The sequence below is a fragment of the Callithrix jacchus genome, chromosome 12 (assembly GCF_049354715.1).
Source record: "Callithrix jacchus isolate 240 chromosome 12, calJac240_pri, whole genome shotgun sequence".
NCBI classification, from domain to species: domain Eukaryota; kingdom Metazoa; phylum Chordata; class Mammalia; order Primates; family Cebidae; genus Callithrix; species Callithrix jacchus.
In genome coordinates, this window is record NC_133513.1 from 1 (window position 1) to 144,179 (window position 144,179).

Sequence of the window (144,179 nt, forward strand, 5' to 3'; positions counted from 1 at the left end):
CTAACCCTAACTACCCTAACCCTAACCCTAACCCTAACCCTAACCCTAACCCTAACCCTAACCCTAACCCTAACCCTAACCCTAACCCTAACCCTAACCCTAACCCTAACCCTAACCCTAACCCTAACCCTAACCCTAACCCTAACCCTAACCCTAACCTAACCCTAACCCTAACCCTAACCCTAACCCTAACCCTAACCCTAACCCTAACCCTAACCCTAACCCTAACCCTAACCCTAACCCTAACCCTAACCCTAACCCTAACCCTAACCCTAACCCTAACCCTAACCCTAACCCTAACCCTAACCCTAACCCTAACCCTAACCCTACCCTAACCCTAACCCTAACCCTAACCCTAACCCTAACCCTAACCCTAACCCTAACCCTAACCCTAACCCTAACCCTAACCCTAACCCTAACCCTAACCCTAACCCTAACCCTAACCCTAACCTAACCCTAACCCTAACCCTAACCCTAACCCTAACCCTAACCCTAACCCTAACCCTAACCCTAACCCTAACCCTAACCCTAACCCTAACCCTAACCCTAACCCTAACCCTAACCCTAACCCTAACCCTAACCCTAACCCTAACCCTAACCCTAACCCTAACCCTAACCCTAACCCTAACCCTAACCCTAACCCTAACCCTAACCCTAACCCTAACCCTAACCCTAACCCTAACCCTAACCTAACCCTAACCCTAACCCTAACCCTAACCCTAACCCTAACCCTAACCCTAACCCTAACCCTAACCCTAACCCTAACCCTAACCCTAACCCTAACCCTAACCCTAACCCTAACCCTAACCCTAACCCTAACCCTAACCCTAACCCTAACCCTAACCCTAACCCTAACCCTAACCCTAACCCTAACCCTAACCCTAACCCTAACCCTAACCCTAACCCTAACCCTAACCCTAACCCTAACCCTAACCCTAACCCAACCCTAACCCTAACCCTAACCCTAACCCTAACCCTAACCCTAACCCTAACCCTAACCCTAACCCTAACCCTAACCCTAACCCTAACCCTAACCCTAACCCTAACCCTAACCCTAACCCTAACCCTAACCCTAACCCTAACCCTAACCCTAACCCTAACCCTAACCCTAACCCTAACCCTAACCCTAACCCTAACCCTAACCCTAACCCTAACCCTAACCCTAACCTAACCCTAACCCTAACCCAACCCCCTAACCCTAACCCTAACCCTAACCCTAACCCTAACCCTAACCCTAACCCTAACCCTAACCCTAACCCTAACCCTAACCCTAACCCTAACCCTAACCCTAACCCTAACCCTAACCCTAACCCTAACCCTAACCCTAACCCTAACCCTAACCCTAACCCTAACCCTAACCCTAACCCTAACCCTAACCCTAACCCTAACCCTAACCCTAACCCTACCCTAACCCTAACCCTAACCCTACCCTAACCCTAACCCTAACCCTAACCCTAACCCTAACCCTAACCCTAACCCTAACCCTAACCCTAACCCTAACCCTAACCCTAACCCTAACCCTAACCCTAACCCTAACCCTAACCCTAACCCTAACCCTAACCCTAACCCTAACCCTAACCCTAACCCTAACCCTAACCCTAACCCTAACCCTAACCCTAACCCTAACCCTAACCCTAACCCTAACCCTAACCCTAACCCTAACCCTAACCCTAACCCTAACCCTAACCCTAACCCTAACCCTAACCCTAACCCTAACCCTAACCCTAACCCTAACCCTAACCCTAACCCTAACCCTAACCCTAACCCTAACCCTAACCCCTAACCCTAACCCTAACCCTAACCCTAACCCTAACCCTAACCCTAACCCTAACCCTAACCCTAACCCTAACCCTAACCCTAACCCTAACCCTAACCCTAACCCTAACCCTAACCCTAACCCTAACCCTAACCCTAACCCTAACCCTAACCCTAACCCTAACCCTAACCCTAACCCTAACCCTAACCCTAACCCTAACCCTAACCCAACCCTAACCCTAACCCTAACCCTAACCCTAACCCTAACCCTAACCCTAACCCTAACCCTAACCCTAACCCTAACCCTAACCCTAACCCTAACCTAACCCTAACCCTAACCCTAACCCTAACCCTAACCCTAACCCTAACCCTAACCCTAACCCTAACCCTAACCCTAACCCTAACCCTAACCCTAACCCTAACCCTAACCCTAACCCTAACCCTAACCCTAACCCTAACCCTAACCCTAACCCTAACCCTAACCCTAACCCTAACCCTAACCCTAACCCTAACCCTAACCCTAACCCTAACCCTAACCCTAACCCTAACCCTAACCCTAACCCTAACCCTAACCCTAACCTAACCCTAACCCTAACCCTAACCCTAACCCTAACCCTAACCCTAACCCTAACCCTAACCCTAACCCTAACCCTAACCCTAACCCTAACCCTAACCCTAACCCTAACCCTAACCCTAACCCTAACCCTAACCCTAACCCTAACCCTAACCCTAACCCTAACCCTAACCCTAACCCTAACCCTAACCCTAACCCTAACCCTAACCCTAACCCTAACCCTAACCCTAACCCTAACCCTAACCCTAACCCTAACCCTAACCCTAACCCTAACCCTAACCCTAACCCTAACCCTAACCCTAACCCTAACCCTAACCCTAACCCTAACCCTAACCCTAACCCTAACCCTAACCCTAACCCTAACCCTAACCTAACCCTAACCCTAACCCTAACCCTAACCCTAACCCTAACCCTAACCCTAACCCTAACCCTAACCCTAACCCTAACCCTAACCCTAACCCTAACCCTAACCCTAACCCTAACCCTAACCCTAACCCTAACCCTAACCCTAACCCTAACCCTAACCCTAACCCTAACCCTAACCCTAACCCTAACCCTAACCCTAACCCTAACCCTAACCCTAACCCTAACCCTAACCCTAACCCTAACCCTAACCCTAACCCTAACCCTAACCCTAACCCTAACCCTAACCCTAACCCTAACCCTAACCCTAACCCTAACCCTAACCCTAACCCTAACCCTAACCCTAACCCTAACCCTAACCCTAACCCTAACCCTAACCCTAACCCTAACCCTAACCCTAACCCTAACCCTAACCCTAACCCTAACCCTAACCCTAACCCTAACCCTAACCCTAACCCTAACCCTAACCCTAACCCTAACCCTAACCCTAACCCTAACCCTAACCCTAACCCTAACCCTAACCCTAACCCTAACCCTAACCCTAACCCTAACCCTAACCCTAACCCTAACCCTAACCCTAACCCTAACCCTAACCCTAACCCTAACCCTAACCCTAACCCTAACCCTAACCCTAACCCTAACCCTAACCCTAACCCTAACCCTAACCCTAACCCTAACCCTAACCCTAACCCTAACCCTAACCCTAACCCTAACCCTAACCCTAACCCTAACCCTAACCCTAACCCTAACCCTAACCCTAACCCTAACCCTAACCCTAACCCTAACCCTAACCCTAACCCTAACCCTAACCCTAACCCTAACCCTAACCCTAACCCTAACCCTAACCCTAACCCTAACCCTAACCCTAACCCTAACCCTAACCCTAACCCTAACCCTAACCCTAACCCTAACCCTAACCCTAACCCTAACCCTAACCCTAACCCTAACCCTAACCCTAACCCTAACCCTAACCCTAACCCTAACCCTAACCCTAACCCTAACCCTAACCCTAACCCTAACCCTAACCCTAACCCTAACCCTAACCCTAACCCTAACCCTAACCCTAACCCTAACCCTAACCCTAACCCTAACCCTAACCCTAACCCTAACCCTAACCCTAACCCTAACCCTAACCCTAACCCTAACCCAACCCTAACCCTAACCATTACCATACTCGATTGCTCTCACCCTTAACCCCAGTAGTAGAGGTTGTCGAGGGAGACAGATCATGAGATCTGATGTTTGAGACCACCCTGGACAACATGATTCACCCCCGTCTAGACTGAAAAAAAAAAATCAGCTAGGCATGTTGGCACTTACCTGTAATCCTAGCTCCTCAGAAGGCTGAGGAAGGGGAATTGCTGGAACCTGGAAGGAGAAAGTTTTAGTGAGCTTAGATAGATTCACGGCGCTTCTACCTGGACAGCAGAGCAAGGCTGCATCTCAATAAAGAAAGAAAGAAATAATCAAACAGCCTGACTAACCCAAAGAGGGAGACCGAGGACCTTAACTGCAGACAATTCTTTATTGTTACCCTGTGGCTAGAAATCTTATGAGATGCCTGTCGTCCCAGACGTTCTGTTTATGGATGTACTAGGTGACAGTTTTGTATTTACATGGTCAGAACAATGAGTGCTTCTGCTTGATCCCCAGATGCTCCAAAATTCCCGTGGAGCCATACCACCTCCTGTCTTGGCACTTCAGGAGTACGATGCTCTTTCCTGAGAGGATTTGTTTGGTAGACCGTGACCTCGATTCCTGCCTCTAAGCCTAAGGCTAGCTGCTGGGAACAGCAGCCACCACCGTTTTGATACTAGAACAGTGCTTTTTATAGTGCACTCATCGGTGGATGCTGTTATCACAACCTGGCCATTTGGATGTTCGACTGATGCTTTATGCCGCAGAGTCCCTGCGACTCACCGACCCGTGCCGGAACTCACTCGAGCTCAGATATGTAGCGCTACCTTGTTTCTCTATGACTGGGAGTGCAAACATGGTTGATGTGTTTATTTACCATTTTTTACTTTGGAGGTTTTGTTTTGTGAGACAAGCTCTCACTCTGTCATGCAGCCTTGAGCTCCCGGCTTCAAGCCATCTCACCTCAGCCTCACAAAGTGCTGGGAATACAACTGTGGCCTACTTTTGAGCTTTGAGTTATTTATGTATTGTAGAGATGAGTCTCTTGAGATGGGTTCTTGGTCTGATAGGTGGTTTGTAAACATTTTTCCCAATCTGTAGCTTACCTTTTCATCCTCCGAATTGAGTCTTTCACAGAGCAAAAATGTGGTCTCCCTTGCAGATACTCGGCCCCTTTAGCGGGAAAGCAGACACAGACAGTACATAAATAAACATGTGGATGTGTCCATTGAGTAAGTGTCCGTTTGTGGTAAAGAGATCCTAGACAGATCAGTGCTGAGAGGTTATTTCATTCAGCAATAGTTGACCTGGGGATCATCTCTAATCTCATGCTTACTTTCTGTTACTCCGCTGTCTTCTGTTACTGCCGGTGGGAAAGCAATTGTCAACATGTTCTTGCTTCTTTCCACCCTCCTCAGTAGCTTTTAGGACCTTTCCATTGTCGTTTCTGCAATTGTGTTGAATGGGTCTAGGTACGGATGGATTTATTGTCTTGGGGATTGTGCCTCCTGATTCTGAAGGATCCTGGGTCCTCTCTGTTTTTATTCTGGAATTTTTTTTTAAACAGACTCTCACTCTGTCACCAGGCTGGAGTGCAGTGGCAAGATCTTGGCTGACTGCCACCTCCACCTTCTCGGTTCAAGCGTTTCTCCTGCCTCAGCCTTCTGAGTAGCTGGGATTAAAAGCACACACAACCACTCCTGGCTGATTTTTGTATTTTTAGTAGAGATGGGTTTTCACCATGTTGGCCAGATTGGTCTCAAACTCCTGACCTTAGGTGGTCCGCTCATCTTAGCCTCCCAAGTACTGGGATTACACGGATGAGCCGCCACACCTGGCCTGTCATTTCTTTGAGACGAGTTGGATCATCTCATTTCATCCTCCCTTTGTTGTATTTTCCAATTAAGTTTTAAATGTCTACGAATGGCAGCCACGAATTCTGGCATCCGTAGCCCTTGGAAGTCCACTCCTCTTGTTGATACTGACATTTATGCCCTTTTAGTGGGGCTTTGGCTGTGGCGATTGTATGCAGCGCTGGCTGAAGGAGCTCAAGGTAAATAGTGTCAGAACTGAATTAGAGGTCCGCCCTGGTAGTGGAGACAAATCCCCACACGTTTGCTCATGGAAGTAATATTCTGTGTTGATGATGATTTTTGAAATAGGAGAGCAGAGGAAAAACTGTGGCTGAGCATTTTCCCTAAACAATAGTAGACATTCAAATCCCTCGTGAGGCTGGGCGTGGTGGCTCACGCCTGTCATCCAGCACTTTGGGAGGCCGAGGGAGGTGGATCACCAGAGGTCAGAAATTCACGACCGGCCTGGACAACTTAAAAAACATCATCTCTACAAAAATACCTGCCGGTATTTTTGGGAGGCTGAGGGAGGAGTATTGCTTGAATCTGGGAGGTGAAAGTTGCAGTGAGGTGAGATTGTGCCGCTGCACTCCAGCCTGGGTAGATCATAAATAAGACATATAATTGACTCACAGTTCTACAGGCTGTACAAGCACAGCTCCAGCATCTGCTTGCCTTCTGGTGAGGCCTTGGGAAGCTTACGATCGTGGCAGAAATGGGAGTGAGTGCAAAGAGACAGAGGAGAGGCAAGGCTCTTTATAAACAAACTGCTCTCAGTTGAACAAATAGAGCAAGGACTCACACTTCACCAAACGCAGGATGCTAAGCCATCCATGAGGGATGTACACCCTCTAACGATAGTGAGATTTGGAGGAGACACACATCCAGGCTGTATCAGGCCTTAAATGATTTGTTTAGACTCTTAGCTCCTTAAATGACAATTATTTGTTCTTTCTGATGACAGAGAGAGAGAGAGAGAGAGAGAGAGAGAGAGAGAGAGAGAAAGGTTTTCCCTCTGGCTGGAAGGCAGATGCCAGCCAGGGGACAGAGTGCCCGCCGGATGGGGCACTTTACCGCACTGTGGAGGAGGGTCAGGGACACGAAGCTGCAGGCACAGAGGTGGATATAGGTGGCTGCCAGAGTGCAGGCAGGCTGGAGCTCCCAGGTGCCACATGAGTCCTGCACACAAAGGCTAAGGAATGGTGCAGGCTCCATCTGAAATCAGGGCCACCCAGTCACTGTCTCTAGCCTAGGCCTCTGCTCCATGCCAATCCCCAGGGTAGATTGGGGAAAGAGCTTGCTGTGCTCCAGGGCACAGGCTCACACTCACCACCCGGAAGCAGTTCCCCAAGCTGGATGAGGGGTCCTGGAAGAAGGCCGGCGGGAGGGGCTCTGTCCTGGGCAGGTTGGCTCAGGCTTCTCGGTGGCCCTGCAGTCACCATCCACCTGGTGGGACAGACGCAAGACTCAGGCATGCAGCTGAACCATGTGGCTCCCCCACATACATTGGCCTTAGCGGGAGACTCCACCCAACCCTGGGTCCGCAAAGACCACTGGAGAGCCGGCAGGCCGCCTGCCGCTCCTGGGACTCTGCAGCGAGCGGCCCTCGAGACACTCAGCCAGAGGGAAGAAAAGCAGGTGCACCTGCTCACCTGCCAGGCCGGGCTGAGCTCCTCCAGGCTGTGAGCCACAGAGCCGTCCGGCAACATCAGATCGGTGCCTGCTTCGTTGTCGCTGGTGTCCAGAAGGCCAGCGGATATGCCTGTGGGGAGGAGGAAAGATGAGGTGATCCTGAGAGCCCATGATCCTCCCCCAGGGGTCCTGGATGAGAGATGAGCCTCAGGCACACGAAGGATTGGTAAAATCCCTCCACCCCAGACTCCCAGAGCTCTGGACCCAAACCCTCAACACAAGAAGGAGAGAAAGCACAGAGACTGAGGACAGCATGTGTCCCCCCATCCCCTCTCCACATCGTGAGCACGAGTGGCCAGAATCCAGGCCTGCCCTTTGTGTTCCTTGGCAGAGGCACCACAGAAAGGCCAACTCCACCTTGGAGCCATATATCCAAGGGATGCGGGAAGAAAGCACTGGGCCTTGGTGCCAGCCTCTCAACCACAGTGGCTGCCTACAGCTCGGGGACCTGTTGCACTGGAAGCTGAGAATGGTGCATCCCGAACAGGATTTTGGTGGTGGGGCCAACTCTGCCAGGGCCCAGATTAACTGTGGTGCAACAGGTGCACAGTCAGGCTGCAGAGGCTGGTGGCCACGTCACAGGAGAAGGAGACCCCGTCCTCACTGGCCGGCTCAATCCTGGGGACATCCCTCCTTTTCATGGCAAAAGGCAGCCGGAGGTCTGGACGGCTATCCCGTGGCAAGGAGGAGTTGTACAGCCTGTAGGCCTGTGGACCGGAGGAAGTGGGCAGGAGGGATGACCGACAGCCAGGGGACGAGCTTGAAAGTGCCATCCCCCAGGCAACCTGCCACAGGCACAGGTCTCCAGGGGAAGCTCGGGCCTCTCCTCCTCACCTAAAGGCTGGAGTAGATGAGGGTCACATGGTTCAGCTCCAAGCTCAGGGCCATGAGCCCCAAGCCTGTCCGACTCAGCATCCGTGAGAATGTGCTGTGAGCAAAGTCTTGGGACAGGAGGATGCTGCTGCACTGGACGCTGAGGTCCCACACCCGGCCGTCAAAAGTCACCACGTGCGGGGCCCCGGCCACCAGGGCTTGGTCTGGGGAGAAGCAGCCACAAAGGCACGCTGAGTGGAGCCAGCTCCACCCACCGCAGTGGGAGCACGATGCCTGCTCGGTACCCCGATGCCTAGAACCCTGGCTTAGCCTGCCCTGAGACCAGGAGTCCCCCTCCCCTGGTGTGGCAACCAGAGGCCCAGTGATCCACCACCAGCTTCAGGATGACGTGAGCTGAAGGGCTATGGCCCGATTCAGCCCTAACAAGGAATGGAGTCCCCAAAACCGCTACAAAACTGCTGTGCTAAGTAACATAGCCTGGCTCAGAGGCCACATAGTCATCCTTCTGTTTACATCGGATGTCCACAGCAGGCACAGCCATGGACACAGCAGGCAGACTGTTAGCTTTTAAAAACAATTGTGGTAAGACATGCACAACTCTGAATAAACTGGAAGCCACTGAATCGTGCACTTAAAATTCACACATCAGCCGTGCACGGTGGTGCTAAGCCATCCCAGCACTTTGCGAGGCTGAGGAAGGAGGATCACTTGAACCCAGGAGGTCAAGGGTGCGGGGAGCTGAAAGCGCACCACTGCACTCCAACCATGACAACAGAGTGAGACCTAGTCTCAAAAAAAAAAATTATACAAGTCATCCATTTAATCTCAACGAAGCTGCTCAGGTGGGGAAAAAACATTGACCGTTTAAGTGGATGGTCAACGGCTCCCTCAAACATGACACTGGTGTCCTGCAGACCAGCCCTGTTCAGGGTAGGGAAGAGATGGCCTGTGAAGGAACAGGTCTCACCAGTCCAGCCAGTGTAGCCCCTGAGATGTGCCTTGGGGGTGCTCATGCCCAGGGTGGGAAAGCACCATCCATCGTGCACAGCCAGACACCTGTTGGCCAGGGCCAGCATCCCAAAGGAGGTGCTACCAGCCCCGCGGTCAGCTGTCAGAACTGAGAGGCACAGAGAAGCCCATGATCACACGCACGGGACTTCAAGACCAGGCTGTTTTTGTTTTTTTTTTTGTTTTTTTTTTTTTTTACAAGATCAGCGTGCTGCTTAGACCTGACTACACCCATGCTTCTAGGGAGCCGTACATTTTCATGTGAGTCGCACACAGATAAACCGCTACTTGCCAAGCCTGGGTACGGTGGCTCCCCCACGGACATAAGGGGCTCCCTCGTGCATTAAGAACCATACATGCTCCTTACCCACGTGAGTGAGCCATGTGGTTACCTGCATTTCACAGTAAAGGAAGCTGAGTCCACAGATGTTAGCAGACTCACCTGAGCCACAGGCAAGCTTCTCGGGAGCCCAGAGCTCGTCATCCCAGCACCGCCCTTGGCTGCACTGCTGGGCCAGGTCTTATAATCTGGAGAAAAGCAGGATGTGTAGCCTCAGCCCTAGTCCCATAGGACCTTGGGAAGTCCAATAGGCTCTGGGCCTGGCACGGTAATGCCACAGGCCTCTGCAGGCTTCCCTGTGCCCCCACAGTTCCTGCCCCTGCATGGCCCTGCTGTTGTGCCCACGGGGTGGGGGGCTCCCAGGGAGGAGGGTGGCACAGCCCGGGGCAGGACTCATTCCTCCAGAGACCCTGCAGCAGGCGGCATCTGAGCCGGTAGAACTCGGATGGCATGTTGGCCCTGGACAGGTGTCGGAGTGGCCATGGCAGCTTCTCCTCCATCAGGTAGCCAGTCCCCCACACCACATCGCCCCCAGGCAGCAGCGGCGCCACCACCACTGAGTAGTTCCTAGAGGGAACCTGCAGGACAAGCTGCTGAGCCGTGCTTTCTTTGGCTGCAGAGGGGGAGCTCACAGGTCTGCAGGAAGAGCTCTACCATGGAGAGCATTGGGGTGCATCTTGGGGAGGGCTGTCCTTGTTCTAGAAAATCACATAATGAGCTGGAAGAGCACAGAGGCTGGCATGACAGCGGAGGTGGTGGGTGACGCCGGGACAGAAACAAGCTGCCCTATTTTCATGACACAGATATCTTATGTCATGTCTGATCTGCCCCCTGGGTCTTGGGCAGCATGGGGACTGTGTGTGTGGATGCAAAAACTAGGAGCTGGAAGGTGTAGGAAATTGTTTTTTTTTTTGAGACAGAATCTCATTCTGTTTCCCAAGCTCGCGTATAGTGGTAAGATCTCGATTCCCAGCTACCTCTGCCTCCTGGGTTTAAGTTATTCTCCTTTCTCAGCCTCCAGAGTAGCTGGAACTACATGCGCTCACTGCGATGCCTGGCTCATTTTTAAATTTTTAGTAGAGTCAGTGTTTCACCATGTTGGCTACGCTGGTCTCGAACTCCCGACCTCAAATGATCTGCCCAAATTGCTGAGATTACAGGCATAAGCCAGTGTGCCTGACCGACAGGTCTAGGAAATTTCTACAGTTGAGGGGAGGACTGGAACTTTCTCAATATGTAGAGTAGGGTCAAGCCTGTGAGATCTGAATGATCAGGGAGATCTCGGCTCATGTGGGGGTGGAGTGGGAAGAGAAATATTGCACGCTCTGTTGTTGATGGGCCACTGAGGGGGACGGGCAGGTGGACTCGCTTACTTTTAGGGAGCCTAGAGGCCCTGCAGCTGGGGGCGGGAAGCAGCTTCGACACCCTCACTGCCATTTAAATCCATTTTTTGGTATCCCCACGAGATTCCACTCACCGGGTAGGCGAATAACCAGGAAGGTGATTGTTCAACCAAGCCAAAGCCCCGCCCTGGGAGCTCTTCCCTTCCTCAGCCTACATTCTGACCGCAAGGTGGCAGGAGCGGGAACTTGTATTACGTGGAGCCTTTTTCCCATGATGTGGGTCCGGTCCCTATTCTACAGCTGGGGAAACTGAGGCACACAGAGCCGATGCAGAGACATCCCAGGAAGAGGCAGAGTCAGAATCCAGATGCTCTGCAAGGCCACCGGCATGGAAGAAGGGTCGGCCCCCTTGCCTGTAGCCCGGTTCCTGGTGGGCATCATGGCTGTGAGGGAAAAGGATATTTGGTCCCCAGGCCCCTGCTCTAGACTGGGTTCCCCATTTCTATCCACCACCCCCGTGTTCTCAACACAGAGACAAAAGGGGCCTTTTGAAGTGAATGGGTGATCACAACCTTCGTAGGTCAGTGCAGAAGCCAGAGTCCTCCTCTCATCCCCTAGCCTTGGAACCTCCCAGTCGCATCAGCCCCACCACCTTGCTATTCAAACAGGACAGGCACGGTGGCTCATGCCCGTAATCCCTGCACCGAGTCTCTGGAGCCCAGGATTCTGAGACGAGCCTGGAAAATACAGTGAAATCCCATCTCTACTAAAGATACAAAAATTAGCCGGGTATGGTGGTGAATGCTTGTAATCCCAGCAACTTGGCAGGCTGAGGCAGGAGAATCACTTGAATTTGAGAGAGGTTGCAGTGAGCTGAGATCACACCACGGCACTCCAGCCAGGGTGACGGAGAATGAGACTCCATCTCAAAAAAAAACAGGCCAAGCACATCCCTCTTCCAGTCCCTGTGCAGTGGAGCCCCCACCTGGAGCTCTCTTTCCACACTGGCCCCGTGGCTCTTGCTTGAACTGTACCTTCTACTCAAAGCTGGCCATGGCCACACCATAGGATCCCCAGCTCACCGTCTCACCAATGTTCCATCTCAAGCATTTGCCACCTAAGGTATGGCTCAGTGGTGGTAAACGATGAGCGGTGGGCCACACCCAGCCTGTAGCTGGCTTCTGCACCGCCTGCAAGAAAGAAGGGCTTTTATGTGTTTAAAATATTACATAACAGGTCGGGAGTAGTGGCTCATGCCTGTAATTCCAACACTTTAGAAGGCCAAAGGGGTTACATGACTGAAGATCAGGAGTTTGAGACCAGCCTGGAGTGGCAAAACCCTGTCTACTAAAAACACAAAAAAATTAGCCAGGTGCAGTAGTGCACACACCTGTAGTCCCAGCAACCCGGAGGGCTGAGGCAGGAGAATCACTTGAACATAGGAGGCAGAGGTTGCAATGAGCTGAGATCACACAACTGAGACAGAGCAAGACTCCGTCTCAAAAAAAAAGATGATTACAAAGCAAAAGCAAGGAAATGTGACAGAGCAGAATGGCCTGCTTAAGAGGGGACTCTCGGGCTTTCTGCAGGGAGCTGTGCACACTCTGCTGTAGATGATTTCTTGGGCTTCGTGTCTGTCTCTCAGTAAAACTGAGCTTCCTGAAGGCAGGGGTCAGCTTTGCCCACTGCACTCCTCTGCAGCAGCTCCTAAAATGCTGCCTGCACTGGGACTGTGCTCACGAGGTCTCTCTGGAGTGAGGAAGAAACCCCATTTTCTCTCCTGTGAAATAAGGAGTGAAGAAGCCTCTGTGTAGGGCGGTCAAAGTAGTCAGTGAGTCACAGCGTGTTGAAGCGTTCAGCACTGCACCTGATACGTGGCGGGAACGCTGCATGGGACACCCCAAACCCAGCGTTACCTGGCTGTGAGGCCATACAGGTCCAGCAGGGCTTTGCAGAGCCTCTTCAGTGCCCATGAGAACGTGGCCTCAGCCCAGGACAGCATCTGGTGGGCCACCTGGAAAGGGAGGGGACGGTGAGAGCTGTCTCGGTCATCCTCAACTGCCAGCCACATCTCATCCTTGCTCTCACTCACCAGCTCCAGAGTGCCTTTCATGGCCCCCAGGGTCAACCTGATGGGCCTGGGACCCTGGTTGCCTGGCATCCCGGCCACCCAGGCCTGTAGCCACCACATGGCCTCCTCTGCCCTCTCCCTCCACACCTCCTCCAGGGGCCGCAGCATCACTTCCAGGTAGGAGTCCTTCAGTGTGGCCAGGGGCCCTGCAACTGGCAGCCAACACCCACCGTGAGGCCTCTGGGCAGCTCAGAGGCCCAGCCCAGGCCTCAAAGAGATAGGGCCTCTTCCTGGGATTAAGATGGTGGGGGGAGTGGAGGAAAAGGAATAGAGCAGCAGGCACTGGAGATTGCGAGTCAGTTGTCACAGCAGACCCGAGCTGCCTCTGCATGGCCTGCTCATAGCTTGTCTGGGAACTTGGACTGGGGGAGGGTTCCCACCAATCCTAGGAGTGATACGAGGCGCTCTGCGTCTGAACTGTTTGTACAAACGTGGTTTATGCCAGACCCCTGCTTTCCTCCTAGGAGTCTGACAGTGTGCTCTGAGCCGAGCGGCACCTGCCAATTAGGCAGCCACACCAAACACCCTGGGTGACATAGTGCTGGGACAGACAAGTGCATCCCATCTGAAGGCACAGGGACTGGGAAAGGATACTAGGTGCTGGCCGTGGTTCATCCTAGACTCCGCCCCGGCCCCCTTCCCTGTGCCAACACTCCTGCCTCCTCTCTCACTGTAGTCAATGACAGCTGTGAGCAGCATAGTGTGCAGAGTCCTGAGCACTTTTTCAAATTCACTGCCCTGTGGGTGGCCATGGGACTCTGGCACAGAAGAGAGGCTATGGAGGTGACGTTCAACAGCCAGTCAGAGGGACGCCAACCCTGACATTGGGCAAGGTCTTAGCCACGGATGGTAGAGAGGTCAGAAGTACCTAGTCCTGCCAGGAGGGCAGTTGGAACAAGGCAGCTGCCACTATGCCTGGCTAATTTTGGTATTTTAATAGAGATAGGCTTTCACCATGTTGGCCAGGCTGGTCTTGAACTCCTGACCTCGTGATCCACCTGCCTCAGCCTCCCAAAGTGCTGGAATTACAAGTGTGAGCCACTGTGACTGGCTTTTTTTTAACATTATTTGTTTATTTTAGAGATAAGATCTCACTCTGTTGCCCAGGCTGGAGTACGGTGGCACATTCTTGACTCATTGCAACCTCTGCCTCCAGGGCTGAAGCAATCCTAGATGAATAGACATAAGACTGAAGCTGAAGTGCCAGCCCTGGATTCATTCCTATATGGCTATGCTATTGGAAGCAAGTTCATCTCTGGGGATGAGCTCAGGGTACTCAGATCGCCACTTGCCAGACTCAGGTGCTCTCTCTGGACAACCCACCTGGCCGGGGCACCCGCCTTGTGACTGAAAGCCAGGATCTGTGTGCAGTGGAGTGTGCGGCCCGGCCCCGGCCTGTAGGCGCCGTCTGAGCCGCTCTCTGTCTGCAGCCTCTGGCCAGTGCTGCACTGGTGCGCTGGCTGCTTTGCCTGAGCTGTGAGGATCGATCAAAGAACCCCTACCCTCCTCTGCCAGGCAGCCCTCCACCAGGGCTCCAAGAGGAGGAGGCCCAAGCCCAGCCTGGCCTCTGCCGTGTTCTCCCAGCCCTGTGGTCTGCTTCACCCGTCACTCCGTTAAAACCTGTCCGTAGGGAGGTCTTAAGAGATGAATGAATGTCCCCTAAAAAGACACACCTTTTTTTTCTTTTTTTACTAAAGAGCAGGTACTAAGTCCTACTCAGAGCCCACAGAATGACTGATGGAAAATCCTGTGGTGACAGCGTATTTTAGCTCACAGAGCCACAGCCACAGGAACCGGGGAAGGCCCTGCCACCTCCACCTTCCCCGCAGCCAGGCATGCAGTGCCTTACCCGGGAGGCCATACGGGATCCTCAGGGAGTCGGTCCGCAGCCAGCCCCGCTGCTGCAGCAGGCCAAGGGCATGCAGCCCTGACAGTCCTGACACGAACAGCTTGGCATCCGGGGCAGACACTCATCATCCAGCCTCCTTCCTTTCCATCGGTGCTGCAGGGATAGAGAGCAGGCAAATGAAAGGGTCAGCCCCCAGGGACCGACACCCCCAGCCCCAGGCAAAGAAAGGACTCAGGAATACCCCAGGGTCCTTGGGATTGGGGGATCCTTGAAGAGTCAACACCTGTGCCCTGCACAACAGCCCACAGACAGGCCTGATCGTGGCTCGCTGCAGCCTTGACCTCCAAGACTCAATCGATCCTTTCACCTCAGCCTCCCAAGTAGCTGGTACTACAGACATGTGCCACCACCTTGGCTAACTTGTGTGTGTGTGTGTGTGCACGTGCATATATATATATATATATATATATACACATCATTTTTTTTCTGTAGAAACAGGGATCTCAGTATGTTTCCCAGGCTGGTCTTGAACTCCTGGGCTCAAGCAATTCTCTTGCCTTGGCTTCCCAAAGTTCTGGGATTATAGGTGTGGGACACTGTGCTTGGCCCAAGGATAAAGTAGAATGAGGCCGGGCAGAGTGACTCATTCCTGTAATTCCAGCACTTTGGAAGGCCAAGGCAGACAGATTTCCTGAGGTCAGGAGTTTCAGACCAGCCAGGCCGACATAGTAAAACACCGCCTCAACAAAAATACAAATAAATAAATAAATAACCAAGTATGGCAGGAGGCACCTGTAATCCCAGCTACTTGGGAGGCTGAGGCAGGAGAACCACTTGAACCCAGGAGGCAGAGGCTGCGGTGAGCCAAGATTGCACCATTGCATCCAGTCCGAGCAACACTGTGAGATTCAGTATCAAAAAAAAAAAAAAAAAAAAAAAAGAAGTAGAATGAAACAAAATCAAATAGGACAGATGACAAAAGAATTAACTACACATCATGGGTCGTTAAATAAATTTCACTTTCTGAAGCTTCTGCGTCTGCAACACTGAAGGTCATCCAGAACAGACAGGTGGAAATGGGCCAGCTGTTATGACTCCCAAACACCCACTTGAGGTGGTCAACAGCCACCGCTCCGAGTGCCCCCAGCCCAAGCTCCTGTCCTTACCTTAGAATCTTTCAGAACACATAAGCGGCACACCCTGGTGTCACCGCCCTGGCTCTGGCACAGTGCCAGCATCTGCTAAGCCTGTGTGTGTGTGTTTTAAATGCCTTGTGTATTTTAGGCCAAAGTTTTACATATGTTTCTTATTGTGGGTGAGAATGAGAACAACCCAAAATCTGCTATTTTATGGTTTGTGGGGACCGCTGGATGTTGTGGGAAGTTCTTGGGGCTCACACTGAGCCTGAGTCTGTCCTTAGATGGGATGTTGATATTGAGAAGCTGAAGTGATGAAGACCATCAGGAGGCATTTGGCCCACACCCTAGCCTGGTCACGGAGGAGACAGGGCACAGGGAGTTGCATCTCCTACCTGTCACATGGGCCTGGTCACTCAGCAGATGGCTCAGCGATGTGGAGAGGCCAGCTTGCTGCCCACCTGCTGTGTGAGGTTCCCTGTAAAGATGACAGGGCTGCCCCCATCACCAGTTTCATCTCCAGCTGTGCCTAAAACCACTCAGCCTTGCCGACCATGGGTGGCAGCAGGTCTCTCTAGCCCTGAAAAGGCCTTGGTGTCATCTGGAATGACAGGCTTGGCCAGCAAGCCCAGCCGTGATCACATAAGCTGGGACGAGAGAGAGGGAAGGAGATAGCCCGGCTAATGGCTTTCTATGTCGATTCTTCCCCAATTTTTTAATTTTTCTTGAGATGGAGTCTCACTCTGTCACCCAGGCTGGAGTGCAGTGGCAGGATCCAGGTCCACTGCAACTTTTGCCTCCCGGGTTCAAATGATTCTCCTGCATCAGCCTTTCAAGTAACTGGGATGACAGATGCACACCACAGTGCCCAGCTAATTTTGTATTTTTAGTAGAGACGGGGTTGTACCATGTTGGCGAGGCTGATCTCACTCCTGAGCCCAAGTAATCCACACACCTTGGCCACCAAAAGTGCTGAGATTACAGGTGTGAACCACTATGCCCAGGCCTTCCCCAATTCTTTAAACTCCGGATTTCTCTAAATTAGAAACCTGTGTTATAAACACAGAGGACTCCTCTTCTCTCCTTGACAACCCCCTCATTGGATCCATCAGGAACTCAGTCGACCGTCGCTATAGAATGTGACTAGAATCAACCCCATCTGCCACCTCTGCTGCACACCAGCTCCAGCCCTGGTTATTGAACCTGTCTGACTGCAACATCCTCCTGGTTCTCCCAGCTCCCATCCCGCTACTGGCAACGGATCTCCACTTGCCGACCAGACACATCCGATGATGGCATATAGCGTTATTTACAGTACAATCCAAAGTCCTTGAGGCCGGTGAAGCTAGAATTTTGTTGGTCACTGGTACGGACACTGGCAGTCGGGCCACAGGAACAGCTCACTACACTCCAAGGCTCCACGTGGGAGATCTCTAGAAAAGTCACGAGCAACTACAAATACCAGGTTTGATGGCCCTGCCAACCTGCAGACACACCCCACACACCCCTCTGATAGCCACTAGCTAGTCAGTTCACCCAAAAGATGTCAAAATACTAGCTATTATCAGACCGTCACTATTTAATGCTGTATTTCCCAGATCCCCACCGACGTATGTGCAGATGTGTGTGTACAAATGTGTATGCATCTGTGTACAGATCTATCTGAACATAAATGTATGTAGAAGTGTATGTATACAGATATACCAAAATACACACATATGTGTGTATGAATGTGTGGATATAGATTGTGTGTACTGTGATGTGTACATGGAGGTGGTGATATGTAGACATGTGTATGAATGTGTGGGTATACAGACGTGTGTGTGGATGTACATAAAGATGTATATATATGAATGTGTGTATATGAATGTATGCGTACAGATATGTCTACATGTGGATGAAGATGCCTGCAGCTCTTCCTGCTGACAGGCACCTCCTAGCGCTGGCTTTCTCCAGTATGTATCAGAAGCTGTGCGGTGGTGTCAGAGCTTCCTCAGGGTGCGGGTGAACTGGGTGAGCACAGAATTTCTCTCCCAAACCACGACATTTTTCAGTTAAAGACAACACTAGTCACAAATGCGTCAGGTCAGCAGGCAAAAACTGGGGCTCTGCAGGCAACCCAGGACACAACCCCCACACACCAGGATAGGGGGTGCCAACAGAACACTTCCAACATTAACCTTAAATCCCATAAACTCTAAGGTTGAACACAAGCCTCGAACCCCTGGGCCCAGGGATTCGAGGTTGACCCAAGCTCTGGCACTTTGTATTCATGAGTTCATCTGCCTCAGTTTCCTCATCTTAAATGGGGTTACAAAGAGGACTTGAAGAACAGACTTCCTCTCTGCTGGAACAGGCTCCAGAAAGTTGGAGTGCTGGCTTTTACTGTAATTTTGATGAGTCTGGGGCAGATGGAAGTAAAATTTCTCCAAAGGAAAATAAACATTTTGAGGCTTCAGACAGCTCTATAGAGAGTGGCAGGAAGGTCCGAGGGGAGGTACAGGCAATCTGTGCTTGCATATGTAGCAAATAACAAGACGTTCAAGGGCCCCTTGGAGTTCTGGAAATGAGGCAGAAGTCTCAGCCATCAGACAGGTGGGGCTGTAGGAGGACGATGGCTCTCCCCTGACATGAGTCTTCACCCAGGCTGATGGCACAGGTGGAAGTGGAGAGAGTATTTATGCAGCAAGACATCCAGCTCGGCTTCAGATGCTACACTCCAGGCCCCAGAGAAGACACTGAAAACTGAGGCAGAATCGGTGATCCTATGCTGAACGTGCCCAGTGGTCATGCCCGGCGAGATCAAGTCTAAAGCTGCTATTTGTACCTGGCTGGAGTGCGGCGCCACGATCTCGACTCACTGCAACATCCGCTTTCCAGATTCAAACAATTCGCATGCCTCAGCCTCCTGAGAAGCTGGGCCTACAGGCGTGCACCACCACGCTCATGTAAGTTTTGTATTTTTGGTAGAGGCAGGGTTTCACCTTCCTGGCCAGCCTGGGCCCAAATTCCTGACTTCATGTGATCCTTCCGCCTTGCCTCACGACATTCGTACACTTTTTGAAGTCATGTATCTGCCTGAAAAGGGGATAGAAGTGTTAAATCTCCCCGGGATGGAGGAGGCAGACACAAAATTTCAACACAAGGACAAGAGCTTCAAGTGACTAAGTTCTATCCAGGTACCTTTTGGTAAGATCTCTTGAAAAGCACCTACAAAGATGAAAACGAGCCTGAACAATATAGTAAGACCCATCTCCACTAAAAAGAAAATAAAAATATAGAAAGGCATGGGGGCACAGGTTTTAGTCTCTGCTACTTGGGAGGCTGAGGAAAGAGGATCGCTTGGGCCCAGGGGTTCAAGGCTGCAGTGAATTAGGATTATGCCATTAAATACAAGACCTTGTAAAAGAAAGAGAAAAGTGGGGGAGAGAAAAAAGAGGAGGATGAGAGGGGGAAAGGGAAGAAAAAAAGTAGGAAGAGGGAATAGTGAGAGGGAAAGAAAGAAAAGAAAAGAAAAAAAAGAAAGAAAATAGAAAAGAAATGAGAAAAACATATAAACATTCTGGCCAGGGAATTCCACTGTTAAAAATGTACTCTGTGAGAGAATGGTGTTCTCGACAGAATAATTTTAACAGGAAACCTGGGAAAAACTCAAGAGCTCTTCATTATGAAACTAGCTGAATACATTCCATTCCATGGACTATTACATGGTCATTTGCACTACACGGGAGATGCTGATTTTATTAGGTACATATATTAACTCCACGTGCTGATTGTGTGCATAGATCATCTCGGAAAAGAATCACCAAAGGAACCGTAACAGTGGTTCGCTTCGAGGAGGGGTGGGAGAGCGGCTTTAAGGCTGCACCAACACCAACCGATAGAACTTTTTGCAATAAAGACCATATTTCCGGGCCATCTGCAGCTGTGGAGCACTTGAAATGTGGCCCACGCAGCCAAAGAACCAAATCTTTCATTTTCTTAAATCTTAATTTATTTAGATTTTTTTTTTTTTTTGAGATGGAGTCTCGCTCCGTTGCCCAGGCTGAAGTGAAGTTGCATGATCTTGGCTAACCGCAACCTCTGTCCCCCAGGTTCAAGCACCTCTTTTGCCTCAGCTTCCAAAGTAGATAGGGTTATATGGGCTCTCCGCCGCATCCGGTTGCTTTTTGTGTTTTTAGTATACATGTGGTTTCACCATGTTGGTCAGGCTGCTCTCAAACTCCTGACCTCAGGTGAGCCACCCGACTCGGCCTCCTAAAATGCTGGGATTACAGGCATGAGCCACCGTATCCAGCCTCACGTAGATTTCATAAACACATATGCCATGAGCTGCCATATGGGAGACTGGCTTCTATACTCTTTCATAGTTTTTGAACTTTGAATCATTTAAATGATTGGCCTATTTTTTTTAGTTGTAGCACTTAATAGAATAGTATTTAGATTGTATTAATCTAAATAAAATCTACCATAGAATTTACATTGTACCAGTGAATGCTGATGTATAAAAAAATTGCCAAGGTGTGTGTGTGTGTTCATGTGCACGTTTATATGTATGTATATTTCACTTTTTTTGAGTTAGTCTCGCTCTGCCACAAAGTCTGGAGTGTGGGAGTATGAACCTGGCTCGCTGCAACCTCTGCCTCTAGGGTTCAAGCGGTTCTCCTGCCTAAGCTTCCCGAGTAACTGGGATTACAGGTACACACCACCACATCCAGCTCATTTTTGTATTTTTAGTAGAGAAGGAGTTACACAATGTGGGCCGGGCTGGTCTTGAATTCCTGATCTCAAGAGATCCACCTGCCTTGGCCTCCCAAAGTACTGAGGATTACAGGCATGAGCCAGAATGCACAGATAAAAAGGTGTGTTTTTTTAGAAAAATGAACAACGTACCAACAAAAAATAGGGAACAGCTGGGGCTGGTGGCTCATTCCTATAATCCTAGCTCTTTGGGAGGCTGAGGTGGGAAGATCGCTGGAGTCCAGGAGGTTAAGGCTGCGGTGACCCATGATTGCACCACTGCCTTCCAGCATGAGTATTGCAGCAAGACCCTGCCTCAAGAAAAACTAAAATTTTAAAAAACCAAAACCTAAGCATGACAATTGGATTATCAGGCTATTTTATGATATGTGCCATTCTCAAAACTTGTTACGGTATCATCACATCACTCATCCGACACGAAAAAATAAAAAATAAAACCCAGAAACTCAAACTAAAAATATTTGCAAATCTATAGTGTTATGCGTTGTGCTCTGTCTCCCCAAAAGATGCTGAAGCCCTATGCCGCAGGGTCTGTGGATACGACCTTATTTGGAAATAGCCTCTTCCCATGTGATCGAGCTAAGCTGAGGTAATGAGGGTGAATCCTAATCCAGTGTGCCTGGTGTCCTTATAAAAAGGGGATGTGTGGACAAAGACACCTACAAAGGGAAGACGGTTTCAAGACAGAGACAGAAGACCACCTGCAAGCCAAGGAACTCTGGAGGCTCTGAGAATCCATGAGCGAGACCTGGGACAGATCTCCCTCACAGCCTTCAGAGAAAAAACAAACAAACAATAAAAAATCCCTTGATTTCAGACTCCTGGTATCCAGAACTGTGAGAATAAATCTCTGTGGTTGAAGCCACACAGTTTAGGGTACTTTGTTAAGGCAGCGCTGGGAAATGAATGCAGAGTTCTTGGGGCACGCATCCACACTTCTGAAGGAAATGTGGGACGTGCAATGCTTGAACTTACAATTCATACTTTTCTCTACTCTGAATTCTTTTTTTTTTGAGAGGCAGGGTCTCACTCTGTCACCCAGGCTGGAGTGCAGTGGCACAAGCATGGCTCACTGCAGCCTCCAGTTCCTGGGCTGCAGCAATCCTCTTGCCTCAGCCTCCTGAGTAGCTGAGACTATGGGCACATGCCACTGTGCCCAATTTTTAAAAAATGTTTTGTAGAGATGGGGTCATGCTATGTTGCCCAGGTTTACCTGGAACTCCTAGCCTCAAGTGATCTTTCCATCTTGGCCTCCAAAATTCTGGGATTATAGGTATAAGCCATTGTAACTGGCTTGCCTTTTAAAAAACAAAAACAAAAACAAAACCAGAATCTTCATATATTGCCCAGGCTGGAGTCCAGGGACATGATCTTGGCTCACTGCAACCTCCACCTCCTCGGTTCAAGCAATTCTTTTGCCTCAGCCTCCCGAGTAAGTCAGCTTATAGGCTCCTACCACCACACCTAGCTAATTTATGTATTTTTATTACAGGCGAGGTTTCACCTGTGGGCCAGGCTGGTCTCGAACTGCTGACTTCAGGTGATCCGCCCACTTCAGCCTCCCAAAATGCTATGATTGTGGCTCACTGCAACCTCCGCTCCTGGGTTCAAGCAATGCTCCTGCCTCAGCCTCCCAAGTAGCTGGGATGACAGGTTCCTGCCACCATGCCAGTTTTTGTACCTTTAGCAGAGACGGTGTTTCACCATGTTGGCCAGGCTGGTCTTGAACCCTCGACATCAGGTGATCCGACTGCTTCAGCCTCCCAAAATGATAGGATAACAGGCATGTGCCACTGTGCCCGGCCCACTTCTGTTATTATTACAGTGTAATATATAATGAAATATTTACACAACTCACGGTAACGTAAAATTAGTGGGAGCCCTGAGCTTGTTTTCCTGAAACTAGAGCATCCCTTCTGAAGGTGACGGGAGACATTGACAGATAAACAGGCATTGGATTCTCATAAGGGGCACGCAGTCCAGCTCCCTCGCATGTGCTGCTTACGGTACGGTTTGCATTCCTATGAGACTCTAACAACGCCACCGATCTGACAGAAGGTGGAGCTCAGGTGGTGATGCCAGAAATAAGGAGCAGCTGTGAACACAGATAAAGCCTCCCTAGCCCGTTCGCTGCTCACCTGCTGTGCTGCCTGCCCAGTTTCTAACAGGTGCGATGGGCACGGTGGCTCGTGCCTGTAATCCCAGCACATTGGGAGACTGAGGCAGGTGGATCACCTGAGGTTGGGAGTTCGAGACAAACCTGACCAACATAGAGACACCCTGTCTCTACTAGAAATACAAAAATTAGCCTGGCATTGTGGCTCATACCTGTAATCACAGCTACTTGGGAGTCTGAGGAAGGAAACTGGCTTGAATCTGGGAGACAGAGGTTGCAGAGAGTCAAGATCATGCCATTGCATTCCAGCCTGGGCAACAAGAGCAAAACTCCCTGTCAAATTAAAAAAAAAAAATCCCGGGTTCAATGGCTCACACTTGCAATCCCAGCACTTTGGGAGAATGAGGAGGGCAAATCACCTGAAGTAAGGCGTTTGGGACCAGCTTGACCAACATGGTGAAACCCTGTCTCTACTAAAAATACAAAAATGAGCCAGGTGTGGTGGTATATGCCTGTAATCCCAGCTACTCAGGAGGCTGAGGTGGAAGAATTACTTGAGCCTCGGAGATGGAGGTTACATTTACCTGAGATAGCACCGCTGCACAGACTGAGACTCTGTCTCAAAAAGAGAGAGAGAGAAAAAAAAAAGAAAAACAAAAAGAGGCTACTGGTACAGGTCCGTGGCCAGGAGGGTTGGGGACCCAAGCTGTAGACAATATGTAATGATCAAATCGGGGTAACTGAGACAGTCATCACCTCAAATATTTATCTTTTGTTTTGGGAACAAAAAAATTCTTCTCTTCTAGCTATCTTGAAATATTCAAATAAATTCTCATTCACTGTAATTTCCCTTGTGCACTATTGATTACTGTAACATATTCCTTCTATCTAGGCCTTCTGGTCTTTCATTCATTCTTTTTAAAAATTATTTTCATTTATTTCTGAGACAGTCTCTTTCTGCCAGGCTACAGTGCAGTGACATGGTCTTGACTCAATGTAACCTTCACCTCCTGGGTACAGGCAATTCTCCTGTCTCAGCCTCCTGAGTAGCTGGGATTACAGGCGTGCATCAGTATTCCTAGCTAACTTTTTTTATTTTTAGTAGAGATGGGGTTTCACCATGTTGTCCAGGCAGGTCTCGAATCCCTGACCTCAAGCGATCCACCCACCTCGGCCTCCCAAAGTGCTAGGAGTACAGGCGTGATCCACAGCACCCGGCCATTTATTCATTCTTACATTCATTCATTCTATGAATAACTAATGCCTGGTTATCATATACCTGACAGGGCTCTGGGCTCTGGGGAAACAGCAATGAGCAAAACAAAGTTGCTGCTCTCTTAATGGATCCATCATTCTAATGAGGGGGAAAGAGACAGGCGATCCATAAACAAACCATTAACACAAGACAGCACATCAGGTGGAGAGTGCTATGAAGAATAAAAACGAAAGCAGGTATGGCCAGGTGCAGTGGCTCCCATCTGTAATCCCAGCACTTTGGGAGGCTGAGGAGGATGGATCCCTTGAGGTTAGGAGTTCAAGACCAGCCTGGCTGACATGGTGAAATGCCATCTCTACTAAAGGTACAAAAAAGAAAATTACCTAGGTGTGGTGGCAGCTGCCTGTAATCCTAGCTACTCAGGAGGGTGAGGTGGGAGGATTGTTTGAACTTGGGAGGTGGAGGTTGCAGTGAGCCGACATTGCGTCACTGCACTCCAGCCTGGGGAACAGAGCAAGACTCTGTCTTCAAAAATAAAAAAGTAAAGAGAAATCGGGTGCAGGTTAGAGTGCACTAGCACAAGCAGGGGTGCTCAGGTGGTGATGAAGGTGGTCAGGAAAGGCCTCTCTGTGAAGGTGATAGACATGAGGGCTGAGCCTGGGGACTCCTGAAGAGAGCAGCATGGGAGGGCCCTAGGTATTGGTCCCATTTGTGATCCTTTTGTTTTGTTTTGTTTTGTTTGGTTTTTGACACAAAGTCTTGCTCCGTCACCCAGGCTGGAGTGAAGTGGCACAATCTGGGGCCACTGCAACCTCCACCAACTGGGTTCAAGGCACCTCAGCCTCCCAAAGAGCTCGGATGTCAGGCGTGAGTCACTGTGCCTTGCCTATGCATCAACATGTTTAAATTCTTCAGAAAGCTGTGCTTTAGGAAGAGTGTTCTGACAGCAATCAGAAATAAATGACAACGGCAGAACAAGAATCACGTCAGTGACAGGGTGGCTATGGACATTTGTTGGCCAGCAGCAAAAAAGCCACTCATACCCTGGATTCTATCTCTGCAGCCTGTCTGCACCTGAACTCTCCTCCCCACATCAGTGGAAGCCTGGAACTCTCAGAAGAGCAGACCTCAACGGCCGCTGTCACTTTCACCAGAATGATGGAATTAATTCATTCACGCAGAAGATAGCAGAAACCCGGTGAGAACAGGATCCAGAATGTGTGGGTTTTGATGGACAGGGTGGTAGGATCAGGGAAACTCCACCTACCTCACCTCCTGAGCCCCACACTCCTTCCCCAGTCCTGATCACCATAGAGACTAGAGTGACATGACCAGAAATGTAGACGCTTGGAAAGACACCAGCGACATAAAGAAGATGAGGCCAGAGGTCCACAAGGTACACAGATCCTGGCCTCGGATGCCCAGGACTCTGTCCAGAAAGGCTCCCTCCCAGCCATGGAACTTGATGGTCCTCGAGTTCCTGAGGATAGAGCTGGTGAATCGGGCCCACAAGTCCTTCTGCCTCGTTTGCTCTCCTGGGATTGGAGGGAAGAGAGAGACGAAGACACAGCTGATCCGGAATTCTCCCCTGCACCCTGACAGTCACCGTGCAGCAAATCCTGCTGATCCTTCCTACTGCTTCCCAAAGCTGTCTGCCTCTCTGCATCTCTGACCCTCAGTCCTGATCCATCCACCATCATCCTGTGCCTGGATTCCTGCAGGAGCTGACCCAGGACCACTGCCACAGAAAGGAGGATTCTGGTGCCCAGAGAACAGAGGCTGCCCCTGAGCCCACCTGGGTATGGCACCATCAGGAAGGCTACCTGGAGGTGGGTAATGCCTGAGCTACATCTTTCTTCCTTTTACATTTTTGGTGGAGTTGTGGGGTCTCACTCTGTTGCCCAGGCTGGCCTCAAGCTCTTGGGCTCAAGTGACCCTCTGCCACCGGCCTCCTAAAGTACTGGGATTACAACCTGAGCTACATGTTAAATGGCCAGGAGGTGGGTGCTGGGCAGGCAGAGGATGAGGGGATGGAGCCGGGAAGAGGGATTGAAGGCTCTGAGACAGGGGACAGCAAACACCTAGGCAGAGGGAGCAGCATGACTGAGAGGACACTCAGTGTGGCCAGAGGAGTACATGCGCGGCGTCACTTGGCACTTTAGGGTCAGGCAGGAGTTCGGGGTCTGTGCTTAACCGGGGAGGGGCATCATCAGAAGGCAGCTGCCTGGAGAAGGTATTTTGTTATTTCTTGAGATGGAGTCTTGCTTTGTTACCAGCCTGGAGTGCAGTGGCGCGATCTTGGCTCACTGTAATCTCTGCCTCCTGGGTTCGAGTGATTCTCCTGCCTGACATTCTGGAGTAGCTGAGATTATAGGTGCCTGCCACGATGCTCAGCTAATCTTTGTATTTTTTAAGAGGGATGGCATTTTGCCATGTTGACCAGTCTGGTTTAGAACTCCTGAACTCAGGTGATCCACCTGTTTCGAACTCCCAAAGTGCTGGGATTAGAGGCATGAGTCACTGTGCTGGGAGGAGGCCATGCAGGAGGCTGGCCAAATGACAGATAATTGGGACAGCTGGGCCTAGAGAGAAAATAAGTTCCTTCCCTTTATCCCCCTTCCACCTTTCTTTTCTTCCCTACTCCTTTCTTCTGCTCTCCTGCCTTGCTTTCTGCCCTCTTTTTTCACCTCCCTCCTCCCTTTCTTCCTGGCCTCCATCATTCCTTCTCTTCCTCTTTCAACTCTTTCCTTCCCTCCATCTGTCCTCCCCTTTCCTATCTTTCCTTCCCTCCCTCCTTTTCACTCCTCCCCTCCCTCCTTTCTCCCGATCCCTCCCTTCTTCCCTTCCTCTTTCCTACCCTTCTCCCCTCACTCCCTTCTTCCGTAGTTCTCAAACACTTGTCCAGCACCTTCTGCATGCCGAGCACTAACTAGATACTGAATCTGCCACAAAGAGTGTGCTGTGCTGCCGTGGAGCTTCTAGTCTAAGGAAAGCAAGGCCATTGGCCCCTTCTGGGTGCTTCTTGAAGGGCCCTTTAGGAAGTGGGAAGTGCTGGGATACAGCAAAAATGAACCCAAAACAGGCCAAGGAAGAGAGATGCTGAAAGGAGAGGGATGGGTGGGGTGTGTCCTTGCTGAACGATGTTGAGGAAGGTGGACCTGACTGCAGGGGGTGCTGGAGGGGACAAGGGTCTTCTAGAGTGAGGGTGGTCCAGGTGGAGAGCAGCTAAAGCAGATGCCTGGAGAGATGTGTGAACATCAGGCAGGTGTGAGGATGGGGTAGGTGGGAAAGGGAGGGAGATGGGTGGAAGGTGAGGCTGGAGTCAATGAGGCAGCTCAGGGAGGGCCAGGTGGGCCACTGTGGGGCCTTTGGCTCAGACTGAGGAAAATGGGGCTGCTGTAGGTCTGAGCAGAGGAGGGTGTGATGAATTCAGCTCACACAGGTCTCCTGTGGCTGGAAGTGGAGAGAGGCTGGGGCGGAAGTAAGGAGTGAGCCAGGGCCTTGCTGCTGGATGCATTTTTCAGATGATGCCAAGCAAATCTGCTGACTGATGGGGTGCAGAAGAAAAAGGCATTGATCTGACCCGGGGCCTGGGGTCTGAACACTGGAGGGAAGAGCCGCCGTCCGATGCGATGGGGAAGGAGAGGGGCAGGTCTGCACGATGGGCAACTCGCAGAGACAAGAACAAAGCCAGACCCGCCGGATCCCACTCAGCTCTGCCCTCCCCATCGCCCACACCAGGGCCTGTGTCTTCCTCCCTACTTCCTGCCTGGTCCGTCTTTTCCCCCAAAAGCCGAACCTGAAAGTGATTCCTCTTCTTGCTGATAAAGAAACTCAGAGGCAGGTGGCTCAGGAAGACAGCGATGGTGGAGGGACCCAGGAGCTAGGCACGGAGGGGACAGAACCTCAGGAGATCCCGGGGAGCCCAGCTGCCAGAGGGGTGTGAACCACAGCGGCTCCATCTTGAATAGGAGATGCGTAAAAGGAGGCTGAGACCTACTGGGTTTCATTTCCAGGCAGTGAAGGCATTCTGAGTCACAGGATGAGACAGGAGGGCAGCACAGGATACAGGTCACAGAGACCTTGTCAGTAAAACAGGCTGCAGTAAAGAAGCCAGTCCAAGACCCACCGAAACCAAGATGATGACCAGAGTGACCTCTGCTCATCCTCACTCCTACATTTGCCACCAGCGCCATGACAGTTTAAAAATGCCATGGCAACATCAGAAAGTTTCCCTATAAGATCTATAAAAGGGGAGTCATGAATAGTCTAGCCCTCATTTAGCATGTCAGGAAGAAATGACCCTAAAGATGGGCACCAGCGCCCTCTGGGCTGCTCTATGGAGTAGCTATTTCATCTTCATCTTCTTAAAAAACTTGCTTTTGAAGGAAAGAATAAACTTACACTGTGGCTCACATTTGTAATCTCAGCACTTTGGGAGGCTGAGGCAGGTGGATCACCTGGGGTCAAGAGTTCTAGATCAGCCTGGCCAACATGGTGAAATGCTATCTCTACTAGAAATATAAAAATTAGCCAGGTGTGGTGACATGCACCTGTGATCCCAGTTACTCAGGAGGCTGAAGCAGGAAAATCTCTCGAACACGGGAGGCGTAGGTCGTACTGAGCCAAGATCACACCGCTACTCTCTATCTAGCCTGGGCAACAAAGACTCCATCTCAAAACCAAAACAAAACAACAAAAAAAGCAAACAAACAAACAATTGTGCTTTCACTTTACAGACTCATGCTGAATTGCTTCTTACACGAGATCCGAGGACCCTCCCTTGTGGTCTGGATCGGGTCCCCTTTTCTGTAACACAGCTGCAGATCCTGAAGAGGGTCAGATTTGGATCCTAAGATGTGGAGTCAAGGAATGTGATAAGGACAGCCACCGGGTCCCAGGGATCTGGGCTCATGGGGGTCTGCTGGGTCAGGAGGCGCCTGCTGAAGACGGAGTCCGTCAATGTCAGGGAGGGGAACCACCCACTTACACGATGGGGAGAGAGTCATATTCAAGAAAGAACATGCACACACACGAGTGGGACTGGGAGCTGTTCCTGGCCACAACAGTGAAGTTGAGACCTCTGGAATAAGGACTGGGTTCAAATCCTGACTCTGAGGATTGTGAGGGTGGCTTTGGGGCAAGTCCCCTCCCTAACGTGCAGTTACCTTGTCTGCAAAATGGGAAAGAGTTGCCCTCATTTTGCATGTTTGCTTATTACATTTAAGTATCTTTCTAATCTTCATTTTACCTTCATGAGGGTTGTAAGACTTAGCAAATCATCATACAGATGCCCAGTCACCTTTGAAGACAAAAAGTAAATAAGGTTTTAGTTTAAGTCTTGTGCATTATTTGAGACATACACTGAGAGTTTGAAACTCTCACTTAACTGGATGTCCTGTGTTTTCTCTGGCAACCCTGCTCCCTACCAACGTGGTGCTTTTGGGATACATATCCCCCTGCCTCTCAGCTTTGATTTCTATATCTGGAAAATGTGGTAGTGGGAGGTAGAATAAATGATTTTTATGTTGCTCTGACTTTCTGAGAGCCCTTCACAAGTTACTTGAACCCATTCTCTCACCGAGCCCCACCCCAACTCCATTCTGCATGCCTCAATTTCCCCTCTCAGTCCTTAGGAACACTTTTTTTTTGGAGATGGAGTCTCCCTCTGTTACCCAGGCTGGAGTGCAGAGTCACGAACTTGGCTCCCTGCAACCTCTGCTTCCCAACCGATTCTGCTGTCTCAGCCTCCTGAGTAGCTAGGATGACAGGTGTGCATCACTATGCCTGGCTAATTTTTATATTTTAAAACAGACAGGGTTTCACCATGTTTTCAGGCTGGACTCGAACTCCTGGACTCAAGTGATCTATTCACCTCAGCCTCCCTAAGTGCTGGGATTACAGGTTTGACCCACCCCACTCAGCTCAAAGAAAGTAGAACACCATTTTCTAATGTCGGGTCAGTTTGTTTCATTTATACGGCAATGGCGTCACCTGGTGGCTTCATGGAGGAGTGCCCTGAGGGTAAACCTCCCACAGCAGGGGTTGGCAAAACACTCAAAGGAATCTGACAGAAGATGACCACCTCTCTCTGGGGAAAAATGGTTCATAAAACTGTAGCAACCTCAGTATCCACCCTTCCTTCACCAGGATCTCATGGTGATGTTAGGAACTGTCTACCAAGAGGCAGGAAAAGTGCACAGGGAAAGTGACACGGTGCATTATCTGCGGATATTTCGGTCTTCTCTGATTTTTTTTTTAAAGAGGAGTCTTGCTCTGTCCCTCAGGCTGGAGTGCAGTGGTGAAATCTCGTCTAACTGCGATTTACACCTCCGGGTTCAAGCAATTCTCCTGCCTCAGCCTCCTTAGTAGCTTGGATCACAGGCACACGCAACCATGCCTGGTTCATTTTTGTATTTTTAGCAGAGACAAGATTTTGCCGTGTTAGCCAGGCTGATCTTGAACTCCTGACCTCAAGTGATCTGTCCAGCTCAGCCTCCCAAAGTGCTGGGATTACAGACATGCACCCCCATGCCTGGTTTTCTCACTTTATTTTTTCTTTTATTTTTTAGATGGAGTCTCACTCTGTCACCCAGGATGGAGTACGATGGTGTGGTCTCTACTCACTGCAACCTCCACCTCCCGGGATTCTCAGCCCTCAGTCTCTCGAGTAGCTGGACTACAGGCATATGCCACCACACCTGGCTAATTTATGTATTTTTGGTAGAGATGGGATTTCACTATGTTGGTCGTGATGGCCTCGAACTCCTGACCTCCAGTGATCCTTTCACCTAGGTTTCCTAAAGTGCTGGGATTACAGGCGTGAACCACCATGTCTGGCTGTGGGTTTTCTTGAAAACCCACTATTCATCCTCCTTTGAATAGTGAACCTCTCAAAACCTGTAACAAACATGGAAGAGCCACTGGCCGGGTGGGCTGGTTGGTGGCAGGGGGGCTGGGATCCCAGCAGTTGGCATCCCCTTTCCCAGGATGTACACATGGCCTCATATACCAGTTCTTTTATCTCCTAGGTCAGCTGGTCAACACCGTCTGGGTAAAAAAAGGAGACCAGATCTTGTTTTCATCCATGTTTGAAGCCAATGTCACCACCCACGACATTGCTGTCAGTGCGTGCCCAAGCCCCCGGTAGCCTAGAAAAATTAAGACCTGGTTCATTAACCATACACCTACCAGACCCAACCCAGCCAAAACATGAAATCGACTGGGCTCAGTGACCCACATCTGTACTTCTAGCACTTGGGGAGGCCAATGCGGGTGGATGTCCTGAGGTCAGGAGTTTCAGACCAACCTGGCCAACGTGGTGAAACCCCATCTCAACTAAAAATATAAAAATGAGCCTAGGGTAGTGGTGCACACCTGTAATCGCAGCTACTCGGGAGGCTCAGGTTGGAGAATCACTTCAATACAGGAGGTGGAGGTTGTAGTGAGCCGAGATTGAACCATTGCATTCCAGACTGGGCAGGGCGTGAGACTCCATCTCAAAAAACAACAGTAACAACAGCAGAAACACAAAATCAAACAACGCCTTTTTTTTTTTAGAGACAGAGAGGGACTTCCTGTGTTGTCCAGGCTACAGTGCAGTGGTACAATCATAGCTCACTGCAGCCTCTTATTCCCATGCTCAAGCAATCTTATCACTTAAGCCTCCTGAGTAGTTGGGATTACAGGTGCATGCCACCATGCTCAACTAATATTTGTGTGTGTGTGGAGATGGGACCTCACCGTGTTGGCCAGGCTGTTCTCAAACTTTGGGCATCAAGGGACCCTCCCTTCTCAGCCTTCCAAAGTGCTGGAATTACAGGCGTGAGCCTCTGATCCTGGACAAAACCTAATTACACATTCATGAATGATCAAGGGCATGATGGCTCATGTCTGTAATCCCTTTACTTTGGGGAGGATGAGAGGATATCTTGAGGTAAGGAGTTCGAGACTGGCCAGGCCAATAGGATAAAACCCCATCTCTACTGAAAGAATACAAGGCCGGGAGTGGTGGCCAACACCTGTAATCCTATGACTTTGGGAGGCTGAGGTAGGCAAATAATGATGTCAGGAGTTCGAGACCAGCGTGGCCAACATGGTGAAACCCTCTCTACAAAAAATACAAAAATTAGCTGGGTGTGGTGGTGCGCCTCTGTAATCCTAGGTACTCAGGAGGCTGAGGCAGGAGAAATGCTTGATCCCAGAAGGTGGAGGTTGCAGTAAGCTGAGATCACACCAATTTATTCCAGACTGAGGGACAGAGCAAGAATCTATCTCAGAAAAAAAAATTAGCCAGGCATGGTTGCATGTTCCTGTGATCCCAAGCTACTCTGGAGGCTGAGGTGGGAGGATTTCTTGAACCAGGGAGAATGAGGCTGCAGTGAGCTGAGGTCATGCCACTGCACTCCAGCCTGGGCGACAGAGCGAGACCCTGTTTCAATAAATCAATAAATAAAATAAAAATTTATTGTCTCCCAATTGGGAGGCCGGAAGTGTAGTTGGGTGTCTGCAGGCCAGGCTCTCTCTGGAGGCTCTGGGACAGCAGGCATCCCTTGACTTATAGTGGCCATTGTCCTTCTATGCATGTCTGTCTCTGTGTGAAAATTTATTTTTGGGCAGGCACAGTGGCTCACACCTATAATCCCAGCACTTTGGGAGGCTGAGACAGGATTGCTTGAGCCTCGAAATTCAAGTTTAGCCTGGGAAACATAGTGAGATACCATCTCTACATAAAATACAGAAAATTAGCTGGGCATGGTGGAACACACCTGTAGTCCCAGCTACTCAGGAAGCTGAGGTGGAAGGATCATTTGAACCCAGGAGATTGATGCTGCATTGAGCTATGATCACATCACTACACTCAAGCCTGGGTAACAGAACAAGACTGTCTCAAAAAAAAATATTTTACGCTTTCTTTTTCTTTTACTGGCAACATATTTCCCTTTTAGTAAGGACACCAGTTATATGGGATCAGGGCCCCACCATCATGACCCATTTTAACTTGATAACCTCTGTAAAGACCCAGTCTCCAGATAAGGTCATGCCTGTAATCCCAGCACTTTGGAAGGCTGAGGTGGGAGGATCACTTGAGGCCAAGAATTCAAGACCAGCCCGGGGAACACAGTGAAACTTCACCTCTACAAAAAAATTAAAAAAAAATAGCTTGGTGTAGGGGTGTGTACCTGTAGTCCCAGCTCCTTGGGAGGCAAGAGCACAGAGTGAGCCCAGGAGGTCGAGGATGCAGGCATCTGTGATTGTGCCACTGCCCACCAGCTGGGCAATAGCAAGACCTAGTCTGTCTCAAGAGAAAAAAAAAAGTTTCCTGATCCAATGTGGGGTAATTTTTTTATAACTTTAACTCTGTATTTTTTTTGCATATTGCTTAGCTTTTCCACATGAACTCTGTGATTATAACAAGAAAATAGCAGTCACATTACATTTTTTTGTTTTTTTGAGATGACGCTCTGATCTTGTTTCCCAGGCTGGAGTGCAGTGGCATGATCTTTGTTCATTGCAACCTCCGCCTCCTGGGTTGGGCGATTCTCCTGCCTCAGCCTCCTGAGTAGATGAAACTACAGGCACATGCCACCCTGCCTTGCTCATTTTTGTATTTTTAGTAGAGAGGGGAATTCACCGTGTGGGTCAGGCTGGTCTTGAACTCCTGGCTTCAAGTAATCTGCCCACCTCAGCCTCTCAAATTGCTGGAATTGCAGGCATCAGCCACTGCATCCGGCCATTCTTATCTTTTTGTCCACAGAAATGACCAGCATTTCACTTTTTGTTTGTCTTGTTTTGTTTTTCTTAGATGAAAACAAACTAGCAGTTATAATTGGGAGGACAATTTGCATTATGGGAATCTGGGAGTCATGCCAATTTCTGTAATCAAAGTTGATAAAAAGAAACTGGAGTTATACGATGGGATGGTGGCACACGCCCATAATCCCAGCACTTTGGGGGGCCGATGTGGGTGGATCACCAGAGATCAGGAGTTTGAAACCAGCCTGGCTAACATGGTGAAACCCCGTCTCTATGAAAAAAAAAAAATACAAAAATTAGTCAGGCCTTCTGGTGGGTGCCTGTAATCTCAGTTACTTGTGAAATTGGGCAGGAGAATAACTTGAGCCTTGGAGGGGGAGTGAGACTCTGTCTCAAAAAAAAAAAAAAAAAGAAAAGAAAAGAAAATTCATCCTGGAATGTAAGGCTGGTTCACCATACACAAGTCTATAAACATAATTCACCACATAAACAGAACCAAACACAAAAACCACAGGATTATCTCCATAGATGCAGAGAAGGCAAAACTCTCAATAAACTAGGTATTGACAGAACTTATCTAAAAATAATAAAAGCTATTTATGACAAACCCACAGCCAGTATCACAATGAATAGGCAAAAACTGGAAGCATTCCCTTTGAAATCTGGCACTAGACAAGGATGTCCTCTCTCGTCACTCCTATTCAACATAGTACTGTAAGTTCTACCCAGAGCAATTAGGCAAGAAAAAAAAATAAACGGTATTCAAATAGGAAAGGAGGAAGTCAAATTTTCTCTCTTTGCGGACGACATGATTGTATATCTAGAAGACCCCATTGTCTCAGCCCACAATCTCCTGAAACTTATAAGCAACTTCAGCAAAGTCTCAGGATAAAAAATTAATGCACAAAAATCACAAGCCTTCCTATACGCCAATAACAGACTTAAAGAGAGCCAAATCAAGAATGAACTGCCATTCACAATTGCTACCAAGAAAATAAAATGCCTAGGAATAAAAGTAACAAGGAATTTAAAGACCTCTTCAAGGAGACCTACAAACCACTGCTCAACAAAATAAGAGAGGACACAAACAGATGGAGAAACATTCCATTGTATTCATTAGGAAGATTCAGTATCATGAAAATGGCCATACTGGCCAAAGTAATCTATAGATTCAACACTATTCCTATCAAGCCACAATGGCCTTCTTCACAGAACAGGAAAAAAACCACCTTAAACTTCATATGAAACCAAAAGAGAGCCCACATAGCCAAGTCAAGTCTAGGCAAAAAGAACAAAGCTGGAGGCATCACACCACCTGACTTCACACTATGCTACAATCCTACAGTAATCTAAAGAGCATGGTACTGGTACCATAACAGAGATATAGAACAATGGAACAGAACAGAGGCCTCAGAGACAAGACCACACATCTACAACCATCTGATCTTTGACAAACCTCACAAAAATAAGCAATGGGAAAACGATTCCCTGTTTAATGAATGGTGTTGAGAAAACTGGCTAGTCCCGTGCAGAAAGCAGAAACTAGACCTCTTCCTGACACCTTACACTGAAATTAACACCAGATGGATTAAAGACTTAAACATAAGACCTAACACCATAAAAATCCTAGAAGAAACCCTACGCAAAACCATTCAGGATATAGGCATAGGCAAGGACCTCATGACTAAAACACCAAAAGCATTGGCAACAAAGGACGAAATAAACAAATGGGACCTAATCAAACTCCACAGCTTCTGCACAGCAAAAGAAACCATCATTAGAATGAACTGGCAACCAACAGAAGGGGAAAAAATTTTTGTAATCTACCCATCTCATAAAGGGCTAATAACCAGAATCTACAAAGAACTAAAACAGACTTACAAGAAAGAAACAAACAAGCCCGTTCAAAAGTGACTGAAAGATATGAACAGACACTTTACAAAAGAAGACATAAATGAGACCAACAAACATATGAAAAATCTTCATCATCATTGGTCATTAGAAAAATGCAAATCAAAACTACATTGAGACACCATCTCATGTCAATTAGAATGGCAATCATTAAAAAACTTGGAGACAACAGATGCTGGAGAAAATGTGGAGAAATAGAAACACTTTTACACTGTTGGTGAGAGTGCAAATTAGTTCAACCATTGTGGAAGACTGGCGATTCCTTAAGGACCTAGAAACAGAAATTCCATTTGACCCAGCAATTCCATCACTGGGTATATATCCAAAGGATTATAAATCGTTCTACTATAAGGACACATGCACACGAATGTTAATTTTTGCACTCTTTACAATAATGAAGTCTTGGAAACAACCCAAATGCCCATCTATGGTAGACTGGACAGGGAAATTGTGGCACATATACAACATGGAATACTATGCAGCCATAAAAAAAGATGTTTGTGTCCTTTGTAGGGACATGGATGAACCTGGAAACCATCATTCTTACCAAACTGACACAAGAACAGGAAATCAAACACTGCATGTTCTTACTTATAGGTGGGTGTTGAACAATGAGAACACATGGGCACAGGGAGGGAAACATGATACCCTGGGGTCTGTGGTGGGAAACTAGGGGAGGGACAGCATAGGGTGGGGAGTTAGGGAGGGATAACATAGGGAGAAATGCCAGATATAGGCGATGGGGAGGAAGGCAGCAAACCACATTGCCACATATATACCTATGCAACAATATTGCATGTTCTTCACATGTACCCCAAAACCTAAAATGCAATTATATGTATATATATATGCACATACAAACATATATATGTACATATATATATATATATAAATGTATATGGAAAGTTGCCTTTCCACCTCTTTCTCCCAGACCAAAAAAAAAAAAACCAAGAAAGAAAAGAAAAAGAAAAATTGGGGTTATTAATCAGTTGATAAGAGTAACAGTCTTGCTCACAGACTTCAGATCCTTTTTTTGCAGGCTAGAAAGCACTTTAGTTAGTAAAATAATAACAGTAAGGACAACAGCCAAAAGGGAAGAGTATTTAAAATGCAGGAGGTCCTTGTCTAGGCTCGTTCGTGGGTAACATTATTTAGCCTTGAGCATCATCTTAGGAGAGCATCCTCATATGATTCTTATCTGACAGGTGGAAAAACTGAGGCACAGAGACCTATGTTGTCTGTCCGGACTCAAAGTGGTATTAAGTTGTGGCACAGGTGTCACCTGACATTGTCTTGTGCAGTGTGCCTATCTATTATTTTTATTTTTGAGACGGAGTTTCCTTCTTGTTGTTTATGCTGGCGTGCAATCTCGGCTCACTGCAACCTCTGCTTCCCAGGTTGAAGCAGTTCCCCTGCCTCAGCCTCCCAAGTAGATGGGATTACAGGCACGCGCCACCATGTTTGGCTAATTTGGCATTTTTAGGAGAGATAGGGTTTCTGCATGTTGGTCAGGCTTGTCTTGAACTCCTGACCTCAGGTGATCCATTCACCTCGGCATCCCAAAGTGCTGAGATTACAGGCATGAGCCACCACACCGGGTTTTGTTTTGTTTGGTTTTGTTTTTGAGATGGAGTCTTGCTCTGTCTTCCAGGCTGGAGTGCAGTGGGACGATCTCGACACACTACAACCTCCACCTCCTGGGTTCAAGCAATTCTCCTGCCTCAGCTTCCTGAGTAGCTGAGATTGTAGGCACGTGCCACCACGCTGGGCTGATTTTTGTAGTTTTAGTGGAGTCAGGGTTTCACCATGTTGGCCAGGCTGGTCTTGAACTTCTGACCTCAGGTGATTCACCCACCTCGGCCTCCCAAAGTGCTGGGATCACAGGCATGAGCCACCTCACCTCGCCACTATGCCTATCTCATTGTATTTCTAAAAAAAGAGGTAAAAGAAATAATTGTATTTCTATCCTCACAGTAACTCCATGAAGGAGATAGTATCATTTACCTTTTACAAATGCGAAAACAAAAGCTCCAGCTTTGTTTCACTTTGAAACCCAAGCTTGAGTGCAATGGCATGATCTTGGCTCACTGCAGTCTTGACCTCCGGGACTCCAGTAATCCTCCAGCTTTAGCCCCCTGAGTAGCTGGGACTACAGGGGGACACAGCCACACCTGGAAAATTTTTTGAAGTTTTTTTGTACAGATGGGGTCTTGCTATGTTGCCCAGGCTGCTCTCAAACTCCTGGGCTCAAGCAATCCTCCCACATCAACCTCCCAAAATGCTGGGATTACAGGTGTGGTCGCTCCAGCTTTTTTTCCCCCAAGTCCACATGAAGTTGTTAGTGGCTGAGTCAAAAGAGTCCCGGGGTCTGCTGACTCCTACTTCAGTGTTTTTTCATCTAGACTGTAGCCACTGTAATTTCTGGAAATATTCTAACAGTGGACTGTGATGGATTATTTGGGTGTGTAGCACAAACAGAGGAACATCTCTTAGGAGACTGAACCCTGATGTTCTGATGGGGCCAGCATGTGTTCTGTAAAAACGTTCCATAGCTCCCATCCATGACCAGTGAATAAGAATTAGGTACCAGGCATGGTGGCTCACGCCTGGAATCCCAGGACTTTGGGAGGCTGAGATGGGTGGATTACTAGGTCAGTTCAAGAACAGCCTGGCCAGTATGATGAAACACCATCTTTACTATAAATAAAAAAATTAGCTGGCCGTGGTGGTGGGTGTCTGTAATTCCAGCTACTCAGGAGGCTGAGGCGGCAGAATCGCTTGAACCCAGGAGGTGGAGATTGCAGTGAGCTGAGATTGCGCCACTAAACTCCAGTCTGGGTAACAAAACAACACTCGGTCTAAAAAAAGAAAATGCTGGGCATTGGCCAGGTGCGGTGCGGTGGAACACATCTGTAATCCCAGCACTTGGAGAGGCTGTGGCAGGCAGATCGCTTGAGGTCAGGAGTTCCAGACCAGCCTGACCGACATGGTGAAAGCCCATCCCTACTAAAAATATGAAAATTAGCTGGGTGTGGTGACAGGTGCCTACAATTCCACCTACTCAGAATGCTGAGGCAGAATTGCATTAACCTAAAAGGCGCAGCCTGCAATGAGCTGAGATGCCACCACTGTACTCCAGCCTGGGCGACAGAGCGGGACTTCATCTCAAAAAAGAAAAAAAGTTGGGTGTGGAGGTGTGTGGTCTCAGCTACTCATGAGACTGAGGTGTGCGGATCGCTTCAGTGAGCTATGGTGGAGTCACTGCACTCCAGCCTGGGTGACTAAATGAGACCCCTATTTTAAAAATTTAAAATAATTTAAAAAATGAACAAAATAATAGAGACAATAGGATAGTATTCATCACCAATAAGAGATCAATCATATCACCCACTGAATCTTGCCAACATAATCAAACTCTAATCTAATGGGGTGACCATGAATCCAGCTGCAAATGTGCCACAAATACAAAATACAGAGAACGGGTTCACCTTCACCAAGGAAATTTAGACTTTGAGAAAGACCCAACAATGTGGAGTCTTCCAAAATTCATAGAAAGGCAAAGGGATAGGCCAGGCAAGCTGGCTCAGGCCTGTAATTCCAGCACATTGGGAGGCCAAGGTGGGCAAATCACAAGGTCAGGAGTTTGAGACCAGCCTGACCGACATGGAGAAACCCCATCTCTACCAAAAATACAAAAATTAGCCAGGTGTGGTAGCACATGCCTGTGATTCCAGCTATTCAGGAGGCTGAAGCAAGAGAATCACTTGAACCCGGGAGTCGGAGGTTGCAGTGGGCTGAGATTGTGCCATTGCACTCTGGCCTGGGTGACAGAGCAAGACTCTCTTTCAAAAAAAGAAAAAAGAATAAAAAGGGAAAAGGGATAGAGAAAAAACTTGTAGATTGCATATTTTTTTAAATTTTAGTTTTTGCTGGGCACTGTTCACACCTGTGATCACAATCATTGCACTTTGAGAGACTGAAGTGGGCAGATCACCTGAGGTCAGGAGTTTGAGGACAGCCAAGCTAACATGGTGAAACCCTGGCTCTATTAAAAGTATAAAAATTAGCTGGGCATGGTCCCATGTGCCTGTAATCTCAGCTACTCGAGAGGATAAGGCAGAAGAATGGCTTGAACCCAGGAGGTGAAGGTTGCCATGAGCTGAGATCACACCACTGCACTGCAGCCTGGCTGGAGTTAAAAAAAAAATTAGGTTTTGTGGAGACAGGAGTCTCCCCTTGTTGTCCAGGTCGGTCTCAAACCTCTGAATTTAAATGATCCTATCACATCAGGATTACAGGTGTGAGCACTCACCCAGCTAACAAACTTGGAAATTGAAAGAGGCTTAAAAGACATAACAATGCTGGGAAACAGTTATGGGTTGGAGATGCATACTAGGGCTGCTCTACTCTAAAGAAACAGAAAGAGGCCAGGTGTGGTGTCTCACACCTGTAACACCAAACACTTTGGGAGGCCGAGAAGGGAGGATCGCTTGTGCCCAGGAGTTTGGGATCAGCCTGGCAACATAGTAAGACCCTGTCTCTACAGAAAAAAGTTTTTTTTTATTAGCCGGGAATGGTGATGCACGCCTATAGTCCTGGCTCCTCAGGAGGCTGAGGGGAGATGATCACTTGAGCCCAAGAGTCAAGGCTGCAGTGAGCCATGTTTATACCACTGCACTCCAGCCTGGGTAACTGAGCAAGAACCTGCCTCAAAAAAAACAAAACAAAAAGAGAGAGAGGAACAGAAATCAGCAATTACTGTGAATGTCAGCATTGGGGAATACTTCTGGAGAGAAGGGAGGGGCTGGCATTGTGCTCATCTCCAGCCCTTTCTGGAAGTACAGAGTCTAGTGGGGAAGACAGCAACACGAGTGGAGATTCAGGCTGCAGCACCAGGAAGTTCCCTTCCACTTTCCTGCCTTCTTGCCCTTTCCTTCGGGGAACGGAAGGACGATTTTCTTTCTTCTTTGCCTTTCTAACTAGAGTTTCTGACAGGAGAATTTATATACTGGATATATAGCATCAACATGAACAGCCAGCTGGAATTGAAGTCTTTGTTGATACCCCAGTCAGGCACATCCCTGATTCCTCTGCTAAGTACATCTGGATGTTGCTACTGTCCAGGATTCTCAGCCACATGCTTGGTGCCCACTCCCAGATTCTGGAAATTTCCTGACATTACCCCGAAAAGGAGGGACACTCACTCACAATTCTGCGTAGAAATCGTCTCGATGTGTCCTTTTTTTTTTTGAGACAGAGTCACTCTGTTGATCAGACTTCAGTCCAATGGTGTGATCTCAGCTCACTGCAACCTCCGTCTCCCAGGCTCAAGCAGTTCTCCTGCCTCAGCCTCCCAAGTAACTGGAGTTACAGGCACCTGCAACCGTGCCTGGCTAATTTTGTGTTTTGAACGGAGTTGGGGTTTCACCATATTGGTCAGGCTGGTCTTGAATTCCTGGTCTCAAGTAATCCGCTCACCTAGGCCTCCTAAAATGCTGAAATTACAGGCATGAGCCATCATGCCTGGCAATTTCTGTGTCACCCCCCTAGGCCAGCCTCTGCATGTTTGGGTTTGATGAGGCTGTGGCTGTCCAGCTGGCTGCCTGTCATCTTAATTTCGTGTCTCCTCGATACTTCTCACCTGCCCATGAATTCATTTTCTTTTCTTTCTTTTGTTTTTTTCTTGAGATAGAGTTTTGCTCTGCCACCAGGCTGGAGTGAAGTGGCATAATCTCAGCTCATTGCAACCCCTGCCTTCCATGTTTGAGCAATTTTTTTGCATCCGTCTCCCAAGTAGATCTGACTACAGACATGTGCAACAATGCATGGCTAATTTTTGTATTTTTAGTAAGATAGGGTTTCCTCATGTTGGGCAGGCTGGTCTCAAACTCCTGATCTCAGATGATCCACCCACCTCGACCTCCCTAAGTGCTGGGATTACAGGCATAAGCCACAGTGCCTGGCCTCAGTTTTTAAACTCAGCCTGAATGGGCTTCTCTTGCTAGCAGCTAAGAGCTCTGACCCTTAAAGCCTTCTCCCACCCGGCAGGAAGTGTTTGGATGTTTCTGGATCTAAAATCCAAGTGTCTAAGTCTACCAGTAGTTGCAAGTGCAGATGATCACACGATTTTTTGATTTTACAGTGGCACAAAAACGATCACATTAAGTAGAAACTGTCCTTCCAGTACTGATACAACCTTTCTGGTTTTTACTGTTAGTATAGTATTCAATAAACTGCATGAGGGCCAAGTGCAGTGGCTCATACCCTTAATCCCAGAAACCAACCGAGCCCCCTTTGACCTAACAGAAGGTGAATCAGAGCTAGTTTCAGGCTTTAATATTGAATATGCCGCAGGCTCATTCGCCCTATTCTTTATAGCAGAATACATAAATATTATCACAATAAGTGCCCTAACCACCACCATCTTCCTAGCAACATCATTCAACATGACCATATCAGAAACATACACAATCAACTTTATAACTAAAACCCTCCTACTAACCACCTTATTCCTATGAATTCGAACAGCATATCCTCGATTCCACTATGATCAACTAATATACCTCCTATGAAAAAATTTCTTACCTCTTACACTAGCACTATGCATATGATAGATTTCAATGCCCATCTTAATATCTGGTATCCCACCACAAACATAAGAAATATGTCTGACAAAAGAGTTACTTTGGTAGAGTAAATTATAGAGGTTTAAAGCCTCTTATTTCTAGGATTTTAGGAATTGAACCCATACCTGAGAACTCAAAACTCTCCGTGCTACCTATTACACCATATCCTAAACAGTAAGGTCAGCTAAATAAGCTATCGGGCCCATACCCCGAAAATGTTGGTTAAATCCTTACCGTACTAATATCAACCCCCTAGCCCACCTCATTATTTCCTTAACCATCCTAACAGGAACCACAATTACAATTCTAAGCTCACACTGATTTCTAGCCTGAATAGGCCTAGAACTGAATAGATTAGCCATCGTACCAATTTTAGCCAAAAACACAAACCCCCGATCCACAGAAGCTTCTACTAAATACTTTCTAATCCAAGCAACAGCATCAATAATTCTCCTAATAGCCATATTCCTTAATAACTTAACCTCCGGACAATGAACAATCAACCCACGCCATAACCAAATTTTATCCACAATAATACTAATTGCCCTAGTAATAAAAATAGGAATAGCTCCCCTCCACTTCTGACTTCCAGAAGTAACCCAAGGAATCCCCCTAATTCCAGCCATAATTGTTCTCACGTGACAAAAACTTGCCCCCTTGTCAATCATATTTCAAATCTTCCCATCAATAAATATGAACATTATCCTAATGATCTCAATCCTATCAATTATGGTTGGCAGCTGAGGGGGACTTAACCAAACACAACTACGAAAAATTCTAGCCTACTCCTCAATCACCCACATGGGATGAATAATAGCAGTGCTATACTACAACCCAAGCATCACCATTCTAACCCTTATTATTTATATCTTCCTAACAATCTCCACATTTATAATTTTTTACCTAAACTCAAATGTAACAACCCTATCACTATCGCACACTTGAAACAAACTAACATGAATAATACCCATAATTCCACTAATAATATCCTTAGGAGGCTTACCCCCACTAACAGTCTTCTCCCCTAAATGAGCTATTATACAAGAACTTACAAAAAAAATAACCTAATTATCCCACTCACAATAGCCATATTAACACTAATAAACCTCTACTTCTATATACGCCTAACATACTCCAACTCAATAACAATATTCCCCGCATCCAACAACACAAAAATTAACTGACAACTAAAACACATAAAACCAATGCCACTCCTACCCCCACTCGTAACTTTTTCCACATTACTACTACTTTTAACCCCACTAATACTTATAAACTAGAAATTTAGGTTAATAAGACCAAGAGCCTTCAAAGCCCTTAGTAAGTAAACTTTACTTAATTTCTGCACCATTATAAGGACTGCAGAACTTTATTCTGCATCAACTGAACGCAAATCAATTACTTTAATTAAGCTAAGCCCTTCCTAGATTGATGGGACTCTAACCCACAAAAATGTAGTTAACAGCTAAATAACCTAATCAACTGGCTTCAATCTACTTCTCCCACCGTCAGGGAAAAAAAGGCGGGAGAAGCCCCGGCAGAGTTGAAGCTGCTTCTTTGAATTTGCAATTCAATATGATATGTCACCTCGGGGCTGGTAAAAACAGGGGTCACTCCTCTGTCTTTAGATTTACAGTCTAATGCTTACTCAGCCATTTTACCCCTAACTATGTTCATAAATCGCTGATTATTTTCAACCAATCACAAAGACATCGGAACTCTGTACTTATTATTTGGTGCATGAGCAGGAGCAGTAGGAACAGCCCTAAGCCTCCTAATCCGAGCAGAATTAGGCCAACCGGGAAGCCTAATAGAAGATGATCACATCTACGATGTTATTGTAACGTCTCACGCATTTATTATAATTTTCTTCATAGTAATACCAATCATAATTGGAGGCTTTGGGAACTGACTTGTCCCTTTAATAATTGGTGCTCCCAACATAGCATTTCCACGAATAAACAACATGAGCTTCTGACTTCTACCCCCTTCATTCCTTCTCCTACTCGCATCCTCTACCCTAGAAGCTGGTGCCGGAACTGGCTGAAGAGTTTACCCACGCTTAGCAGGTAACATCACACCCAGGAGCTTCTGTAGACCTCACTATTTTTTCGTTGCATTTAGCAGGTGTCTCCTCCATTCTAGGGGCTATTAACTTTATTACAACAATTATCAACATAAAACCCCCAGCCATGACCCAATATCAACCCCCCCATTCGTATGATCTGTCCTAATTACAGCGGTCCTTCTTCTACTTTCCCTTCCAGTCCTAGCTGCCGGAATTACTATATTACTAACTGATTGTAATCTCAATACTACTTTCTTCGACCCTGCTGGTGGCGGAGATCCCATTCTATATCAACATCTATTCTGAGTTTTTGGTCACCCTGAAGTGTATATTCTCATTCTACCAGGTTTCGGAATAATTTCACACATTGTAACATATTATTCCAATAAAAAAGAACCATTTGGCTACATGGGTATGGTCTGAGCTATAATATCCATTGGCTTCCTGGGATTTATTGTATGGGCCCACCATATGTTCACAGTAGGAATAGATGCAGACACTCGTGCATATTTCACATCAGCTACTATAATCATCGCAATCCCCACCGGAGTAAAAGTATTTAGCTGACTAGCTACACTACACGGCGGTAATATTAAATGATCCCCTGCAATACTATGGGCCTTGGGCTTTATTTTTCTTTTCACCGTGGGCGGATTGACAGGAATTGCATTAGCCAACTCATCATTAGACATTGTATTACACGACACATACTATGTAGTAGCACACTTTCATTACGTATTATCTATGGGAGCAGTATTTGCTATTATGGGAGGCTTTATTCACTGATTTCCACTGTTTTCAGGCTACACACTTGACCAAGCCTATGCTAAAGTTCATTTTACTATTATGTTTGTAGGAGTAAATCTAACCTTTTTTCCGCAGCACTTCCTTGGCCTATCCGGAATACCTCGACGATACTCAGACTATCCAGATGCATATACCACATGAAACACTGTCTCATCTGTGGGATCTTTCATCTCACTAACAGCAGTTATTCTTATAATTTTCATAATTTGAGAAGCATTCTCCTCAAAGCGAAAAATTTCTACCATCGAACAACTATCTACCAATCTAGAATGACTATACGGCTGCCCTCCCCCCAGGGAGGCTGAGGTGGGAGGATGGCTAAAACCCAGGAGTTTGAGGCCAGCCTGGGAACATAGTGACATCCCCTCTTTATAAAAAAGATAAAAATTAGCCACGTGCAATTGTTTACACTTGTAGTCCCATCTACTTGGGAGGCTGAGGCAGGAGGGGTCACTTGAGCCCAAGAGATTGAGGCTGCAGTGAGCTATAATCAAGCCACTTCAGCCTGGGTAACAGAGCAGAACCTCGTCTCTGACAAAACAAAAAATGTAGGCTGGGCATGGTGGCTTACGCCTGTAATCCCAAAACTTTGGGAGGCTGAGGTGGGTGAATCACAATGAGGTCAGGAATTCAAGACCAGCATGAGAAACACGGTGAAACCCCGTCTCTACTAAAAATACAAAAATTAGCTGTGTGTGGTGGCATGCGCCTATAATCCCAACTCCGGAGGCTGAGGCAGGAAAATTGCTTAGTACCTGGGAGGCAGAAGTAGCAGTGAGCCGAGATTGCGCTATTGTACTCCATCCTGGGAGACAGAGCAAGACTCGGTCTCAAAATAAATAAATAAATACATACATACATACATAAAAATTAAAAAGTAGGTAAACTATTGCTTCATGAGGATGGCATTCTATTTGGGATGTTGAGAAAGTTTAGAAACAGATGGTGGCACTGGTTCCACAATATTGTGAATCTACCAAATGCCATTGAATTGTACACTTAAGCGTGGGTACATTAATCCAAGTTTATTACCTATTTCTACAAACATTCATGAAGGTTGGACCCCTGAAACGTCAAAGTCATAATCCAAGGTGGGGAGGGGTGAGAGGGTTTTGTTCTCTTTTTACTACTGCTTGCTTGTTCTCTACCCAAAGTCGGCTGGGCTAACCTCCAATACTTGGTAGGGTAGGTGTATTACATGCATTTGCGGGCCGGGTATGGTGGCTCACACATGTAATCCCTGCACTTTGAGAGGCTGAGGTGGGCAGATTGCCTAAGCTCAGGAGTTCAAGAGCAGGCTGGGCAACATGGTGAAATCCTGTCTCTACTGAAAATACAAAAAGTAGCTGGGTGTGGTAGCGTGCTTGTAGTCCCAGCTACCTAGTAGGCTGAGGCAGGAGAATCACTTGATCCCGGGAGGCAGAGGTTGCAGGCAGTGAGCCAAGATGGGATCACTGTACTGCAGCCCGGGAAAGAGAGCCAGACTCCACCTTCAAAAATAAAAATAAATAGGCCAGGTATGGTGGTTCATGCCTGTAATCCCAGCACTGGAACCTGATAGGCAGAGGTTGCAGTGAGCCAAGATTGCATCACTGCACTCAAGCCTGGATGACAGTGTGAGACTGTCTCAAAAAATAAATAAATGCATTTTCAACTTAGTATATTTTTACTTTTTTTCCCCCACATAGAGATAGAATCTCTCTATGTTGCCCAGGCTAGTCTTGAACTCCTGGGATCAAGCAATCTTCCCACAATTACCTCCCAAAGTGCTGTGATTGCAGATGTGAGCTACTGGACTTGGCTGCTATTACAAATTTATGACAGATTTATGGGGACATGACACCATCATGAGTTAAGGAGCATCTGTATTTATGCTGAAAATGAGGGTGGCTTGTGTGAGAATATAGGGGAGTGTCACAAAACACAACGGGACTAGGGCCTCCAGGGGGACACCACAGGCTGACTCTGGCTCAAACCCAGGGCTCCCTCCTTTGTGTCTCCTGCTGCAGGACAGACCGCAGGCTCACAGCTCTGAAAATCCATGCTGTCTGCACTGCAGGACTTTGAATCCATGGCTGGGGGTTGGGGGTGATGTTGGAGTATGAGCAGGAGCAGGGAAGGGAGGACACATCAGGGGTTGCACCTGCAGCCATATTTGCAGAGCAAATTCCTTTTCTTTTTTCTTTTTGAAACAGAGTTTTGCTCTTGTTTGCCAGGCTGGAGCGCAATGGCATGATCTCGGCTCACTGCAACCTCAGCGTCCCATATTCAAGAGATTCTCCTGCATCACCCTCCTGAGTATCCAGGATTACAGGCATGCACTAGCATGCCTGGCTAATTTTGTATTTTTAGTAGAGATGGGGTTTCACCATGTTGGCCAGCTGGTCTCAAACTCCTGACCTCAAATGGTCCACCGGCCTTAGCCTCCCAAACTGCTGGAATTACAGGCGTTAGCCACCGCACCTGGCCCTGGTTGCCCTGTCCCGTCTCCTGGCTCTGTACAGCCTCAGCTTCTCTTCCCCCGACACCTAGCTGATAGAGAGCAACCCCCACTCTCTGGGGTTCTAGGCCACTTTCTATGAGAGCGGTTACAAGTTACATGGGAACACCAAGTACAATCTGGTGAGCTATGTCCACACCAAACCTTGCTGCATGTCCCCTGAGGGCCCCCTCTTCCTTCTTTCCTTACCAGCATAAAAAGCTGAGGAATTTATAGACAACACAGCCCCCAGCCCTGCCCTGTGGTGAGAAGATATTCAGGCAGCCATCACCTACACACCAGACTTCACTGAAGTGTCACACGGGAACAGCGCGGTGTGAGCTGGTAATCTCAGCACTTTGGGAGGCTGAGGCGGGTGGATCACAAGGTCAAGAGTTTGAGACCCACCTGACCAACATGAGGAAACCCGTCTCTACTAAAAATACAAAAATTAGCAGACCGTGGTGGCCTCCTACTCAGTAGGCTGAGGAAGGAGAATCACTTGGACCCTGGAGGCAGAGGTTGCAGTGAGCTGAGATTGTACCACTGCACTCCAGCCTGGGTGATAGAGTAAGATCCTGTCTCAATAAATAAATAAATAAAGTATCACACGGGAGATTCCCACATGGAGTGACAGCGAGGAGCCTAACCCAGCCTGGGGCAGAGCTATAGATCTGAGTTAGCTGGGTAAACTGAGGCATAAGGAATTAGTAGGGGCAATTTCCACAGGGCAGGGACCTGATCAGCTGCAAGTCAGCAACAGTAAACTTCTTTGACCAGGCTCATCACATCCAGATGAGTGAGGAAAACAATCACTTCTCACTGTGGGTCCCCAGAACTCCAGGAGCAAGGGAGTGGGAGAAATCATACTGGGGCCATTGTTTCTGTAAGCTCCCAGAGGCCTTTCACAGACAGTAGAATTAGAACGGAGCAGGGCTTGGCTGAGCGCAGTGGCTCACGCCTGGAATCACAGCACTTTGGGCGGCCGAGGTGGGTGGATCGCCTAAGGTCAGGAGTTGGATACCAGCCTGGCCAACAGGGCAAAACCCCAGCTCTATCAAAATGCAAAAATTAGCCAGGTGTGGTAGCACTCACCTGTAGTCCCAGCTACTCAGGCCGATGAGGCAGTAGAATCTCTTGAACCTGAGAGGTGGAGGTTGCAGTGAGCCAAGATTGCATCACTGCATTCCACGCTGGGTGACAGAGCAAGACACCATCTCAAAAAAAAAGTTGGGGCAGGGGACAGAGTCGGGCTAAGTAGCTTCCAGGTTTACCTCTCCTCCAACACCCCATCTCTCCCACAGTCTTGAGTTGGGGGATGCCCATGGTGTTTCATATGTGCACTTGGTATTTCCTCTCCTAAACCCACAGGATATTTACCTAAAACAGAAGCAGCACTGAGGCAGGACTGACCCAACGTCACTTCCAGGTATGCTGTCTCCTGGACAGAGGCAAGGACTGGGCTGCCTACGAGGAGTCCCTTAGCAGGAACAGAGAGAAGCAGGGTTGAGATCATAACCCCAGGTGAAGAACAGTAAAACAGGATGATTAAAACACTTCACAACAGCCAGGGGAGGTAGCTCACACCTGCAATCCCAGCACTCTGGGAGGCCGAGGTGGGCGGGTCACCTGAGGCAAGGAGTTCGAGACCAGTCTGGCCAAAATTGTGAAACCCTGTCTCTACTAAAAATACAAAAATGAGCCAGGTGTGGTGGCAGATGTCTGTAATCTCAGCTACTCAGGAGGCTGAGACATGAGAATGGCTTGAACCTGGGAGGAGGTTACAGTGAGGCCAGATCATGCCACTGCACTCCAGCCTGGGTGACACAGTGAGACTCCATCTCAACAACAACAACAAAACACTTTATGAATGGTGGTCCCTCAAAACACTTCCACACAGCATTACCATTGGCTCTAACAAAGCCATTGCCATCCATGCCAAAAGAATAGAAAGCAGAAACTTCGAGAGGGATTTCCACACCTGTGCTCACAGCAGCACAATTCACAAAAGCCAAAAGACAAAATCAACCAACGGGTCCACCATCAGATGAAAAAAAAAACACAGTGTGATCCATCTGCTAAGCAGAATATGACTCAGACTTAAGAAGGAAAGGAGGCCGGGTGAGGTAGCTCAAACCTATCATCCCAGCACTCTAGGAAGCCACGGTGGGTGAAGACTCTGTCTCAACAAAATAAATACATCCAAATAAAGAGAAATAACAAAGGAAGTGAGAATATATCGTGAGTGACTCTAATAAGTGAGGACTGAAAGCGTTCTCAGCTGCTGATAGCATTACTTCCAACCAGTTCAGTTTTGTTCCTTTTCCCAGCTGGGAAGACCTGCACATGTCCCCCGGGACTCACCTTTCTTTACACCAGGCCAGTGATGGCAGACTGCAGCCTTATCTGCAGCACCTTAATCTGGTACGTGTTCTGCTGCTCAAACAGTGTCTGCAGGCAGGTAGAGAGGAACATCAGCATTGCGAGGAGGTAGCCCTTCCAGGCCTGAGACTTGGGATCACCAATAAACTCCAGAAAAAGGCTTGCAGGGGAAGGAGGGAGAAGATACAGCTGGTGAGAGTAGGTGCCCATGTGTGTTGCCTTTGCCCAAACCAGGCCAGGTGTGGAGGATCAGTCGGCGTGGTTGACTTTTTCGCAATCGTGATCTCGGTTATTTCCCCCACTGTCCATGCTTATTTTCAATCTTACTGCAGCTCCTCAAGATCAACAGATGGTGTTTTTCTCTCCCCTTGTTATGAGGTAAATTGTGTCCTCACAAAATGTGTATGTTGAAGCCCCAACCCCCGGTACCTCTGAATGTGACTGTGTTTGGAAATAGGGCCTTTAAAAAGGCAATAAAGTTAAAATGAGGTCATTAGGCTGGGCCTTCACATATTCTGGACTCCTGATAAGAGGAGAAAATGTAGACACACAGGGAAACACCTGGGTGGTTACAGAGGAAAGACCATATGAGGACACAGGGAGAAAGTGGCCAACTGCACACCAGAGGCAGAAGCCTCAGATGGAACCAACTTGCAGATACCTGATCTGGAACTCACAGCCACCAGAAACAAGAGGAAAATACATTTCTGTTGTTGAAGCTACTCAGTCTGTGATACTCTGTTATGGCAGCTGAGCAGACACAACTTGGACCTGGGCTGGCCACAAAACCACCTTTGACCAAGAGTAGAGTGGAGGTAAAGCTATGCCAGCTGTGAGCCTCAAGAGAAAATGTAGCTTTTGGCCTATTGCTTAGAACCCTCCCTACTAGCCACATGAACATGTCTGAGCTAGCTTCAGACACAACTACACGCACATGAGAAAACCCAGCCAAGAAAAGAAGGCCCACCAAGCTGAGCCTAGTCCACGTTACTGACCCACATTACTATAAACTAAATAAATGAATGCTTATAACTTTAAGCCACTCATTTGGGGGCATTTTACAACAAAAGCTAATTTATACAGTCAGGTAAGAGCTTACTTATTTGCCCCTGTGGGGGACAGTCACTTTCTCATTAATCATTTTCCTTTTTCAGTATCCTTCCCACCCACCCTCCAGTGTCCGGAGCACCAGATCTATAGGCAGAGGCATGAGAGCTGAAGCCCCCGGACTCTGAATGGATGCCATTAAGAGACCACAAGCCTTAGCGAGATCCTGAAGTCTGGACTCACCTAAGCAGCTTGGGGACAGTGAACCTGAAGACATCACTGATGAAGAGGCTGTGGGTCCCATGAGGAAGGTAGAATGAAACACTTGCCAGATAACCCTCAGCAGGGGGCCCCACTGCCTCCCTTTTTGCCGCAGGAATGGCTCAGTCTCCATAGCCTCCATGCCACTGCCTCTTTTCATTTTAAACACCATCGCCTTGGTGTGCCTTACAGGAAGGGAGAGGCTGGCTCTGGGTTCCGTTTTATACTCTCAGCCACCAGCAGCAGCAGCGCCAGGCACTAAAAGCTTGTTTTCCTAACAATGGGCGTGGGTGGGTGTGGATCCAGCGTGGCTCCCTCACCTGTGCCTCCTTACCACCTTGAGTGCCCATTTAAGAGGCAGTCACAGGAGTTGTGGGGGAAGGGCAGGAGGGCAGCCCTGAGGACTTTTAGATGGCCATGGGAAAGCACACACGTTGAGCACCTACTACGTCCCAGACACTCCCCAGTCATCCTAAGACCACCGGCAAGCCAGATGTTGTTCCCATTTCACAGATGAGAAAACTGAAGCTCTGAGAAGCCAACTTGTCCAAGGGCACACAACTGAGAAGTAAAAGCTGGGATTCAATTCCATCTCTCCACCTCCAGAGCTCATGCACTTTTCTTTCCTTTTTTTTTTTTTGAGACAAAGTCTCACTCTGCCACCCAGGCTGCAGTGCAGTGGTGAAATCTCAGCTTACTGCAACCTCTACTTCCTGGATTCAAGTGATTCTTCCACCTCAGCCTCCTGAGTAGTTGGGATTATAGGCGATGTAATCCCACAAATGCCACCACACCCAGCTAATTTTTGTATGTTTAAGAGATGGGTTTCACCATGTTGGCCAGGCTGGTTTTGAAATCCTACCTTAGGTTATCCACCAGCCTCAGCCTCCCAAAGTGCCAAAATTATAGGCCTGAGCCACTGCTCCCAGCATCCCATGTATATTTCAATCTATCATGTTGTCAACCTGGAGGAAGAACAGCACCCCCTCTTCCAAATGCACAACCAGCCAGCCCTTAGGTGGTTTTGTGGCCTGATCTGGTGTTTGGTTTGGCATCTATGGAGGGTTGCGGCTCAGCTCTGTTACTGAGTGGGCATGGCCTGCTGCTCACAGGTATTTTAGCATTTGCATCTCAAAGCCAAAAAGATGCCCCTTCCATGCAGAGAGAATCCCTGAACACCCTTCCTGTGTGACCCCACCATTTCATTCATTGCCTTCACAGCCTTGCCCACAGCACCAACCCTCTCTTTGTGTTGTTAGAACCCCAGGGGGGTAGACTTTGCCTGAGTTTTTTACCAAGATATCCATAGTATCGAGTCCAGTTCATGCACACAGTAGAAGCTCAATAAATACTTGTCAAAAGAATGGGAAAAGCAGACTGAGTGATATGTGTAAAAGAGCCTAAGAAGAGTGCCCAGCACATACTGTTATAAACATTTATAGAAGCAAGGATGGAGCCTGGCTGGGTGGACAGAACTTGGCTTTGGAGCCAAAAGACTATTGTCCAGTGCCTACTCTGTCTCCTCCCCTCTGAGCCTTAGTGTTTCAATCTGTAAAATGGGGTTAGGGATGAGTTGAATGAGAAGTTTTGTTTTTGGCTGGAGATTTTACTCAGTTCTGTTCTAGCTGTTTGCCTGAAGAGTGACTGTGTTCAGCCTGCAGGCTCCATAGAAGGCATTTCCCTCTTGTGGAGGTCTCATCTTTGATCAAGGAAGAGGTCCAGATTGCTGTCTGATGTCTGGTCTCTGGACTGAAGGCTATTTAGTGCAGGACTCAAAAGTGACTGTGGGGAAAGGCAGGGGGTACGCATGAGTGGCATGGGCAAGGTGTGAGTTGGGGGATACAAAAGGGAGCGATGGAGGCCAGGTGTGGTGGCTAACACCTGTAATCCCAGCACTTTGGGAGGTTGAGGTGGGCAGATGACCTTAGGTCAGGAGTTCGAGGCCAGCCTGATAACCTGAGCAACACAGAGAAACCCAGCCTCTAATAAAAAATACAAAAATCAGCTAGATCTCGTGGCAGGCGCTTGTGGTCCCAGCTACTTGGGAGACTAATGAAGGAGAATCATTTGAACCTGGGATGTGGAGCTTGTAATGAGGCAAGATGGTGACACTGCACTCCAGCCAGGGTGACAGAAGCAGAGAGAAGGAGGGAGGGAGGGAGGGAAGGAAGGAGGAGAGGAAGGAATGAGGTGGGGAAGGAGGAAGGAAGAAAGAAAAAAGAAAAAGAAACAGAAAGAGAAAGAAAGAAAGACAGGAAGGAAGGAAGATAAGAGAGAAAAAAAGAAAGGAAGAGAGAAAGAGAAAGAAAGGAAGAGAGAGAAAAAAGAGGAAGGAAGGAAAGAGGAGGCCAAGAAGAGAGAAAGGGAAGGAGGGAAGGAAGATCATAGAGGAAAGAATAAGATACATGCACGCATATGCTCATTGCAGCATAAATCCCAATAACAAAGACGTGAAACCAACTTAAATGCCCATCAATTCTAGACTAATGAAGAAAATGTGGTACATATACGCCACAAAATATGATGGAGCCATAAAACAGGTCATGTCCTGTTTTATGTTTTATTTATAAATGAGGTCATGTCCTTTGCAGCAACATGGATGAAGGTAAAAGCCATTATCTTATATAAACTAACAGAGGAACAGAAAACCACATACTAAATGTTCTCACAAGTAAAAGCTCAACATTGAGTACACATGGACACAACAGACACTGGGACTTATTTGAGGATGGAGGGAAGGATGATAGTCAGGACTTAAAAACTACCTATCAGGTACATGGCCTACCACATAAGTGACTAAATAATCTGTGCACAAATCCCCCGTGACACCTATATAGTAAACCTGCATAGGTACCTCTGAACCTAAAATAAAAGTTAAAAAAAAAACTGATAAACTAAATCAAAAGAAAGCATAAGTAAAGAAAAATGTGAGATAAAAACAAAAAAACAATAGATATAATAAATACTTTGGTACCTTAAAAGAAAAGGAATAGACAAATTACTAAGAAGGGAAATAAGCATAAAAGCAAATAAAAGACAAGAAAAAAAGTATAAGTTAACTCTAATTATGAGGGACTATTTTGCATAACTCTGTGCAAATACATTTGAAATCTGCATATATTACTATCCTATACAACTTCTAAATCATAAAAATGTCCTACATCTGCACTGTTCAATATGTAGCCACTAGCTACGAGTGTTGAGTGAATACTTGTACACTTAAATGTGACTCATGTGACAGAGAAACTAATTTTTTTTGAATTATTAATTTATTTAATTTTGAATTATAATTTTATTATACTTAGTTTAAATTTGAATGGTCTCATGAAGCTAGTGGCTATTGTATCAGAAAGCATAGAAGATGAAATTTTCTTAAGACAGTGTTATTTACCAGAGTTAAATCCAAAGTGTATTTATTTAAAAAAAAAAAGCTTAAAGAGATCAACTCTATAAAGAAAAAAGTTATTAAGGATCTCATTCTCTCCCTCTAACACACACACACACACACAAACACATACACACACACACACGTGTTACGAGGAAAAGGAAAGCTCTTCTTTATAACACAGAACAGGACTTTGACAAACTACTACTCATGGCCCAAATGCTGCTGCAGACCATTTTCCTGCAGTCCATGAGCTAATAATTTTTACACAGCTAAAGAAGAACTAGAATAAGTAACAGAGACCGTATGTGGCCCACAAAGCCTAAAATACTTAGAATGTGGCTCTTTACTGGAAAAATTGACTGGCCCCTGAGCTAGAAAAATGCCTGAATTTTAAAATCACTGTTTTACAAATACCACCAAGTTAATATGAGATTCTGGCATGAAATTACTCCTAACACTATACACTAACATATTGTTAGGAAAAGGACATTCATATATCTCTATTATTCATTTAATGTTTATTAAGTAAGGAATTTAAAATGAAGAGATGAAACTTAGCTTCACAAATATTGAGATAAAATGACATTATAAACTTCTCGATGGAATGCAATGGGAAACATAATATTTGCCTAAACATTTTGTCTAATCCAGAAGAACAGTTAGATGAATCCAGTTTGAGAAATAGTCTAAGAGACAATTAGTCTGCACTCTTCAAAAATGTCAAGGTTGCAAAAGATGAGGGAAATGGTGGAGGGGAAGCAATATTCAAGACTGATGAAAATAAGAAACATGATAAAAATTCCAATATAAGATCCCTGACTAATATAAAGAATATTTGAGAGCAAGTGGAGACATTTAAATTTAGACTGCATACTACATAATATTAATTATCAGTAGCAAATGTCTTGTGATTGTTATTGTAGTAATATAAAAGAATGTGCTAATTTTGGGAAAACTGCCTTAAGTATTCTTGTACAATCTTGATATCTGAATATTGCTTTCAGGCAGTTCAGAGCTACACAAAATGTGAGCGTATGCATGTATATGTACGTGTGTGTAAGAGAGAGAAAATGAGTGTGTATGTGAAGAGGAAAAGAGACATAGAGACACACAAAACCAATCCCAGAAAATGTTAATTTGTGAATCTAAACAAAGGGCACATGTGTCTTTACCGTACTTCTTTTTCAACTTTTCTGTTTGAAGTTAAAAGTTGGAAGAATTTTTAAAGCCACTTGTTTATTCAGGGTGAACATGATCTTCAAATTTCTTTGCTAGATGCTGGTTTCCTGTAGTTGTTAATACTTTTGTGCCGCCTGATTACCTTATGACAAAACAAACTTAGCTATGCAAAAAACTGTGTAGCCAAAAAGCCAAACAATTGCTTCATTGAATAGAAAATAAACTATGTAGTTTATTGCAGGTAATATTGTTATAAACTGTTATTCTCCTAGTACAATATAACCAATTATTACCTTGTAATGTTAGTCAGCATCTACTAATAAGGAGAGACCAACAGGCAGTATTTATACACAACTACATGATATCACTTCCTTATAGCCTAAAAAACAATATGGCAAACATAATAGAAGGTACCAGAGGTGTTTTTTTAATGATTTACGGGACGAGAAATCACACTACCTTCTACTAGATGATTAACTATTCTGGGAAACATATTTGGGTTTATAGTTATAATAGACAAGAATACAAGGTGCATAAGCAACGCTGTCACCTTTCATTATTACAATCTTGCCAATCAGGAAGGAAGCAAAAAATGTCACAAGTGGATAGGGGCGTTGGCCTAAGAGGAAAAAGACCAGAGTTATGGCTTCAGCTCTGCTTCCAAACAGCCCCAATATTTTGTGATAAATCACTTCCCTTCTCTGAGCTTTAGTTTCCTCATCTGTCAAATGTGGCAGCTGAACTGAATTAAGATTGCTGGATCTGCAAGATCAAGGTCCATTTATTCTTCAAGGACTGGGAGACAAGATGGCAATTTAGAACAATTTCATAAGAAATAAAAATTTAATGTGATGTGAATATTATTCATTAGAATTCAACATAGCTAAAAATTAGCATCAGCTTCAGGGAGTCACTCCCTTCTAAGACCTAGGGACTAGACTCAGTGGAGAAAGACACTTCACCAGAGGCCTGGAACCTTTTGGATGAAGAATGTCCACAAGAGGAAGGATGGAAAATACACCGGGCCGAGAAGATTTCCATTGACTCCTTGTGTAATACAACATTTTTTTTCAAAACTCACAAAAATCTTTATATTTTTGATGGATTATACTATTTAAATGAATTCTAGAAAGAAGTAATATTTGGCAGCCAGGTAGCAACAGAAATAGAAAAGTCTCCCACAACTACGAGAGGAAACTCTGAGGAAGTAAATCCAGAAATACCCCAAAACTATGAAATTTGGGTGTGTCGAGCAACCCATCATTAAACTCCATCTTAGAATAATACTGCATTCTATATTTCACATGGGACTTTGCCAACAAGGATATTTTGCTTAACAAACAAATAAAAATGTGGCTACATAAATCTGCATTCCTATCAACAGGTTACAAGTGTTTCCTTTTCTCTACACCCTCACCACTACTTATCTCTTGACTTTTTCACAACAAGCATCTCACCAGATGTTAGTGGCTAAATCATTGTGGTTTTGATTTGTATTTCCCTGTTGACTAGTGATGTTGAGCACATTTTCAGGTACTTGTTGGCCATTTTTATGTCTTCTCTGGAGATAAGTCTGTTCAGGTCCTTTACCTATTTTTTAATCAGGTTATTATTTATTTTGCTATTAGTGTTGTTTGAATTTCTTACATATTTTAGAAATTAAACTTTTAAGAGAGACCATGTTTGGTAAATCTATTCTCTCAGTATTTAAGTTGTCTTTTCAGCCTCTTTACCATTGTTTCATGATAAAAACAGTGCTGAGACAGGGATAAATCCAGCTTGGTCATTATGTGTAATTTTGTTGATGTTTCTTGAGTACATTTTGCTGGTGTTCTAGTGATGATTTTTCCATCTATGTTCATCTTAGATAGTGGTCTGTAGTTTTCTTATTGTGTCTGACTTTGACACAGGAATGATGCTGGCCCCAAAATGGGTTTGACTGTGTTCTCTCTAGTTCTAAACTTTAGAAAAGTTTAAGAAGAATTTGAGATATGTTCCATCAATATCTAGTTTACTGTGCATTTTTAACATGAAGGGATGTTAAATTTTATCAAAGGCTTTTACTGCATGTATTGAGATAATCATATGTGGGAGGTCTGAATGGCCAGGTATGTACCACTTTAACATTCTACTATTTTATCTAACACCTGCAAAAGAGGCTGGCAAGAGGAGCCTAGCTGAGTGACTGGGAGGAAGAGAAAATGGTGTGGTGAACAGCCCATTCTTCTTTGTCAGGTTGGCAAAAGAAGCCAGTAAATTTTTCCCATAAGAGATGCTAAAAGGAGTTATTCAGGCTGAAATGAAAGAATACCAGCATGAACTCAAGATATAAGAGGAAACAAAGAAGACTGGTAAAAGTAACTTTATATATAAGCCACTCATATTGTACTTTTTACTTGTACTTTTTTCCCTATATGATTTAAAGGGAAAGTGCGTAAAACAATCATTATAAATCTATGGTAATGAGTTCCCAATATAGAATGACATAATATGTGACAATAACAATATAAAGGGTAGGAAAGGAGATGGATAGAAGCAGAATGTTTCTATGCTATTGAAACTAAGTTGGTTATAAATTGGGTTACTGTTAAAGCTAGATAGTTACAAGTTTAAGACATTAAGTGTAATTTCCCAGAAAACCACTAAGAAAATAACTTTAAACAATACAAAATGAAAAACTGGCAAACTATAAAAAAATCAACAGAATACCAAAAAATGGTGGCGGTAATAGAGAAATTGAACAACAACAACAACAACAACAACAACAACAAACCTACGGAAAACAAAATTAAATGACAGAAGTAAGTCTTTTCTTATCAGTAATTATTTTCAACGTAACTCGATCAAACCCTGCTACTCATAAGACAGAAATTGGCAGAATAAACAAAAAAAGATCCATCTACATACTGTTCACAAGAGAGTCATTGTAAATACAAAAACACAAAAAGTTTGCATAAAAACAATGGACAAATATATTTCATGCAAATGGCATCCAAAACAGAGCTGGGTGGCTATATTGCTATCATACAAAATAGATTTCAAGTCAAAAATTTTACGAGTGAAATAAAGATGAACACACACACACACACACACACACACACACGTAATGGAGTCTTGCTCTGACACCCAGGCTGCAGTGCAGTGGTTCCATCTTGGCTCACTGGAACCTGTGCCTTCCGGGTTCAAGAAATTTTCCTGCCTAACCTCCCAAGTAGCTGGGACTACAGGTACATGCCACCACGCTGAGCTAATTTTTATATTTTTAGTAGAGACAGGGTTTCACCATATTGGTCAGGCTGGTCTTGAACTGACCTTGTGATCCACCCAAATCAGAGTCCCAAAGTGCTGGGATCATAGGCCTGAGCCACCACACCTGGCCAAAGACATTATATATTGATAAAAGTTGCCCTACATCAAGAAAACATACAAATTATATACCCATCTAATGACAACACTCCCAAAACATGTGAAACTAAAATTAACAGAATTGAAGGCATAGTTTAACAATAATATCTGGAGACTTAATTACTCCATTTTCAATAGTGAATAGAATAACCAGACAGAAGATTAATAGACCAATTGTATCTAATACTTAACACAATAGACCAATTTTATCTAATACTCAGAAAGCACTTCACTCAACAGTAGCAGAGTATACAATTTTCTCAGATGCATTCGGAACATTCTTTGAGACAGATCATATGTTAAGTTCACAAAACATCTTAATAAATTTAAAAATATTGAAATCATAATTCTTTTCTGACTACTCTGCAATGTAACTACCATCAATAACAGAAGAAAAAGTTGTGAAAAACTCAAATATGTGAAAATTTTTCTAAAAATTATGGTCTTAAACAACATTAGATCAGAAAAAGTAATCACAATAGCAACAAGAAATAAATTAAGGTAAAAACAAACCATAAACCACCAAAGCCTACTCTAGAAGAAGTAGGAAATATGAATAGAACTAAAAGAAACAGAGAGGTTTAATCAGTGACCTAAAACCTCCTAATGAAGAAAAACCCAAGATCAGAAGGATTCATTGGTGAAGGTGCCAAACAATTAAAGACAAATTAACACCAGTCCTCAAACTTTTTCAAAAAGAGAAGAGGAGGAAACATGTCCTACCTCCTTCTGTGAATATAGCACTATCCTAATATAGACAAAGACCCAACAAGAAAAGGAAAACTATAGACCACTATTCCTTATCAATATAGATGCAAAAGTCCTCACAATAGTATCAATAAACTTAATTCAGAATACTGAAAGCATTGTACACTATGACCAATTGAGATTTTTCCCAATAACAAAAGAAGGGTTCAACATATGAAATCAGTCAGTTTAATAAACTACCTAATAGAATAAAAGAAAAACCTACATGATCATCTCAATTGATACAGAAAAAGCACTTAACAAACTTTAACACTCCTTCATGATAAAATTAATCAATATACTAGGAATATAAGAAAACTTTCTCAACATGCTGTGGCCATGTGAAAAACTCACAACTTTCATACTCAGTGGTGAAAGACTGAAAACCTTTCTCCTAAGATCAAGAGCAAGACAAGGATGCCCATTTTCACTATTCTATTTAACGTAATACTTAAAGTTGTAGTCAGAGCATATATGCAGGAAAGAGAAATAAAAATATCCAGATTGGAAAAGAAGTCAATCTTATAAGTCAAAAACTATAAAGAATATATATACACACACAAAGCTGTCAATACCAATAAATGAGCTCATAAAATTTCAAGATATTAAATCATTGCATAACTGGTTTATTTGGATTCCTACATACAATCAAGTGAAAGAAGATTAAGAGAACAGTTGTGTTTACAGTAACATAAAAAAATAAAATACTTAGGAATAAATTTAACAAAGGAGTCACAAGACTCGTATACTGAAAACTATAAACCATTGTTGAAAGATATTTAAAAAGGCCTAAATAACTGGGAAACCTGATTCATTAGTCAGAATCATATATCTGATTTTGTTCATATATCTGAAAAGAAGTTAATATCTTACAGCTTAATAATGTGAAGATGAAAATATTACTCAAATAATTGGCAGATTTAATGCAATCCTTATCTAAATTCCAACAGCATCCTTCACAGAAATAAAGAAAACCATTCTAAAATTTATATAGAATTTCAAGGGATCCTGAATGGGTAAAACAATTTTGTAATAGATCAAATTTGGAGGTCTCAAATTTCTGATTTCAAAACTAAATATAAAGCTATAATTTAAATAAGCAATGGGATATTGGCATAGGGATAGACCTATAAACCAATGGAATAGAATTGAGACCCCAGAAAGAAATTCTCAAATCCATGGCCTATTGATTCATAACAATGATGCTAAGGTCCTACAGAACCGTCTTTTCAAAAAATGGTGCCGAGACAACTGGATTTTAACATGCAAGAAAATAAAGTGGGACGCTTACCTTATACCATACACAGATATTAATTCAATATGGACCAGAGACCTTTATTTGAGACCACACATTATAAACTCAGAACAAAACTGAGGCAAATCTTCATGGCCACCGATTTAGCAATATTTTTTAAATATGATATTATAATCACGGGCAACAACAAAAGATAAATTTCATCAAAATTAAAAATTTTTGTCTATGAAAAGATACTCTAAATATAGTGAAGTACAATCTACACAATGTGAGAAAATAATTGCATATTATGTATCTAAGGGGTTAATATTCAAAACACATATGAACACCTATAACACAATGAATACAAAAAAAAGGTTGCAAAGGGCAAATAACTTGATACAAATGGCAAATGAGTGCATTGAAGGCTCCTCAAAATCATTAGTCATTAGGGCAATGAAAATACAAACCACAGTAAGTATCACTTCACACCAACTAGCATGGCTCTAATCAAAAACAAAGAAATAACTAGTGTTGATGAGGATATGGAGAACTTGATACTGCTGGTAGGAATGCAAAATAGTGTGGCCACTGTGGAAGACAATTTGCCGGTTTCTAAAATTGCTAAATATAGAATTACTACATAAGCCAATAATCCACTCCTTGATACATACCCAACAAAATTATAAACAAGCACTCAAGTAGTTACTTGCATGCCAGTGTTCCTAATGGCATTATTCACAATAGCCGAAAGTAGAAATATCACATGTCCATCAACAGGTAAATCAATAAACAAAATACACTATATATGAAGGATTTTCAGCCATCAAAAAAATTAAGTTCTGACATATGCAACAATATGGATGAACACTGAAAACTTTATGCCAATGATATTTTGGTTTTGTAATTAAACAAGAGATTTCTTCCTCTCTCCCCAAAAAAGTCCTCTTTCAGTTTCTACAAACTTCCTCCTTCCCACCCCTATCCATCCACCCAGAGGAATTTTTATGTGTTCCCACCCAAGCAGATTAGAAGCCTTTGTCTTTTAATTTGAGGCCTGGGATGGAAATTAGAGGTCCAATGTCAAGAAAGAGAGGTGTCCCAGAGCCCTGTTCCATCTGAGCCTCCCACACCCCATGACTCACTTTACCCCTTAACACACTTCCCTTCCGGTTTACCATCTAAAAGAAAGAATAAACTTATTTCTCTTATTCACCAATAATTTATATAAACCAAAGATTACAAACAAGGGTGTCCTTAGCAACCTGATCTCATTCTCTTCAAATACCAATTGCTCTCCAGGAAAGGGATTGTCTTTCCAGACAACATCAATTCACTTGGAAATCTCACTTAAAACAGAAAAGTTAAGGTATTCAAAGGTTTGCTGTGGGCAAAACATTTGCAGGAATGCATGGGGCTGAAGGTCAAAGGCAAAGAAAACAAGGCATAAGTTATTTTGCCCTCATTTCATTTGTCCTTGTACGCCCATGGTCAGTGATTAGTAAGGTCACCTGGCAGTGACAAACATCCGCTTTTGATGGCTTTTTTTTTTTTTTTTTGGAGACAGAGTCTTGTTCTGTAGCCCAGGCAGAAGTGCAGTGGCACAATCTCAGCTCACTGCAATCTCCATCTCGTGGGTTCAAGAGATTCTCCTGCTTCAGCCTCCTGAGTAGCTGGGATTAGAGACACCCATCACCATGCCTGGCTAATTTGTGTGTTTTTAGTTAAGGCGGGGTTTCACCATTTGTCCAAACTGGTCTCAAACTCTCACAAGAGAAATGCCATGTGATCTGCCCACCTCAACCTCCCAAAGTGCTGGGATTGCAGGCGTGAGCCACCTCACCCAGCCAGGTTGATTTTCTCCAATGGAAGTCACAAAACAGGTATAATCCAAAAATCACAGATATATCAAAAATTTTAAAACAGTGTTGGAGTCCAGGGGCAATGACTCATGAATATAATCCAAACAACTTGGGAGGCCAAGGCAGGAGAATCACTCGAGACCAAAAGTTTGAGACCATCCTGTCCAACACAGCGAGACCTCTTATCTATAAAACATTTTTAAATGATACTGGAAAATGCTAACTTGGGTAGGGACAGTTTCAATGCATCATTGCCTGGCCTTCTGGGTTTTGCTCTGAACCTCGTGACAGATGATTAAGTCATGTGTCCAAGCTCAGGGACTTCCTGTTGGACACAGATGATGCTCCCTGGAGCACCCTGCTCCAATCCCCCTCCCTTCAACTTGTCCCAGTGTATTATTTTCAGCCCAGACCAGGACAAGCCCCACTCATGCGTCAGCCATGCCCAGGCCAGCAGCCTAGAAAAAAATCCCCATCAACCCCCACAAAGGGCAGGGTGACTCAGTTCACCCACATGGTTCAGGCCAGCTGCATGCCTTGCACTCTTTCCAGACCTGGCCCAGTGTACAAACTTCACAACCAGGGCCCCGTGCTCAGAAGGGTCCCTAATGCTTGCTTGAAGGCTCTGCTGCTTGAATCATTTTTCTTTTTTTCTGAGAATAGTCTTGCACTGTCACCTAGGCTGGAGTGCAATGGCGTGATCTGAGCTCACTCCAATCTCCACCTCCCGGGTTCAAGCAATTCTCCTGCCTCAGCCTCCCAAGTAGCTGGGATTACAGGCACCCCCCACCATCCCAGCTAAGTTTTGTATTTTTAGTAGAGACAGGGTTTCACCATGTTGGCCAGGCTGGTCTCGAACTCCTGACCTTGTGATCTGCCTGCCTTGGCCTCCCAAAGTGCTGGGATTACAAGCGTGGGCCACTGCACCCAGCCCACCTTCATCTTAATTTCTGAAAATTATTGATTTTCATTTTGTACTGATCCCTGCAAATTAAGTAGCAGTTCCTACTTCAGAGCCATCTTGGATTGCTGGAGCAGGCCAGGATTTAAAGAAGCTGGCCAGGCACAGAGCCCCTACAACAGGGAGACCTTTCCCTTGCTCTAAAGTAACCCTCTAAGAGCCATTTCCTAATGGAGTCTGAAAGAGCCTGGTGACCTGCTCTCAACTATTTTAATCACTGGCTATCCCCTCTTCAAGAGCAGGTGCATTTCACATAAGTGCATAATTAATACTAACAAAAGGGGCTGTGCCCATGGGCTGGGGTCCTGTCAAGGGCATTCTGTGTTTGGAGTCCCTGGGAGGCACAGGACCCAGATCTGTCCTTAGAGTATGACAACAGATCACTCTTCAGTGCCCTGTCCTGAGCAAAACAAGACCTAGCAACCCTTTCGGTCAATGCTGAAGCGTCTCCCAGGCATGAGCAATGGTGGAATTTACAGGATGGTTGGCAGCACTTGGCAGTGGGCCAGCTGTGCCTCAGTGGCTCTGGCGGTTCAAACCCTCAACTCAGCCAACTCACCCTGGACTCCAATCAGCCTGGCTAACTGGGAACAGCTACTCCCAGCTGGACTCAGGCATCTGAGAGAAACTTCCTTTCCCACGAAGCCTCTTTCACGGTTTCAGGAAGGAAATGGAAACAGTAAGGGGAAACCCCAAACCCATGTAACTCTAATAGCATTACCTCTTGGTCCATGGGGGTAGGGGGAGGATGCTTTCTATGTTGAATTTCATCCTGACGCCAGCCTGGTGGGGGTAGGAGCAATACCATTTGCTCCATCTCACAAACAACATTGCATCAGCCCCCACAAGACACAAAGCCAGAAACTGAGACTGGCTAGCAAAACCAGGACTGGAAATGACTGGGGCTTTCTGACTTGGGAGCCTTAGGGCAGGCTGCTGGTGTCTGCAGATCCCACCCTAGTGTATCCTGTGTGATCAGCCAGGGCTGAGGTTCTCTCTGCTGACAGAGCTTTCCCTCTTAAGGACACTGGTGGGGCCGTGGCCCCATCAGATCATCTATCCCTGGGAACACTCTTTTCCAGAGACCTTCAATGACAAAGTGAAAGTGGGTCCACTGACCTCCGTGTCTCTGAAAATACCCTTGTAAAAGTACATAAGGACCCAACACTGCACTTATAATCAGACAGTTCAGGACCCTCCACTCTGAAAGCATCAACATTGGCCATCTCATTCTCCTGTTTGGGTCTGAAACTCTGCCCGTGGAGCCTTGTTTCAAAGGCTAAGTTTCCAGCCAGAAGAAATGCCCATGCTCTTCTCTCCCAACCCCATGCTCCTGCCATAGCCAGGAAGGCTGAGGACAGACATGGTCTTTGCTCCCCTAGACAGAGCTGACCATGACTGAAGGACCCTCAGGGGCAGGCAGAGCCCTTTGTCCTTTTTTGTCACTATGCTGGCCTCCTTGGGAGCTCAGTCTGCTCCTTAAACCTTCTGGGAACACTTAAGGTGCCCAGCACTGCAGAAAGGATTAACTCAACTGAGATGAGACATGTTTTTCCAATTAGTTGTAAACTACCGATGTTGGAGGTTTTCCAAAACTGACTAGTTGCTTTCCCATTACCCGAGATTCCTCATTCTTTCTGCATAAATAATTTCACAAGGTTTTCAAGTAAATTTGGTAGTAAGGCCCATGACCATGGAATAAACAGGATGCTCACAGTGAAATGCTAAAGCCAAAATCTTGTCTTCCATGTGCCATGCTATGAGAAAGGAGATGGAAAGTAACCTCCACCTACCAAACTTCCCTACCTCAGGCTTAAGACACACATCAACAGGTGCAACGACATTTGTGTTGGGACATGCACATAGATAGTAAAATGCCTGTAATCCCAGCACTTTAAGAGGCTGAGTCGGGCAGATCACAAGGTCAATAGATCAATGCCATCCTGGCCAACATGGTGAAACCCCATCTTTACTAAAAAACACAAAAATTAGCTGGGTGTGGTGGCACATGCCTGTAGTCCCAGCTACTCAGGAAGCTGAGGCAAAAGAATCGCTTCAACCTGGAAGGCAGAAGTTGCAGTGAGTGGGGATTGTGTCATTGCACTCCAGCCTGGCAACAGAGCTAGACTCCATCTCAAAAAAAGAAAATATTTTTCCACTGACATTTATTTCTTATGCCAAGTCAGGGACCTGCTGCTGCCAAACTGGGGAGAACAAGATCCCACAGCCAATGTGCTCACTCTCCTTAAAGGGGTGTGACACCAGCGAGAGAGGCGGACAATGTGGTAAAGGCAGGGAAAACACTGTCTCACACTTACGAAGACAGAAGAGGTCTCGCAATGGGCAGGGCAGCCCTGGGAGCGGGTGACTCATAATAACATAAATAGATATTAATGCAAGGGCATCAACACATGGGAGGAATTTAACAAGCCTGTTTCTTTTTTGCGATGAAGTCTTGCTTTGTCACCCAAGCTGAAGGGCAGTGGTGTGACATTGGCTCACTGCAACCTCTGCCTCCTAGGTTCAAGCGATTCTCCTTTCTCAGCCTCCTAAGTAAATTATAGGCATACACCACTGCACCTGGCTAATTTTTTGTATTTTTAGTAAATACAGGATTTCTCCATGTTGGTCAGGCTGGTCTGGAACTCCCATCCTCACGTGATCCACCTCCCTTGGCCTCCCAAAGTGCTGGGATTACAGGTGTGAGCCACTGCATCCGACCAATACATTTGTTTTTTTAAGCTCTTAAGTTTGTGGCAATTCATTACACAGCATTACCAGCACTGACCAGAGATCTCAAGCACCAACCCCAGCTGTCATACCTTTGGAAAATGCCAAGTCCTCACATGCCTCTCCAGGCCTCCAAGAGACCTCCTGTGGTCCCATTAGGCTCCTAGAGGCCCCTTAGGGCACTGTCACTACTCTGTGCAGGAGCCAGGTGAGGGCAGTGAGAAGACGAGTGGCTGCAGAATTTGAAGATTCTAAGTCCTGGCCCCCTAGGGCCTCAGGTGTCTTACCCAGGTGTGCTGTTAAAATGGTGTATCACTTGACATTAAAACCAGCTGGCTGCCACTGTAAAGTTACTCTTATCCCTCTTTCCGTTCTGGAAGAAAGTCACTGTGCACAGCCCACACTGATGGAGGAGGCATCCTCAACTTTTATTTGCTGAGTTTGGCAACCCTGCCTGCCACTCCGGCACATTCCAAGTACTCCATAGATCCATGAGGCTGCTGACAATCACATTAGACAGTGCAGCTCTACTCTAGAACATCAAGGAAAACCAAGTACCCACACATCAGTCTCTCAGGTACTACTGTATTATTGTTTACTTAATAGTTTTCTGTAAAAGGGCTCACTTTTTTTTGAAATAAAATCTCACTCTGACAGCCAGGCTGGAGTGCAATGGAGTGATCTCAGCTCACTACAACCTATGCCTTCTGGGTTCAAGTGACTCTCCTGCCTCAGCCTCCTGAGTAGCTGGGAATATAGGCATACAGCACCACATCTGGTTAATTTTTATATTTTTAGTAGAGACAGGGTTTCACCATGTTGGCCAGGCTGGTCTCGAACACCTGACCTCAGGTGATCCGCCCACTTTGGCCTTCTAAAGTGCTGAGATTACAGGTGTGAGCCACTGCAACCAGTCACAGGGCTTTTTAAAAAGGAAACTTGATATCACTACCTTGCAACGGCCCATATCAAGGATGGCCCTGGACATCCAGGAGGTAGAGAAGCTCTATTCCTAAACATGGGCTTTTCCAGCCTTCCTTTCTTTTCCCCCTCAGAAGCCCGGGGCAGGCAGGGACCCCTTGGTCCTGGTCCCCTGGACTCCAGGGTCCCCACTCAAGGGAGCCTTCACCAGTTCACAACCAGTGTCATGGGCAGCTCTGACCCCTCCTGTGCCCCAGGTGTCTCTGGGCCAGAAAGCTGTAGATCTGTGTCTGCCAAACCTGGTTGATGATGAGAGTCACTGGAGAGCTTTCTAAAAGCTTAGACTTTCTTGAGCCCAAAGCACGTGGCTTCTAATTGAAGATACGGGTAGGGACCAGGTAAAAACAGCCCAGGTGGAGCTGATAATTAGCTACATGCCAGAGTCCTACAAGCAGGACAACCAGGCTTAGCTGTGCTCTGGGAAAATTTTCACCTGTAAGTAATGCGCAGCTGTCCGATGGAAGACCCCAGGGCAGGCCCTGACTCCAACTCTCTTTTTTGTCTCGAGACACAGTCTCACTCTATGGCCCAAGCTGGAGTGCACAGTCATGATCTTGGCTCACTGCAACCTCTGACTCCTGGATTCAAGCGATTCTCCTGCTGCAGTCTACACAGAAGCTAGGACCTCAGGGGTGTACTACCACGCCTCGCTAATTTTTATATTTTTAGTAGTGACAGGGTTTTGCCATGTTGGGCAGGCTGGTCATGAACTCCTGGCTTCAGCATATCTGCCCGCCTTGGCCACCCAAAGTGTTGGGATGACATATGTGAGCCACCGCACCCGGCTTGATTCACTTTCTAAAATGAGCAGTACCCACTGAAGAAAAGTGTCTAGGTCAGCCTTCTCCCAAGTTCACAGGACATGGAATGAGGTGCTGACAGACCCTTTGGAGAAACTCCTTTCCCTATCCTCTGTGACCAGGAGGAAAGGAGGCTTAGTGGTCTGGTATTTCTGGGTGTACAGCTTCTTTGTTTCTTCCTTTTCTTGTCCATATCACATATCAGGTCCCTTGGATCAGGGACAGAACTAGATTATACCCCTCTGGGTGGCCGCTCACTACACTTTAGGGCCAGGTAACTGGTTTACTAAGTTCCAGGAGCCTCCCCCATGCCAGATTGAGGTGATTTAGGTGACGAGGTTTAGAGCAGATTTTGGACTCCTGAGTTGATGTTATAATGGCATGAGGCCTTGGGGCAGGGTGGATGTATTTTGTATTTGGGATGAGCACACATCTTCAGGGTCTAAAGAGCTGACTAGATAGGCAGACTGTTCCTCCCCACACAATATCCATGTCCTAATCCTGAGAACCTCTGAATATGTCACCCTATGTAGCAAAAGGGACTTTGCAGGTGGGATTAGTAAGGGGTTTGAGACAGGGAGATTGGCCTGAATAACCAGGTGAGCCCAATCTAACCACACACGTTCTTAAAAGCACAGTACTTTCTCGGGCTTAAACAGGAACAATAAAGAGGAATGGGAGGTCCAAGAAGTCACCATGCTGCACAGGGAGCAACCATGCATCTCGTTCACCTCGTGTATCCCCAGAGCCTGGAACCCAGCAGGCGTTTGGCCACAGAAAGGCAAATAAAGTGAACTTTTGTGGTTTCCTTTTGTTTTTGAGATGGAGTTTTGCTCTTGTTGCCCAAGTTGTAGTGCAATGGTGCAGTCTTGGCTCACTGCAACCTCTGCCTCCTGGGTTCAGGCGATTCTCCTGTCTCAGCCTCTCGAGTAGCATGTGCCACCACGCACGGATAATTTTTTGTATTTTTCGTAGAAATGGGGTTTCACCATGTTAGCCGGGCTGGTCTCTAACTCCTAACCTCAGCTGATCCACCCGCCTCAGCCTCCCAAAGTGCTGGGATTACAGGCATTAGCCACTAAACTGAACATTTAAGCACTGGATTCCAGCTAGCAGCCATGAATTATTTAACCTCTCTGACCCCCCGTCATCCAGAAGTAAGGGCACTGAAATAACCCACCCAACGTTATCCAATGAATGAACAGTGGGGCTGGCCCCACTGCAAGCTCCTCAGAACCCTTCTGGTTGACAAATCTGACAACTCTCCACCCCCACCTGGGCCTGGCCAAAATGGTCAGAATTCCTGGGTAAACAGGAGTGAAGCTTCTCATGGCCCCATTTTGTTTCTTTGCTTCATTCTGTGCCTTTGCTTTCTGGTGACTGGTTGTCATTCTATTTCCCGAGCACAGACCAGAAGAGTGTGCCAGTGCTCGTGCAGAGATCTTCAGCTCCCAGAGCTGCCCTGGGGAAGAGCTGCTGTATGGAAGGGCCTGCTCCTGACCACCCACAAGTGTCCTTAATGATGAGGGGCACCTACTGGTTCATAACCTGGCTCTGTGACTGGAGAGAGCCCCTGGACAAAGGACTTCATCTCCATGGCTGCAGTTTTCATGGCTGTGAAAGGGGACAGGGGAAATGCACCTCTTTGGGGTACAGGGACAGTAAAATGAAGCAACTTATGAGACGGCTTCTTTCACAGTCCCTGGCACTTCATTCTTTGTTAAACTTCCATTCTTTTTGTTTTGTTTTGTTTGAGACAAAGCTTTGCTCTGTTGCACAGGCTGGAGTGCAGTAGCAGTCTCAGCTCATTGCAACCTCCACCTCCTGGGTTCAACTGATCCTTCTGTGTCAGCCTCCTGAGTAGCTGGGATTACTGGCACCCCCCCCCCCACACACACACACCATGTCTGGCTAATTTTTGCATTTTTAGTAGAGACGTGATATCGCCACGTTGGCCAGGCTGATCTTGAACTCCTCACTCCAGGTGATCTGCCCACCTCAGCCTCCCAAAGTGCTGAGGTTACAGGTGTGAGCCACTGAGCCCAGCTGAATTTGCATTCTTTATCAAGAGTCAATCTTGAAGGCCTCTCATTTCAGATTGTGAACAAACAACATGAATCATTTTTTGGACTCAGCTGACTATCTCCTTTTCCTCCATGCTTTTATGTCTTTACCAAGTCTTCCCTCTGTACTTAAAGAGCACTCCCCAACAGTCTAGCCATCATCCTCAGGTTAACTATAAACTATACAGGGGGCCCAATTCAAAAGGCCCTTCTAAGCAGGGAGCTCCTTTCATTTGAATACTGCTGCAGGCCACGTGTAAATGAAAGGCACTGCCTTTGCTTGTATATTTCCACTGTCTTCCAGCCTAAAACCCAGCCAGTCCTAACACTGAATGACTGCCCATGTATGTTATATAAGACCCCATGCTGGGCAGGGATACTGAGATAAGTAAGAAACACTCACATATCACTGGAAGCACCTCCAACAGAGACAGAGATAGCAACAGATGATTTCAGAACAGCATATGTGCCTGTCTACAGAGACCCACTCTTAAGACGAGAACATTAATTCAGTTCCCAAGAACCTACCAGGTACCACCCTTCAAAGGAAGAGCTCTCCATTTCACAGACTGACTTTCAAGGCCAAAGTCAAAAACGAACCAACAGGACCAGGACCGGACCCCAGGTTTGTCTGACATCACTATCTCCCTTTATGCAAGGAGGCAGAGGCCCCTTGAAGATGTCCTTTTGCACAAGCTCCAAAGTGTCAACTAAATGTAGGTCATTATGGCTGAAAATGCATTTTCTCCTTGTCCTTGCATATGCTCTGTAAGTTTGGGCTTTGGCCTGATGTTCATCTGCCTCAGCCCTAGCCAACTGCTGGCCAACAGATCACAGGGTTGTGACCCTTGGAATTGGAAGCCATTCTACACACAGTGTCTCTTCTAGGTCCTTTTTCTCATCAACCATTAAACCACAAAAAGGCCAAGTGACAAAGCACTCAGTTCCTTCACACGGTCATTCCTTCCCCCTCTTGCTTCACCTGATGCAGAAGAATTTGTCAGTCAAATTTGAGCATTACAAGAATATGCAACAGAAAGAAATAGAGAACTCAGCAATCCAAAATCTGCTAAATGAGGATTTTCTGCATTTTTGGGAGTAATGTAAAGGAGTTCCAAGAAAAGTGAAGTCACAGCCTCTGCAGCTTATTTTCAGTTCTTAGAAAAGAGCCAGTGTCAAAGGGAAAGTGGCTCTGCCCCAGCACACAGACTCCATTGTCTGGCAGGGGGTGTCTTCTGATAAACCAGCTTGGATTTGGCACCAGAAACCAAAAAATTCTGACATTTTTGTAGTTGGTGATATCAAGGAGGAAACACAAGCCAAAGCAGTGAAAGTTATTAACATTCAGGGAAACCACACAGCTCAGCTAACATGTTGGGGTGACACCCTTCCATCACCAAGGCACCAGCAGTTTTGAGGTGACTGTTAGAAAAAACACAGTGGCCTCCTTTTCCTACCCCATGCCCCCACACATTCCTGAGATGTGTTATCACTCAGGTCACCATGTAGGCCCAACCAGCATTTTTCAATGGATATTATTTACCAAAAGATGGGGGAGGACAAATGGGTCAGGATAAGGTACAGGTGGTTTTCAGCAGCTTGGGTCTGCTTTCTGGCATACAAGCAGGTTTAGCCACAGTAGGGCAGACTTTAGGTTAAGATCTTGGGAGGCTACTACACATCCAGCTCAGGCGCTACAACCAGGCGCCCTATAATAATTTTGTGAATAAGGTTTGCCTTTTATTTATTTATTTATTTGTTTGTTTGTTTATTTGAGACAGAATCTGGCTTCATCTTCCAGGCTGGGATACAGTCGCACAGTCTCAGCTCACTGAAACCTCCACCTCCTGAGTTCAAGAAATTCTCACGCCGCAGCCTCCAGAGTAGCTGAGATTACAGATGTGTGCCACCATGCCTGGCAAACATTTTTCTATTTTTAGTAGAGATAGGGTCTCATTATGTTGCCCAAGCTGATCTCAAACTCCTGGCCTCCAGTGATGAGTCCGCCTCGACCTCCCAAAGTGTTGGGATTACAGACATGTGCCACTGCACCCAGCCATTGTGAGTAAATTTTAACCTAAAAATTCTGTAACACAGATCTCATTGTCTGCACCAAAATTTAATTTCAATGTAATCAAAAGAAACTCGAGTGACCCAGCCAGGAAGAGTGCCTAAGGAGAAATGATGATGAGATGGAATGTTATGTCCCAGATGAGACACTGGAACAGGAAAGGACATTAGGAATAATCCCAAGAAATCTGAATGAAGTAGAGACTTGGGTTAATAAAAGCATCTCAATATTTGTCCATTAATTTTAACAAATGCACCTTACTAATGTAAGATGTTAATTATAAGGGAAGCTGGGTACAGGTACATGGGAACTTTTTGTATAATCTCTGCAATTTCTCTGTCTCTCTCTCTCTCTCTCTCTCTTTCTGTATGTGTGTGTGTAGACAAGCAAGAATGTACTTATACTCCCAGCAATAATGATTTGGTGCCTACCAAGTGTCACATACCATGTAAAAGTGATCTACACATATCTTCATTTATTCCTCACACTAGTGCTATGAGCTGGGCATAGTCTGCATTTTACAGATAAAGAAATTGAAGAACAGAGATGCTAGAATACCTTGCTCATAATCACATGGCAAGGTTACTGGCAGATAAAGGGCTCAAATTCAGGTTGACAGGACAGCTCAGCAATATTGCCTAATATATCCCAAACTGTGAACATAAAACAGTTCAAAACAAGCTGCATGAGGGCTATGAAAACAAGGCACACTTTCAAGTCTACCCCATATTAGAAAAAAAAGAGTTTAAAAGCAGAGCACATGCCGGGCACAGTGGCTCATGCCTATAATCCCAGCACTTGGGGAGGCCGAGGCAGTTGGATCATGAGGTCAAAACATTGACACTATCCTGATCAACATGGTGAAACCCCATCTCTACTAAAAACACTTTTTAAAAACATTAGCTGGGCATTGTGGCAGGTGCCTGTAGTCCCAGCTACTCAGGAGGTTGAGGCAGGAGAATTGCTTGAACCTGGGAGGTGGAGTTTGCAGAGAAAAAAAATTATGCCACTGCACTCCAGCCTGGCAACAGAGTGAGATTCAGTCTCAAAAAAAAACAAACAAAAAGCACAGCACACCCAAGACACAACACTCAATGCTGGAGAGGATGTCCATACGTCCACCAATATCACCATACATTCTGTGCAATCAAGAAACTTACTTGGATGGGGGTGGGGTAGGCTCCTGTGTGTAATTCCAGCACTTTGGGAGGCCAATGCCGGTGGATTACCTCAGGTCAGGGGTCTGAGACCAGCCTGGTCAACAGGGCAAAACCCCATTTCTATCAAAAATACAAACATAGCCTGCTGTGGTGGCACACTCCTGTAATTCCAGCTACTCGAAAGGCTGAGCTGGAGAAATGCCTGAGCCTGAGAGGGGGAGGTTGAAGTGAGCTGAGATTTTACCACTGCACTCCAGCCTGGGAGACACAGTGAAACTCCCTCTCGAAAAAAAAAAAAGAAAAAAAGGAGAGCCATGTGCGGTGAGTCACACCTGTAATCTCAGTACTTTGGGAGGCCAAAGTGGGTGGATCACCTGAGGTCAGGAGTTTGAGACCAGCCTAATCAACATGAAGAAACCTAGTTTCTACTAAAAATACAAATATATACATATATAAATATATGCATATATATAGATATATACATGTACATACATACATACATATATATATATATATTTTAGCCAGGCAGTGGCACCACTACCCTATTCATCACCAATGTTTGTTGATTGATGTCCCTTCCTCTCTCTCTCTCTCTTTTTTTTTTTTTTTTGGAGTTGGAGTCTGGCTCTGTAAAGCCTCCTAGGCTGGTGTGCCGTGGGGTGATCTCAGCTCACTGCAACCTCCACCTCCTGGGTTTAAGTGATTCTTCTGTCTCAACCTTCCAAGTAGCTGGGACTACAGGCATGCACTACTACGCCTGGTTAATTTTTGTATTTTTAGTAGGGATGGGGTTTCACCATGTTGGCCAGGATGGTCTCAAACTCCTGACCCCTCCAGTGATCCACCTGCCTTGGGTTCCCAAAGTGATAGGATTACAGGAATGAGCCACCATGCCCCCTTTTTACTTTTTTTGAGTTGGGGTCTCCCTATGTTTCCCAGGTAGGCCCTCAAGCGATCCTCCCACCTCAACCTCCTGAGTTGCTGAGATTGCAGGTGAGTGTCACCTTGCCTGCCATGATTTTGTCGCCACAGACCCCTCTCATTCCCTTTCATAGGAAATCACTGAGAACCGGAAAGCTTGAGCCAAGAACTAGGGAAACTGATATTTGAACTCATTTCTGTTGGGTGCCAAATTTTTCTGTGCCTCTTTCTGTGAAAATTGGAGGTGGCAAGATCCAGTGGCTCACACATATAATCCCAACATTTGGGAGGCCTAGGTGGGTGGATCACCTGAGGCCATTGCACAGCAGTTTGGACAACAAGAGTAAAACTCTATCTTGAAAAACAGAAAGAAAGAGAAAGAAAGGAGAGAGAGGAAGAGAGAATGAGAGAGAGAGAAAGAGAGTTAGAGAGAGAAGAAATAAAGGAAAAAAAAATCAGAGGCTTTGGTCCCTTGATCTGACATTCTGGAGTAATTCTGTTCCTGCTTGAATGTGATCTCCTTGAGGCAAAGTCTGGGTCTCCTTCCTCTTGCGTGCCCACCCTGGCCTGTCTGCCCCACACTAGCTGCTCAATGAAGGCTAGCCCATGTAGAGTATGGGTTTGAGGCATCCCAAGACTTGGAGTTGTAGAAGATGTGAATGAGAAGCCTTGGAATGCTGTGCCCATTAGAAAATGTGTATATCCCACAGTTCATCCAAGAGACTGCTCCCTCCGATGCCAGTGCTCAGAGCTCCCCTACTCAGGGTAAAACCTTGGATGGCCAAGTACATTGGCTCAATATTTGCCTTGAGTAGCTGGGTGCAGTGGCTCCAGCCACTGTTGGATCTGTAATCCTAGCACTTTGAGAGGCTGAGGCAGGTATTCAAAATATGATAAACGTAATATCTGCAATGTTTTGAGTGTAACACAAAATTTGAAAAAAATTTTTAAAATTAGATGTAATTCCTTTACATCAATATAAAAAATCCCCTCATGGCAAAACACGGTAAGCAACATCGAAGGACAAACAACAAACTTAAAAGCAACAGTATAAGTCATATCGCCAAGAGCTAATTTGCTTAATATATCTAAAGCTCCTACATATCATCAATAAAACAGTAACCATATAATAGAGAAATAGGTTGCACATACGAACAGTGAGTCCTCAGAAAAAGAATTACAAATGACTCATTCACATGAAAAGATGCCCAAACTCTGTAATAAGAGATATATAAGTTAAAAATCAGAAGAAAATAACATTTTCGCCAATCAGATAAACTCTAGTAGCACTCTGTATTGTTGAGTGTATAAGGAAAGAAACACACTAAAACTTTGTTGGTGTAAGTACATAACGATAAAATGTTAATGGAGAACAATTTGGAAATGTGAGAGATAATGTATTTGCATGTAAGTATTATGTACTTCAGCATAGATATAACAGGAAAAGTGGCGGGGACAACTGAAACATGTTACATTCAGTCGATGGAGTGAATACTCTACAGCCATCACAAAGAATGAGGCAGTCTCGTAAGTACCAAGATGAAGTGATCTCTTAGATACCCAGAGCAGCAGATCTTCTTCCTTTTTGGCTTCACAACTGGTAGAGTCATCTTTGGTAAGGTAAAGCAGAACATCTAAATCAAGAATATGACTTCCCATAAATACTGAAGAAGAATTCAAAGCTACCAATTGAGGAAAGAGCTTTTTATAAAGCAGTGTAAAAATCTACAAATTACCTAGAAAACAGAACATCCTGCAGAAAATTCTAAAAACATCCAAAATGGAATTCTTTACTGCACTTGCATGCTAACCTGTGTCATCATCCTACCGTATCTGCTTCTATTCCTCCTCAGACAACCCCAGATAACAGCACAGAGAGCCCAGAAATCCTTAAACTGCATGTAAGCTCATGATGTTAAAAACAGCCAGAGGGTGATTAACTCATGTGTGTTCTCAGATCATCCACAGGAACAAGAAAGCAGTCAACTTTTCCAAATGCATAGAAACAGAAGCAGAAAGCAAGTGATTTAATCAAGACACCACAGAGATTAAAGGTAAGCATCTACTTACCACGTGAATGAGTGTTTGTCTCATTTTGATCTCTGTCGTAACCAACTATACAAAATTAGTATGAACTGAGCAAAGGGTTATTATACTCTCTTGTGAAATCAGAGGTACTAGATTAACTGAATCCATAACTGCTAAACTATGAAACACAACTAAAGGCTAAACTATGAAGCTTCAGTTTTATTTTAGGCAACCTCCTGACATAAACACAATCTATATTTTAAAAAAAAAGCTCAACAACATACACACATTCCCAAAAAAATCACACAGAACACAAACACACAGAAAGGGTGGGCCTGCTTCCTATCCACAGCACTGTCAAGCTTGCTCTGGTAAATGAAAGCCAGCAGAAAGCTCATCCCTGAACAGGATGAAGGGGATGAATACAAGAACAAGGAAGCCCTTCTATGAAGAGAGTTTGGAATGTGTCTCTGTGTGTATATGTACTCACATTTTTAGTCTCTTTGGTGTGTGAAAGGAAAATAAATCTTGGGGCCCCTAAATCACTAAGCTAGAGGGAAAAGCCAAGCCTGGAACTGCTTAGGGATAACCTGACTGTCACTGAGATACATGCATAGCTGATTGCCTCCTTTAAAAAGGCTAATCAAAAACTCAAAGAATGCAAGCACTCCTCTCTTTCACCTATCTGTGACCCAGAAGCTCCTTCCAACTTCAAGTCTTTTTTCTGTCTTTGCTTCACGTTGTCCTGCCTTTCTGGACACAACCATTGTACTTCTTACATATGTTGGCTGATGTCTCACGTCTCCCTAAAATGTATAAAACTAAGCTGTGTCCCGACCACCCTGGGCACATGTTATCAGGACTTCCAGAGACTGTCTAAGAAGGGTGCATCCTCAAACTTGGCAAAATAAACTTTCTAAATTAACTGAGACTTGTCTCAAATTTTCAGGATTACAAATAATACCAGCAAATCCTGAGACCCACTGAAGGGAAAAAAGAAGGTAGTCTAACTTCATTATGACTGCAAAAATGCATCTGGTATATACATACAATAGGATATTACTTAGCAAACGGAAGAAAAAGAACTACTGACACAAAAAACACCATGGATGAATCTCAAAATAATCACGTTGAATGAAAAAAGCCAGAAAAAAAGAATACCTACTGTATGATTCTATTTATATAAGTTAGAAAATAAAAAGTAATCTACAGTTACAAAAAGCTTATCAGTGGTTGCCTATGGATCAGAGGCAGGAGGGAGACAGTACTGAAGGGTACACGGAAACTGTTGGGATGATAAGTATGTCTATTATCTCTAGTGGTGACAGCTCTATGGCTGAATACCTATGTGAAAACATCTAACTTTACACTTCTAATATGTGCAGCTTGGGTGTCACTTGACTCCTCAATAAAGCTGTTTAAAATGTTTTGATAAAAATAAGTTCATATTGACCACCAATTGGGTTTAACTGAAACCTTACAAAATGAAGATTATTTTCACTTTCAGAAGGATATCTGATCGCAGTTACATATTATGCTTTGTAAACAAGCCATTTCAGAATAAATACAGATTTCCAATACTTAAATGTCTGTATTTCTTCCCATTCATCCTTTTCATTATTTTAAAGCAGCTACAGCATTTTACAAAAAAAATTCCATCACTTCAAGTTTCTTACAGAGACTCTCTGAAATTCAATAAACAGTTAACTTTTTGAAGAAGATGAGACCTTAAACACCATCCTGTCCAACTTTCTCAATTTAAGGAAGTAAACTTAGCCCCTCCCCTTGTAGGGAGTTCATCCTGTCTCATGGCTTTGAAGTCAGCTCTATGTTGCTGACACCTACCTTTGTCATTTTAATCTTGACCTCACCACTGAACTACAGATATTTATTCCACTGCCCACTAAACCACCTCACTTGACTATCTAATAAGTATCTAAAACCAATTGTGGCCAAAATGTATCTTCTGATTCCCCTCACCACCAACTTCTCCTCGAATTTTCCCCATCTTAGTAATTGAACCATCATACATTCAGTTGCTCAACTAAAACCTAGGAATCAACTCTTGACTACTCATCTCCTGCCTTCCACATAGAATCCACACTTAAGTTCTTAGCTCTGTCTGCAAAGTACATTGCTAAAGCTGGCCCAGGCTCCATCTACACAGCTACTATGGCTTCTTACCCAGACAACAGCTCTGAAAGTTCACCATTTTCTCTTCTACCTCTACCAGTCATCACTACACAGTAGCCACAGTCATGAGCCCATCAATCCCCAGACCTAGAACACTCTACAGACTTGCTGCCATCATTAAAGTGACATCCTAACTCCTTATTCTACCCTAAAATATCAAGGCCCTTTCCACCTCTCTAGCCTCATCTACTACTATTTCTTCTCTGGATACATTCCAACATTTCCTACTGACAGTCTCAAACACCCTAAACTCATTTCCATCCCAAAACCAATGCTTTGCCACCTCCATACCTGGAATGCATACAGATACTTCATCATTCATATCTCAACTCAAATAACGTCTTCAAAAGCTTCCCAAACCTCGCAATCTTCAGAAGCATCCCCTAGTGAGAAGTTGGTGGTAAGGGGAATCAGGAGCCCTCTGACCACAATAAGTTTGGAAATGTATTAGGTATTCAAGTAAATATTTAATTCACTTATCATAGACCCCATTTTACTGATGTTATGGTACTTATCACTATCTCAAATTATCTTGTAAAGTTCTTTACTTATTTATTATATATGTTAATAAAATTCATTCATTCATTCCTGCTATGCCTATCAGAAGCACTAGCCCAAATAAGAACTGTGATCTTTTCTTATTTCACTTGAAAGCATTAATTTTTGGGTGCCTGGTACTACTGGTTAAAAAGTACCCATGTGCATTTTTTTACGTCTATTTTAGTTCTTTTTTAATTCCTAAGTATGACGATTGGGTTTCCCCACTCAAACCTAAGTGTGAACATTTTTACAACATCAGCACGTTACCAGTCTGACGTTTAAAAATAAAGGTCAATTTCAGGACTGAAATAAAAATAAATAAAGGAATGCACATTCCTTAAAATATCAGTGATAAAATATATATAGTCACAGTACGATATATAATCACACTAATACATATATGTCGTGTAATATCACCAAAAAGTATGTATTGTACACATTAGGTATGTATTAGGTACATATGTATAGTGCACATATGATGAAAATATGTATCATGATAACACCGTATGTACACGTATACAAATATGTGCCTACTATTTAAACAATGTACACATGCAGAAATAGGTGCAAACTACATACCTATGCACAGCAGGCTATTACTAAAGTTCTGGTCGTAGCAGCCTCAATGCCCACCCTGGCTGCTTAAATGCCCATAGCTCACTGCAGCCCCAAACTCCTGAGCTCAAGTGACCTTTCTGCCATGGCCTCCTGACAGAAGCTGGGCCAACAGGGCAGCAGGTATGCATCCCCACACCCAGTAATTTTTTTTTTGAGAGATGGGGTACCGCTATGTTGCCCAGACTGCTCTCAAATTCCTGGCCTGAAGCAATTTTCCCATATTAGCCTCCTAAATTTCTAGGATTACAGGTGTGAGCCACTGTGCCCAACAGGTGTTCTAAATGCAATTTCCACACTGCTATTCTGAAGAAGGGCAAGAAGCAAAGAGACCCTCCTTGAAACATAAAAAATAAAAGCATTCACTATTAAGTGGAGGCAGAGTTGATGATCAGCCAAAACTACTTCAACTGTAATCCGGAAGTCCCATTGATACAGGAGTTCTAAAGGAATTATTTAGTCAGAGATTGAAAGTAAGGAAGTCTTTGGTAAGGTTTCCTTTGAATAAAAAGCAGCCCCAAAACCATTTCTAACAAAGAGTTGCCTGTAAAATCGAGCTGCAGATATAGACAAGCAAGCTGGAAGCTTGCACAGGCGAATGCCAGCAGCTGTAACAATAGGAAGCTACTTGGGTGCCAGGCATGCTCAACCCGACGGCTTCATCTTCCTTTTTCTTTATCAACCACAAGTGCAGTAAGGGACAGACCAACATGCACTGGCCAAGTAGAAAACCTATACGCATAAGGAGATTCGGGTGGATAGCCAGCTTCTTCACGAGCTATGTAAAGCTCTCACCTGGTCCAACCCTTATTTGGACACTATGTAAATCAAACACCACCTCCTCAACAAGTCTATAAAACCTTGTGCAGTTCACCGGAAAACCAGAAAACACAGTCTTTATTCAGAATCGGCCGAATACATTCAATGCATTCAGGAGATTGGGAGACATTGTTTAAATTTTCCCCAAAACCCAGAAGAACTCAAAAGTACTCATTGTCTTGGCCTTATTGGTATTTGACTATGAATACAATAGATCCCACAGAAGCAAGTCTAGTAGAGTGGCCTTGGCAAAAGGCTAGGATTTAGGAGCAGGTTTAGGCAACTCAAGCCTTCTCGGCTTCCATTTTCTCATCTGTACTTTCATCATTCTGATTTTTAAGAGCACCTTTGTTGAAAGTAAAGGTTCAGTGAAACAGCACAGATGAAGTCCTTCCTATTTGGTCTGGCAGGTAGTAGTTGCTCAACACGTCTTGTCTATTAATGACGACCACAATGATCATAGTGGACTAATAATGAATTGATAAAATATGATTATGTAAGTTCAAATGAGTTTTGATCTCGCCCCCTCCTCTGTTTCAGAGGCTGTATGGTTTTTATGTTCTACATTGTATGGCTTAACGTTGGCAGGTGGGGGATTTTGATAGACACATGATAAAATCAGAAGCCCCAAGACTTGTATTTTCATCACAGAAATGTATTACTTCCTTGAGTTGTGACCTGGAGAGAGTTACTTTGTCTAAGTTAACCTTACTTTTAAAAATAATCATAAATATACCTGCCCTTTCTCATCATCTCAGCCTCTCCGCAGTCAGTGTGAGGTACCATTGGTATAGTGTATATGAAGGGGTTTGCAAGCTCTGGAGTGCTATCTGTATGCTATTTTGCCTCTTCAATTGTGAGTGGTGTTTTCCCATTCTCCTTAAATGACCCAACACTACGCTCTTGGTAAAATAAATGCATTTGTGCATGAACATTTGGAAAATAATAAGAGCTGCATTTGCAAGAATTTTTCCCTTGAACAGCCAAGTGAGGCACTTGGCTGAAAAAATAGATTTTTTTCGATTCGCGTAAAATTTGAATTTCGGTATTTTACATGAGAGAGCATACTGAGTTGGTGTATATACTCCAAAAGAAAGTAGAATAAGGCATTGTATATTTTTTCTAACATACTATATTCCGAGCCATTTTCTTTTAACTTTGGGGCGCCTAGATATTATTTAGATTTTTTTCGATACGCATAAAATTACAATTTCTGCATTTTACATGAGAGAGCCTATTGAGTTGGTGTATATCCTGCAAAACAGAGTAGAAAAGGGCACTGTATATAGAATGCTTAGCGCCTGCTTTCAGCTTTGCTGCAAACTAAAACACTGACTGACTTTGGTTAACCCCCTAACCTCTTTGAGCCTCAGTTTTTTCATCTGACAAAATCAATGATGGTTTGAATTTCTTCCGAATATGACATTCAGTTATCTCTCTCTCCATTGTGGAAGCACTGGGAGCTATTGTTCTCCTGTGTCTGGTGGCCGTTATGACTTCTGCATTATCAAGGGGCCCTCTCTAACCTAAATAACCCCCCAAAGAAATTAAGTTTGTAATCATTTCTGCCTGGTAAGCGAAATGACAAGAGAAAAGAGCTAGTTGTCAATAGCCCTGTGGATGGCGAATTAATGGGATCTGTGCAAACAGTTGCTTATAGAGCCATAATTTGCCTTTCGTTTTCCTTTGCAACTCAGAAAAAAAGTGAATAATTTTCAAAGAGCCGCTCATTGAACATATTTTTTAAAAACATGTCATTGGCAAAAGGGGCACTTGGTTGCTTGATTGCCATATATCTCTGAGTATGTGGAACAGTTATTTTTAGCTGGGGGTAACTAGCTGAGAAGAAAGCTGCAGCATCTTGGAGGCAGAAGAATCTTTGTATGTCTTATGTTGGCATGGAGAAAGCAAAGCGAAAGGGCAGAGTATAAAAGGTTGTTAACTAGATAAGGGGTCAGCTGCATTTCCTCTGGCTGCTCAGAGGTGAGTTCCTAAAGCAATGGAGACCACATTGTGGGTGGGAATGTGTTTGCAGGGTCTAATTAGTTTACTCAAGAAGAGCAAAAAAGAGAAAGGGCTAAAAATATATAGATTGTAAAATTCATGGCTTCATTTGCTCTTCTTTGCCTTTGAAACCTTTTTAAAACCTTATAGTAGAACAATTTGTAATCCTTGAAGCCTTTTTGCTACCACTCTTGTCAGCTTGTCTAAGGCCACCGTAACTTATCAGCTACTGGGGAAAGTTGTTTAAACTCTCTAAGCCTCCTTTTTTCCCACTGGTTCACTTAGGGGCACTAATTCCTAATGGTTCTGCCTGAGTTATTGTTTTTCAGATCCCATAATTGTTTGCATATGTGCTCTATAAGATGCATCACCTAGCACACATTGTGGGCAACCTCAGGTGTAGAAGTTAGGACATCTTTGTGCCTGGATTTGGCTGTTACTAACAAGACGGAACGGGGAGGAAGGGCAGAGTAGACTACTGTAGAATTTTTCTGGATTCTTTTGGTTTCTCCAGAAAATGATACTGTTCTTATATTTAAAGATAACTATCTGCCTAGGTGTATTGAAATTCTAAGGTTGACACCACTTTGCATTGATCCTAGGGCAGGGTTTCAGGATTGCTGGAGCAGCATCATCCTTTTACAGTATAGATTTCAGTCAGCAGGCTGGTCATGGCCTCCTCAGTGTGCAATCTTCTTACTGATGGTGGGCGTCAGTGGGCTGGACTCACAGTTTCCATCTCTTAGGCTGGGCAGGCCCATGGTGGCAATGGAAAAATTTCATGGGAACATACATCAGAAGTAATAAGAAATCCATCTTCTTAAAGCCTTCATAGGAGATTTACTGAAGATTTATAAAAGGCACTTCATTGATCAAATGACTCTGATGTTTCCCCTCACTGGAAGAAATTCAGGTCACCAGCCCACTTAAAATCATTGTGTTCTCCTTTTGCAATAACCTCTGCTCATATAATTTCTTTATGGCATATTATATACTATTAACTTAATATCCTGATTAGTGGAGCTAGCAAACACTCAGTATCACTATACACTGCAGTATCATAACTGACTTCCTTTAAAAATCATCTAATGTTTCTTTAAAATCACTGGTGCTTTTGTAAAGTAGTTCATATTTAGGAATATGAACATTTTATCATGCTGGAAAATTATTTGAATTCCTTTTCATTTAAAACCTATAGCTTTCTATTTAATCTAGCTTTCACAAATATTTTATTTGCCCACTATAGAAAAATCGAGTTTAGAGATAAATGTAAAGTCACTCATAGCTCCATCCAAAAGTCAACAACTCTTAATATCATTATTTTTGTTCTTGTTCTCAGTATTTTTGCTGAATCTATGTTTCGTAGAGTTTCATCATATGTCAGATAAAACTGCATATATATGAGTTTTTAAACAATACATTTTTATTGTCATAAATGAAATACACATTTAATATGGTATGGCTAGGACATATAGAGAGATATAACAAAGAAAATTAAAGTCATTTAAAATCTTACCAAATCTAATAACCATAAACCTTTCGATGTATTTTCTCAGAATACTTTTTCCTATGCCTTTTATATTTTCTTGATTATCAAGTACTTCAAGCTTATAGAAAAGACAGAAACTAATATAAGCAGCAATGGAAAATTTTAAAATATGGGTATTTTTCTGCATGTGTTTCAGATTGTTTAGTTTTTGTTGTCCTTTGCCCTCCCCACGTGTCCCTTTATTTTCCTGGCAAAACAAAGCATTACAGATATAGTTGCAGCTTCCTATACTCCATTTTATTTTTCTAAAACTTATTGATATTGAAATGTCTACCTCTGGTCTACTTACTTTCCCTGCCGAATAATACTTTACCATATGGAAATACCACGATGTACAATTACATGCATAGTGCCATATACATTTGTTTACAGGTTTCTTGGGAAGAATCTCTCTTACTGTGTTCCCAGAAGAGGGATTGGTAAATTGTAGGGGAGGCTTGTCTTCATTTTTACTATGAATTTCCAATTGTTTAAAGTAGTTGTAACAATTGGTATTCCCACAGGAAATGTGGGGAAACTTGTTTTGTGTTTGGCTTCACTTGATATTCCTAGGCTTTACTTTTTGTTTGTCAATCTTATGAATGTAAAATGGTATGTTTTAATTTATATTGTGCACAGACTTATTATTCGGGACACATGTAACCTTTCTCATGCACCACTGTCATGGATTTGTTTTCAATTTAACTCATTTATTAAGCAAGGAAAATTTTGAGGTTTCTCAAAGATGGCGATGAGAACTGCTGATGGATTTGCTGCATTAGATCCACCCTCTCCAGCTCTGGCCCTCTAGTGTCAGTATTTCTGCCTTCCATTTCTAGTGCTTCCTCTTTTCAGGTTCTGGGAACATTCTGGCTGTAGAAATCAGTTGCAGTAATTGGAAGAACTTTTACTAAAGTGACTTACTTGTCTTCTTACCTAGTAATTATGCAGACTGTAAAATATATTTATGAAAAATTCAAGTTATATACAAAACCAGACACTACCAAAGCATATACAAGTTCATAATCTCTTTTATTTTTCTCTTCTTCCTCTTCCAATATATAACCACTTGTAGAGAGCCCCTACTATTTCCTTTGTATTTATGTTTATGTCCAAATGCAATAGATATTCTCTAACATATCTCCTTGGATCCATAAGAAGAAGGTGAATGTAATTTTTAAAAATGAATATGATATCTCTACATCAGCACAGTATTGCATTATACGGAAATAAGAGAAAGAATCTAACTCTTCCATGGACATTTAGGTTGCTTGTAGTTTTCTATTATTTTAAACAGTGTTGTGGAAAACGTTCTTGTAAATGTCTTTGGACATCGATGTGAAAATTGTCTTAGGAGATATTTGTAGAAATGCTATTTACATGGTCTTTTTTGCCTACTTTATTCATTTTTATTTAGAACATTTTATAGAACTTTAGGAATTGGTGACTTCTAAGTAGGTGTAAAACACAGTACCGGGCCAGGCATGGTGGCTCACACCTGTAATCCCAGCACTTCGGGAGGCCGAGGCGGGTGGATCACGAGGTCAAGAGATCGAGACCATCCTGGTCAACATGGTGAAACCCCATCTCTACTAAAGATACAAAAAATTAGCTGGGCATGGTGGTGCGTTCCTGTAGTCCCAGCTACTTGGGAGGCTGAGGCACGAGAATTTCCTGAACCCAGAATGCGGAGCTTGCAGTGAGCCGAGATCACGCCATTGCACTTCAGCCTGGGTGGCATGAGCAAAACTCCATCTCAAAAACAAAACAAACAAAAAAAAAAACACAGTACCTGGATTCTCTGAGCTTTATGTTCTGTTTGAAGCAGGGGAAGTGACAGTAACTACCTGTTAGGGTGATTTTGAGGATTAAATGTGATACTGTGTACAAAGTGTATAGCATGGGTTTTGGATCACAGCAGAGAGTAAAAAGTTCACTTTTGCCTCCTCTTAGTCGGTCCCGAACCCAAATATACTTTTAAATATTCTTTCAGCACAGATTTTAAAGTTTGATAGAAATAGAATTATATTGTGATCACTCCATATGTAAGGTTTGTTTTAGTCAAGAAAATGTTTTTGATATTCAGCCATGTTTTTGCACATGTCAATAGTTCTTTCCTTTTTTATCCTCCTATCTCAGGTCTTAAAAAAGGAATACTGCAAAAAAAATGAAACAATATTTCCACTTGTATTCGGTTTTGGTCTACAGTTGACATTGTTCTCAAGTATCACTAACAGGTTCCCATGGAGAGAAAAATTTATTTTCTGTCCACAACAAAACAGGAATTATAACAGATGCAGAAGGCCTACTAGCCCTGTGTGAAAATCATCATGGTGACTATATTTCTCAAAAGTTAAACTCACGTGTATGGGCAGCTGTCAGTCTTTGTTTCCTCACTATCAATCCCACCACTTTTATTTTTTCATTTGGGGAAAAATAATAATGACTGTAAGAACAATGAAAAATAATAAAAGGACAGTAAAAAGGTTGAATGCACTGACTGTGGCAGGGAGCAATCAGAAATGGTTTGTTATTTCCCTTCACTTTATCAAAGTTGCTACGTGGACTCATTCTTACCCACCTGTTGGGTAGAATCTTTGATATTTTCTATTTCACTGAGCAATTTAAGATATTAAGAAATTCTGTCTAGTTCAAAACAGGAGCAGAAAACCAAGCACCACACTTTCTCACTCATAATTGGGAGTCGAACAGTGAGAACACATGGACACAGGGAGAAAACAACACACATTGGGGCCAGTTGGGGGTCAGAGGAGTGTGAGACGGGGAGACCATTAGGACAAATAGCTAGTGCATGTGAAGCTTAAAACCTAGATGAACGGTTGATAGGTGCAGCAAAGCACCATGGTACACATATACCTATATAATAAACCTACACATTCTGCACCTGTATCCTGGAACTTAAGAAAAATCCTGTTTAGTTTAATTTCCAAACTCAAAAATCTCATTCAGCTGAAAACTTAACCCTTTTTTTACATATTTTAACACATAAAATAATCAACAATGAAAACAGGTAGAGGTTGAGCATCTCTGATCCATAAACCCCAAAATCCAAAATATTCCAAGATCTGAAATTCATCCACATCGATGGCTGAGGTAGCGATATGTGTGCTTTCTGATGGTTCAATGTATACAAACTTTGATTCGTGCACAAAATTGCTAAAAATATGTAAAATTTTATTTGCGTTATGTGTATGAGGTGTACGTAAACATAGGTGAATTTTGTGTTTAGACTTCAGTTATATCTTTAAGAGATCTCTTTATGTATATGTAAATGTTCCAAAATATGAAAAAAGTTTAAAATCCAAAACTCTTCTAGTCCCAAGGAATTCAGATAAGGAATATTCAACCACTACATCTAATAAGTCATGGATACTTTAAAATGAAATTTTAAAAGTATTTAAAGAGTCCAAAAGACATCAGGAGAAAAGGGACAGGACAAAAAGTGGGGAAGGGGATGCAAACGAAAACAAACAAAATAATGAAACAAACCATTCAATTGTAAGCTTGAATCCAATTACATCATTCGACCACTAATAAATCTATATTTAATAACGTTAAATGTTATTGAATCATACCACATACTCCAATTAAAGTGCAGAGATTGCCAGAATTGATTTAAAATACCCACAAGACCCAGTGCTGTATATGAAATACACACTTTGAATAGAAAAAAAGAAGACAAATATACGTAGGTCTAAATAAGTACATTTGAATTTTTTTAAGACAGTGTCCTACTCTATCCCCTAGGCTGGAGTACAGTGGTGCAATCTCTGCTCACTGTAAACTCCGCCTCCTGGGTTCGAGCAATTCTCCTGCCTCAGCCTTTTGAGTAGCCGGGAATACAGAAACCTGCCACCACGCCTAGCTAAATGTTGGGGTATTTTTAAGAAAGCTGGGGTTTCACTGCATGGGATAGGCTTGTCCTAAACTTTTGACCTCAAGTGATCTACCTGCCTCAGCCTCCCAAAGTGCTGGGATTGCAGGTGTGAGCCACTGTACCTCACCCTAAATGAGTACATTTAAAATGATATACTATGCAAACAGTCAGCAATGGAAGTGTGAAGAAGCTATATTAATACCAAATAAAATGTGCTTAAGTCAAAACAGTATTTCCAAAGATAAAGAGGGATAGTTCATGATTACAGAAGAGTCATTTCATCAAAAAAATGGATTAAAAATAATTTGTGCATCAATTTGCACAAAACAAAATTGAACTAAAGGAATAAACAAACAATCCACAATTTTGATTGGTGATTTTAATACCCATCTCCCAAGCAGTTGATAGATAAACTAGACAAAATCTTAGTCAAGATGCAGATGACCTGAACAACACTCTCCACCATCTTAAACAAACCAATGGAAGACGACACCCAATAACCACAGAATACTGTATGTTTCAAGTACATGTAGTGTTCACTAGGATAGGTCACATGCTAGGTCGTAAAACAAGACTGAATAGATTAAATCAAATTGAATTCATGCAGTGTATGTTACCTGACCACAATAGGATTAAAACAGAAATTAACAATAAGAGAACTAGGAAAGCTCCAAGTACTTGGAGATTAAATATAATACACAAGCCCAAGAAGAAATCAAAAGGTAGAATATAAAATATTTTATTCTAAGGGATAATCAAAATACAACATGCCAACACTTATGAATTACAGCTATGGGAGTTCCCAGAGGGAAGTATAGCCGTACATGCTTATACTGCAATAGAAGAAAAAGAGAAAGGTCTAAAATCAATGACGTAAATGTTCACCTAAAGAAGATTGAAAACCCACACACACACACACACACACACACACACACAGAGCAAAGAAAACTCCAACGAAGTAGTAAGAAGGAAACAATAAAGGTAAAAGTGCAGAGATAAACCAAATTGAAGACAGACAAAATAATAGAGAAAACTAACAAAGCAAAGAAGCTGGTTGTTTTAAAATATCAACATTAATAAACCTTAAGCTACTCTGATCATGAAAAAAAGAGAGGAAACACAAATGGTCAGTATCAATATCAGAAGTGAAAGCGAAGTGAAACTATCACTACAGATCCTGCAGACGTGAAAAGGATAATAAGAGACTATCATAAACAACGTCATGGTGACAAATTCTGCAACTTAGATGAAATGAACAAAGTATCTGAAAAATACAACAAAAACTAACACGAATTTTGCAGAAAATGTGTCCGGGAAAATTAAAAGATACATTAAACAAAAGAATATGCAAGCCACAGCCTGACAGAAAATGGTCATAAATCTATTTTCAGTAAAGAGCCTGATTTCCAGAATATAGAAAGCAGTTTTATAACCTGAAAATAAGGCTGGGCACAGTGGCTCACACCTGTAGTGCCAGTACTTTGGGAGGCCGAGGAGGATGAATGGCTTAAGGCCAGGAGTTTGAGACTAGTCTGGGCAACATGGTGAGACCCTGATACCTAGTATAAGTACAAAAAATTAGCCTTGTATGTGGGCTAATATCAATACAAAAAGTTAGCCTGGTATCAGCTAATTGGGAGACTGAGGTGGGAGGATCGCTTGAGCCCAGGAAGCAGAGGCTGTAGTGAGCCAAGATTGCACCATTGCCTTCCAGCCTGGATGACAGAACAACTAAAAGAAAAAAAGATAACAATTACTGTTTAGAAGGGGAAAAAATTGGGGGAGCCACTTTGCAAAGATAATATACAAGTGGGACAAAATGGTTAACATCAAGGAAATGCAGATTAAAACCACAGTGAGATACTACTACACACCCCACAAAATAACTAGGTTGGGAAAGACTAAACACCAAATGTTGGCAAGAATACAGCACAACTACAACTATTGCTAATGGGACTATAAAACAGTACAACTACTTTGTCAAATTTCTGGAATTTTCTTATAGAACGAATATACATCTCATCTATAATAAATTTCCGAGTTAGGAATCTACCCCAATTAGTGAAAATACATGTTAATAAAAATACTTACAGAAGACCACAATAGCTTTACTCATAATAATCAAAAGTTGAAAATATTTCTGGTGACCACAAATAGAGGATCAGGTAGCGAACTACGTTATTTCATAGCATGAAATACTACTCAGCAATAAAAATGAAAGAGATACTGATATGTGTAACCTGACTGATAAATATAAAAATTATTTTGTGGACTGAAGGGAGCCTTATATATAGGGTTATCACAACATGATTCAAGTTATGTGGAATTTCTAAAGTTGGCAAACTTAGTCGACAATGAAAAAAATCCAAGGGTACAGAGCTGGAGACTGAGACAAGTCATGAGGAAACTTTCTGGGATTGTATTAGTCCGTTTTTTCACTGCTGATAAAGAAATACCTGATACTGGGTACTTTATTCAAAAAAGGTTTAAGGGACTCACAGTTGCACCTGGCTGGGGAGGCCTCATCATCACGGCAGAAAGTCAAAGGGACATCTTACATGGTGGCAGACAAGAGAGAAATGAGAAACAAGCAAAAGGGCTTTCCTCTTATAGAAGCATCAGCTCTTGTGAGACTTATTCACTATCACAAGAACAGTATGGGGGAAACTGTCACCATGATTAAATTCTCTCCCACCAGGTCCCTCCCACAACACGTGGGAATTCTGGGAGCTACAATTCAAGAAGAGATTTGGGTGAGGACACAGCCAAACCATATCAGGGATTATAGTAATGTTCTTTATTTGATAGAGTTTTGGGTTACACATATGTATACTTTTGTCAAAATTCGGTAAATACATACTTAAAATTTTTGCATTTCATCATTTGTAAACTTTACACCAAAAGGAAAAAAAAAGGTACCAAATTCTAGTTAATGCACGTTGAGTTACTGATGTCTGCAATTTACTTTAAAATGCCTAAAAACTATAATGGATTACTGGATGGATAGAAAGATGGATCTATGGATGGACATGAGATAAAACAAGACTCCAAGTTGGTGGAGATACAGTTAAAGTGTTCACTGTAAAGTTTTTTCAACTTTGTTGTACGTTCATAAATGTTCATCATAAAATATCAACGAAAACAATTTTCATCCCTCCTCCTCTGTGACAGCCTCAGCCTGAGAAACCCACAGTGGGAAGGGAAAGGAGGACAGTGTGTTTGTTTATGACCACCCACCCTCACTTCTTAGCAGTGCTTTCTGGCTCTTCTAGGGTTGGATAGGGGCAGGGAGAAAGGAGAGACAGAGGAACAGATAGGGCTTTATTGAATAGTTCAGCTGTATTATGGTGTCACATTTTAGGAGCAGTCATGCAGTTTTGGGCCCTTTCTCATGCGTTCCTGAGAAATTCTCCTGGTAGGGATCTCTGACAGCAGTTCACTACCTCAGGTAATACAGTTTCTAGGAAGCCACTAAGAGCCCTCCTACCACCTGCCTCTGGGGGTCCTGGGCAGCCTCTTCCTTACCCCTGGCAGGAAGCTTTTCAGGGCAGCGTCCTCCTTAAAATCAATGGTTTTCTCTATTATGGAATTCCTATTTGGCCCATATAAAACATGCAAACACCTTTGTTTGGCTTAACTTGAAGTACGGGCCACTCCCAGCTCCAGTCTTTATCGCTTCTATCTGCCCCATTATTTCAACTTGGCCACAGCCTTTTGCCTTTGGATTGTATTCAGATGGGATAGCAGTTCCCGTGTTCTCCAGCCTTCAGGGACAGGAGCTAATCAGTTTGAATTGTTAATTAGAAGTTCCTGTTCATGCAGCTCGTTAGCTTTAAAATGAAGCAGCAGCATTTTCCCATCCATGAGAATTGGGTGAGGAAGGAGTTCATACAACACACAACCCTTTCAAAAGTCTTCAGTGTAATTAAAAAAAAATGCCCAGTGTGGTGGCTCACATCTGTAATCCCAGTACTTTGGGCAGCTCAGGTAGGCAGATCATAAGGTCAGGCTTTGGAGACTACCCTGGCAAACACGGGGAGACATTCATTCCCAAAGCAAAATTTTGGAATTGTAATTCCAAAAGCAAAAATCCAACCACAAAAGATAAAGTCTTAATCAGTAGAGCTTTACAGAAGGAAGTAATGTAGGTAGTAAGGGCACTTTCGGAAATGTCTGGAATCAGAGGAGTCGATGTATCACCTGTTAGAAATTGTACTCGCTTGGTAGCAAAATTTTCCTTGTGTTCACTTAAAATAATAGTCTTGTTGTTTTAAAACCAACGCACAGTCAGAGGGTGACTTGGATGTTTATTTTTTATTCTCTTTGCCTTCTTGTTTTAAGAATGGATTTTTCCTAAATTCTAATTATTATTGTAACTTACATAAGTGCAGCCGATTTTGCTTTTAAGGATAAAACTACATTTAAGTAGCTTTGTCTGGATTATCAAAACCAGGCCCTGAAGAAGTGAGTTCCTAAAGGGTAGGAACTTTGCTTATGTCTATATCTCAGTTGTGTTAAACAGAATAACTGGCGCAAATTAGCAAATGATGCACTGAGGAATCATAGAACAAAAGACTTTATGAAGAACTAAGTTTCAGATTCAGGGTGACGCTAAGGAGCTAGTGTACCAGAGGATGGTATGCCTTCTGCAATCACAAAAGCAGCATTCAGTCTGATCTGGGCTCTAAGAAGTGCTCCTTGAGACATGAAATTTTATCCTAACACTGCCACTAACAGGTTAAGTCAGAAAGAGTTCACTTCCCAGAGCTTTCGATTTCTGGTTTCCAAATCAGCACAATGAGAAACTGAAAAGAAGGAAAGAGGAAAAAAAGAGAGGGTCAGAGATCCCTCCTGCTTGTACAATGCCATGATTTGGACACAGGGTTTGGGCAACCATGGCCCATCCACCAATTCCTGCCTGTCGTCTCTTGTCAGACAGCTCATGAGCCACGAATGTGAAAGAATTCAAAAAAGTAACAATATCTTGGGACATGTCAACAATTATATAAAATGCAATTTTCAGTTCTCATAAAAGTACTTTGGAACTCAGCCCCACTCCTTTATTACCCATTTCTATGGCTGCTTTCACACCACAACCACAGAGATGAGTAGCTGTGACAGAGACCATATGGGCTGCCAAGCCTAAAATATTTACTGCCTAGACCTTTCCAGAAAAAAAAAAAGGATTGCTGATCTTTTACACAGACAATCAAGCAAGCGATCACCTGAGAACATTAAAATCTGTGTCTAGGACAAATGGGGCCTATATAAACTAGGGAATAATCTTCCCCACTACTTATGCAAGAACATTCACCGTTGAGAGAGCAGGCTACATGGCTTGGCAGCACTACTGCCACCAGTCCAGACTTCCCCTCACCTGTGCCCTATAAGCGACCAGCATTTCTAGGCATCCGTGGAGCAGCGGGGTGCATTCTCATGGCTGGCCCCACACCTTCCCTTCCTCCTGCTTCCTCACATTCTATTTTCTGAGTGGTTGTCAAAGGAACGCTGAATTTTGCTGTCACTTTTTCAGACCCCAATTCCACTTATGACAGTCTTGGTACCAGAAAGCATCCCGAGCTCCTATCTCATCACCACAACCGCCTGCTTCTCACTTAGTCCAGACGAGCTTGCCACAGTGCACTTGCTTTTTAATCGCTCTCTCTCTTCTTGCCTTCACCTCCTCTCCCTCCCTCTCTCCCTGGCTCTTTCTGTCACACGGGTGTGTGCACATACACAAGTTCCGATTAGATAAAAGAAGAAACACTTTTTAAGTTTCTTTCTAGGCCTAATAGAAAATTCTTTTTTTTTTTTTTTTTTTTTTTACAAAAACAGAGCTGTTTTTTTCCATTGCAAAAAATAATAAAATAGATTTATGAGGTACAGAGGCGTGCAGAAAAGTATTTTAGAAGTGGAGTCAGAACTCTACTGTGGAAAGGGGGCTTTCTTTGAGCCCCTCGCACTCATGGACGCCATCTCTAATGCACCGTTCACGCCTAGACCCACGCCTCAGCCTTTCCGGGGGTCGTTCAGAGCCACCTGCCAGGCAGGCACTACCACGCCGGCCTCTCCGGAGCACAGACTTCTGCTCCGTCTACATCCCAGCCTGTGCACCCGAAGGGACCCAACAGCTGAGTCCCAGCCCCACTGCGGCAGAGGGCAGGGACCAGCACGCACACCCTCAAGTCTACATGAAGACCCTCGCCGAGACTGTCGCCAGCACTTACCCCTGGATCACCCCGGCCCTGGGCGACGGATGGGGGTCTGGGGCGCATGCCCCAGAGGCATGGAGGCAGAGAGGAGGCCAGCGGAAGTTAGAGGTCACTGGGACAGGCTTGTCTTCCCCTCCCTTCCAGCAGTGGCGGGCCCCAGTCCCCACCCCTCTCCCAGGCCCCCGGTCTGGTGGCACCATGGCCACAAAGGGCAGCGAGGGTGCGTGCCCGACGCCTCGGTGCCTCGTGGTACCTCAACCCACTTGGTCGAGTGGCAGCTGCACCGCATCGCCGAGGGGCCGCGGCAGGGTGGAGTCCGTGGTACTGGCGGTGCCGGAGGGCGATGGAAAGTCTTAGACTAGGGACTGCTCTCCACCTTGCGCCCAGTGCCGCCCGCGCTCATTGCGAGTGACCGCTCCCTCGCCTCCAACTTCCAGCAACTTTCAACGCTGGTTCTCCACGTTGTGCACGCAGGCGCGGACAGCTGCCCACAGCACAATCCCGGCGTGGAACCCTGACGCGGCAGGCAATCAGAGAGCGCCGGCTGCACAGCGCCCCTCCCCCGTGCTGAGGGGCGGGGCAAAGGGAGGAGGCTCACGGAAGGTTGTAGCCTGAGGGCGCCTCCTGGGCCGAGTGGGATGCCTTTCTGGGGTGAAACTTTAGAAGGGTGTCGTTGCCCCTTCGCCCCTCCCTTTTTGCTCCCTGGAATGTCATGGCCATCCACCTCTCTCTAGGAGGGACAGCACGCAACCTAGGGGTGGGCAGTGGCCCCCCAAAAAAACAGCAAAGTGAGGGACGTCCAAAGCATTGCTGGGGACATTGGGGACCAAGCTTGGGCCTGGGAGGAGGGGAACGGTGAACCAAACCTAGCTGAAAAGCCCTTTTGTCTTCAAAACTGCTGTGTAAAAGCCCAAAGTGGAAAACAATCCCGTGGTCTGACCCTTTCAGTCCCCCTCCAGCTGCACCTCAGCCATCCAGGCGGAGCCAGGTGTTCCTGGGTTGGATGCCTGTGGTTGCGGGGAGATGGACTCACCTTTGTTGCGTTAAAATTTAGTTCTTTGGTAGCCACCCGCTCTTATTGAACGTCCTGCCTTCCTCCTCAAAGAGGTGGTTTCTAAGCATCCCTTCACCCCCTGAGCACAGTCACCCTCAGACTTTTGAATTCTGCATGTCCGCATACCTTCTGGGTGTTGAGGGAGGGTTATATACATGTGTAATTCATTTGCCCCAAACTTCATAAAAGTAATCCATTTGGGCTCTTTGAAAATGCAACATCAAGTTTTGTTCAGCAGACGTTTAGAAGAGGAATGCCACAGGAGGGTTCCTAATTCCCCTTGGGAGCTCAAGACTTAAGGGATTGGCAGTTTGTGATTTGGGTAAAAATAGTGTTTACTGGGAGTTTAACTACATGTTTTAATACTTTTGGTAGAATAGGTCAATAATAAAAAAGATTTTATTACATTCAGGACTGAATAAAGACTGTTAGAAAAAATACACAATGCCTTATTCTACTTAGTTTTGGATTATATACACCAACTCAGTATGCTCGCTCAGGGAAAATACCGAAATTTTAATTTTATGCGAATCGAAAAAAATCTAAATATTATCTAGGCACCCCAATGTTAAAAGCAAAATTGCTGTGAATATAATCTGTCAGAAAAAATATACAATGCCCTTTTGTACTCTGTTTTGGAGTATATACACCAATTCAATATGCTCTCTCATGTAAACTACCAAAATTCTAACTTTATGCGAATTGAAAAAAATCTAAATATTATCTAGGCACCCCAATGTTAAAAGGAAAATTGCTCTGAATATAATCTGTCATAAAAAATATACAATGCCCTTTTCTACTGTGTTTTGCAGTATATACACCAACTAGATATGCCCTCTCATGTAAAATACCGAAATTTTAATTTTACGCAAATCGAAAAAAATCTAAATAATATCTAGGCCTCCCACAGCTAAAAGAAAATGGCTCTGAATATAGTCTGTTAGTTAAAATATACAATACCTTATTCTACTCTGTTTTGGAGTATATACAGCAACTCCGTATGCTCTCTCATGTAAAATACAGAAATTCTAATTTTACCCGAATCGAAAAAATCTAAATACGATCTAGGCAACCCAATATTAAAAACAAAATTGCTCTGAATCAAATCTGTCAGAAAAAATATACAATGCCCTATTCTACTCTGTGTTGGAGTATATAAACCAACTCAATATGCTCTCTCATGTAAAATACCGAAATTCGAATTTTACGTGAATCGAAAAAAATCTAAATATTTTCTAGGCACCCGAATGTTAAAAGCAAAATTGCTCTGAATATATTCTGTCAGAAAAAATATACAATGCTTTTTTCTACACTGTTTTGTAGTATATACACCAACTCAGTATGCTCTCTCATGTAAAATACCGAAATTCTAATTTTACGTGAATCGAAAAAAATCTAAATAACATCTAGGTGCCACAAAGTTAAAATAAACTGGCTCTGAATATAGTCTGTTAGAAATAATATACAATGCCTTTTTCTACTCTATTTTGGAGTATATAAAACAACTCAGTATGCTCTCTCATGTAAAATACAGAAATCGTAATTTTACCCAAATCGAATAAATCTAAATGATTTCTAGGCACCCCAAGTTTAAAAACAAAATTGCTCTGAATATAATCTGTCAGAGAAAATATACAATGCCCTATTCTACTGTGTTTTGGAGTATATATACCAACTCCATATGCTCTCTCATGTTAAATACAGAAATTATATATTTAAGCGAATCGAAAAAAGTGTAAATATAATCTAGGCACCCAATATTAAAAGCAAAATTTCTACTAATATAATCTGTGAAAAAAATATACAATGCTTATTCTACTTGGTTTTGGAGTATATACGCCAACTCAGTATGCTCTCTCATGTAAAATACTAAAATTCTAATTTTACGGAAATCGAAGAAAATCTAAATAATATCTAGGCGCCCCAATGTTAAAAGAAAATGGTTCTCAATATAGTGTGTTAGAAAAAATATACAATGCCTCATTCTACTCTATTTTGGAGTATATACGCCAACTCAGTATGCTCTCTCATGTAAAATACCGTATTTCTAATTTTATGTGAATCAAAAATAATCTAAATTTTTTCAGGCACCCCAATGATAAAAGCAAAATTACTCTGAATATAATCTGTAAAGAAAAAATTTACAATGCCCTTTTCTACTATGTTTTGGTGTATGTACACCAACTCAATATGCTCTCTCATGTAAAATACCGAAATTCTAATTTTATGCGAATCGAAAAAAATCTAAAAAATGACTAGGCGCCCCAAAGTTAAAATAAAATGGCTCTGAATATAGTCTGTAAGAAAAATTATACAATGCCTTATTCTACTCTGTTTTGGAGTATATACACCAACTCCTTATGCTCTCTCAGGTAAAATAGAGAAATTCTATATTTAAGCGAATCGAAAAAAATCTAAATAATATCTAGGCACCCCAATGTTAAAAGCAAAACTTCTCTGAATATAATCTGTCAGAAAAAATATACAATGCTGTTTTCTACTCTGTTTTGTTGTATATACACCAACTCAATATGCTCTCTCATGTAAAATACCGAAATTCTAATTTTATGAGAATCGAAAAAAATCTAAATAATATCTAGGTGCCCCAAAGTTAAAAGAAAATGGCTCTGAGTATAGTCAGCTAGAAAAAAATATACAATGCCGTATTCTACTCCGTTTTGGAGTATATACACCAACTCAGTTTGCTCTCTCATGTAAAATACCGAAATTCTATTTTAACGTGAATCGAAAAAAATCTAAATAATATCTAGGTGCCCCAAAGTTAAAAGAAAATGGCTCTGTATGTAGACTGTTAGAAAAAATATACAATGCCTTATTCTACTTAGGTTTGGATTATATACACCAACTCAGTATGCTCGCTCAGGGAAAATACCGAAATTTTAATTTTATGCGAATCGAAAAAAATCTAAATATTATCTAGGCACCCCAATGTTAAAAGCAAAATTGCTGTGAATATAATCTGTCAGAAAAAATATACAATGCCCTTTTGTACTCTGTTTTGGAGTATATACACCAATTCAATATGCTCTCTCATGTAAACTACCAAAATTCTAACTTTATGCGAATCGAAAAAAATCTAAATATTATCTAGGCACCCCAATGTTAAAAGGAAAATTGCTCTGAATATAATCTGTCATAAAAAATATACAATGCCCTTTTCTACTGTGTTTTGCAGTATATACACCAACTAAATATGCCCTCTCATATAAAATACCGAAATTTTAATTTTACGCAAATCGAAAAAAATCTAAATAATATCTAGGCCTCCCACAGCTAAAAGAAAATGGCTCTGAATATAGTCTGTTAGTTAAAATATACAATACCTTATTCTACTCTGTTTTGGAGTATATACAGCAACTCCGTATGCTCTCTCATGTAAAATACAGAAATTCTAATTTTACCCGAATCGAAAAAATCTAAATACGATCTAGGCAACCCAATATTAAAAACAAAATTGCTCTGAATCAAATCTGTCAGAAAAAATATACAATGCCCTATTCTACTCTGTGTTGGAGTATATACACCACCTCCATATGCTCTCTCATGTAAAATACAGAAATTCTATATTTAAGCGAATCGAAAAAAATCTACATTTTATCTAGGCACCTTAATGTTAATAGAAAAATTGCTCTGAATATAATCTGTCAGAATAAATATACAATGCCTTACTCTACTCTGTTTTGGAGTATATACACCAACTCAATATGCTCTCTCATGTAAAATACCGAAATTCTAATTTTACGTAAATCGAAAAAAATCTAAATATTATCTAGGCAACCGAATAATAAAAGAAAAATTGCTCTGAATATAATCTGTCAGAAAAAATATACAATGTCCTTTTCTACTCTGTTTTGGAGTATATACACCAACTCAATATGTTCTCTCATGTAAAATACGGAAATTCTAATTTTACGTGAATTGAAAAAATCTAAGTGTTATCTAGGTGCCCCAAAATTAAAAGAAACCGTCTCTGAATATAGTCTCTAAGAAAAAATATACAATGCCTATTTCTACTCTTTTTTGGAGTATATACCCCAACTCAGTATGCTGTCGCATGTAAACTACCAAAATTCTAATTTTACGTGAATCGAAAAAAATCTAAATATTATCTAGGCACCCCAATGTTAAAAGGAAAATTGCTCTGAATAAAATCTGTCATAAAAAATATAAATTGCCCTTTTCTACTCTGTTTTGCAGTATATACACCAACTAAATATGCTCTCTCATGTAAAATACCAAAATTCTAATTTTACGCGAATCGAAAAAAATCTAAATAATATCTAGGCCTCCCACAGCTAAAAGAAAATGGCTCAGAATATAGTCTGTTAGGTAAAATATACAATACCTTATTCTACTCTGTTCTGGAGTAGATAAAGCAACTCCGTATGCTCTCTCATGTAAAATAGAGAAATTCTAATTTTACCCGAAACAAAAAAATCTAAATATGATCTAGGCACCTGAATATTAAAAACAAAATTGCTCTGAACAAAATCTGTCAGAAAAAATATACAATGCCATTTTCTACTCTGTTTTGTAGTATATACACCAACTCAATATGCTCTCTCATGTAAAATTCCGAAATTCTAATTTGGCGCGAATCGAAAAAAATCTAAATAATATCTAGGTGCCCAAAGTTTAAAGAAAATGGCTCTGAATATAATCTGTTAGAAAAAATATGCAGTGCCCTATTCTACTCTGTTTTGGAGTATATACACCAACTCCCTATGTTCTCTCATGTAAAATATAGAAATTCTAATTTTACCCGAATCAAAAAAATCTAAATATGATCTAGGCACCCCAATGTTAAAAGCAAAATTTCTCTGAATATAATCTGTAAAAAAAAATATACAATGCCCTATTCTACTCTGTTTTGGAGTATATACACCAACTCCATATTCTCTCTCATGTAAAATACGGAAATTCTATATTTAACAGAATCGAAAAAAATCTAAATATTATCTAGGCACCCCAATGTTAAAATAAAAATTGCGCTGAATATAATCTGTCAGGGAAAATATACAATGACCTATTCTACTCTGTTTTGGAGTATATACAACTACATATGCTCTCTCATGTAAAATACCGAAATTCTAATTTTACGTGAATCGAAAAAAATCTAAATAATATCTAGGCGCCCCAAAGTTAAAAGAAAATGGCTCTGAATATAGTCTGTTAGACAAAATTTACAATGCCTTATTCTACTTTGTTTTGGGGTATATACACCAACACACTTTGCTCTCTCATGTAAAATACAAAAATTCTACATTTACCCGAATCGAAAACATCTAAATATTATCTAGGCACCCCAATGTTAAAAACAAAATTGCTCTGAATATAATCTGTCAGAACAAATATACAATGCCCTATTCTAATCTATTTTGGATTATATACACCAACTCCATGTGCTCTCCCATGTAAAATAAAAAAATTCTATAATGAAGCGAATCGAAAAAAATCTAAATACTATCTAGGCACCGCAATGTTAAAAGCAAAATTGCTCTGAATATGGTCTGTCAGAAAAAATATACAACGCCCATTTTTACTCTGGTTTGGAGTATATACACCAACTCTATATGCTCTCTCATGAAAAATAATGGAATTCTACAGTTACGTAAATCGAAAAATAACTAAATAATATCTAGGCGCCCCAAAATTAAAATAAATTGGCTCTGAATATAGTCTCTTAGAAAAAATATACAATGCCTTATTCTACTCTGTTTTGGAGTATATACACCAACTCAGTATGCTCTCTCATGTAAAATACAGAAATTTTTATTTTACCCAAATTTAAAAAATCTAAATATTATCTAGCCACCCCAATGTTAAAAACAAAATTGCTCTGAATATAATCTGTCTGAAAAAATATACAATGGCCTATTCTACTCTTTCTTAGAGTATATAAAAAAACACCATATGCTCTCTCATATAAAATACAGAAATTCTATATTTAAGCGAATCGAAAAAAGTCTAAATATTATCCAGGTACTCCAATGTTAAAAGCAAAATTGCTCTGAATATAATCTGTGAAAGAAAAATTTACAATGCCCTTTTAAACTATGTTTTGGTGTATATACACAAACTCAGTATGCTCTGTCATGTAAAATACCGAAATTCTACTTTTATGTGAATCGAAAAAAATCTAAATATTATCTAGGCAACCGAATAATAAAAGTAAAATTGCTCTGAATATAATCTGACAGAAAAAATATACAATGTCCTTTTCTACTCTGTTTTGGAGTATATACACCAACTCAATATGTTCTCTCATGTAAAATACGGAAATTATAATTTTACGTGAATCGAAAAAATGTAAGTATTATCTAGGTGCCCCAAAATTAAAAGAAACCGTCTCTGAATATAGTCCCTAAGAAAAAATATACAATGCCTATTTCTACTCTTTTTTGGAGTATATACCCCAACTCAGTATGCTCTCTCATGTAAAATACCGAAATTTTAATTTTACCCTAATCGAAAAAAACTAAATATGATCTAGGCAACCCATGTTAAAAACAAAATTGCTGTGAATATCATCTGTCAGAAAAAATATACAATACGCTATTCTACTCTGCTTTGGACTATATACACCAACTCCATATGCTCTCTCATGTAAAATACTGAAATTCTATATTTAAGCGAATCGAAAAAAATCTAAATATTATATAGGCACCTTAATGTTAAAAGCAAAATTGCTCTGAATATACGCTGTCATAAAAAATATACAATGCCTTATTCTACTCTGTTTTGGAGTATATACACCAACTCAGTGTGCTCTCTGATGTAAAATACCGAAATTCTAATTTTACGCTAATCGAAAAAAATCTAAATAATATCTAGGCACCCAAAAGTAAAAAGAAAATGGCTATGAATATAGTCTGTTAGAAAAAATATACACTGCCTTATTCTACTCTGTTTTGGAGTATATACACCAACTCAGTGTGCTCTCTCATGTAAAATGCAGAAATTCTAATTTTACCCGAGTCAAAAAAATCTAAATATAATCTAGGCACCCCAATGATAAAAACAATATTGCTCTGTATATAGTCTGTAAGAAAAATTATACCATGCCATATTTTACTTTGTTTTGGAGTATATACACCAACTTGATATGTTCTCTCATGTAATATACAAAAACTCTATATTTAAGCGAATCGAAAAAAATCTAAATATTATCTAGGCACCCCAACGTTAAAAGCAAAATAGCTCTGAATATAATCTGTCAGAAAAAAATATACAATGCTTTTTTCTACTATGTTTTGTAGTATATACACCAACTCAAAATGCTCTCTCATGTAAAGTATCGAAATTCTAATTTTACGTGAATCGAAAAAAATCTAAGTAATATCTAGGCACCCCAAAGTTAAACAAAAATGGCTCTGAATATAGCCTGTTAGAAAAAATATACAATGCCTTATTGTACTCTGTTTTGGATTACATACACCAACTCCATATGCTCTCTCATGTAAAATAACGAAATTCTTATTTCACGTGAATCGAAAAAAATCTAAATATTATCTAGGCAACCCAGTGTTAAAAGCAAATTTTCTCTGAATATAATCTGTCAGAAAAAATATACAATGCCCTTTTCTACTCTGTTTTGGAGTACATACACCAACTTTATATGCTCTCTCATGTAAAATACAGAAATTCTATATTTAAGCAAATCGAAAATAATCTAAATATTATCTAGGCACCCCAATGTTAAAAACAAAATTGCTCTGAATACAATCTGTCAGAGAAAATATACAATGCCCTATTCTACTCTGTCTTGGAGTATATACACCAACTCAATATGCTCTCTCATGTAAAATATCGAAATTCTAATTTTACGTGAATCGAAATAAATCTAAATAATATCTAGGCACCCCAACGTTAAAAGAAAATTTCTCTGAATATAGTCTGTTAAAGAAATATACATTGCCTTATTCTACTCTGTTTTGGAGTATATACACCTTCTCAGTATGCTCTCTCATGTTAAATAACAAAATTCTAATTTTTCGCAAAACGAAAACAATCTAAGTAATATCTAGGCGCCCCGAAGATAAAAGAATATGGCTCTGAATATAATCTGTTAGAAAAAATACACAATGCCTTATTCTACTCTGTTTTGGAGTATATAAACCAACAAAGTATGCTCTCTCATGTAAAATACAGAAATTCTAATTTTACCCAAATTGAAAAAATCTAAATATTATCTAGGCACCTCAATGTTAAAAAAAAAATTGCTCTGAATATAATCTGTCAGAAAATATATACAATGCCCTATTCTACTTTCCTTTGGAATATGTACACCAACACCATATGCTCTCTCATATAAAATATAGAAATTCTAGATTTAAGTCAATCGAAAAAAATCTAAATATTATCCAGGTACTCCAATGTTAAGAGCAAAATTGCTCTGAATATAATCTCTGAGAGAAAATACACAATGCCCTATTCTACTCTGTGTTGGAGTATATACACCAACTCAATATGCTCTCGCATGTAAAATACCGAAATTCTAATTTTATGCGAATCGAAAAAAATCTAAATAATGTCTAGGCGCCCGAAAGTTAAAGGAAATGGCTCTGAATATAGTCTGTTAGAAAAAATATACAATGCCTTATTCTACTTTTTTTTGGAGAATACAAACCAACGCAGTATGCTCTCTCATGTAAAATACCGAAATTCTAATTTTACCCAAATCAAAAAAATCTGAATATTATCTAGGCACTTCAATGTTAAAAGAAAAATTTCTCTGAATATAATCTGTGAGAAAAAATATACAATGCCCTATTCTACTCTATTTTGGAGTATATACACCAACTCCATATGCTCTCTCATGTAAAATACAGAAATCCTCTATTTAAGCAAATCGAAAAAATCCTAAATATTATCTAGGCACTTCAATGTTAAAAGAAAAATTTCTCTGAATATAATCTTTCAGAAAAGATATACAATGCCCTATTCTACTCTGTTTTGGAGTATATACCCCAACGCCATATGCTCTCTCATGTAAAATAGAGAAATTCTATATTTACCTGAATCGAAAAAATCTAAATATTATCTAGGCACCCCAATGTTAAAAACAAAATTTATCTGAATATAATTTGTCAGAAAAAATATAAAATTCCCTATTCTCTTCTGTTTTGGAGTATATACACCAACTCCATATGCTCTCTCATGTAAAATACAGAAATTCTATATTTAAGCGAATTGAAATAAATCTAAAAAATATCTAGGCACCCCAATGTATTAACCAAAATTGCTCTGAATATAATCTGTCAGAAAAAATATACAATGCCCTTTTGAACTCTGGTTTGAAGTATATAAACCAACTCAATATGCTCTCTCATGTAAAATACCGAAATTCTAACTTTACGTGAATCGAAAAAATCTAAATATTTTCTAGGCACCCGAATGTTAAAAGCAAAATTGCTCTGAATATAATCTGTCAGAAAAAATATACAATGCTTTTTTCTACACTGTTTTGTAGTATATACACCAACTCAGTATGCTCTCTCATATAAAATACCGAAATTCTAATTTTACGTGAATCAAAATAATCGAAATATTAACTAGGCAACCGAATGTTAAAAGCAAAATTTCTCTGAATATAATCTGTCAGAAAAAATATACAATGCTTTATTCTACTCTGTTTTGAAGTATATATACCAACTCAGTATGCTCTCTCATGTAAAAAACCGAAATTCTAATTTTACACGAATTGAAAGAAATCTAAATAATATGTAGGTGCCCCAAAGCTAAAAGAAACTGGCCCTGAATATAGTCTGTTAGAGAAAATATACAATGCCTTATTCTACTCTGTTTTGCAGAATATACACCAACTCAATATGCTCTCTCACCTAAAAAACCGAAATTCTAATTTTACGTGAATCGAAAAAAATCTAAATAATATCTAGGCGCCCCAAAGTTAAAAGAAACTGGCTCTGAATATAATCTGTTAGGGAAAATATACAATGCCTTATTCTACTCTGTTTTGCAGTATATACACCAATTCAATATGCTCTCTCACCTAAAAAACCGAAATTCTACTTTTAGGCGAACCGAAAAAAATCTAAATAATATCTAGGCACACCAAAGTTAAAAGAAACTGGCTCTGAATATAGTCTGTTAGAGAAAATATACAATGCCGTATTCTACTCTGTTTGGGAGTATATACACCAACTCAGTATGCTCTCTCATGTAAAATACAGAAATTCTAATTTTACCACAATCTAATAAATCTAAATGTTTTCTAGGCACCAAAATGTTAAAAACAAAATTGCTCTGAATATAATCTGTCAGAAAAAATATACAATGCCCTATGCTACTCTGTTTTGGAGTATATAAACCAACAAAGTATGCTCTCTCATGTAAAATACAGAAATTCTATATTTAAGGGAATCGAAAAAAATCTAAATATTATCTAGGCACCCCAAAGTTAATAGAAAATGGCTCTCAATATAGTCTGTTAGAAAAAATATACAATGCCTTATTCTACTCTGTTTTGCAGTATATACACCAACTCAGTATGCTCTCTCATGTAAAATACAGAAATAATAATATTACGCGAATCGAAAAAATCTAAATATAATCTACGCACTTCAATGTTAAAAACAAAATTGCTCTGAATATAGTCTATCAGAAAAAATATACAATGCCATATTCTACTGTGTTTTGGAGTATATACACCAACTCCATATGCTCTCTCATGTAAAATACCGAAATTTGAATTTTACGCGAATAGAAAAAATTATAAATAATATCTAGGCACCCGAAAGCTAAAAGAAAATGGCTCTGAAATTAGTCTGTTAGAAAAAATATACAATGCCCTATTCTACTCTCTTGGAGTATATACACCAACTCAGTATGCTCTCTCATGTAATATATTGTATTTCTAATTTTACGTGCATCAAAAATAATCTAAATTTTTTAGGCACCCCAATGTTAAAAGCAAAATTACTCTGAATATAATTTGTCAGAAAAAATATACAATGCCGTTTTCTACTCTGTTTTGGAGTATATACACCAACTAAATATGCTCTCTCATGTAAAATACCGAAATTCTAATTTTACGCGAATCGGAAAAAATCTAAATAATATCTAGGCGCCCCAAAGTTAAAAGAAAATGGCTCTGCATATAGTCTGTTAGAAAAGATATACAATGCCTTATTCTACTCTGTTCTGGGGTATATACACCAACTCAGTATGCTCTCTCATGTAAAATACAGAAATTCTATATTTAAGCGAATCGAAAAAAAATCTAAATATTATCTAGGCACCTCAGTGTTTAAAGCAAAATTGCTCTGAATATAATCTGTCAGAAAAATTATACAACGCCCTATTCTACTCTGTTTTGGAATATATGCACCAACTCCATATGCTCTCTCATGTAAAATACAGGAATTCTATATTTAAGCGAATCGAAAAAAATCTAAATATTATCTAGGCACCCCAATGTTAAAAGGAAAATTGCTCTGAATATAATCGGTCAGAAAAAATATACAATGCCTTATTCTACCCTGTTTTGGAGTATATACACTAACTCAGTGTGCTCTCTCATGTAAAATACCAAAATTCAAATTTTACGTGAATTGAAAAAAATCTAAATATTATCTAGGCACCCGAATGTTAAAAGCAAAATTGCTCTGAATATAATCTGTTCAGACAAAAATATGCAATGCCCTTTTCTACTCTTTTCTGGATTATATTCACCAACTCAATATGCTCTCTAATGTAAAGAACCGAAATTCTAATTTTATGCGTATTGAAAAAAATCTAAATAATATCTAGGCGAAAAATTTTAAATATTATCTAGGCATCCGAATGTTAAAAGCAAAATTGCTCTGAACATAATCTCTTCAGAGAAAATATACAATGCCCTTTTCTACTCTGTTTTGGAATATATACACCAACTCAATATGCTCTCTCATGTAAAAAAACGAAATTCTAATTTTACGCGAATCAAAAAAAATCTAAATAATATCTAGGCGCCCCAAAGTTAAAAGAAACTGGCTCTAAATATAGTCTGTTAGAGAAAATATACAATGCCTTATTCTACTCTGTTTTGCAGTATATACACCAACTCCATATGCTCTCTCACATAAAAAAACGAAATTCTAATTTTACACGAATCGAAAAAAATCTAAATAATATCTAGGCGTCTCAAAGTTAAAAGAAACCGGCTCTGAATATAGTGTGTTAGGGAACATATACAATGCCTTATTCTACTCTGTTTTGGAGTATATACACCAACTCATTATGCTCGTTCATGTAAAATACATAAATTCTAATTTTACCCGAATTGAAAAAATCTAAATATTATCTAGGCACCCCAATGTTAAAAACAAAATTTCTCTGAATATAATTTGTCAGAAAAAATATAAAATTCCCTATTCTCTTCTGTTTTGGAGTATATACACCAACTCCATATGCTCTCTCATACAAAATACAGAAAATCTATATTTAACGGAATCGACACAAATCTAAATATGATCTAGGCACCCCAATGTTAAAAGCAAAATTGCTCTGAATATAATCTGTCAGAAAAAATATACAATGCCTTATTCTACTCGGTTTTGGAGTATATACACCAACTCAGTATGCACTCTCATGTAAAATACCAAAATTCTAATTTTACGTGAATCGAAAAAAAATCTAAGTAATATCTAGGCACACCAACGATAAAAAAAAAATTGCTCTGAATATAATCTGTCAGAGAAAATATACAATGCCCTATTCTACTCTGTTTTAAAGTATATACACCAACTCCATATGCTCTCTCATGTAAAATACAAAAATTCTACATTTAAGCGAATCGAAATAAATCTAAATATTATCTAGGCACCCGAATGTATTAACCAAAATTGCTCTGAATATTATCTGTCAGAAAAAATATATAAAGCCCCGTTCTACTCTGTTTTGGAGTATATACACCAACTCAATATGCTCTCTCATGTAAAATACCGAAATTCTAATTTTACGTGAATCGAAAAAAATCTAAATAATATCTAGGCGCCCCAAAGTAAAAGAAACTGGTTCTTAATATAGTCTGTTAGAAATAATATACAATGCCTTTTTCTCCTCTGTTTTGGAGTATATAAACCAACTCAGGATGCTCTCTCATGTAAAATACAGAAATTCTAATTTTACCCGAATCGAATACATCTAACTGTTTTCTAGGCACCCCAATTTTAAAAACAAAATTGCTCTGAATATAATCTGTCAGAGAAAATATACAATGCCCTATTCTACTGTGTTTTGGAGTATATACACCAACTCCATATGCTCTCTAATGTAAAATACTGAAATTCTATATTTAATCGAATCGAAAAAATCTAAATATAATCTAGGCACCCCAATATTAAAAGCAAAATTTCTATTAATATAATCTGTCAAAAAATATACAATGCCCTTTTCTACTTTGTTTTGGATTATATACACCAACTCAATATGCTCTCTCATATAAAATACTGAAATTCTAATTTTCCAGAAATCGAAGGAAATCTAAATAATATCTAGGCACCCCAATGTTAAAAGAAAATGGTTCTGAATATAGTCCGTTAGAAAAAATATACAATACCTTATTCTACTCTGTTTGGGAGTATATACACCAACTCAGTATGTTCTCTCATGTAAAATACCGAAATTCAAATTTTACGTTAATCGAAAAATTTTAAATATTATCTAGGCATCCAAATGTTAAAAGCAAAATTGCTCTGAATATAATCTGTCATAAAAAATATAAAATGCCCTTTTCTACTCTGTTTTGGAGTATATAAACCAACTCAAAATGCTCTCTCATGTAAAATACCGAAATTCGAATTTTACGTGAATCGAAAAAAATCTAAATAATATTGAGGAGCCCAAAAGCAAAAAGCAAATGGCTGTGAATATAGTCTGTTATAAAAAATATACAATGCCTTATTCTACTCTGTTTTGGAGTATATACACCAACTCAGTTTGCACTCTCATGTAAAATACCTAAATTCTAATTTTACGTGAATCAAAAAAAATCTAAATATTATCCAGGCACCATAATGGTAAAAGCAAAATTGCTCTGAATATACACTGTCAGAGAAAATATACAATGCCTTATTCTACTCTGTTGTGGAGTATATAAAACAACTCAGTATGCTCTCTCATGTAAACTACCGAAATTCTAATTATATGTGAATCGAAAAAAATCTAAATATTATTTAGGCACACTAATGGTATCAGCAATATTGCTCTGAATATACACTGTCAGAAAAAATATACAATGCCCTTTTCTACCCTTTTTTGGGGTATATACACCAACTGAATATGCTCTCTAAAGTGAAATACCGAAATTCTAAATTTACGTGAATCGAAAAAAATCTAAATATAATCTAGGAAACCCAATGTTAAAAACAAAATTTCTCTGAATATACTCTGTCAGAAAAAATATACAATGCCCTATTCTACTCTGTTTTGGAGTATATACACCAACTCCATATGCTCTCTCATGTAAAATACAGAAATTCTATATTTAAGCAAATTGAAAAAAAATCTAAATATAATCTAGGAACCCCAATATTAAAAACAAAATTGCTCTGAATATAATCTGTCAGAAAAAATATACAATGCCTTATTCTACTCTGTTTTAAAGTATATACACCAACTCAGGATGCTCTCTCATGTAAAATAACGAAATTCTAATTTTACGTGAATCGAAAAAATCTAAATATTATCTAGGCAACCGAACGTTAAAAGCAAAATTGCTCTGAATATAATCTGTCAGTAAAAATATATAATGCCCTTTTCTACTCTGTTTTGGAGTATACACACGAACTCAATATGCTCTCTCATGTAAAAAAGAGAAATTCTAATTTTACGTGAATCGATAATAATCTAAATATATCTAGGCACCCCAAAGCTAAAAGAAAATGGCTCTGAAAATAGTCTGTTAGAGAAAATATACAATGCCCTATTCTACTCTCTTGGAGTATATACACCAACTCAGTATGCTCTCTCATGTAAAATAACTTAATTCTAAATTAAGTGAATCAAAAATAATCTAAATATTATCCAGGCACCACAATGTTAAAAGCAAAATTACTCTGAATATAATCTGTTCAGAGAAATATACAATGTTCTTTTCTACTTTGTTTTGGAGTATATGCACCAACTCCATATGCTCTCTCATGTAAAATACACAAATTCTATATTTAAGCGAATCGAAAAAAATCTAAATATTATCCAGGCGCCCCAATGTGAAAAGCAAAATTGCTCTGAATATAATCTGTTCATAAAAAATATACAATGTTCTTTTCTACTCTGTTTTAAATTATATACACCAAGTCAATATGCTCTCTCATGTAAAAAACCGAAATTCTAATTTTACGCGAAACGAAAAAAATCTAAATAATATCTAGGCTCCACAAAGTTAAAAGAAACTGGCTCTGAATATAGTCTGTTAGAGAAAATATACAATGCCTTATTCTACTCTGTTTTGCAGTATATACACCAACTCAATATGCTCTCGCACGTAAAAAACCGAACTACTAATTCTACGCGAATCGAAAAAAATCTAAATAATATCTAGCAGCCCCAAAGTTAAAAAAAACTGGCTCTGAATATAGTCTGTTAGAGAAAAAACAATGCCTTATTCTACTCTGTTTTGCAGTATATACACCAAGTCAGTATGCTCTCTCATGTAAAATACAGAAATTCAAATTTTACCAGAATCTAATAAATCTAAATGTTTTCTAGGCAACCCAATGTTAAAAAAAAATTGCTCTGAATATAATCTGTCAGAAAAAATATACAATGCCCTTTTCTACTTTGTTTTGGAGTATATACACCAACTCAATATGCCCTCCCATGTAAAATAACGAAATTCTAATTTTACCCGAATCGAAATAATCTAAATATATTCTAGGCTACCCAATGTTAAAAGCAATATTTCTCTGAATATAATCTGACATAAAAAATACAAAATGCCCTTTTCTACTCTCTTTTTTTGTATATACACCACCTCAATATGCTCTATCATGTAAAATACAGAAATTCAAAATTTACGTGAATCCAAAAAAATCTAAATAATATCTAGGCGCCCCAAAGTTAAAAGAAAATTGCTCTGAATATAGTCTGTTAGAAAAAATATACAATGCCTTATTCTTCTCTGTTTTACAGTATATACACCAACTCAGTATGCTCTCTCATGTAAAATACAGAAATTATAATATTACCGGAATCGAAAAAACCTAAATATTCTCTAGGCACCCAAATGTTAAAAACAAAATTGCTCTGCATATAATCTCTTAGAAAAAATATACAATGCCCTTTTCTACACTGTTTTAAAGTATATACAACAACTCAATATGCTCTCTCATGTAAAATACCGAAATTCAAATTTTAAATTAGTCGAAAATAAACTAAATAATATATAGGCGCCCCAAAGGTAAAAGAAAATGGCTCTGAGTATAGTCTCTTAAAAAAAATACACAATGCCTGATTCTATTCTGTTTTGGAGTATATAAACAAACTCAGTATGCTCTCCCTCATAAAATACAGAAATTCTAATTTTACCCTAATAGAAATAATCTAAATATTATCTAGGCACCCCAATGTTAAAAACAAAACTGCTCTGAATATAATCTGTCTGACAAAATATACAATGCCCTATTCTACTCTGTTTTGGAGTATATTCACCAACATCATATGCTCTCTCCTGTAAAATACAGAAATTCTATATTTAGCGAATCGAAAAAAATCTAAATATTATCTAGGCACCACAATGTTAAAAACAAATTGCGCTAAATATAATCTTTGAGAAAAAATATACAATGCCCTAATCTAATCAGTTTTTACGTATATACACCAACTCCATATGTTCTCTCAGGTAAAATACAGAAATTGTATATTTAAGCGAATCGAAAAAAATCTAAATATTATCTAGGCAACACAATGTTAAAAAAAATATTTCTCTGTGTATAATCTGTCAGAGAAAATATACAATGCCTTTTTCTACTCTGCTTTGTAGTATATACACCAACTCCATATGCTCTCTCATGTAAAATACAAAAATTCTAATTTTACCCAAATCGAAAAAATCTAAATATTATCTAGGCACCCCAATGTTAAAAACAAAATTGCTCTGAATATAATCTGTCAGAAAAAATATACAATGCCCGATTCTTCTCTGTTTTGGACTATACACCAACTCCATATGCTCTCTCATGTAAAATACAGAAATTCTATATTTAAGAGACTCGAAAAAAATCTAAATATTATCTAGGCACCCCTATGTTACAAAAAAAAATTCCTCTGAATATAACCTGTCAGAACAAATATACAATGCCCTATTCTACTCTGTTTTGGAGCATATACAACAACTCTGTATGCTCTCTCATGTAAAATACCGAAATTCTTATTTTAAGTGAATCCATAAGTTTCTAAATATTATCTAGGCACTGCAATGTTAAAATCAAAATTGCTCTTAATAAAATCTGTCAGAAAAAATGTACAATGCCCTTTTCTACTCTGTTTTGTAGGATATACACCAACTTCATATGCTCTCTCATGTAAAATACAGAAATTCTTATTTTCCGAGAATCGAGAAAAATCTAAATATTATCTAGGCACCCCAATGTTAAAAAAAAATTGCTCTGAATATAATATGTCCGAAAAATATACAATGCCCTTTTCTACTCTGTTTTGTAGTTTATACACCAACACAATATGCTGTCATGTAAAATACAGAAATTCTAATTCTACCTGAATCAAAAAAATCTAAATATTATTTAGTCAACCCAATGTTAAAAACAAAATTGCTCTGAATATAATCTGTCAGAAAAAATATACAATTTCTTATTCTACACTGTTTTGGAGTATATACACAAACTCAATATGCTCTCTCATGTAAAATACAGAAATTCTATATTTAAGCGAATCAAAAGAAATCTAAATATTATCTAGGCACCCCAATGTTAAAAGCAAAATTGCTCTGAATATAACCTGTCAGAAAAAATATACAATGACCTATTCTACTCTGTTTTGGAGTATATACACCAACTCCATATGCTCTCTCATGTAAAATACAAAAATTCTGTATTTAAGCGAATGGAAAAAAATATAAAAATTATCTAGGCACCCCAATGTTAAAAGCAAAATTGCTCTGAATATAATCTCTCATAAAAAATAGACAATGCCTTTTACGACTCTGTTTTGTAGTATATACACCAAGTAAATATGCTCTCTCATGTAAAATACCAAAATTCTGATTTTACGTAAATCAAAAAAAATCTAAATAATATCTAGGCGCCCCAAAGTTAAAAGAAAATGGCTCTGAATATAGTCTGTTAGAAAAAATATACAATGCCTTATTCTACTCTGTTTTGGAGTATATACACCAACTCAGTATGCTCTCTCATGTAAAATACAGAAATTCTAATTTTACGCGAATCGAAAAAAATCTAAATATTATCTAGGCACCCTAATGTTAAAAACAAAACTGCTCTGAATATAATCTGTCAGAAAAATTATACAATGCCCTATTCTACTTTGTTTTGGAGTATATACACCAACTCAGTATGCTCTCTCATATAAAATACAGAAATTCTATATTTAAGTGAATCGAAAAAAATCTAAATATTATCTAGGCACCCCAATGTTAAAAACAAAATTTCTCTGAATATAATCTGTCAGAGAAAATATACAATGCCCTATTCTACTCTGTTTTGGAGTATATACAACAACTCTGTATGCTCTCTCATGTAAAATACCGAAATTCTTATTTTAAGTGAATCCATAAGTTTCTAAATATTATCTAGGCACCGCAATGTTAAAATCAAAATTGACCTTAATAAAATCTGTCAGAAAAAATGTACAATGCCCTTTTCTACTCTGTTTTGTAGGATATACACCAACTCCATATGCTCTCTCATGTAAAATACAGAAATTCTAATTTTCCTAGAATCGAGAATAATCTAAATATTATCTAGGCCATCCAATGTTAAAAAAAAAATTGCTCTGAATATAATATGTCCGAAAAATATACAATGCCCTTTTCTACTCTGTTTTGTAGTTTATACACGAACACAATATGCTCTGTCATGTAAAATACAGAAATTCTAATTCTACCCAAATGAAAAAAATCTAAATATTATTTAGTCTACCCAATGTTAAAAACAAAATTTCTCTGAATATAATCTGTAAGAAAAAATATACAATTCCTTATTCTACACTGTTTTGGAGTATATACACAAACTCAATATGCTCTCTCATGTAAAATACCGAAATTCTATATTTAAGCGAATCGAAAGAAATCTAAATATTATCTAGGCACCCCAATGTTAAAAGCAAAATTGCTCTGAATATAAACTGTCAGAAAAAATATACAATGCCCTATTCTATTCTGTTTTGGAGTATATACACCAACTCCATATGCTCTCTCATGTAAAATACAAAAATTCTGTATTTAAGCGAATTGAAAAAAATCTAAAAATTATCTAGGCACCCCAATGTTAAAAGCAAAATTTCTCTGAATATAATCTGTCAGAAAAAATATACAATGCCTTTTACGACTCTGTTTTGTAGTATATACACCAAGTAAATATGCTCTCTCATGTAAAATACCGAAATTCAGATTTTACACGAATCAAAAAAAATCTAAATAATATCTAGGCGCCCCAAAGTTAAAAGAAAATGGCTCTGAATGTAGTGTGTTAGAGAAAATATACAATGCCTTATTCTACTCTGTTTTGGAGTATATACACCAACTCAGTATGCTCTCTCATGTAAAATACAGAAATTGTAATTTTACGTGAATCGAAGAAAATCTAAATATTATCTAGGCACCCGAATGTTAAAACCAAAATTGCTCTGAATATAATCTGTCAGAAAAAATATACAATGCCCATTTCTACTCTGTTTTAAAGTATAAAAACCAACTTAATATGCTCTCCCTTATAAAATACAGAAATTCTATATTGAAGCGAATCGAAAAGATCTAAATATTATCTAGGCACCCCAATGTTAAAAAAAAATTGCTCTGAATATCATCTGTCAGAAAAAATATACAATGCCCTTTTCTACTTTGTTTTGGAGTATATACACAAACTCAGTATGCTCTCTCATGTAAAATACAGAAATTCTAATTTTACGTGAATCGAAAAAAATCTAAATATTATATAGGAACCGCAATGTTTAAAGCAAAATTGCTCTGAATATAATCTGTCTTACCAAATATACAATGTCCTTGTCTAGTCTGTTTTGGAGTGTATACACCAACTCTATATGCTCTCTCATGTAAAATACCGAAATTCTTATTTTATGCGAATCTAAAGAAATCTAAATAATATCTAGGCACCCCAATGATAAAAACAAAACTACTCTGAATATTATCTGTCAGAAACATTATACAATGCCCTATTTTACTCTGTTTCGGGGTATATAAAACAACTCCATATGCTCTCTCATGTAAAATACCGAAATTCTAATTTTACGTGAATCGAAAAAAATCTAAATATTATCTAGGCGCCCCAAAGTTAAAAGAAAATGGCTCTGAATATAGTCTGTTAGAAAAATATACAATGCCCTATTCTACTCTGTTTTGGAGTATATACACCAACTCAGTGTGCTCCCTCATGTAAAATACTGAAATTCTAAATTTTCCCGAAACGAAAAAATCTAAATATTATCTAGGCAACCCAATGTTAAAAAAAAAAAAATGCTCGAAATATAATCAGTCAGAAAAAATATACAATGCCCTATTCTACTCTGTTTTCGAGTATCTACACCAACTCAGTATGCTCTCTCATGTAAAATACAGAAATTCTATATTTAAGCAAATCGAAAAAAATCTAAATATTATCTAGGCACCACAATGTTAAAAGCAAAATTGCTCTAAATATAGTTTGTCAGAAAAAATATACACTGCGATTTTCTACTCTGCTTTGTAGTATATTCATCAACTCAATATGCTCTCTCATGTAAAATACAGAAATTCTAATTTTAAACAAATCGAAAAAATCTAAATATAATCGAGGCACCCTATGTGAAAAACAAAATTGCGTTGAATATAATCTGTCGGAAAAAATATAGAATGCCCTATTCTACTCTGTTTTGAAGTATATACACCAACTCCATATGCTCTCTCATGTAAAATACAGAAAGTCTATATTTAAGCGAATCGAAAGAAATCTAAATATTATCTAGGCACCCCAATGCTAAAAACAAAATTGCTCTGAATATAAACTGTCAGAAAACATATACAATTCCCTATTCTACTCTGTTTTGGAGTATATACACCAACTCAGTGTGCTCCCTCATGTAAAATACTGAAATTCTAAATTTTCCCGAAACGAAAAAATCTAAATATTATCTAGGCAACCCAATGTTAAAAAAAAAAAAATGCTCGAAATATAATCAGTCAGAAAAAATATACAATGCCCTATTCTACTCTGTTTTCGAGTATCTACACCAACTCAGTATGCTCTCTCATGTAAAATACAGAAATTCTATATTTAAGCAAATCGAAAAAAATCTAAATATTATCTAGGCACCACAATGTTAAAAGCAAAATTGCTCTAAATATAGTTTGTCAGAAAAAATATACACTGCGATTTTCTACTCTGCTTTGTAGTATATTCATCAACTCAATATGCTCTCTCATGTAAAATACAGAAATTCTAATTTTAAACAAATCGAAAAAATCTAAATATAATCGAGGCACCCTATGTGAAAAACAAAATTGCGTTGAATATAATCTGTCGGAAAAAATATAGAATGCCCTATTCTACTCTGTTTTGGAGTATATACACCAACTCCATATGCTCTCTCATGTAAAATACAGAAATTCTATCTTTAAGAGAATCGAAAATATCTAAATATTATCTTGGCACCCTAATGTTAAAAACAAAATTCCTCTGAATATAATATGTAAGAAAAAATATACAATGCCCTTTTCGACTCTGTTTTGGAGAATATACACCAACTGCATATGCTCGCTCATGTAAAATTGAGAAATTCTGTATTTAAGCGAATCGATAAAAGTCTAAATATTATCGAGGCACCCCAATGTTAAAAGAAAAATTTCTCTGAATATAAACTGTCAGAAAAAACATACAATGCCATTTTCTACTCTGTTTTTTAGTTTATACACCAAATCAATATGCTCTCATATAAAATACCGAAATTCTAATTTCACGTGAATCGAATAAAATCTAAATATTATCTAGACACCCCTATGTTAAAAGCAAAATTGCTCTGAATATAATGTGTCAGAAAAAATATACAATGCCCTTTTCTACTCTGTTTTGGATTATATACAGCAATTCAATATGCTCTCTCATGTAAAACACAGATATTCTATATTTAAGCGAATCGAAAAATATCTAAATAATATCTAGGAGCCTCAAAGTTAAAAGAAAATGGCTCTGAATATAGTCTGTTTGAGAAAATTTACAATGCCTTCTTCTACTCTGTTTTGGAGTATATACACCAACTCAGTATGCTCTCTCGTGTACAATACAGAAATTCTGATTTTACCCGAATCGAAAAAATCTAAATATTATCAAGGTACCCCAAAGTTAAAAACAAAACTGCTCTGAATATAAACTCTCAGAAAAAATATACAATGACCTATTCTACTCTTATTTGGAGAATATACACCAACTCCATATGCTCACTCATGTAAAATACAGAAATTCTAATTTTACCCGAATCAAAAAAATCTAAATATTATCAAGGCACCCCAGTGTTAAAAACAATATTGCTCTGAATATAATCTGTCAGAAATAATATACAATGCCCTATTCTACCTTTTTTTGGAGTATACACACCAACTCCATATGCTATCTAATAGAAAATACATAACTTCAATATATAAGCGAATCGAAAAAAATCTAAATATTATCTAGGCACCCCAATGTAAAAAGCAAAATTTCTCAGAATATAATCTGTCATAAAAAATATACAATGCCCTTTTCCACTCTGTTTTGGAGTATATACACCAACTCAGTATGCTCTCTCATGTAAAATACCAAAATTCTAATTTTACATGAATTGAAAATAATCTAAATATTATCTAGGCACCCCAATATGAAAAGCAAAATTGCTCTGAATATAATCTGTCTGACAAAATATACAATGCCCTATTCTACTCTGTTTTGGAGTATATACACCAATGCAGTATGCTCTCTCATGTAAAATAGCGAAATTCTAATTTTACCCGAATCGAATAAATCTAAATATTATGTAGGCAACCAAATGTTAAAAGCAATATTGCTCTGAACATAATCTGACAGAAAAAATATAAAACTCCCTTTTCTACTCTCTTTTGTAATATATACACCACCTCAATATGCTCTCTCACGTAAAATACAGAAGTTCGAAATTTACATGAATTGAAAAAAATCTAAATAATATCTAGGCGCCCAAAAGTTAAAAGAAAATGGCTATGAATACAGTCTGTTAGAAAAAATATACAATGCCTTATTCTTCTCTGTTTTAAAGTATATACACCAACTCAGTATGCTCTCTTATGTAAAATACTGAAATTATAATATTACCGGAATTGAAAAAATCTAAATATTATCTAGGCACCCCAATGTTAAAAAAAAATTGCTCTGAACATATCTGTCATAAAAAATATACAATGCCCTATTCTACTCTGTTTTGGAGTATATACACCAACTTCATATGCTCTCTCATGTAAAATACAGAAATTCTATATTTAGCGAATCAAAAAAAATCTAAATATAATCTAGGCACCCCAATGTTAAACACAAAATTGCTCTGAATATAATCTGTCAGAAAAAATATACAATGCCCTATTCTAATCGGTTTTTGCATATATACACCAAATCCATATGCTCTCTCATGTAAAATACAGAAATTCTATATTTAAGTGAATCGAGAAAATGTAAATATTATCTAGGCACCCCAATGTTGAATACAATATTGTTCTGAGTATAATTTGTCAGAGACAATATACAATGCCCTTTTCTACTCTGTTTTGTATTATATACACCAACTCAATATGCTCTTTCATGAAAAATACAATAATTCTAATTTTACATGAATCGAAAATATCTAACTATTATCACAGCACCCCAATGTTAAAAACAAAACTGCTCTGAATATAATCTGTCAGAAAAAATATACAATGACCTATTCTACTCTATTTTGGAGTATATACACCAACTCCACATGCTCTCTAATGTAAAATACAAAAATTCTAATTTCACCCGAATCGAAAAACTCTAAAAATTATCTAGGCACCCCAATGTTAAAAGCAAAATTGCTCTTAATATAATCTGTCAGAAAAAATATACAATTCCCTATTCTACTCTGCTTTAAAGTATATACACCAACTCAATATGCTCGCTCATGTAAAATACAGAAATTCTAATATTAAGTGAATGGAAAAAAACCTAAAGAATATCTAGGCACCCCAAAGGTAAGAGAAAATGGTTCTGAATATAGTCTGTAAGATAAGAAAAACAATGCCTTACTCTACTCTGTTTTGGAGAATATACAGCAACTCAGTATGCTCTCTCATGTAAAATACCGAAATTCTAATTATACGCGAATTGAAAAAAATCTAAATAATATCTACGCGACCCAAAGTTAAAAGAAAATGGCTCTGAATATAGTCTGTTAAAAAAAATATACAATACCTTATTCTACTCTGTTTTACAGTATATACACCAAGTCAGTATGCTCCCTCATGTAAAATATCAAAATTCGAAACTTACGCGAATCGAAAAAACTGTAAATAACATCTAGGCACCCGAAAGTTAAAAGAAAATGGCTCTGAATATAGTCTGTTAGACAAAATATACAATGCCTTATTCTACTCTGTTTTGGAGTATATACACCAACTCAGTATGCTCTCTCATGTAATATACAGAAATTCTAATTTTAAGTGAATTGAAAATAATCTAAATAATATCTAGGCACCCCAAAGTTAAAAGAAAATGGCTCTGAATACAGTATGCTCTCTCATGTAAAATACAGAAATTCTAATTTTACCCGAATTGAAAAAATCTAAATATTATCTAGGCATCGCAATATTAAAAACAAAATGGCTCTGAATATAATCTGTCAGAAAAAATATACAATGCCCTATTCTACTCTGTTTTGGAGTACATACACCAACTCCATATGCTCTCTCATGTAAAATACAGAAATTCTATATTTAAGGGAATCGAAAAATTCTAAATATTATCTGGGCACCCGAAGGTTAAAAGAAAAATTGCTCTGAATATATTCTGTCAGAAATAATATATAATGCCCTATTCTACTTTGTTTTGGAATATATACACCAACTCCATATGCTCTCTCATGTAAAATACTGAAATTCTAATTTTACGTGAATGGAAATAAACCTAAAGAATATCTAGGTGCCCCAAAGTTAACAGAAAATGGCTCTGAATATAATCTGTAAGAAAAAATATACAATGCCTTATTCTACTCTGTTTTGGAGTATATACACCAACTCAGTATGCTCTCTCATGTAAAATACAGAAATTCTAAATTTACTCGAATCGAAAAAAATCTAAATATGATCTAGGCACCCTAAAGTTAAAAAAGAAATTGCTCTGAATATAATCTGTCAGAAAAAATATACAATGCCCTATTCTACCTGTTTTTGGTGTATATAAACCAACTCAGTATGCTCTCTCATGTAAAATAGAGAAATTCTAAATTTACATAGATCTAAAAAAATCTAAATATTATCTAGGCACCCCAAAGTTAAAAGCAAAATTGCTCTGAATATAATCTGTCAGAAACAATATACAATGCCATATTCTACTCTGTTTTGGAGTATATACACCAACTCCATAAGCTCTCTCATGAAAAATACAGAAATTCTATATTTAAGCGAATAGAGAAGATCTAAATATTATCTAGGCACCCAAATGTGTAAAACAATATTGTTCTGGGTATAATCTGTCAGAGAAAATATACAATGCCCTTTTCTACTCTGTTTTGTAGTATATACACCAACTCAATATGCTCTTTCATGTAAAATACAAAAATTCTAATTTTACCCGAATCGAATATATCTAAATATTATCAAAGCACCCCAATGTTAAAAACAAAACTGCTCTGAATATAATCTGTCAGAAAAAATATACAATTCCCTATTCTACTCTGCTTTGGAGTATATACACCAACTCAATATGCTCTCTCATGTAAGATACAGAAATTCTATATTTAAGCGAATCGAAAAACATCTAAATATTATCTAGGCACCACAAGGTTAAAAGCAAAATTGCTGTAAATATAATCTGTCAGAAAAAATATACAATGCCCTTTTCGACTCTGTTTTGGAGTATATGCAGCAACTCAATATGCGATCTCATGTAAAATACAGAAATTATAATTTTATGCGAATTGAAAAAAATATAAATAATATCTAGGCACCCCAAAGTTAAACGAAAATGGCTCTGAATATAGTCTGTTAGAAAAAATATACAATGCCTTATTCTAATCTGTTTGGGAGTATATACACAAACTCAATATGCTCTCTCATGTAAAATACCGAAATTCTAATTTTAAGTGAATTGAAAATAATCTAAATAATATCTAGGCGCCCAAAAGTTAAAAGAAAATGGCTCTGAATATAGTCTGTAAGAAAAAATATACAATGCCTTATTCTACTCTGTTTTGGAGTATATACACCAACTCAGTATGCTCTCTCATGTAAAATACCGAAATTCTACTTTTACCCGAATCGAAAAAATCTAAATATGATCTAGGCACCCCAATGTTAAAAAAAAAATTGCTCTGAATATAATCTGTCCGAAAAAATATACAATGCCCTATTCTACTCTTTTTTGGTGTATATAAACCGACTCAGTATGCTCTCTCATGTAAAATAGAGAAATTCTAAATTCACGTGGATCTAAAAAAATCTAAAAATTATCTAGACACCCCAAAGTTAAAAGCAAAATTGCTCTGAATATAATCTGTCAGAAAAAATATACAATGCCCTATTCTACTGTGTTTGGAGTATATACACCAACTCCATATGCTCTCTCATGTAAAATACAGAAATTCTATATTTAAGCGAATAGAGAAAATCTAAATATAATCTAGGCAATCCAATGTTAAAAGCAAAATTGTTCCGAATATAATCTGTCAGAAAAAATATCCAATGGCCTTTTCTACTCTGTTATGGTGTATATACACCAACTCAATATGCTCTCTAATGTAAAATACCGAAATTCTAAGTCTACGTGAATCGAAAAAAACTAAATAATATCTACGCACCCCAAAGTTAAAAGAAAATGGCTCTGAATATAGTCTGTTAAAAAAATATACAATACCTTATTCTACTGTGTTTTACAGTATATACACAAACTCAGTATGCTCCCTCATGTAAAATACCGAAATTCTAAATTTACGCAAATCGAAAAAAATGTAAATAACATCTAGACGCACCAAGTTAAAAGAAAATGGCTCTGAATATAGTCTGTTAGAAAAAACATACAATGACTTATTCTACTTTGTTTTGGAGTATATACACCAACTCCATATGCTCTCTCATGTAAAATACAGAAATTCTATATTTAAGCGAATCGAAACAAATATAAATATTATCTAGGCACCCCAAAGTTAAACACAAAATTTCTCCGAATATAGTCTGTCAGAAAAAATATACAATGCCCTATTCTATTCTGTTTTGGTGTATATACACTAACTCAGTATGCTCTCTCATGTAAAATAGAGAAATTCTAAATTTACGTGAACCTAAATGAATCTAAATATTATCTAGGTACCCCAAAGTTAATAGAAAAATTGCTCTGAATATAATCTGTCAGAAAAAATATACAATGCCCTTTTCTACTCCGTTTTGGAGTATATGCAGCAACTCAATAAGTGCTCTCCTGTAAAATACCGAAATTCCAATTTTACGTAAATTAAGAAAAATATAAATAATATCTAGGCACCCCAAAGTTAAAAGAAAATGGCTCTGAATATAGTCTGTTAGAAAAAATATACAATGCCTTATTCTAATCTGTTTTGGAGTATATACACCAACTCAGTATGCTCTCTCATGTAAAATACCGAAATTCCAATTTTACATGAATCGAAAAAATCCTAATATGATCTAGGCACCCTAATGTTAAAAACAAAATTTCTCTGGATATACTCTGTCACAAAAAATATTCAATCCCCTATTCTACTCTGTTTTGGTGTATATACACCAACTCAGTATGCTCTCTCAGGTAAAATAGAGAAATTCTAAATTTACGTGAATCTAAAAAAATCTAAATATTATCTAGGCAGCCGAAGTTTAAAGCAAAATTGCTCTGAATACAATCTGTCAGAAAAAATATACAATGCCCTATTCTACTCTGTTTTGGAGTACATACACCAACTAAATATGCTCTCTCATGAAAAATACAGAAATTCTATAATTAAGCGAATCAAAAAAATCTAAATATTATCTAGGCACCCGAAGGTTAAAAGCAAAATTTCTCTGAATATAATCTGTCAGAAATAATATATAATGCCCTATTCTTCTCTGTTTTGGAGTATATACACCAACTCCATATGCTCTCTCACGTAAAATACTGAAATTCTAATTTTACGTGCATGGAAAAAAACCTAAAGAATATCTAGGTGCCCCAATGTTAAAAGAAAATGGCTCTGAATATAGTCTGTAATAAAAAATATACAATGATTTATTCTACTCTGTTTTGCAGTATATACACCAACTCAGTATGCTCTCTCATGTAAAATAATGAAATTCTAATTTTACCCGAATCGAAAAAATCTAAATATAATCTAGGCACCCCAATGTTAAAAACAAAATTACTCTGAATATAATCAGTCAGAAAAAATATACAATGCCCTATTCTACTCTTTTTTGGTGTATATAAACCAACTCAGTATGCTCTCTCATGTAAAATAGAGAAATTCTAAATTTACGTGGATCTAAACAAATCTAAATATTATCTAGGCACCCCAAAGTTAAAAGCAAAATTGCTCTGAATATAATTGTCTAAAAAAATATACAATGCCCTTCTCTATTCTGTTTTGGATTATATGCAGCAACTCAATATGCGCTCTAATGTAAAATACCGAAATTCTAATTTTACGCGAATTGAGAAAAATATAAATAATATCTAGGCACCCCAAAGTTAAAAGAAAATGGCTCTGAATACAGTCTGTTAGAAAAAATATACAATGCCTCATTCTAATCTGTTTTGAAGTATATACACCAACTCAGTACGCTCTCTCATGTAAAATACCGAAATTCTCATTATACCCGAATCGAAAAATCTAAATATTATCTATGCACCCCAATGATAAAAACAAAATTGCTCTGAATATAATCTGTCAGAAAAAATATACCATGCCCTTTTCTACTCTGTTTTGGAGTATATACACCAACTCCATATGCTCTCTAATGTAAAATACAGAAATTCAATATTTAAGCGATTCAAAGAAAATATAAGTATTATCTAGGCACCCCAATGTTAAAAACAAAATTGCTCTGAATATAATCTGTCACAAAAAATATTCAATCCCCTATACTACTCCGTTTTGGTGTATATACACCAACTCAGTATGCTCTCCCATGTAAAATAGAAAAATTCTAATTCTACGTGAATCTAAAAAAATCTAAATATTATCTAGGCACTCCAAAGTTAAAAGCAAAATTGCTCTGAATATAATCTGTCAGAAAAAATATACAATGCCCTATTCTACTCTGTTTTGGAGTATATACACCAACTCCATATGCTCTCTCATGTAAAACTCAGGAATTCTATATTTAAGCGAATCAAAAACAATTTAAATATTATCTAAGCACCCCAATATTAAAAGCAAAATTGCGCTGAATATAATCTGTGAGAAAAAATATACAATGCTCTATTCTACTCTGTTTTGGAGTATATACACCAACTCCATATGGTCTCTCATGTAAAATACAGAAATTCAAATTCAACCCGAATCGAAAAAATAAAAATATAGTCTTGGCATTCCAATGTTAAAAACAAAATTGCTCTGAATATAATCTGTCAGAAAAAATATACAATGCCCTTTTCTACTCTGTTTTGTAGTATATACACCAACTCAATATGGTCTCTCATGTAAACTACAGAAATTCGAATTTTATCCGAATCAAAAAAATCTAAATATTATGTAGGTACGCCAATGTTAAAGAAAAATTGCTTTGAATATAATCTGACAGAAAAAATATACAATGCTTTATTCTACTGTGTTTTAAAGTATATACACCAAGTCAGTATGCTCTCTTATGTAAAATAGCGAAATTCTAATTTTACCCGAATCAAAAAATCAAAATATTATGTAGGCACCCCAATGTTAAAAACAAAACTGCTATGAATATAATCTGTCAGAAAAAATATACAATGCCCTATTCTACTTTGTTTTGGAGTATATACAGCAACTCTATATGCTCTCTCATGTAAAATACAGAAATTGTAATTTTACGCGAATCGAAATAAATCTAAATAATATCTAGGCGCCCCAACGTTCAACAAAAATGGCTCTGAATATAGTCTGTTAGAAAAAATGTACAATGCCTTATTCGACTTTGTTTTGGAGTATATACACAAACTCCATATGCTCTCTCATGTAAAATACAAAAATTCTAATTCTACCAGAATCGAATAAATATAAATATTGTCTAGACACCCCAATGTTAAAAGCAAAATTGCTCTGAATATAATATGTCAGAGAAAATATACAATGCCCTATTCTACTCTGTTTTGTAGTTTATACACCAACTCAATATGCTCTCTCATGTAAAATACAGAAATTCTAATTTTACCCGAATCGAAAAAATCTAAATATTATTTAGGCAATCCAATGTTAAAAACAAAATTGCTGTAAATATAATCAGTCAGGAAAAATATAAAATGCACTATTTTACTCTGTTTTAAAGTATATAAACCAGCTCCGTATGCTCTATCATGTAAAATACAGAAATTCTATATTTAAGTGAATCGAAAAATATCTAAATATTAACTAGGCACCCCCAAAGTTAAAAGGGAAATTGCTCCGAATATAATCTGTCAGAAAAAATACACAATGCCCTATTCTACTCTGTTTTGGAGTATATACACCAACTCCGTCTGCTCTCTGATGGAAAATACATAAATTCTGTATTTATGCGAATCGAAAAAAATCTAAGTATTATCTAGGCACCGCAATGTTAAAAACAAAATCGCTCTGAATATAATCTGTCAGAAAAAATATACAATGCCCTATTCTACTCTGTTTTGAAGTACATACATTAACTCCATATGCTCTCTCATGTAAAATACAGAAATTCTTTATTTATGCGAATCTAAAAAAATGTAAATATTATAAAGGCACCCCAATGTTAACAGAAAACTTGCTCTGAATATAATCTGTCAGAAAAAATATACAAAGCCCTCTTCTATTCTGTTTTGTAGTATAAACACCAACTCAATATGCTCTGTCATGTAAAATACAGAAATTCTAATTCTACCCGAATCGAAAAAATCTAAATATTTTCTAGGCAACCCAATGTTAAAAGCAATATTGCTCTGAATATAATCTGACAGAAAAAATATAAACTGCCCTTTTCTACTCTCTTTTGTAGTATATACACCAACTCAATATGCTCTCTCAGGTAAAATACAGAAATTCGAAATTTACGTGAATCGAAAAAAATCTAAATAATATCTATGCACCCCAAAGTTAAAAGAAAATGGCCCTGAATATAGTCTGTTAAAAAAATACGCAATACCTTATTCTACTGTGTTTTACAGTATATAAACTAACTCAGTATGCTCCCTCATGTAAAATACCGAAATTCTAAATTTACACCAATAGAAAAAAATGTAAATAACATCTAGACACCCAAAGTTAAAAGAAAATGGCTCTGAATATATTCTGTTAGAAAAAATATGCAATGACTTATTCTACTTTGTTTTGGAGTATATACACCAACGCAGTATGCTCTCTCATGTAAAATACAGAAATTCTAATTTTACCCGAATGAAAAAAAATCTAATTATTATCTAGGCACCGCAATGTAAATATCATCTGTCAGAAAAAATATACAATGCCCTATTCTACTCTTTTTTGGAGCGTATACACCAACTCCATATGCTCTCTCATGTAAAATACAGAAATTCTATATTTAAGCAAATTGAAACAAATATAAATATTATCTAGGCACCCCAAAGTTAAAAACAAAATTGCTCCGAATATAATCTGTCAGAAAAAATATACAATGCCCTATTCTATTCTGTTTCGGTGTATATACACCAACTCAGTATGCTCTCTCATGTAAAATAGAGAAATTCTAATTTTACGTGAATCTAAAAAAATCTAAATATTATCTAGGCACCTCAAAGTTCAAAGCAAAATTGCTCTGAATATAATCTATCAGAAAATATATACCATGCCCTTTTGTACTGTTTTGGAGTATATGCAGCAACTCAATATGCGCTCTCATGTAAAATACCAAAATTCTAATTTTACGCAAATTGAAAAAAATAGAAATAATATCTAGGCACCCCAAAGTTAAAAAAAATGGCTCTGAATATAGTCTGTTACAAAAAATATACAATGCCTTATTCTAATCTGTTTTGGAGTATATACACCAACTAAGGAAGCTCTCTCTTGTAAAATACCGAAATTCTAATTTTACACGAATCGAAAAAATCTAAATATTATCTGGCACCCCAATGTTAGAAACAAAATTTCTCTGAATATAATCTGTCACAAAAAATATTCAATCCCCTATTCTACTCTGTATTGGTGTATATACACCAACTCAGTATGCTCTCCCATGTAAAATAGAGAAATTCTAAGTTTACCTGAATCTTTACAAATCTAATTATCTAGGCACCCCAAAGTTAAAAGCAAAATTGCTCTGAATATAGTCTGTCAGAAAAAATATACAATGCCCTATTCTACTCTGTTTTAGAGTATATACACCAACTCCATATGCTCTCTCATGTAAAATACAGGAATTCTATATTTAGGCGAATAGAGAAAACTCTAAATATTATATAGGCACTCCAATGTTAAAAGCAAAATTGCTCTGAATATAATCTGTCAGAAAAAATATACAATGCCCTATTCTACTCTGTTTTGCAGTATATACAGACTCCATGTGCTCTCTCATGTAAAATACAGAAATTCTGTATTTAAGCGAATCGAAAAAAATCTAAATATTTTCTAGGCAACACAATGTTAAATGGAAAACTGCTCTGCATATATTCTGTCATAAAAAATATACAATATCCTTTTCTACTCTGTTTTGGAGTATATACACCAACTCAATATGCTCTCTCAGGTAAAATACCGAAATTCTATATTTAGCGAATCGAAAAAAATCTAAATATTATCTAGGCTTCCGAATGTTAAAAACAAAATTGCTCTGAGTATAATATGTCAGAAAATATACACAATGCCCTATTCTACTCTGCTTTGGAATATATACACCAACTCCATATGCTCTCTCATGTAAAATACCGAAATTCTACTTTTACGTGAATCGAAAAAAATCTAAATAATATCTAGGGCCCACAAAGTTAAAATAAAATGACTGAGAATTTAGTCTGTTAGAAAAAATACACAATGCCTTATTCTACTCTGTTTTTGAGTATATACACCAACTCAGTATGCTCTCTCATGTAAAATACCGAAATTCTAATTTTACGTGAATCGAAAAAAATCTAAATAGTATCTAGGTACCCCAATGTTAAAAGCAACATGGCTCTGAATATAATCTGTCAGAGAAAATATATAATGTCCTTTTCTACTCTGTTTTGGAATATATACTCCAACTCAATATGCTCTCTCATGTAAAATACCGAAATTTTAATTTTACGCGAATCGAAAAAAATCTAATAACTAGGCGTCCCAAAGTTGAAGGAAAATGGCTCTGAATATAATCTGTTAGAAAAAATATACAATGCCTTATTCTACTCTGTTTTGGAGTATATACACAAGTCAGTATGCTCTCTCATGTAAAATACTTGAATTCTAATTTTACGTGAATAGAAAAAAAATCTAAATAATATCTAGGCACCCCAATGTTAAAAGCAAAATTGCTCTGAATATAATCTGTCTGAAAAAATGTACAATGCTTTTTTCTACTCTGTTTGGAGTATATAGACCAACTCAATATGCTATCTCATATAAAATAAAGAAATTCTAATTTTACGTGAATCAAAAAAATCTAAATATTATCTAGGCACCCCAATGCTAAAAACAAAATTGCTCTGAATATAATCTGTCAGATAAAATATACAATGCCCTATTCTACTCTGTTTCGGAGTAAATACACCAACTCAGTACGCTCGATCATGTAAAATACAGAAAATCTATATTTAAGCAATTCGAAACAAATCTATATATTATCTAGGCACCCCAATGTTAAAAACAAAATTGCTCTGAATACAATCTGTCAGAAGAAATATACAATGCCCTATTCTACTCTGTTTTGTAGTATATATACCAACTCAGTATGCTCTCTCATGTAAAATACCGAAATTCTATTTTTATGCGAATCGAACAAAATCTAAATAATATCTAGGTGCCTCAAAGTTAAAAGAAAATGGCTCTGAATATAGTCTGTTAAAAAAAACATTCAATGACTTATTCTACTCTTTTTTGGAGTGTATACACCAACTCAGTATGCTCTCTAATGAAATAAACAGAAATTCTAATTTTACGTAAATTAAAAAAAATCTAAATATTATCTAGGCACCCCAATGTTAAAAACAGAATTGCTCTGAATATAATCTGTCAGAAAAAATATACAATGCCCTATTCTACTCTCTTTTGGAGTATATACACAAACTTTATATTCTCTCTTATGTAAAATACCGAAATTCTAAATTTACGTGAATGGAAAAAAATCTAAATATTATCTAGCCACCCCAATGTTAAAAGCAAAATTTCTCTGAATATCATCTGTCAAAAAATATATACAATGCCCTTTTTGACTCTGTTTTGTACTATATACACCAACTAAATATGCTCTCTCATGTAAAATAGAGAGATTCTAATTTTACCCGAATCAAAAAAATCTAAATATTATCTAGGCACCTTAATGTTAAAAACAAAATTTCTCTAAATATAATCTGTCAGAAAAAATATACAATGCCATATTGTACTCTGTTTTGTAGTATATACACCAACTCAGTATGCTCTCTGTTGTAAAGTACTGAAATTCTGAATTTACCTAAAGAGAAAAGAATCTAAATATTAGCTAGGAACCCCAATGTTAAAAACAAAATTGCTCTGAATATAATCTGTCAGAAAAAATATACAATGCCCTATTCTACTCTGTTTTGGAGTATATACACCAACTTTATATGCTCTCTCATGTAAAATACAGATATTCTAATTTTACGTGAATCGAAAAAAATCTAAATAGTATCTAGGCACCACAATGTTAAAAGCAAAATTGCTTTGAATACAATCTGCCAGAGAAAATATACAATGCCCTATTCTACTCTGTTTTGGAGTATATATACCAACTTTATATGCTCTCTCATGTAAAATACAGAAATTCTAATTTTACGTGAATCGAAAAAAATCTAAATAGTATCTAGGCACCACAATGTTAAAAGCAAAATTGCTTTGAATATAATCTGTCAGAGAAAATATACAATGCCTTTTCTACTGTGTTTTGTAGTATATACACCAACTCAATATGCTCTCTCATGTAAAATACAGAAATTCTAATTTTACCCGATTTGAAAAATCCTTAAAATTATCTAGGCACCCCATGTTAAAAACAAAATTTCTCTGAATATAATCTGTCATAATAAATATGCAATGCCCTATTCTACTCTGTTTTGGAGTATATACACAAACTCAGTATGCTATCTAATATAAAATACCGAAATCCTAATTTTACGTGAATCGAAAAAAATATAAATATTATCGAGGCGCCCTCAAGTTAAAAGAAAAAGGCTCTGAATATAGTCTGTTAGAAAAAATATACGATGCCTTATTGTACTCTGTTTTGGAGTATATACACCAACTCAGTAGGCTCTCTCATGTAAAAAACAGAAATTCAAATTTGACGTGAATCAAAAAAATTCTAAATATTATCTAGGCACCCCAATGTTAAAAACAAAATTGTTCTGAATATAATCTGTCAGAAAAAATATAAAATGCTTTATTCTACTTTGTTTTGGAATATATACATTAACTCCATATGCTCTCTCATGGAAAATACAGAAATTGTATATTTACATGAATCCAAAAAAATCTAAATATCATCTAGACACCCCAATGTTAAAAACACTATTGCTCTGAATATATTCTTTTAGAGAAAATATACAATGACCTATGCTACACTGTTTTGGAGTATATACACCAACACAGTATGCTCTCCCATGTAAAATACAGAAATTCTGTATTTAAGCGAATCGAAAAACATCTAAATATTATCTGGGCACCCCAATGTTAGAAGCCAAATTTTTATGAATATAATCTGTCAGAAAAAATATACAATGACCTTTTCTACTCTGTTTTGTAGTATATACACCAACTCAGTATTTTCTTTCATGTAAAGTACCGAAATTGTAATTCTACATGAATCGAAATAAACCTAAATATTATCTAGGCACCCCAATGTTAAAAACAAAATTGCTCTGATTATAATCTGTCAGATAAAATATACAATGCCGTTTTATACTCTGTTTTGGAGTATATACAACAACTGAGAATGCTCCCTCATGTAAAATAACGAAATTCTAATTTTACGTGAATCGAAAAAAATCTAAATAATCTATAGGCACCTAAAATTTAAAAGAAAAAGGCTCTGAATATAGTCTGTTAGAAAAAATATACAATGCCTTATTCGACTCTGTTTTGGAGTATATTCACCAACTCAGTATACTCTCTCATGTAAAATACCGAAATTTTAATTCTACATGAATCGAAAAAAATCTAAATATTATCTAGTCACCCCAATGTTAAAAGCAAAATTGCTCTGAATATAATCTGTCGGAAAAATATACAAGGCCCTTTTCTACTATTTTTTGGAGTATATACACCAACTCCATATGCTCTCTCATGTAAAATACAGAAATTCAATATCTAAGCGAATCGAAAAATATCTAAATATTATCTAGGCAACCCAATGTTAAAAAAAAAATTGCTCTGAATATAATTTGTCAGAAAAAATATACATTGCTATTTTTTACTGTTTTGTAGTATATACACAGATTCAATACTGTGTCTAATGTAAAATACCGAAATACTAATTTGACGCGAATCGAAGAACATCTAAATATTATCGAGGCACCCCAATATTAAAAGCAAATTTTCTCTGAATATAATCTGTCAGAAAAAATATACAATGCCCTATTCTACTGTGTTTTGGAGTATGTAAACCAACTAGATATCCTCTCTCACATAAAATACCGAAATTCAAATTTTATGCGAATCAAAATACATCTAAATAATATCTAGGTATCCCAAATTTAAAAGAAAATGGCTCTAAAAATAGTCTCTTAGAAAAAATATACAATGCCATATTCTACTGTGTTTTGGAGTATATACACCAACTAAGTTTGCTCTCTCATGTAAAATAACGAAATTCTAATTTTACCCGAATCAAAAAAATCTAAATATTATCTAGGCACCACAATGTTAAAAACAAAATTGCTCTGAATATAATCTGTCAGAAAAAATATACAATGTTTTATTCTACTCTGTTTTGGATTATATACACCAACTCAGTCTACTCTCTCATGTAAAATACCGAAATTCTAATTTTACATGAATAAAAAAAATTTAAATATTATCTAGGCACCCCAATGTTAAAAGCAAAATTGCTCTGAATATAATCTCTTAGAAAAAATATACAATGCCCTTTTCTACTCTGTTTGGAGTATATACACCAACTCAATATTCTCTCTCATGTAAAATACCGAAATTCTAATTTTTCACGAATCGAAAAAAATCTAAACAATATCTAGGCGCCCCAAAATTAAAAGAAAATGGCTCTGAATAAAGTCAGTTAGAAAAAATATGTAATGCCTTATTCGACTATGTTTTGGAGTATATACACCCACTCAGTATGCTCCCTCATGTTAAAACCGAAATTCTAATTTTATGTGAATCAAAAAAATCTAAATATTATCTGGGCACCCCAATGTTAAAAGCAAAATTGCTCTGAATATAATCTGTCCGAAAAAATATACAATGACCTTTTCTACTCTGTTTTGGAGTATATACAAAAATCAATATGCTCTCTCATGTAAAATACAGAAATTATATATTTAAGCAAATCGAAAAAGATCTAAATATTATCTAGGCAACCCAATGTTAAAGCAAAATTGCTCTGAATATAATCTGTCAGAAAAATTACACAATGCTTTTTTCTACTCTGTTTTGTAGTAAATACACCAATTCAATATGCTCTCTCTTGTAAAATACAGAAATTCTAAATTTACGTGAACCAAAAAAAACTAAATATTATCTAGGCACCCCAATGTTTAAAGCAAAATGGCTCTGAATATAATATGTCAGTAAAAATATACAATGTTCATTTATACTTTGTTTTCGAAAATATACACTAACTCCATTTGCTCTCTCATGTAAAATATTGAAATTCTTATTTTACGCGAATTGAAAAAAACCTAAATAATATCTAGGCGCCCCAAAGTTAAAAGAAAATGGCTCTGAATATAGTCCATTAGAAAAAATATACAATGCCTTATTCTACTCTGTTTTGGAGTATATACACCAATTCAATATACTCTCTCATGTAAAATACAGAAATTCTAATTTTACCCGAATCGAAAAAATCTAAATATTATCTAGGCACCCCAATGTTAAAAACAAAATTGCTCTGAATATGATCAGTCAGATAAAATATACAATGCCCTATTCTACTTTGTTTTGGAGTATATACACCAACTCCGTATACTCTCTCATGTAAAATAGAGAAATTCTATATTTAAGCGAATCGAAATAATCTAAATATTATCTAGGTGCCCCAAAGTTAAAAGAAAATGGCTCTGAATATAGTCCATTAGAAGAAATATACAATGCTTTATTCTACTCTGTTTTGGAGTATATACACCAACTCAGTATGCTCTCTCATATAAAATACCGAAATTCTAATTTTATGTGAATCGAAAAATATCTAAATATTATCTAGGCACCCCAATGTAAAAAAAGAAATTGCTCTGAATATAATCTGTCAGAAAAAATATACAATGCCCTATTCTACTCTGTTTTGTAGTATATACACCAACTCCATATGCTCTCTCATGTAAAATACAGAAATTCTATATTTAAGCAAATCGAAAGAAATCTAAATATTATCTAGGCATTCCAATGTTAAAAGCAAAATTGCTCTGAATATAATATGTCAGAAAAAATATACAATACCCGATTGTACTCTTTATTCGAATATATACACAAACGCCATATGCTCTCTCATGTAAAATAAAAAAATTCAATATTTAAGTTAATCGAAAAAAATCTAAATATTATCTAGGCACCCCAATGTTAAAGCAAATTTGTTCTGAATATAATCTGTCAGAAAAAATATACAATGCCCTTTTCTACTCTTTTACTGAGTATATACACCAACTCAATATGCTCTCTCATGTAAAATACCGAAATTCTAATTTTACGCGAATCGAGAGAAATCTAAATATTATCTAGGCACCCGAATGTTTGAAGCAAAATTACTCTGAATATAATCTGTCAGAAAATATATACACTGTTCTATTCTACTCTGTTTTGGAGTATATACACCAACTCAGTATGGTTTCTCATGTAAAATACCGAAATTCTAATTATACGTCAATCTAAATAAATCTAAATATTATCTAGGCACCCGAATGTTAAAAGCAAAATTGCTCTGAATATAATCTGTCAGAAAAAATATACAATGCCCTTTTCTACTCTGTTTTAAAGTATATACACAAACTCAATATGCTCTCATGTAAAATACCAAAATTATAATTTTACGTGAATCGATAAAAATTGAAATAATATCTAGGCACCTCAAAGTTAAAAGACAATGGCTCATAATATAGTCTGTTAAAAAAAGTTTACAATGCCTTATTCTACTCTGTTTTGGAGTATATAAACCAACTCAGTATGTTCTCTCATGTTAAATACCGAAATTCTAATTTTACGTGAATCGAAAAAAATCTAAATATAATCTAGGAACCCCAATGTTAAAAACAAACTTGCTCTGAATATAATTTGTCAGAAAAAATATACAATGCCGTATTCTACTCTGTTTTGGATTATATACACCAACTCAGAATGCTCTCTCATGTAAAATACAGAAATTATAATTTTACCGGTATCAAAAAAATCTAAATATTATCTAGGCACCTGAATGTTAAAAGCAAAATTGCTCTGAATATAATCTGCCAGAGAAAATACACAATGCCCTATTCTACTCTGTTTTGGAGTATATACATCAACACACTATGCTCTCTCATGTAAAGTACTGAAATTCTAATTTTACACAAATCGATAAAAATCTAAAGATTATCTAGGCGCCCCAAGTTACAAGAAAATGGCTCTGAATATAGTCGGTTAGAAAAACTATACAATGCCTATTCCTACTTTGTTTTGGAGTATATACACCAACTCACTATGCTCTCTCATGTAAAATACAGAAATTATAATTTTACGCGTATCGAAAAAATCTAAATATTATCTAGGCACCCGAATGTTAAAAGCAAAATAAATCTGAATATAATCTGCCAGAGAAAATACACAATACCCTATTCTACTCTGTTTTGGAGTATATACACCAACTCACTATGCTCTCTCATATAAAATACTGAAATTCTAATTTTACACGAATTGAATAAATCTAAATATTATCTAGGCACCCCAATGTTAAAAACAAAAATGCTCTGAATATAGTCTGTTATAAAAAATACACAATGCCTTATTCTACTCTGTTTTCGAGTATATACACCAACTCAGTATGCTCTCTCATGTAAAATACCGAAATTTTAATTTTACGTGAACCGAAAAAAATCTAAATATTATCTAGGCACCCCAATGTTTAAAACAAATTGCTCTGAATATAATCTGTCAGAAAAAATATACAATGCACTATTGTACTATGTTTTGGAGTATATACACCAAATCAGTATGCTCTCTCATGTAAATTTCAGAAATTCTAATTGTACGTGAAAAGAAAAAAATCTAAATATTATCTAGGCACGCCAATGTTAGAAGAAAAATTTCTCTGAATATAGTCTGTCAGAAAAAATATACAATGCCCTATTCTACTCTGTTTTGGAGTATATACACCAACTCAATATACTCTCTCATGTAAAATACCGAAATTCTAATTTTTCACGAATCGAAAAAAATCTAAACAATATCTAGGCGCCCCAAAATTAAAAGAAAATGGCTCTGAATAAAGTCAGTTAGAAAAAATATGTAATGCCTTATTCGACTATGTTTTGGAGTATATACACCCACTCAGTATGCTCCCTCATGTTAAAACCGAAATTCTAATTTTATGTGAATCAAAAAAATCTAAATATTATCTGGGCACCCCAATGTTAAAAGCAAAATTGCTCTGAATATAATCTGTCCGAAAAAATATACAATGACCTTTTCTACTCTGTTTTGGAGTATATACAAAAATCAATATGCTCTCTCATGTAAAATACAGAAATTATATATTTAAGCAAATCGAAAAAGATCTAAATATTATCTAGGCAACCCAATGTTAAAGCAAAATTGCTCTGAATATAATCTGTCAGAAAAATTACACAATGCTTTTTTCTACTCTGTTTTGTAGTAAATACACCAATTCAATATGCTCTCTCTTGTAAAATACAGAAATTCTAAATTTACGTGAACCAAAAAAAACTAAATATTATCTAGGCACCCCAATGTTTAAAGCAAAATGGCTCTGAATATAATATGTCAGTAAAAATATACAATGTTCATTTATACTTTGTTTTCGAAAATATACACTAACTCCATTTGCTCTCTCATGTAAAATATTGAAATTCTTATTTTACGTGAATTGAAAAAAACCTAAATAATATCTAGGCGCCCCAAAGTTAAAAGAAAATGGCTCTGAATATAGTCCATTAGAAAAAATATACAATGCCTTATTCTACTCTGTTTTGGAGTATATACACCAATTCAATATACTCTCTCATGTAAAATACAGAAATTCTAATTTTACCCGAATCGAAAAAATCTAAATATTATCTAGGCACCCCAATGTTAAAAACAAAATTGCTCTGAATATGATCAGTCAGATAAAATATACAATGCCCTATTCTACTTTGTTTTGGAGTATATACACCAACTCCGTATACTCTCTCATGTAAAATAGAGAAATTCTATATTTAAGCGAATCGAAATAATCTAAATATTATCTAGGTGCCCCAAAGTTAAAAGAAAATGGCTCTGAATATAGTCCATTAGAAGAAATATACAATGCTTTATTCTACTCTGTTTTGGAGTATATACACCAACTCAGTATGCTCTCTCATATAAAATACCGAAATTCTAATTTTATGTGAATCGAAAAATATCTAAATATTATCTAGGCACCCCAATGTAAAAAAAGAAATTGCTCTGAATATAATCTGTCAGAAAAAATATACAATGCCCTATTCTACTCTGTTTTGTAGTATATACACCAACTCCATATGCTCTCTCATGTAAAATACAGAAATTCTATATTTAAGCAAATCGAAAGAAATCTAAATATTATCTAGGCATTCCAATGTTAAAAGCAAAATTGCTCTGAATATAATATGTCAGAAAAAATATACAATACCCGATTGTACTCTTTATTCGAATATATACACAAACGCCATATGCTCTCTCATGTAAAATAAAAAAATTCAATATTTAAGTTAATCGAAAAAAATCTAAATATTATCTAGGCACCCCAATGTTAAAGCAAATTTGTTCTGAATATAATCTGTCAGAAAAAATATACAATGCCCTTTTCTACTCTTTTACTGAGTATATACACCAACTCAATATGCTCTCTCATGTAAAATACCGAAATTCTAATTTTACGCGAATCGAGAGAAATCTAAATATTATCTAGGCACCCGAATGTTTGAAGCAAAATTACTCTGAATATAATCTGTCAGAAAATATATACACTGTTCTATTCTACTCTGTTTTGGAGTATATACACCAACTCAGTATGGTTTCTCATGTAAAATACCGAAATTCTAATTATACGTCAATCTAAATAAATCTAAATATTATCTAGGCACCCGAATGTTAAAAGCAAAATTGCTCTGAATATAATCTGTCAGAAAAAATATACAATGCCCTTTTCTACTCTGTTTTAAAGTATATACACAAACTCAATATGCTCTCTCATGTAAAATACCAAAATTATAATTTTACGTGAATCGATAAAAATTGAAATAATATCTAGGCACCTCAAAGTTAAAAGACAATGGCTCATAATATAGTCTGTTAAAAAAAGTTTACAATGCCTTATTCTACTCTGTTTTGGAGTATATAAACCAACTCAGTATGTTCTCTCATGTAAAATACCGAAATTCTAATTTTACGTGAATCGAAAAAAATCTAAATATAATCTAGGAACCCCAATGTTAAAAACAAACTTGCTCTGAATATAATTTGTCAGAAAAAATATACAATGCCGTATTCTACTCTGTTTTGGATTATATACACCAACTCAGAATGCTCTCTCATGTAAAATACAGAAATTATAATTTTACCGGTATCAAAAAAATCTAAATATTATCTAGGCACCTGAATGTTAAAAGCAAAATTGCTCTGAATATAATCTGCCAGAGAAAATACACAATGCCCTATTCTACTCTGTTTTGGAGTATATACATCAACACACTATGCTCTCTCATGTAAAGTACTGAAATTCTAATTTTACACAAATCGATAAAAATCTAAAGATTATCTAGGCGCCCCAAGTTACAAGAAAATGGCTCTGAATATAGTCGGTTAGAAAAACTATACAATGCCTATTCCTACTTTGTTTTGGAGTATATACACCAACTCACTATGCTCTCTCATGTAAAATACAGAAATTATAATTTTACGCGTATCGAAAAAATCTAAATATTATCTAGGCACCCGAATGTTAAAAGCAAAATAAATCTGAATATAATCTGCCAGAGAAAATACACAATACCCTATTCTACTCTGTTTTGGAGTATATACACCAACTCACTATGCTCTCTCATATAAAATACTGAAATTCTAATTTTACACGAATTGAATAAATCTAAATATTATCTAGGCACCCCAATGTTAAAAACAAAAATGCTCTGAATATAGTCTGTTATAAAAAATACACAATGCCTTATTCTACTCTGTTTTCGAGTATATACACCAACTCAGTATGCTCTCTCATGTAAAATACCGAAATTTTAATTTTACGTGAACCGAAAAAAATCTAAATATTATCTAGGCACCCCAATGTTTAAAACAAATTGCTCTGAATATAATCTGTCAGAAAAAATATACAATGCACTATTGTACTATGTTTTGGAGTATATACACCAAATCAGTATGCTCTCTCATGTAAATTTCAGAAATTCTAATTGTACGTGAAAAGAAAAAAATCTAAATATTATCTAGGCACGCCAATGTTAGAAGAAAAATTTCTCTGAATATAGTCTGTCAGAAAAAATATACAATGCCCTATTCTACTCTGTTTTGGAGTATATACACCAACTCAATATACTCTCTCATGTAAAATACAGAAATTAAAATTTTATGCGAATAGTTAAAAACCTAAATAATATCTAGGCGCCCGAAATGTAAAATAAAATGGCTCTGAATATAGTCTGTTAGAAAAAATATACAATGACTTATTCTATTTCGTTTTGGTGTATATACACCAACTCAGTATGCTCTCTCATGTAAAATAAAGAAATTCTAATTTTACCCGAATCAAAAAAATCTAAATATTATCTAGGCACCCCAGTGTTAAAAACAAAATTTCTCTGAATATATTCTGTCAGAAATAATATACAATGCCCTATTCTATTCTGTTTTGGAGTCTATACACCAAATTCATATGCTCTCTAATTTAAAATACCGAAATTCTAATTTTACGCGAATCGATAAAAATCTAAATAATATCTAGGCGTTCGAAAGCTAAACGAAAATGTCTCTGAGTATATTATGTTAGAAAAAATATACAATGCTTTTTTCTACTCTGTTTTGTAGTATATACACCAACTCCCTATGCTCTCTCATTTAAAATGCCGAAATTCTAATTTTACGCCAATCGATAAAAATCTAAATAATATCTAGGTGCCTCAAAGTTAAAAGAAAATGTCTCTGAATATAGTCTGTTAGAAAATATATATAATGCCTTTTTCTACTCTGTTTTGCAGGAAATACATTAACTCAGTATGCTCTCTCATTTAAAATACCGAAATTTAATTTTACGTGAAATGAAAAATATCTAAATATTATCTAGGCACCCGAATGTTAAAAGCAAAATTTCTCTGAATATAATCTGTCAGAAAAAATATATAATGCCCTATTCTACTTTGTTTTGGAGTATATACACGAACTGCATATGCTCTCACATGTAAAATACAGAAATTATATATTTAAGCGAATTGAAACAAATCTAAATATTATCTAAGCACGCCAATGTTAAAAGCAAAATTTCTCTGAATATAATCTGTCAGTAGAAATATACAATGCTCTTTTCTCCTCTGTTTTGCAGTATATACACCAACTCAATATGCTATCTCATGTAAAATACCGAAATTCTAATTTTATGCGAATTGAAGAAATCTAAATAATATCAAGGCACCCAAAGTTAAAAGAAAATGCCTCTAAATATAATCTGCTAGAAAAAATATACAATACCTTATTCTACTCTGTTTTGGAGTATATACACCAACTCAGTATGCTCTCTCATGTAAAATAAAGAAATTATAATTTTACCCGAATCGAAAAAATCTAAATATTATCTATGAACCCGAATGTTAAAAGCAAATTTTCTCTGAATATAATCTGTCAGAAAAAATATACAATGCCCTATTCTACTCTGTTTTGGAGTATATACACCAACTCCATATTCTCTCTCATGTAAAATACAGAAATTCTGTATTTAAGCAAATCGAAAAAAATCTATATATTATCTAGGCACCACAATGTTAATAGCATAATTGCTCTGAATATAATCTATCAGAGAAAATATACAATGCCCTCTTCTACTCTTTTGTAGTATATACACCAACTCAATATGCTCTCTCATATAAAATACAGTAATTCTAATTTTTCCCGAATCGAAAATATCTAAATATTATCTAGGCACACCAATGTTAAAAACTAAATTGTTCTGAATATAATCTGTCAGAAAAAACATACAATGAACTATTCTACTCTGTTTGGGAGTATATACACCAACTCAGTTTGCTCTCATGTAAAATACTCAAATTCTAATTTTACGTGAATTGAAAAAAATCTAAATATTATCTAGGCACCCCAATGTTAAAAACAAAATTGCACTTAATATAATCTGTCAGAATAAATATACAATGCCCTTTTCTACTTTTTTTTGGAGTATATACACCAACTCAATATGCTCTCATGTAAAATACCGAAATTCTAATTTTACGCAAATCAAAAAAATCTAAATACTATCTAGGCGCCCCAAAGTTAAAAGAAAATGTCTCTGAATATAGTCTGTTAGAAAAAATATACAATGTCTTATTCTACTCTGTTTTGGAGTATATACACCAACTCAGTATGCTCTCTCATGTAAAATACCAAAATTCTAATATTACGTGAATTGAAAAAAATCTAAATATTATCTAGGCACCCCAATGTTAAAAGCAAAATTGCTCTGAATGTAATCTGTCAGAAATAATATACAATGAACTGTTCTACTCTGTTTTGGAGTATATACACCAACTCAATATGCTCTCTCATGTAAAATACAGAAATTCTAATCTTACGCGAATCCAAAAAAATCTTAAAAATACGTAGTTGCCCCAAAGTTAAAAGAAAATGGCTCTGAATATAGTCTGTTAGAGAAAATAAACAATTCCTTATTCTACTCTGTTTTGGAGTATATACACCAACTCAGTATGCTCTCTCAAGTAAAATACCGAAATTATAATTTAACGTGAATCCAGAAAAATCTAAATATTATTTAGGCACCCGATTGTTGATAGCAAAATTGCTCTGAATATAAACTGTCAGAAAAAATTTACAATGCCCTTTTCAACTTTGTTTTGTAGTATATACACCAACTCAATCTGCTCTCTCATGTAAAATACCGAAATTCTAATTTTACACGAATCGAAAAAAATCTAAATAATATCTAGGCGCCCCAAAGTTAAAAGAAAATGGCTCTGAGGCGGGAGGACTTAAGATGGCGCTGTGAGAACAACCCAGGTTTGGAGCTCGCGTTGAATCCGCAAACGGTGAGTTCGAGCTGCATTTCCAGACTGATCGTTGTTGCCCACAGTACGGGGAAACTCCCAAGTATAAAAAAGACACGGGACGCCAGGCAGTACGTCTGCCTGGCGAACCTGGCAGCCGGGGCGGCGGCGGCCAGCCCTACCTAGCAATCCCCATGGGGCGCGCTTGTCCGGTGCCCTGTTGAACCGGCAACCTGAGACTTGAGAGGGCTGGACTTGAGACTGGACGAGACTTGGACAGTAGGCCAGCCCAGGGGATTGCAGGATCATATCATTTGGGATATGCAGTGGGACGAACAAAACCGCGATTTCAAACTATTCCGAGCAGACAGTCCGAGACGCTCTGTGGGGGAGGGGCGTCCACCACTACGGAGGCAACCCACCTCAACTGAGATACACGCCCACTGCTGACGCAGCCAGCTGTTGCCGAGGCAACCCGTCCCTACTGAGATACACGCCCACTGCTGACGCAGCCTGCCGTTGCCGAGGCAACACGCTACAACGAAAAGACTCCTCCACAGGGCGTGGCGGAGAACACAGTAGAGCCTGCAGGAACAGGGTGAATCACACAACAGCAGGGCGGAGCCTCGGCAGCCAAACAGTGGCTAGTCTGCCTTCTAGCTGGGCAGGACACCTCATTGAACATCCAAAAGTAAAGCCCAAACCCCTCAACACAGAGCATTTGAGAAAAAAAGGGTTTTTTAATGAGCTCTGTTGCAGCAGAATCAAACATAGCAGCCTAACAGCCCTGAATGAACAACAGAGCTCACAGCTCAGCAATTAAGCCCATATAAAGTACAAACTGTCTCCTCAAGCAGTTACCTGACCCCTCTATATCCAAAAGACTGACATTAGGCAGGCATCATCCTGGGACAAAGATAGCAGAAAAAGAAACTGGTAGCATCCCTTGCTGTGCCACAGCTGCTAGAGGTGCACCCCAGACAAGCAGGTCTGGAGCAG

General features: G+C 40.0%; 1 long non-coding RNA gene and 1 pseudogene across 6 annotated transcripts; one reads left to right on the plus strand and one right to left on the minus strand.

Annotated features, from left to right (window-relative positions):
* Positions 1 to 4,201: 4,201 nt before the first annotated feature.
* Positions 4,202 to 95,316, minus strand: LOC144578477 (uncharacterized). 6 transcript variants are annotated; one of them, XR_013524323.1, is made up of 8 exons: positions 95,048 to 95,316; positions 14,880 to 15,032; positions 12,816 to 12,913; positions 11,934 to 12,089; positions 9,659 to 9,744; positions 7,335 to 7,444; positions 7,013 to 7,128; positions 4,202 to 5,002 (listed from the first exon to the last, which is right to left on the minus strand). It is a non-coding gene; the product is annotated as an uncharacterized LOC144578477 (long non-coding RNA). The 6 variants fall into 6 exon arrangements; XR_013524322.1 differs by having other exon boundaries at positions 4,202 to 7,128; positions 11,982 to 12,089; XR_013524321.1 differs by having other exon boundaries at positions 4,202 to 7,128.
* LOC144578828 (small nucleolar RNA U13) lies at positions 21,096 to 21,193 on the plus strand (annotated as a pseudogene).
* Positions 95,317 to 144,179: the final 48,863 nt, after the last annotated feature.